The 134,562-nt window shown below is 44.1% G+C and overlaps 1 protein-coding gene and 1 long non-coding RNA gene across 2 annotated transcripts; both read left to right on the top strand.

The window, feature by feature from the left end:
* Nucleotides 1-25,025: 25,025 nt before the first annotated feature.
* Nucleotides 25,026-27,533, top strand: LOC146046289 (uncharacterized). The gene is made up of 3 exons (XR_014465839.1): nucleotides 25,026-25,110; nucleotides 26,711-26,751; nucleotides 27,418-27,533. It is a non-coding gene; the product is annotated as an uncharacterized LOC146046289 (long non-coding RNA).
* A 60,789-nt stretch (nucleotides 27,534-88,322) lies between these two features.
* On the top strand, nucleotides 88,323-132,396 carry LOC146045094 (mucin-5AC-like). Its single transcript, XM_083163775.1, has 35 exons — nucleotides 88,323-88,464; nucleotides 93,148-93,225; nucleotides 93,377-93,436; nucleotides 94,668-94,736; nucleotides 96,065-96,121; nucleotides 97,400-97,462; nucleotides 99,355-99,450; nucleotides 100,127-100,186; nucleotides 100,786-101,047; nucleotides 101,159-101,273; nucleotides 102,429-102,519; nucleotides 102,602-102,708; nucleotides 104,504-104,720; nucleotides 106,463-106,588; nucleotides 106,730-106,847; nucleotides 107,276-107,414; nucleotides 110,298-110,408; nucleotides 111,542-111,611; nucleotides 112,745-112,882; nucleotides 114,163-114,327; nucleotides 114,939-115,033; nucleotides 115,216-115,342; nucleotides 115,443-115,698; nucleotides 116,860-116,912; nucleotides 117,346-117,446; nucleotides 121,348-121,499; nucleotides 121,615-121,753; nucleotides 122,500-122,610; nucleotides 123,265-123,444; nucleotides 125,890-126,129; nucleotides 127,389-127,545; nucleotides 127,819-127,959; nucleotides 130,199-130,352; nucleotides 131,230-131,267; nucleotides 132,173-132,396. Exons 1-35 carry the CDS (start codon nucleotides 88,323-88,325, stop codon nucleotides 132,394-132,396), a joined length of 4,452 nt encoding a protein of 1,483 aa, XP_083019901.1.
* The last annotated feature ends 2,166 nt before the right edge of the window (nucleotides 132,397-134,562 follow it).

The following is a 134,562-nucleotide window of genomic DNA, read 5'->3' as shown; positions in this document are numbered from 1 at the left end:
GTAGTTTTCATATTTCTAAAGTAAACTGTCCATCCATCCACGCATGGTAGCATCTCACGTCACTGACTCTTCATGTATTTATTCTTATAGCAATTGCACAGAAGCAGGCATTCAGTGTTACAACCTCACAGGTAAGACAACCTAGAAACTTACATAGGCATTTTGCAATTTGTGTCCTTCTTTGTCAAATATACGATATCATGATATCGGTTTCATACTAAAACTTTTTGAACTCTACTAACTATGTTTTCCATCATCAGATGGTTTTTTAAAGTATTTGCTGTAATGCAATTTTTATGAAATATTAATGATTTTTTATTGTTTGTCATATCTTTGCTGTTTATTGATTGTACCTTGGATACAATATAATCTCCTTGTATATGCAAGTATACCCAATGCTCATAAAACTAGCAAAAACATAGAAAAAAAATGGAAACCTAAAGCACTACAAAAGAGAATAAAGAAAACAAAATATCTATAATGTAAGGTTATATAGCATAATATTATTATCCCATATGTAAAATAGCACACTAGCTACACTGGCGTGCATATGAATTTCCAGCAAGCACATATGGGGCGGGATATATTAATATACATCGCCGCCCCTTGTAGCCCAGCCGCCGCGATGCTACTAACATATGCGGCAAGCATCGGGGTGCGTTGACGGAGACCCCCGCGATACCTGTGATGTGGTTTACGGGGGTCTCCCTCAGATCCAGGCGGCTGTCACTGTCCCCGGCGTCTCCTCCTCCCCCTGCAGCCGGATGTCTTCCCGGCTGTGACACCTGCTGGGGGAGGAGGAGATCGATGGAGGACGGGTGGGGGGGTCGTGCGGACGACAGGCAGCGGGCGGCTATAGAAGCCACCCAGAGGTGGCAATACCCTGCCCGGCGAGTCAGTCCTTAGAGCTAAATTCTCACTCAGACACATACACAAACAGACTATGATTATTTTTTCCAAAGCCAATTAATTAACGTGTACATTGTGGAACTGTGAAAACCCAGAGGTAATCCGACGCAAATGTGGGAAGAACATGCTTCCTACAAAAAGGGGGTGATTCAACACCGCTCGCTAAGCAGCGGTCACTGCATTGACATTCTGTGACATCAGCTGCCCACCCCTGGCAGGCATTGGCTCAGGCCCAGCGTTTTCATGGGAACGCTCATGAAACATTGGGTGTTCCCCTCCAGCTGCCCCCTGACCAACCCCCTCCCTCCCTTACGAATGATTTGGCGACTGTGATAGTCACTGAAGGCATTTGTACAGTGGCATGTGGAGAGCCGCACCATTGGTCCCCAGCATGAATACGCTTGGGACTGATCACTATTGAATAAGGCCCAAAATGCACTGGCCTGACCCAGCATAATGGACCAGTATGCAGCCACAATCATTTAATTATGTTCATAAAGCTACATAAAGTACCCAGTACATGGTTGCCTTGCTTAAAGAGAACATTGAGCTACTGGAACTGCCTGCATTACCCTTAACCTCTATTAGCAATACTAGGAACTGGGGAAGTAGCACAATAAAGTACGTAAAGCAGTATGTTATGAAACAGCTTAAAACTCACTATCCAACTAAAAGATGAATTTGTTAAAAAGTATTGGACTGCACAATATTGCTGGGCGTAATGACTTAACCGATCACATCCTCTTTTTTTTCAACAGATTGCTGCATATATGCAGGGCAAATATATAAGCATAATGAGGTCATCTACAGCACCACAGATGGCATCGGAGGATGTATCACAGCTATATGTTACAATGGAACCATTACTAGAACAATTGAGGCTTGCACAACAACTCCACCTTCCACAACGTTTTATTTCTCTACTACACCTCCTGTTACTACAGTCAATTACTCTACCACTCCTCCATTCACAACATCAAGCATAACTACAGCAACAACAGGTATATTTATGATACTCATAGCCCATAACCAATGAAAAAAGTGGGAGTTTCCCAGTTCACTCTCACTCATAGCAGCTAATAGTTACCCATAGAGTTATCTCTGAGGAGCATCTGCTGAATAAATGCTAACAATTATTAACAGTAACTTATATAACGCCAGCTTATTCCATTGCACTTTCTGCTGGCAGTTACATATTGTGACTCAGAAACATGTCCATGGAGAATTGAGGGGGGCAGCAATGGAGTGTCAATGGGTGGCGACCGAGAATGTGATGTGCATTTTATGTGGGAGCAGTTCTAACAACCCACATGTGCCCGGCCTGTTTTTTTTTTTTTTTTTTTTGGGGGGGGGGGGGGATGGGTGCATCAGGGGACAGGGACTTGGCATGGGGGGCGGCCTTTCCCTGTGCTGGGCGGCCCCCCATAGCCTACTGCCATGAGTTGTAGTTTTGCGATTCCTCGCAAAACTACAAGCCAAGCTGAATTAGGCCCATAAGACAGCAGTGTGCTCTTGCTACAAGGAAAATCAGAATTACGAATAATAGCAACATCCCATGTGAAATAGAACTCTGATCTTAGTGAACTTCACACAGAGTATTTCAGTTAAACTGCCATCAGGCATACTGTGTATGAAAATAAAAAAGCATATTTTATGTGTCTTTCATAAGAGCAAAATGACCTGATTTGGAGTAGAACAATTGTTTGTTTTGCCAGCTGTAGATTGGTGCTAGGGTTAACAACCAATGATTGTTTGACTCTGATGTTTGATGATTTTGGTATTGATGACGGTAATGTGTTTTTTTCTCCCTGGCACCGGGGATCAGTGCTTAGCCTCTCCCTAGGTGTTTTGCTAAGTCCTGTTCTTTTCCCTGATTGGTTCACTGTCTGTGTTTCCATACAACAGGGACAATTATTGAATGGCACACACCATTAATGATTTGACATCAATGATTTTATGCCAATGAGGTTAAAAACCAATAGTTGGTAACCATGTAAGTTAATCCGCCAGCCCTAGATGTTACAAATGTGTGCTGATAGTGAGAACAGCCACTTTCACAAGTATAGATGTGGCCAACTTGAGTACAAAGGGCATGATTCTGGTTTGCTCTGTAAGCTGTGAGCACCGGAGACGCTACCTATCCGGACACTGGCCTTACCCCGTCCTGGGATGTCAGGCGCCCACCCCCAGCAGGCATCATCCCACCCACGTAAGCCATGGGAATGCTCAGCACTTTCATGGGGATGCCCATAAAACGCTGGGCGTTCCCCTTCCCTGCCACCGCCTGCCCCCGTCCCTCCCTCCCAACTGCGAATGGCCCGGCAAGTGTGTAACTCGCCGCAGCTGTTCACTGTCGGGGTTTGCACCAGCACAGAAATGCACATGCTTGAACTCTGACCGCCGAAGAAGGGCCCAATTCGGATCACTGCGAGGGACACAATCGGCCCCAAAAGTTCTAAATTATTTCCAAGTGTTCAATGTGGTCACATCTGTAGCTGACGTTCATGGAACTCTGACTCAGAGCTAAGTTATTCACTGGACTCATTTTCACTAATGGCTGTGACTACATTTTTAGCCATAGTGTAAAACACAGCGGAAAGGTCTGCAGTTCTACTCATTGCTTGAATATTTTTGTTCATTTGCTAGTAGCTTCAATCCATACTTGCCTAAATTTGAAAACTGGTTTTAGGGACATTATAGTTGGTAGTAGAATTTTGCAAGGCACCCCATTGAGGGGGCGGGTCATGCTCCACCCAAAGGGTGTGTCTAGTTCCATATATGGAGAGATTGTGAAAGGAGACTGTGAACGTGGCAACTAGAAGAATGGGTGTGTACTGCTACATCTGAGGGTAATCTTTTAAAATGTAGATGAGCCCCAAAGCAGTTAGTAAGAGCTGGTATACTAGGTAAAGTGATGGGAAATGGTGCTGATCATTCAATGTTTGTCAATTCTGTCTCTCATTCCTTTTTCCCCAAAAAATGTAACTGTGTAATGTGGGCCAGGTGAAATGAGGGAGATTGGTAGACCAATGAGGGAGAGAGGGAGATTGCTCCTATTTCAGGGAGTCTCCTGCAGAATGCAGGAGGGTAGGCAGCTATGCTTCAATCGACAAAGTAAGATTATACACAAAATAGAAAAGGGGATTTCTGAATGTAACAGCTTTTCAATAATCCATTACTGTAATATTTCCGAGACATAACATTTTCATGTTGACAGCTATGTTATTATTTTTACTTTTAGTGTGTGCAGAGTGCACTTGGTCACCGTGGTATGACGTCTCCTATCCAAGCATTGAGACTGGAAACAATGCCACAGGGGACTTTGAAACCTTTACTAACATTAGAGACGCAGGATACACTGTTTGCGAATCACCTACCAATGTAAAATGCAGAGCAAAGGCATTCCAGGAGATTACATTGGAAGATTTAGAGCAATTTGTCATATGCAATAAGGAAGTTGGACTGATCTGTTATAACGCGTATAATCCACCAGTCTGCTACAATTATGAAATAAGTATAGAATGTTGTGATTTTACATCTTGTGAAACAGAGGCAACCCTAATTCCAACAACTCCATCATCATCAACAACTGAAATTAATACAGAAACAACACCCATCAGCACGGTTTCAACTATTATCTCAACTTCCACACCTGTGACCAATACAGAGACAACATCTTCTAATACCCTTTCTACTAATACCCCAACGCCTGCCACAGTAACACTTACAGAGACAACACAACCTACTAGCATTGCATCAACAAGTTCTGTATACACATCTGTTCTTACAGAGACAGCACCCACAATTACTGTTTTATCTAGTACTGTAACTTCCAAACCTGTAACCATTACACAGGCAACACCAACTAGCAGTTTATCTACAAGTTTGTTAACTCCAACATCTACAGTTACAGAGATAACTCCAACCAGCCCTGTTTCAACAAGTTCCTCAACTTTAACACCTGTAACAAGTACAGAGACAGCAACACCTACCAGCACTGTCTCAGCAAGTTCTGAAACTCCATCCACTGTTACAGATACACCATCCACAAGCACTGTTTCCACAAAAATTCCAACTTCAACACCTGTAACAAGTTCAGAGACAACAGCACCTACCAGCACTGTCTCAACAAGTTCTGAAACTCCATCCACTGTTACAGATACACCATCCACAAGCACTGTTTCCACAAGTATTCCAACTTCAACACCTGTCACAGTTACACAGACGACAACAACACCTACCAGCACCTTGTCTACAAGTTCTGTTTCCCCATCCACAGTTACAGAGACACAATCCTCCAGCACTGTATCGACAAGTACCTCAACTTCAACACTTGTAACAAATACACAGACAACAACACCTACCAGCACTGTGCCCACAAGTTCTGTATCTCTATCCACTGTTACAGTGACAACACCCACCAGCACTGTTTCAACAAGTGCCTCCACTTCGACACCAGTTACAGTTTCACAGACAACAACACCTACCAGCAGTGTCTCAACAAGTTCTGTAACTCCATCCACTGTTACAGTGACAACACCCATTAGTACTGTGTCAACAAGTACCTCATCTTCAATACCTGTAACAAGCACAGAGACAACAGTACCTACCAGCACTGTGTCAACAAGTTCTGTATCTCCATCCACAGTTACAGATACACCATCCACAAGCACTGTATCCACAAGTATCTCAACTTCAACACCTGTCACAGTTACACAGACAACAACACCTACCAGCACCTTGTCTACAAGTTCCGTATCCCAATCCACAGTTACAGAGACACAATCCTCCAGCACTGTTTCGACTAATATCTCAACTTCAACACCTGTAACAAGCACAGAGACATCAACACCTACGAGCAGCGTATCAACAAGTTCTGTAACTCCATCCACAGTTACAGAGACAACACCCACCAGCACTGTGTCAACAAGTACCTCAACTTCAACACCTGTAACCAATACACAGACATCAACTCCTGCCAGCACTGTGTCAACAAGTTCTGTATCTCCATCCACTGTTACAGTGACAACACCCACAAGCACTGTTTCCACAAGTGCCTCCACTTCGACACCAGTTACAGTTTCACGGACAACAACACCTACCAGCAGTGTCTCAACAAGTTCTGTAACTCCATCCACTGTTACAGTGACAACACCCACTACCACTGTGTCAACAGGTACCTTATCTTCAACACCGGTAACAAGTTTAGAGACAACAGCACCTACCAGCACTGTGTCAATAAGTTCTGTTTCTCCATCCACAGTTACAGATACACCAACCACAAGCACTGTTTCAACAAGTATCTCAACTTCGACACCTGTCACAGTTACACAGACAACAAAACCTACCAGCACCTTGTCTACAAGTTCCGTATCCCAATCCACAATTACAGAGACACAATCCTCCAGCACTGTTTTGACAAGTACCTCAACTTCAACACCTTTAACAAGCACAGAGACAACAACACCTACAAGCAGCTTATCAACAAGTGCTGTAACTCCATCCACAGTTACAGTGACACCACCCACCAGCACTGTGTCACCAAGTACCTCACCACCTGTAACCAATACACAGACATCAACTCCTGCCAGCACTGTGTCAACAAGTTCTGTATCTCCATCAACAGTTACAGATACACCATCCACAAGCACTGTTTCCACAAGTATCTCAACTTCAACACCTGTCACAGTTACACAGACGACAACACCAACCAGCACCTTGTCTACAAATTCCATATCCCAATCCACAGTTACAGAGACACAATCCTCCAGCACTGTTTTGACAAGTACCTCAGCTTCAACACCTGTAACAAGCACAGAGACAACAGCACCTACCAGCAGCTTATCAACAAGTTCTGTAACTCCATCCACAGTTACAGTGACAACTCTCACCAGCACTGTGTCAAAAAGTACCTCAACTTCAACACCTGTAACCATTACACAGACATCAACTCCTGCCAGCACTGTGTCAACAAGTTCTGTATCTCCAACCACTGTTACAGTGACAACACCCACCAGCACTGTTTCCACAAGTGCCTCCACTTCGACACCAGTTACAGTTTCAGGGACAACAACACCTACCAGCAGTGTCTCAACAAGTTCTGTAACTCCATCCACTGTTACAGTGACAACACCCACTACCACTGTGTCAACAGGTACCTCATCTTCAACACTGGTAACAAGTTCAGAGACAACAGCACCTACCAGCACTGTGTCAACAAGTTCTGTATCTCCATCCACAGTTACAGATACACCAACAACAAGCACTGTTTCAACAAGTATCTCAACTTTGACACCTGTCACAGTTACACAGACAACAACACCTACCAGCACCTTGTCTACAAGTTCCGTATCCCAATCCACAATTACAGAGACACAATCCTCCAGCACTGTTTTGATAAGTACCTCAACTTCAACACCTTTAACAAGCACAGAGACAACAACACTTACTAGCAGCGTATCAACAAGTTCTGTAACTCCATCTACAGTTACATTGACAACACCCATCAGCACTGTGTCACCAAGTACCTCACCACCTGTAACCAATACACAGACATCAACTCCTGCCAGCACTGTGTCAACAAGTTCTGTATCTCCATCCACTGTTACAGTGACAACACCCACGAGCACTGTTTCCACAAGTGCCTCCACTTCGACACCAGTTACAGTTTCACGGACAACAACACCTACCAGCAGTGTCTCAACAAGTTCTGTAACTCCATCCACAGTTACAGTGACAACACCCACTACCACTGTGTCAACAGGTACCTCATCTTCAACACCTGTAACAAGTTCAGAGACAACAGCACCTACCAGCACTGTGTCAACAAGTTCTGTATCTCCATCCACAGTTACAGATACACCATCCACAGCCACTGTTTCCACAAGTATCTCAACTTCAACACCTGTCACAGTTACACAGACAATAACACCTACCAGCACCTTGTCTACAAGTTCCGTATCCCAATCCACAGTTACAGAGACACAATCCTCCAGCACTGTTTTGACAAGTACCTCAACTTCAACACCTGTAACAAGCACAGAGACAACAACACTTACTAGCAGCGTATCAACAAGTTCTGTAACTCCATCTACAGTTACATTGACAACACCCACCAGCACTGTGTCACCAAGTACCTCAACTTCAACACCTGTAACCAATACACAGACATCAACTCCTGCAAGCACTGTCTCAACAAGTTCTGTATCTCCATCCACTGTTACAGTGACAACACCCACCAGCACTGTTTCCACAAGTACCTCCACTTCGATACCAGTTACAGTTTCATGGACAACCACACCTACCAGCAGTGTCTCAACAAGTTCTGTAACTCCATCCACTGTAACAGTGACAACACCCACTACCACTGTGTCAACAGGTACCTCATCTTCAACACCTGTAACAAGTTCAGAGACAACAGCACCTACCAGCACTGTGTCAACAAGTTCTGTATCTCCATCCACAGTTACAGATACACCATCCACAAGCACTGTTTCCACAAGTATCTCAACTTCAACACCTGTCACAGTTACACAGACAACAACACCTACCAGCACCTTGTCTACAAATTCCGTATCCCAATCCACAGTTACAGAGACACAATCCTCCAGCACTGTTTTGACAAGTACCTCAACTTCAACACCTGTAACAAGCACAGAGACAACAACACTTACTAGCAGCGTATCAACAAGTTCTGTAACTCCATCTACAGTTACATTGACAACACCCACCAGCACTGTGTCACCAAGTACCTCACCACCTGTAACCAATACACAGACATCAACTCCTGCCAGCACTGTGTCAACAAGTTCTGTATCTCCATCCACTGTTACAGTGACAACACCCACCAGCACTGTTTCCACAAGTGCCTCCACTTCGACACCAGTTACAGTTTCACGGACAACTACACCTACCAGCAGTGTCTCAACAAGTTCTGTAACTCCATCCACTGTTACAGTGACAACACCCACTACCACTGTGTCAACAGTTACCTCATCTTCAACACCGGTAATAAGTTCAGAGACAACAGCACCTACCAGCACTGTGTCAACAAGTTCTGTTTCTCCATCCACAGTTACAGATACACCAACCACAAGCACTGTTTCAACAAGTATCTCAACTTCGACACCTGTCACAGTTACACAGACAACAAAACCTACCAGCACCTTGTCTACAAGTACCGTATCCCAATCCATAGTTACAGAGACACAATCCTCCAGCACTGTTTCGACAAGTACCTCAACTTCAACACCTTTAACAAGCACAGAGACAACAACACTTACTAGCAGCGTATCAACAAGTTCTGTAACTCCATCTACAGTTACATTGACAACACCCACCAGCACTGTGTCACCAAGTACCTCATCACCTGTAACCAATACACAGACATCAACTCCTGCCAGCACTGTGTCAACAAGTTCTGTATCTCCATCCACTGTTACAGTGACAACACCCACCAGCACTGTTTCCACAAGTGCCTCCACTTCGACACCAGTTACAGTTTCACGGACAACAACACCTACCAGCAGTGTCTCAATAAGTTCTGTAACTCCATCCACTGTTACAGATACACCATCCACAAGCACTGTTTCAACACGTATCTCAACTTTGACACCTGTCACAGTTACACAGACGACAACACCAACCAGCACCTTGTCTACAAATTCTGTATCCCAATCCACAATTACAGAGACACAATCCTCCAGCACTGTTTCGACAAGTACCTCAACTTCAACACCTTTAACAAGCACAGAGACAACAACACTTACTAGCAGCGTATCAACAAGTTCTGTAACTCCATCTACAGTTACATTGACACCACCCACCAGCACTGTGTCACCAAGTACCTCACCACCTGTAACCAATACACAGACATCAACTCCTGCCAGCACTGTGTCAACAAGTTCTGTATCTCCATCCACTGTTACAGTGACAACACCCACCAGCACTGTTTCCACAAGTGCCTCCACTTCGACACCAGTTACAGTTTCACAGACAACTACACCTACCAGCAGTGTCTCAACAAGTTCTGTAACTCCATCCACTGTTACAGTGACAACACCCACTACCACTGTGTCAACAGTTACCTCATCTTCAACACCGGTAATAAGTTCAGAGACAACAGCACCTACCAGCACTGTGTCAACAAGTTCTGTTTCTCCATCCACAGTTACAGATACACCAACCACAAGCACTGTTTCAACAAGTATCTCAACTTCGACACCTGTCACAGTTACACAGACAACAAAACCTACCAGCACCTTGTCTACAAGTACCGTATCCCAATCCATAATTACAGAGACACAATCCTCCAGCACTGTTTTGACAAGTACCTCAACTTCAACACCTTTAACAAGCACAGAGACAACAACACTTACTAGCAGCGTATCAACAAGTTCTGTAACTCCATCTACAGTTACATTGACAACACCCACCAGCACTGTGTCACCAAGTACCTCATCACCTGTAACCAATACACAGACATCAACTCCTGCCAGCACTGTGTCAACAAGTTCTGTATCTCCATCCACTGTTACAGTGACAACACCCACCAGCACTGTTTCCACAAGTGCCTCCACTTCGACACCAGTTACAGTTTCACGGACAACAACACCTACCAGCAGTGTTTCAATAAGTTCTGTAACTCCATCCACTGTTACAGATACACCATCCACAAGCACTGTTTCAACACGTATCTCAACTTCGACACCTGTCACAGTTACACAGACGACAACACCAACCAGCACCTTGTCTACAAATTCTGTATCCCAATCCACAATTACAGAGACACAATCCTCCAGCACTGTTTCGACAAGTACCTTAACTTCAACACCTTTAACAAGCACAGAGACAACAACATCTACCAGCAGCGTATCAACAAGTTATGTAACTCCATCTACAGTTACATTGACAACACCCACCAGCACTGTGTCACCAAGTACCTCAACTTCAACACCTGTATCCAATACACAGACATCAACTCCTGCCAGCACTGTGTCAACAAGTTCTGTATCTCCATCCACTGTTACAGTGACAACACCCACCAGCACTGTTTCCACAAGTGCCTCCACTTCGACACCAGTTACAGTTTCACGGACAACAACACCTACCAGCAGTGTCTCAACAAGTTCTGTAACTCCATCCACTGTTACAGTGACAACACCCACTACCACTGTGTCAACAGGTACCTCATCTTCAACACAGGTAACAAGTTCAGAGACAACAGCACCTACCAGCACTGTGTCAACAAGTTCTGTATCTCCATCCACAGTTACAGATACACCAACCACAAGCACTGTTTCCACAAGTATCTCAACTTCAACACCTGTCACAGTTACACAGACAACAACACCTACCAGCACCTTGTCTACAAGTTCCGTATCACAATCCACAGTTACAGAGACACAATCCTCCAGCACTGTTTCGACAAGTACCTCAACGTCAACACCTGTAACAAGCACAGGGACAACAACACTTACTAGCAGTGTATCAACAAGTTCTGTAACTCCATCTACAGTTACATTTACAACACCCACCATCACTGTGTCACCAAGTACCTCAACTTCAACACCTGTAACCAATACACAGACATCAACTCCTGCCAGCACTGTCTCAACAAGTTCTGTATCTCCATCCACTGTTACAGTGACAACACCCACCAGCACTGTTTCCACAAGTGCCTCCACTTCAACACCAGTTACAGTTTCACGGACAACAACAACTACCAGCAGTTTATCAACAAGTTCTGTGTCCCCATCCACTGTTACAGTGACAACACCCACTAGCACTGTGTCAACAAGTAGCTCATCTTCAACACCTGTAACAAGTTCAGAGACAACAGCACCTACCAGCACTGTATCAACAAGTTCTGTATCTCCATCCACAGTTACAGATACACCAACCACAAGCACTGTTTCAACAAGTATCTCAACTTTGACACCTGTCACAGTTACACAGACAACAACACCTACCAGCACCTTGTCTACAAGTTCCGTATCCCAATCCACAGTTACAGAGACACAATCCTCCAGCACTGTTTCAACAAGTACCTCAACTTCAACACCTGTAACAAGCACAGAGACAACAACACTTACTAGCAGCGTATCAACAAGTTCTGTAACTCCATCTACAGTTACATTGACACCACCCACCAGCTCTGTGTCACCAAGTACCTCAACTTCAACACCTGTAACAAGCACAGAGACAACAACAGCTACCAGCAGCTTATCAACAAGTTCTGTAACTCCATCCACAGTTACAGAGACACCACCCACCAGAACTGTGTCACCAAGTACCTCAACTTCAACACCTTTAACAAGTACAGAGACAACAACACTTACTAGCAGCGTATCAACAAGTTCTGTAACTCCATCTACAGTTACAGTGACAACACCCACCAGCACTGTGTCAACAAGTACCTCAACTTCAACACCTGTAACCAATACACAGACATCAACTCCTGCCAGCACTGTGTCAACAAGTTCTGTATCTCCATCCACTGTTACAGTGACAACACCCACCAGCACTGTTTCCACAAGTGCCTCCACTTCGACACCAGTTACAGTTTCACGGACAACAACACCTACCAGCAGTGTCTCAACAAGTTCTGTAACTCCATCCACTGTTACAGTGACAACACCCACTACCACTGTGTCAACAGGTACCTCATCTTCAACACAGGTAACAAGTTCAGAGACAACAGCACCTACCAGCACTGTGTCAACAAGTTCTGTATCTCCATCCACAGTTACAGATACACCATCCACAAGCACTGTTTCCACAAGTATCTCAACTTCAACACCTGTCACAGTTACACAGACAACAACACCTACCAGCACCTTGTCTACAAGTTCCGTATCACAATCCACAGTTACAGAGACACAATCCTCCAGCACTGTTTCGACAAGTACCTCAACGTCAACACCTGTAACAAGCACAGGGACAACAACACTTACTAGCAGTGTATCAACAAGTTCTGTAACTCCATCTACAGTTACATTTACAACACCCACCAGCACTGTGTCACCAAGTACCTCAACTTCAACACCTGTAACCAATACACAGACATCAACTCCTGCCAGCACTGTCTCAACAAGTTCTGTATCTCCATCCACTGTTACAGTGACAACACCCACCAGCACTGTTTCCACAAGTGCCTCCACTTCAACACCAGTTACAGTTTCACGGACAACAACAACTACCAGCAGTTTATCAACAAGTTCTGTGTCCCCATCCACTGTTACAGGGACAACACCCACTAGCACTGTGTCAACAAGTAGCTCATCTTCAACACCTGTAACAAGTTCAGAGACAACAGCACCTACCAGCACTGTATCAACAAGTTCTGTATCTCCATCCACAGTTACAGATACACCAACCACAAGCACTGTTTCAACAAGTATCTCAACTTTGACACCTGTCACAGTTACACAGACAACAACACCTACCAGCACCTTGTCTACAAGTTCTGTATCCCAATCCACAGTTACAGAGACACAATCCTCCAGCACTGTTTCAACAAGTACCTCAACTTCAACACCTGTAACAAGCACAGAGACAACAACACTTACTAGCAGCGTATCAACAAGTTCTGTAACTCCATCCACAGTTACAGAAACAACACCCACCAGCACTGTGTCAACAAGTACCTCAACTTCAACACCTGTAACCAATACACAGACATCAACTCCTGCCAGCACTGTGTCAACAAGTTCTGTATCTCCATCCACTGTTACAGTGACAACACCCACCAGCACTGTTTCCACAAGTGCCTCCACTTCGACACCAGTTACAGTTTCACTGATAACAACACCTACCAGCAGTGTCTCAACAAGTTCTGTAACTCCATCCACTGTTACAGTGACAACACCCACTACCACTGTGTCAACAGGTACCTCATCTTCAACACAGGTAACAAGTTCAGAGACAACAGCACCTACCAGCACTGTGTCAACAAGTTCTGTATCTCCATCCACAGTTACAGATACACCAACCACAAGCACTGTTTCAACAAGTATCTCAACTTTGACACCTGTCACAGTTACACAGACAACAACACCTACCAGCACCTTGTCTACAAGTTCTGTATCCCAATCCACAGTTACAGAGACACAATCCTCCAGCACTGTTTCAACAAGTACCTCAACTTCAACACCTGTAACAAGCACAGAGACAACAACAGCTACCAGCAGCTTATCAACAAGTTCTGTAACTCCATCCACAGTTACAGTGACAACACCCACCAGCACTGTGTCAACAAGTACCTCAACTTCAACACCTGTAACCAATACACAGACATCAACTCCTGCCAGCACTGTGTCAACAAGTTCTGTATCTCCATCCACTGTTACAGTGACAACACCCACCAGCACTGTTTCCACAAGTGCCTCCACTTCGACACCAGTTACAGTTTCACTGATAACAACACCTACCAGCAGTGTCTCAACAAGTTCTGTAACTCCATCCACTGTTACAGTGACAACACCCACTACCACTGTGTCAACAGGTACCTCATCTTCAACACAGGTAACAAGTTCAGAGACAACAGCACCTACCAGCACTGTGTCAACAAGTTCTGTATCTCCATCCACAGTTACAGATACACCAACCACAAGCACTGTTTCAACAAGTATCTCAACTTTGACACCTGTCACAGTTACACAGACAACAACACCTACCAGCACCTTGTCTACAAGTTCCGTATCCCAATCCACAGTTACAGATACACAATCCTCCAGCACTGTTTCAACAAGTACCTCAACTTCAACACCTGTAACAAGCACAGAGACAACAACAGCTACCAGCAGCTTATCAACAAGTTCTGTAACTCCATCCACAGTTACAGAGACAACACCCACCAGCACTGTGTCAACAAGTACCTCAACTTCAACACCTGTAACCAATACACAGACATCAACTCCTGCCAGCACTGTGTCAACAAGTTCTGTATCTCCATCCACTGTTACAGTGACAACACCCACCAGCACTGTTTCCACAAGTGCCTCCACTTCGACACCAGTTACAGTTTCACTGATAACAACACCTACCAGCAGTGTCTCAACAAGTTCTGTAACTCCATCCACTGTTACAGTGACAACACCCACTACCACTGTGTCAACAGGTACCTCATCTTCAACACAGGTAACAAGTTCAGAGACAACAGCACCTACCAGCACTGTGTCAACAAGTTCTGTATCTCCATCCACAGTTACAGATACACCAACCACAAGCACTGTTTCAACAAGTATCTCAACTTTGACACCTGTCACAGTTACACAGACAACAACACCTACCAGCACCTTGTCTACAAGTTCCGTATCCCAATCCACAGTTACAGAGACACAATCCTCCAGCACTGTTTCAACAAGTACCTCAACTTCAACACCTGTAACAAGCACAGAGACAACAACAGCTACCAGCAGCTTATCAACAAGTTCTGTAACTCCATCCACAGTTACAGTGACAACACCCACCAGCACTGTGTCAACAAGTACCTCAACTTCAACACCTGTAACCAATACACAGACATCAACTCCTGCCAGCACTGTGTCAACAAGTTCTGTATCTCCATCCACTGTTACAGTGACAACACCCACCAGCACTGTTTCCACAAGTGCCTCCACTTCGACACCAGTTACAGTTTCACTGATAACAACACCTACCAGCAGTGTCTCAACAAGTTCTGTAACTCCATCCACTGTTAAAGTGACAACACCCACTACCACTGTGTCAACAGGTACCTCATCTTCAACACAGGTAACAAGTTCAGAGACAACAGCACCTACCAGCACTGTGTCAACAAGTTCTGTATCTCCATCCACAGTTACAGATACACCAACCACAAGCACTGTTTCAACAAGTATCTCAACTTCGACACCTGTCACAGTTACACAGACAACAACACCTACCAGCACCTTGTCTACAAGTTCCGTATCCCAATCCACAGTTACAGAGACACAATCCTCCAGCACTGTTTTGACAAGTACCTCAACTTCAACACCTGTAACAAGCACAGAGACAACAACACTTACTAGCAGCTTATCAACAAGTTCTGTAACTCCATCCACAGTTACAGAGACAACACCCACCAGCACTGTGTCAACAAGTACCTCAACTTCAACACCTGTAACCAATACACAGACATCAACTCCTGCCAGCACTGTGTCAACAAGTTCTGTATCTCCATCCACTGTTACAGTGACAACACCCACCAGCACTGTTTCCACAAGTGCCTCCACTTCGACACCAGTTACAGTTTCACTGATAACAACACCTACCAGCAGTGTCTCAACAAGTTCTGTAACTCCATCCACTGTTACAGTGACAACACCCACTACCACTGTGTCAACAGGTACCTCATCTTCAACACAGGTAACAAGTTCAGAGACAACAGCACCTACCAGCACTGTGTCAACAAGTTCTGTATCTCCATCCACAGTTACAGATACACCAACCACAAGCACTGTTTCAACAAGTATCTCAACTTTGACACCTGTCACAGTTACACAGACAACAACACCTACCAGCACCTTGTCTACAAGTTCCGTATCCCAATCCACAGTTACAGAGACACAATCCTCCAGCACTGTTTCAACAAGTACCTCAACTTCAACACCTGTAACAAGCACAGAGACAACAACTGCTACCAGCAGCTTATCAACAAGTTCTGTAACTCCATCCACAGTTACAGTGACAACACCCACCAGCACTGTGTCAACAAGTACCTCAACTTCAACACCTGTAACCAATACACAGACATCAACTCCTGCCAGCACTGTGTCAACAAGTTCTGTATCTCCATCCACTGTTACAGTGACAACACCCACCAGCACTGTTTCCACAAGTGCCTCCACTTCGACACCAGTTACAGTTTCACTGATAACAACACCTACCAGCAGTGTCTCAACAAGTTCTGTAACTCCATCCACTGTTACAGTGACAACACCCACTACCACTGTGTCAACAGGTACCTCATCTTCAACACAGGTAACAAGTTCAGAGACAACAGCACCTACCAGCACTGTGTCAACAAGTTCTGTATCTCCATCCACAGTTACAGATACACCAACCACAAGCACTGTTTCAACAAGTATCTCAACTTCGACACCTGTCACAGTTACACAGACAACAACACCTACCAGCACCTTGTCTACAAGTTCCGTATCCCAATCCACAGTTACAGAGACACAATCCTCCAGCACTGTTTCGACAAGTACCTCAACTTCAACACCTGTAACAAGCACAGAGACAACAACACTTGCTAGCAGCGTATCAACAAGTTCTGTAACTCCATCTACAGTTACATTGACACCACCCACCAGCACTGTGTCACCAAGTACCTCAACTTCAACACCTGTAACCAATACACAGACATCAACTCCTGCCAGCACTGTGTCAACAAGTTCTGTATCTCCATCCACTGTTACAGTGACAACACCCACCAGCACTGTTTCCACAAGTGCCTCCACTTCGACACCAGTTACAGTTTCACGGACAACATCACCTACCAGCAGTGTCTCAACAAGTTCTGTAACTCCATCCACTGTTACAGTGACAACACCCACTACCACTGTGTCAACAGGTACCTCATCTTCAACACCTGTAACAAGTTCAGAGACAACAGCACCTACCAGCACTGTGTCAACAAGTTCTGTATCTCCATCCACAGTTACAGATACACCATCCACAAGCACTGTTTCCACAAGTATCTTAACTTCGACACCTGTCACAGTTACACAGACAACAACACCTACCAGCACCTTGTCTACAAGTTCCGTATCACAATCCACAGTTACAGAGACACAATCCTCCAGCACTGTTTCGACAAGTACCTCAACTTCAACACCTGTAACAAGCACAGAGACAACAACACTTACTAGCAGTGTATCAACAAGTTCTGTAACTCCATCCACAGTTACAGTGACAACACCCACCAGCACTGTGTCAACAAGTACCTCAACTTCAACACCTGTAAGCAATACACAGACAACAACTCCTGCCAGCACTGTGTCAACAAGTTCTTTATCTCCATCCACTGTTACAGTGACAACACCCACCAGCACTATTTCTACAAGTGCCTCCACTTCAACACCAGTTACAGTTTCACGGACAACAACAACTACCAGCAGTTTATCAACAAGTTCTGTGTCCCCATCCACTGTTACAGTGACAACACCCACTAGCACTGTGTCAACAAGTAGCTCATCTTCAACACCTGTAACAAGTTCAGAGACAACAGCACCTACCAGCACTGTATCAACAAGTTCTGTATCTCCATCCACTGTTACAGTGACAACAACCACCAGCACTGTTTCCACAAGTGCCTCCACTTCGACACCAGTTACAGTTTCACTGATAACAACACCTACCAGCAGTGTCTCAACAAGTTCTGTAACTCCATCCACTGTTACAGTGACAACACCCACTACCACTGTGTCAACAGGTACCTCATCTTCAACACAGGTAACAAGTTCAGAGACAACAGCACCTACCAGCACTGTGTCAACAAGTTCTGTATCTCCATCCACAGTTACAGATACACCAACCACAAGCACTGTTTCCACAAGTATCTCAACTTCGACACCTGTCACAGTTACACAGACAACAACACCTACCAGCACCTTGTCTACAAGTTCCGTATCCCAATCCACAGTTACAGAGACACAATCCTCCAGCACTGTTTCAACAAGTACCTCAACTTCAACACCTGTAACAAGCACAGAGACAACAACTGCTACCAGCAGCTTATCAACAAGTTCTGTAACTCCATCCACAGTTACAGTGACAACACCCACCAGCACTGTGTCAACAAGTACCTCAACTTCAACACCTGTAACCAATACACAGACATCAACTCCTGCCAGCACTGTGTCAACAAGTTCTGTATCTCCATCCACTGTTACAGTGACAACACCCACCAGCACTGTTTCCACAAGTGCCTCCACTTCGACACCAGTTACAGTTTCACTGATAACAACACCTACCAGCAGTGTCTCAACAAGTTCTGTAACTCCATCCACTGTTACAGTGACAACACCCACTACCACTGTGTCAACAGGTACCTCATCTTCAACACAGGTAACAAGTTCAGAGACAACAGCACCTACCAGCACTGTGTCAACAAGTTCTGTATCTCCATCCACAGTTACAGATACACCAACCACAAGCACTGTTTCAACAAGTATCTCAACTTCGACACCTGTCACAGTTACACAGACAACAACACCTACCAGCACCTTGTCTACAAGTTCCGTATCCCAATCCACAATTACAGAGACACAATCCTCCAGCACTGTTTCAACAAGTACCTCAACTTCAACACCTTTAACAAGCACAGAGACAACAACACTTACTAGCAGCGTATCAACAAGTTCTGTAACTCCATCTACAGTTACATTGACAACATCCACCAACACTGTGTCACCAAGTACCTCACCACCTGTAACCAATACACAGACATCAACTCCTGCCAGCACTGTGTCAACAAGTTCTGTATCTCCATCCACTGTTACAGTGACAACACCCACCAGCACTGTTTCCACAAGTGCCTCCACTTCGACACCAGTTACAGTTTCACGGACAACATCACCTACCAGCAGTGTCTCAACAAGTTCTGTAACTCCATCAACTGTTACAGTAACATCACCCACCAGCACTGTGTCAACAGGTACCTCATCTTCAACACCGGTAACAAGTTCAGAGGCAACAACACCTATCAGCACTGTGTCAACAAGTTCTGTATCCCCATCAACAGTTACAGAGACACAATCCACAGTTACAGAGACACAATCCTCCAGCACTGTTTCGACAAGTACCTCAACTTCAACACCTGTAACAAGCACAGAGACTACAACACCCACTAGCAGCGTATCAACAAGTTCTGTAACTCCATCCACAGTTACAGTGACAACACCCACCAGCACTGTGTCAACAAGTACCTCAACTTCAACACCTGTAACCAATACACAGACAACCACATCTACCAGCAGCTTATCAACAAGTTCTGTAACTCCATCCACTGTTACAGTGACCACACCCTCCAGCACTGTGTCAACAAGTGCTTCATCTTCAACACCTGTAACAAGCACAGAGACAACCACACCTACCAGCAGTCTATCAAGTTCTGTAACTCCATCCACAGTTACAGTGACAACACCCACCAGTACTGTTTCAAATAGCACCTTTTCCTCCACTCCTGTATCTGTTACAGAGACAACAGCACCTACAAATAGTATTTCAACACCCACTACCAGTGTTTCAATTAGTACTTCACATTCAACACCTATAATCATTACTCCTTCCTCTACTGCTTCTTTATCCACTCTTCCAATAATATCTAAAACTACATATTCTACTACTTTTACATCGTCGAGCAGTATTACTGTCACTTCAACATCCGGAACTACTGCACCTCCTGTTCTTACAACAGCAATCTTAACTTCTTCTGCATCAACAACAGAAAGTACCACATTACTAACCACACATATCTCATCAACTTCTTTTACAAGTTTATCCACTCCAGAAACTCATAATTCTACAACAGCTTCCTTATCTACGGCTCCATCATCTGCCAGCACTACTACCTGTTTCTGCAAAGTGAATGATGTTTTATTTGCACCAGGTAAGCAAAAACCATACTGTTTCAGTAAATATTATTGTATTTAAATAGTCATTGAGTAAACTTAGACTTACAAAGATCATACAGATCGTTTACTAATATTATGATAGATTCTAACTAAAAGCCCATCAAAATAACGGCTTCTGGAATGTGTGTACACTTTGGGCTGTGACAGTTTTTAATTTCACTTTGAGTGTGACAGTTTTTAGTCCATAACCTCTCAATCCCACCCCCAGTCCCTATCTGCTCCTACCTCCAATCTCTGTCTTCACAGCTCCCTCTCTCCATATCCAAAAAGTTTGAAACCGGACAGTGTCCCTGCAAAAATTGCTTTCACTCTCTGTTAGCTTAGCACACAAAATAATAATTTGGTCCGTCTAGTGGACCCCAGTGGTCACTGGTGGTACTTCACCTCATAGAAGTGAGGAGTAGTTCGTTTTTTTTTAGATATATAAAGATATATATAGATATATATAGATATATTATCCCCAATACTCCTCTCGCGCTTATATGCACAATAAAAATTGAAACAACTTTAAACTTCAATTGCGGCTGCTTAACCACCAGGTTTCCTGAGGGCTAGGAAACAATACCCACAATATACTTCCCAAATGGTGGTATAGCGCCTAGATTAAATGTCCATGTGTCACATCAATGTTCATAAAACCAAAAGACATTGGATTTCCAAGAGGTTCTTTATTCAACTCTTAAGTGGTTCAAACAATGCCCCAACGCGTTTCGTCTATTATAGACTTCATCAGGGGAAATAGTTCAAATTCTTCCAATAGATATCCAGACGTGTTATACCTCGTCCTTATAAGGTTAAAGTAAATCTTCCTGGAACTGGATCTGCTAACCGCCCTAAATCTTTAAGGGGATCCCGAGGTAGCTTTCCTCAGTGGGGATTAGAGTAGTAATGTATTAGCCTATTCTCTGATAAAGATACAAATATCTTATGCATTCAGTGCTGGACCAATTCTTTTAGTGTAGACTTATACTGGATAATTATCCCAAACAGATAGCACCAGATGAGTCCTCCTAAATGAGCTCCTTCTCCTACAGGAGATTGTGGTGGATTTCCCTGTAGGAGAAGGAGCTCATTTAGGAGGGATCACCTCAGGATCCCCTTAAAGATTTAGGGCGGTTAGCAGATCCAGTTCCAGGAAGATTTACTTTAACCTTATAAGGACGAGGTATAACACGTCTGGATATCTATTGGAAGAATTTGAACTATTTCCCCTGATGAAGTCTATAATAGACGAAACGCGTTGGGACATTGTTTGAACCACTTAAGAGTTGAATAAAGAACCTCTTGGAAATCCAACGTCTTTTGGTTTTATGAACATTGATGTGACACATGGACATTTAATCTAGGCGCTATACCACCATTTGGGAAGTATATATATAGATATATATATATATATATATATATATATATATCTATATATATATATACATCCACTTACTAGGTTATGCTTCTGTGAGTATTCGCATCTATGTATCTATCCATGCTTGCATAGACTAACTTATGCACAAGATATCCCAGGTGTGGGCAATAAGCGGCCCTCAGCTGTCAATGAACTACACTTCCCAGCATGCCTTGCCTTAGTTTTGCTAGTTGGACCTGCTCAATCTGATGCAAGGCATGCTGAAATGTGTAGTTCATCAACAGCTAGTGGGCCATATATTGCCCACCCCTGGGATTACTGTACCTGTATGTAGGCTGTCACAGCAGCATGAGCCTCAGTCACACCGCCCACTGTTTTTTCTAACCCCAGGCATCATTATAGTATCAGGTATTACACACAGCCCATGCTGAGTTCAATCGATCCCTCTCTAACTTGCATCACACCAAGAAAGCATGAATGCTACAGACCCAAACACTTCCATAACACTGTCAGCATAGCTGCTGCATCCTTGGACTCAGCTGTGATGCTAACACATGCTAATGCATCAGGAGATGTCTGGTGTCCTGCATTCATGTGTGATCTGCTGACGCATATGAGGAAGCAGCATGGAATCACAATGCGTGGCAATCTGCATCACCGTGAGGTTACTGAGATTAATCGCTTCTCAGGATCGCTGACTGGCATTGCCATTTCCCTAGTCAGAATCAGAATCAACTTTATTGGCCATGTATGCTTGCGCACACCAGGAATCTTTTGTGGATTTTTCAGTGCAGGATCAACCAGGGAGGGGGGGGGGACATTACATACATTAAATTGAGACATTATATGCAGGAAACACAGCCCGCCTAGGCAGCCATCAGCGGCGCCACTGGTCGTTGCAGCAGCCGGTAGGTAACAATATAAGCAGGGACAGTACAATATCACACAGGGAACATATACCCGCCGAGCTGCACAGCGCCTAGGCAGCCATCAGCGGCGCCACTGGTCCCAAGCAGCCGCAGCTTGTTAGTCAGGCTGCAGTTGTCAGGTACTAGGAACATGATCGCAGGACTTGTTCAGCACAAGTACCATCTGATTTGTACCTAAACATCAAGTTTGTGTGCAAATCTGAATAAGGGCCAATACCAGCATCCATTCAAATATATAAATAAATAAAAACAAATCAGAAAATAAAGAAGTGAACCTTATGTAATACTACTGGTACAGTAGCTTTGTACCCCAAATATTTTAGTTTACAAAGTAAAAGTAAAAATACCTTAATAGCTTGTTTATAATGTTCCTTCTTTTTTTAAGATGAAATAATTTACACAACAGTAGATGCTGATGGCTGTGAATATTATGCCATATGCAGCAAGGTATGTGTCATAGAAAGACACGCTGGACCATGTACCACTACTCCAACCGAAAGCTCTCCAACTGTATCCACCATTCCCTCAACTACACCTTCCTCAGAAAGTACTACAGCTGAATCAACTCCAACACCCCCAACAACAGAAACAACAGGATCTACTCCAACTACATCCCTATCAGCAACAAAAACAACAATCGCATCATCCGCAACCACTGGAACAACAACAGCTATATCATCATCAACCGCATCTACCCCAATCCAATCAACATCTCCAGTCATTGAGAGTACTACAGGTGAGTACACTAAATATTAATAAAAAATGTATCTGTTATTGCCATGTGGAAATATAACATAAATGACACCACAAATAAGTATGGGATTCATTGACCAGGGCTTACAACCTAAAATATTTATGGGAAACTTATACTGGAGGGAGAAATGTTATAAGTCACAATGTGGCTATTGACACAACCATTGGGGTACAAACCACAACTAGCAGGCTAGATGGAACATTCTGTGATTTTCTAGTAATCAAATTACTAGCTTTTCTTTGGGGGGCCAGATGTAGTAAGCTTGAAAAGTGATAAAATGGAGATTGATAAAACACCCTCTAGTCAACTCCTAATTGTCATTTTGCAGGTGGTGATTGAAAAATGATAGTTAGGGGCTGAATGGCTGTTCTCAATGGCTTCTCAATGTCAATTTGATCACTTTTTAAGGCTTAGCACATCTCTCCCTAAGGGTTAGATGTATCAACTTCAAAAAGTGATAAAATGGAGAGTGATAAAAAACCAGCCAATCAGCTCCTACCTGTCAATTTTCAAACACAGCCTGTAGCTTAACAGATAGGAGCTGATTGGCTGGTTGATCATCACTCTCCATTTTATCACTTTTTGAAGCTCAGTGCATCTGGCAGTAAGTGTGGGAAATTCATTAATACAGGGTAACAGCATAGGGGGTGATGTATCACACCTTCGAAAGAGAAAAAATGAAGATGTTGCCCATAGCAGCTAATCAACCAATCGGCTTCTAGCTAACATTTATCTACAAGTCTATAAAATGACAGAGGTTAATGCAATGGGCAATTCATCCATGTTATGGCATTTGAAGGTTTGATACTGTACATCTGGATAATAAATGAGCAAATTTAAGATTTTTGGGTGAATCTCCAATAAGTAGGGGAGGGGTTGGGATAATTTGGTCTACAGCATGATGGTCAACAGCCATTAGGTCGACACTGTTAGGTTGACATGGGAAAAGGTCGACATTGGAAAAGGTTGACATGGGAAAGGGTCGCCATGGTTATAGGTTAAAAGGTCATTAGTGCGACAGGTCATTAGTTCGACAATGTCTAGTTTGACAGTCAAAAGGTCGACATGGGGTTTTTCACTGTTTTTACCTGACTGTCAACACAGTCAACAGTGCACCACATTTCCTCGCATTGCTCGCTGAACTCGCTATGCATCGGGCACTATTTTATTCTCCCACCGTGCCCTAGTGGATGGTCGGCACATGTCGGCTCAAAAAACAGTGAAAAAATCCTGTCGAACTAACGACCTGTCGACCTAGAACCATGTCGACCTAGACCCATGTCGACATTTTCCCATGTGGACCTAATGGTGTCGACCATCATCCTGTAGACCTAATGACCGCATCCCGATGGGAGAGATGAAGAAATAAAACCAAATACATCTTTTTGTGTAAAGTAATCACCACATGTTTTCCAGCATGCGGATTTTGCCCATGTGAAATGCCAACATGTGACGTAGGATTCAAGGTGGCTGTTTTAAATGAGCCTGGCGCCTGCTGCCCAAGCATCACATGTGGTAAGTACATTTTGGCTCATATGAAAATATCAACATTACATAAATTAGATTTACCTCTATATTACTGCATGAAACCTTGTATTGTATATGCTAAGATGGACTTTGCCTTTATCATGGTATACAGTGCCTTATTATCCAATAGGCTGCTTAGGCTGCAGCCTAGGGCAACAGGAATGAAGGAGCCCTGCAGGTGACAGCCGCGGAATAAAATCTACTCCCAATTTATTCCATGCTGTTAGCTATCACCCGTCGCAATGTTCTGTGTAAAGTTCTTAATGTGACTGCCAGATGGCTGTGCCAATGTAACTTACTGATGGAACCATTACTTTATGTACATTGTGCTACAGCGCCAGCTGGGCAGCCTAAAGCCCAGTGACGTAACTACAGAGGGTGCAGGAGATGCAACTGCTATGGGGCCCGGGGGGCCGAAGGACCAGCAGGCTATCCCCTGCACCCTCTTGATTTTGTTTTCCTTTTTTTTTAAATATAGTACAGTGCGGGCCGCTGGCAGTGGCTGTGCTGGTGTCTTGTGTCCCCATTCAGTGGCAGTGGGAGCAAGACACACAACAGTCTGCAGCCTGGGCCGTGCACAGTAGAGACCCGATGCATAGACTCAGCACCGCCCATGATAAAATACCTGGCGCAGCCTCTGTCCTGAAGAACACCGGCGCCATCTCTGCCGCTGCCCTGGAGAGCTGTCCCCTCCTGGCTTCTGCTTCTAATATAAATGGACTAACACAAAATGTCCGCCCCATACAGCAGAAAACTGTCTGCTGCATGGGGGCAGACATTTTGTGATAGTCCGTTTTAATTAGACGCTGGACTCGGAGCCAGGAGCGGACAAGGGAGCCGGGACCACAGCCAAATCTGCGGGTCCCAGGCTCCGACCACAAGTGAGCTCCCGGCAGGCGGCAAGACAGGCAGGGGGGTTTTAACTGGGGGGGGGGGGCATCATTTTTAGTTACGCCACTGCCATACATGTATATTTAGCAGCAATACAAGGGGTGCTACATATGTATTAGCCTAAGGCACCTGGAAGCTTTAATTAGGCCCTGATGGTATATTATATAAATATTAGAAAATTGTAAGTATATGTCGGTAACTCTACAAACTTTACTTTATACCATTTCCATTTGGAACATTAGGACAACTTATATGATCAATAACTTAAGCTGGGGTATGGTCAGGCCCAGAGACATTCTTTTGCAATAGGTTAATTCCATTTTGACCCTTAGAAATTGGAACTGCTATATTACACATGATGGCATACTACAAGTTTTTGCATACAAATCCACAGTGCAATATGATTCTCCTGCCGGCTACTTGTCTGAAATTGTAGCCCTTTAAGTGAATACATAACCGGTGCAAATTTAAGTGAAAAAAAAATTGTTTAGAAAGATATATGCAGAGTTTAGCACCAAATATTAATTGGTTCTAAGGTAAAGAACATCAACCATATATATTTTGTAATGACAAAATGAATGGATAAATGGATCAGCCAAATACAGTTATCTAATTGGATTAGATTTGCTGTAGCACTTCTATTTCTTCTGCATGGAAAACAATTGTAAAAAAAAAAAGCTTATTTTATTTTTTTCAGTGCCTGAATCTGTCTGCGTGGTAGGAAATGACATATACCAGGTAATATTGCAACAATGAAAATGTTTTTTTTTTTTTAAACTATATTAAATTGCTAAATATTAATACAAAATAAAAACATATATATAAAAAATCAATTCAATTGGCTGTAGTGAATAGAAAATATCAGGGCCTGATTTAATTATGCATCGCCTAGGCCTATTCAATTGTAGCCTGTGATGAGCCTGCAGATTTCACCTAACAAGGATTTCTGTGCAAGTCTGAAGGCCGCTAGAACAGTAATTATGGCTTGATGTACTTGGCCCCAGGCTCTTCTTCTGAAATTTGTGCTGGATGAGTTACCGACAGCCGGGATTCTGGCGGTCCTTTCTCTGACATCGGAATCCCGACTGTCAGGAGCCCAACTTACATGGGCTATGTGGGGGTCCAAAACCCCCATAGAGGGAGGGAATTAAATGCCCTCTCCTTCTGTCGGGGTCCTGAAATGACTGTCAGAATCCCAACTGTTGGAGAGTTATACTATACCCCTGGAATATGTGGGTTAATATGATCTAAAGGCATTATAATTGAACAGCACCAATCCATAATAGTTTGAGGTTACTAGTACTTTTCCTTGTGTGGTAATTACCATGGATAATTAAATTTACATAGTGAAATATTATAACTATAAGATTATTAATGGATCATTAACAACTGTCTTCTTCTCAGCCCGGATCGAATATTCCACAACCAATAGGTGTCTGCCAGACATGTACATGCTCATCCAGTTTGGACATTAACACACAATTTTATGCTGTTGAATGCCAACCAATCATATGTCAGACCACTTGCCAGAGTGTAAGTTTCTAAAATACTTTATTATGCTTTTTCTATTTCTATTTGTTATTGTTGCTAACATGCTGCATTGTCTGCATGCACATTTTGGCTAAGGATACAATATAAGAATGTTAAATTGATTTTGGAAGTTAGAAACAATATATAGTCAGTCGGGTAGCACTGCACAGCAGCTACCTAGTGAACCACTTTAGTGCATACTTGCTATCCTCCTGCAAGTTGCGGGACACCCACAATTTTTCAGGCACTCCCGCACCAACGTCACATTTCCCGCATCCTGCCTGTTTCCTGGAAAAGCGGGCAGGATGAGATTATGGGTTGAATTCTGTTGCAGTATTTGGATGGTGCGGCCAAATGACGGTAATGTTTGTCAATTAGCTGTGCCCATGGACCTCAACATTTTAGTAGTAAGGCCTAGTGATTGGAAGACCAGCCTCGTCCCTCTAAGTGGATTATGGCAGCTAAACTACAGGCTTTTCCCGAATAGGAGACTTCCAAGGTAGGCAAATATACATCAACTAAAGAATTGAGGCAAATATTCATACACATAGATATAAAGATGACTACAGAGATAGAACATGATATAGTTTGAAGGAGGGTCCATTGATGCAAACCCACAAAAACTTTGCTCAGCTCCCCTAATCTTCAGGCCCCATAGCAGTTACACTCCTTGAATTGCCGATTGTTTCTTTGCTTTATCGAGCACTATTAATTTAGCCTTTTGGTGCTATCCAGCAACACCAAATGCATGGAAGACAGGCCAATATACTTATATGTTAATTGAGTGAGGATAGACACAACAAAAGGAGAACATTTGCTACAACTTCAGTGCGTTTACTGTTTCCTAGGATTACAAATTATATAAATCGACCTTAATTGCTGAAAAGGAAACCTGGGACATGAACACTTTTTTATTTATTAACAGTTTCTTATATAGCACACACATATTCCCCAGCGCTTTACAAAGATATTTGAACACTCACATCAGTCCCTGCCCCAGTGGAGCTTACAATCTATATTCCCTACCACATTTACATGCACAAACAGACATTCTAGGGTTAATCTGTTGGGAGCCAATTAACCTACCAGTATATTTTTGGATTGTGGGAGGAAACCGGAGCACCTGGAGGAAACCCACGCAAGCACGGGGTGAATATACAAACTCACAGTTAGAGCCATGGTGGGAATGGAACCCATGACCTCAGTGCTGTGAGGCAGTAATGCTAACCATTACACCGTCCGTACTGCCCTTTATGCTATTGGACTGGACATACCAAAATACAGAATGATGACATCAACATTTATGTACTGTATATCAGATTGACTTTTATTTATACCCTATATTATAGAAATGAGATTAATCCTATGGAAAATTAAACATTTTTATATTTATTGCTATTTTGTAAAACAAATCTCATTAATCTACAACCAAAAAGTACAATAAGCAGTAATTAACATTTGAAATATTTGTAAATTGTAATCTAATTCAGTGTCAATAAGCATTAGATATTAGTCTCATACCTTTAACCCCTTCAGTGGTGGGGTTTTTATTGGGGAGCGCTCCCCACTGGACAAGTTTTTAATGGAGAGCGCTCCCTTAAAAAAACCCACCACTGCCTCCCCGGGTCCGGGCAGCGCCGCTGAACTGTCAATCAGCCGCTGCCCGTCCCTGCGCCCTGGTGCCCCGTCCCTGTCCCCGGCAGCCGGCTTTTCGTAAGCCGGCGCCGGAGAATTGTATTGAAAAGCTGGAGGGGAGAGGGGAGGAGGAGGCGCAGCAGAGGGGAGGGAGCCGGGCTGCCCGGCTCTAAACAGTGTCAATCCCAAGAATTTTCCCGGCTTGCCAGACTGGGCACTGAGGCACAACCTGGAAAATTCTTGGGATTGCCACTGAAGAGGTTAATAACATCAGCCAACAAACCATATTGTGTACAAAGCACAGCAATTATAAATAAATAGTTTTGAAATATTGCAATTCTTATGGATTTGGATGTTTAATAGCAATTCTCTTGTTATCCCAAATTATTAATTTTCATGTATTGCAAAGCAGGGTTACACTTATAAACCAAGGGCAGGAGCGTGCTGTGGAGACTGTGTTCCACTACAGTGCACTATGACTATAAGTACTACAAGCAGCCCAACAAGCAGCCCAACGAGTGCTTCTTCAAGTAGCTCAACAAGTGTATCACCCAGCAGCACAACAAGGGGTTCGTCAAGCAGCTCATCAAGTGGTCCATCAAACAGCTCAAGTGGTTCAACAAGCAGCTCATCAAGTGGCTCAACAAGTGGTTCACCAGACAGCTCTACTGTCAACATTCCTGTAAGCATTTTTTTATAGACATTTAAATATTATTTAATAAACATAGCTTGCTAAACACATTTGTATGTTTAACAAAAAGTACTTAATTTAATGGAGAACCAGTTTTATCACATCCAAAATTAATTACCGATTTGAGTACATTGCCACAAAGTTTATAAGTATCCAAAACATCCAGTTCCGTTCATATGTTACCTAGTTAGTGAGGCTGAATAAAGAAATTTGTCCATCAAGTTCAACCTGTTTAAGAATAGATTGCTTAAAGATTTGATTTTCCTGACTAAGGGTGGACCTTCCCAGGCGGTTGGATCGCATGCAATGGATCGCATGTGACCCCATTCCCCGCCGTTGGGAGGGGGGCCGAGTCAGAGGTCGGAGGTCAGCATGTCCGACCTACAGCTCAGGTTTCATGCGCACTGGACTGCGCACCGTACCCAAGGGGGATGTCAAACACATCCGATTTGGGACGATTTATTGGTTCGATATGTCGGGATCGGGTGATATCAGCCCAAATTGGACTAGTGTTTGGTCACCTAAAGTTTAATAATTTGAATATAAACCAAGGCATCTAATTCTTATAATGTACATGCTTTGTGCACTCATCCCTCTGCTGAACCCTAACAATAGTGTTGTAACCCCGTATGTTGTTTGTTGATAGAAATTTGTCTAGCTCCTTCTTAAATATGTTCAAAGTGTTGCCAGCAATACCTCCTCTGGCAGTGAGTTCCAAACTTTGACTGCCCGTATCATAAAGAACTCATCCCTTTGGAGTGCGTGAAATCGCCTCTTCTCGAGCCTATAGGAATGTCCTCTAGTCCTGTACTCTGCCCTCAAGCTGAAGAGGGTGACTGACAAATTCCTGTATTGCCCACAGATCTAGTTTTACACGTTAATCATGTATACTCTTAGATGTCTTTTTAAAACATAAATAATCCTAGTTTGGCTAATGTCTCTTCGTAGTTTAATGACTCCATCCCTTTAAATAATTTGGTTGCCCTACATTGGACCTTTTCCAGTTCTACAATACCTATATATAAATGTATAGGCTTCCCTGCCCAATTATGACATATTCTTTTTCACTTGGCATTACTGCATCCCATTATCTCTTAACAAATGTACAGATTACAACTTTGGAACTAATGGTCACAAATAAGATGATTAAATATACAGTAATAGCACACAAAAGCAGGGATGATGCTCACGTGAGGCCACGCCCTTATTTCACCACCTTGGAGGCATGGACAGAGCTCTGTGATCAGCTTGCCATGTCCCCTCCCCCCATGCTTGCTGTGAATAGTCAGTGTATGCATTCAGAGACGTGGGTAGCAGGGGGGACTCAGAACTGCCCCCACCCCCACTGCAGGACACTGCTGGCCCCAGGAGGGGCATGGGACGGTCCCAAAAAAAGGGACTGTCTCCTGAAAATCGGGACAGTTTGGAGAAAAGTAAATAGCCAATCACAAGCATTGCTTATCCAGGCAGACATACAGTTTGTGGCAAACTAATGCAAACTGCATGGGCACACAGGGGTACATTTACTAAATCTTCTAAAAATCAAAAGAGATTATGTTGCCCACATCAAACAGATTTTGCCTATCATTTCTCTATTGCATCATATAAAATGATAGACATAATCTGATTGTATTGCAGCTGAGAACAATAGGCCTTGGTGAGCCATGGCTATCCAGAGATGGCAAGTTGAAAAAGGCTCCATCTCTATGTCAACTGGAATAGTGGTCAATCTGCATTCTAACCATGGCAATACCCGAAGGGCAAGACACATATAGCAGGCACTAAATGCATTTATAATCCCCCAAAGATAATCAAGCTGTCATTATTTTACAGATTGGAAGTACTTACTATTTACCTAGTAACAAGTGTGTCTACTATGAATGCAATGAAGAAAATGGTGCTCCTATATTGTCCAAAGTACAGAAAGTGTGCCAGAATCTGGATTTAACTACTTGTGAACCGGTACAGTAATTTACCAAATATTATTATTACAGTGATATTCTTATAGAACGCATTATACACCTATACCATTTACTCTGTATTCAGATTGCAAAAATAATTGTCTTATTTCCTATATTCCCAACTGTTAAATTGGCCATACACTTATGCGATTTTGCATGATTTCACCCAATTCCGACCCATTGGGCCAAGAATTTGGGTAAAAAATTGCAAATTTCCTGTGTTTTAGATGCAATCTGATGCGCGGTCCTGAGCCCCTAGATTGCACCGGATTGGAGCCCCTAGATTGCAAGTGCTGCACAATAGGTATATAGGATCTGCCAGCATTTGCTGGGGTCACATACAGGGCAACTATTAGGGGGTGTTGGGGGGGGGGGGGGGCAGGGGAGGGCGGGGGCTGTGGGTACTCCAGTCCCAGACAGAAAAGGGCCCAGGACTAGAGTGTTGTAAAGTATATTTTGTCATACACAATGTTCACATCTCCCTTTAATCAATGTAGAGTTTGAGTACTGCAGCTAATGCTGCAGACACCGTCTCACCAGGCATTCCAGGTATTTGAGAAAGGGAAGAGGGGCCCCACCATTTTTAATGGCAGCCCTGGTCGCAAAAGAACCACATACGATGACCCTGCCACCTGGTAAACTGCCGGGGCAGATCAAGGGGGATCAGCGGTAACTCCTCCCCTTGGAGATGTTGCAGTAGTATATGGGGGCCTTTGGAATACTGGAATAATGAAAGTGATTCTATACAGAGAACATGTATTTGCACTACCACAATAGGGATTTTCTGGTCCCTATGCTGGCCATGCCCTCTGTGTGCATGGCGTTGTGATGCAGATATGGTGGGCCCAGCAACACCAGTAACCACAGCATGGACTGAAGATTCTTTAGGATGCTCCAGGGGAGGCGGCTGTAAGTAGAGATGGCCATTGACCACTGTGATGGTCGTCAGCCAATTTTAAATAGTCTACCATCGATGGTGGCGATAGTAAAGGTACTGTGTATGGGTGTACTCTGTTAAAATATGTGACCTTTACCACTTTGGGGGATATTCAATGTGTGTCAATATTTCTGAAAGTCCGAAACATCAGCGGCTGTTTCCAATCACATTGAAACCTGTGTGATCCGACTTTTTAAAATGATAATCTGCATGGGCAAAATGGCCACTGGATTGTACAATTGTCCTGTATTCCGACGGTCAGAATATTGTCAACAGTTGGAAGATTGAATACCAATGGTTGAATTCTGACTGTCGGAAAGCCTAGTCAGCTGCTGCACTCTGTCCGCAATCTTTAGGAAGTAAAAAAAAATCACCCATGGCTACTGTTGATGGAAACTACTGTATATGTTTTGTTTCCTATTTCTGCAAAACATGGTGTTAGGTATTTGTGGTACCTTATCTACGATAATTCATCTCTTTCAGGGTACTGTTACATTTGAAGCAGATGGATGCTGTCAGATATGCACACCAAGGCCAGGTAAGAGTATATTCTGGAAATGATTATGTCTGACATTGATATATTCATACTACAGATGATCTCAGTGATAGCATATGGTATAAAGGGGCCCATTCAGACCCGTTCTTCCGGGTCCAAATTCAGCCCCTTGTTTGATGGTGGGGGGTTTACGCATGCGCGTTTATGTGCATGTGTAAACCCCAGGAGAAAACAGCTTCGGTGAGTTTCACACTCGAAGAGAGGGAGAGTGGGGGCCGGTCATGTGGCTGAAGCAGGGGAACACTCAGTATTTTATGGGAAAGCAGGTGGGCCGATGCCATGAAGTCAACACCTGCCATGAAGTCAATCACCAATGTACATCTGAAATAAAAGTCAGTTCACACTGACTTTTATTTCCGAAGGGGGAGAGAAATAATGCGATGTCCGGTGATAATCGTATGATTTCTGTGGCCTTCGGCCGCATGCGAGGGTATGTGTTCTTGTACACATCCCCTCGCATGGAGGGAGGGTTGGCGTTTGGCAGGGCGGCACTCAGTGGCGTAGCTACATATGTGGCAGATCCGGTTGCGGCTTGGGGGAGCGGCGCCAGCGGGGTCTGTGGTGGGCGCGGCTGGCTGAACTGACAGGTGACCCAGGCAGCAGTGAGCGCTGAGCCGGTCCCGTCCTGCACATCTAATGAGCGGGGACCCAGTGCAGTGCATATTGAACGAGCGGCTCACCGACCCCATGCATGTGTATTGATCGGGTCCCGGAGCCAGAATTTTTTTTGGGCAGGGGGGAGAAAAATTTCTAGCTACGCCACTGGCGGCACTGACCTGTTCATTAGATTGCCAGTGTACGCAGGGTAGCGAACTGGTGTGAATAAGGCCCAAAGTTTTGGTAGTGTTGTGCATCTCTATACTATATAGTATGTTCTTTTATGACAGGTCTAATAAACCTTAAATATTGAAATAGGAGAGGGGTGTGGGGCAGCGGGCGGCCCCATATCAGTTCTCATGCTATTGAGCCCATGACGCGGATGCGGGGGGCGGGTAGCTAACATCACCAGATGTCAGCTGCCCGCCCATTTCCTTGGTCGGCAACCTTCGAAAGATAAGGGTGGATTCCCCTGGTGGGCTCGCAAGGCTGCAAATTTGCAGACTTGCGAATTAACTAGAATAACCCCCTATGTGTGTGTGTGTGTATATGTACACACGCAAACACACATACTGTATACATACTCTTGGTTATTGATCACAAACCAATTTGTCACTGTTGCAGAATATCTATTGTGATTTGACCTTGCACTGATTGATGGTTTTGTTCCTTGTCTTTGTAGTAAAAGTAGTAAATGTCACCACTGTAGTAGAGAACTGTAGAGCTTTAAAGAATGAGACAATCTTGAAGTACGGAGACTGCGAACTGCTTGTGGAATTCACATACTGCGGAGGACCATGCATGGGATCTTCCACGTAAGTCACAGACAGATCCAAATATCGATTAAGTCTCGTAATGTTTAGAAGAGCATGTCCAGAAATAAAAATACATGCCCTGTAGCCAGGGTGTGGGTGAATGGAGAGGGGTGCATGACCCACAAGTCAAGGGGGGGCATACACAGCTATCAGTGAACCCACTGGCTATACGGTACTTACCTAAGAATCGATGGGAAATGGTCAGCAATATCGGTTTAAAGAGAGGTATCTACCCCGCGGAAGCGATAGTGATGGCCTGCGCATCACATATTTGCTTATACGCATTTGCAGGCCATCCGTGGGAACGAAAGTGTCGACTTGAATAGTCTCCAGGTCGTTAGCATGTAGTAGTGTGGGCGGGGTGATGTGGGGTGGCGGGCACAGGTCCCGCCCATGGGAATCCTAGTAAGGCATACCCTCCAACTGTACCTTTTTGGCAGGTACAATACCTTTTGTATGGCCTGTTTCTTTGTTTCGGGTCTCCAACTGCCCATTGTAATTATAGGAAAAGGGGTGTGGCCATGCCCCCTTTACCCGTTGCCATACACTCTTCCTGAATTTGTACCGGGTTTTGCTCTTCAGATGTTGGAGGGTATGGTAATGAAGGGTGGGTTTGCTCACTGTTCTCAGTAAAATATTTGCAAAGAGATGCTCCTGCATTCACTTCTGAAAAACATCTACTTCACGCTGGTTGGATAAATGATGAATATAGCAGGGATGTGATATCCAAATGTATGAGGCATGCCAATCCAGTTAGCTTTGTGAAGACAGAATACCACTTCTACTGTATATGTTCTTTCCATAACATTTCAAAACATATTATAGTTTGATACTGATAAAACTTGTCTCTTATCTGGCCTGTTGTATTTGTTTGTATTCCTGGACTCACTCCTGTAAAGTTTAAATTCAAACTATAAAGATTAATAAAAACAAAAAAAACTCCATACCAGTAGAATAGTAGTTGGTTGTTGGGAAACAGATCACTACTGAGGTTGTACCAAACTCAAAGCTAGTTCGTGAATGGGTTCCAGTTACTAGGGCTATACTTTCCTGAGGATACTCACCTGCTAGAGTGAATGTATCATTCTTCTAACATGGCTAGCCGGACATTCCTCTTCTACTGGCACCTGGTGCTGAAATGGATCATGGGCCCACTGTGATATGTGGAAGAGCTGTGACCAGCCCTGCGTGGGTGTGGCCAGAGCCATCTGGGCGTGTACACCCCCCACAACCAATCGTCTCCCTAACTGTATAAAATAAGCATTTTTTTGTGCAGAAAATAGTAATAAAGTTGTAATACTGTATGGCAAGGTGGACATCTGATCATCATCATGGTGATGGACCTATTTTTTTTTTTAGACCTGGAGCTGAAGTCACATCCATCCCATAGTTAATCTGGCTTTGCCTATTGGGTATAGAGCACTAGTGGTTCTGTAGTAGCGGAGAACCGGACAGAAGAATAATAATATGTAACAGCAGTGACTGGGATTGACACGCTACTATTCCACTAGTTATCTGTTAAATAATTTAGCAAGGGAGTGGTTGATAATTGTAGATACTGTATATATTTAATTAATTTGAAAATTTATACATCAGTAACTGTACAGTATATCACTTTGATGCATCTGCATGTTTGTGTGTGCCCCTCTCTCTCTCTAGGTATTCCATGGGATTACAGACAAGAAGCCATCAATGTTCATGCTGCACTGAGTTGCAAGTGCAAGAAAAGACTGTTCAGCTGCTGTGCTCCAATGGAAGTTATCAGAGCTATACTTACACTGACATTGTGAGCTGCGGATGTGCCGCATCCGTTTGCACGCCCTCTGTATAGCCTTGGCAAATCCCCCACAATCGTAATTACAAAGTAGACTGAAAGATTAATCGCCTTTAATTTCTGTGGATCCTATGATCCATGTCCATTAACTTTAGATGACATGTTTTTAGTGGTGTAGCTAGTATTGTTTATGCTTTTTTGGCGTAACTTGTAGACTAGCAGTAGAGCGTTGGTTGACTAAGTCCAAGAGTCTACACCACCAATACATTAATATATGAATGAAAATTTGCCACCAATATGTTAATGGAATATATAATGACTGTCACCAAATCTTATTTTTGAAATGATGGTAGATATGAATAAACTTCAGAGTAAAAGCAATAACTTTGTGGATTATATCATTCATTGAAATAACACTCATACGGTATAATTGTTGTTCATATAAAAGTGGTATAAACTATATAATACCGGTAGTACATATAAAAGTGGTATAAACTATATAATAGTACATATAAAAGTGGTATAAACTATATAATAGTACATATAAAAGTGGTATAAACTATATAATAGTACATATAAAAGTGGTATAAACTATATAATAGTACATATAAAAGTGGTATAAACTATATAATAGTACGGATAAAAGTGGTATAAACTATATAATAGTAAATATAAAAGTGGTATAAACTATATAATAGTACATATAAAAGTGGTATAAACTGCTAATATAATCTAACAAAAAATAAATTTCAACTGTTGACATACATTGTGAAATACATTTACTAAGATCTATTTCATATGGGATGTTGCTATAGGCAACCAATCAGATACTATCTATTATCTTCTACAAGGTGCTAAATAAAGTTGTAGATTCTGATTGGTTGCCCATAGCAACATCCCCTGTGAAATACAACTCCCATCTTGGTAAATTTCCCCCTTTGAGTATTAAGAAAAACACTTACAGTAAGAAAGAGTGTTTTCTACATACACATACAGTATATGCAAATACACCTGAAGTAAAAAAAAATTCTTAGTAACAATAATCACCATAAAGTGCTATGCTTAGAAGCTATGTGCTCTTTATATTCCAAATAGAAATACCAAATAGCCAGAATTCTAAATTTGCAGATAATCAGCATTTACCACAATTTGCGCATGACCGGAAGTGCCAATCCAGAAGCACATCGCTTTCCACTTGCATTCCATTCAGAGGAAGGAACTTCTTGTTTGATGTACAAGAAAGTCAAATCGGATAGTAAAAAAATAAAAAAAAAAAACTACATTTTCTGTTAACAATAGAATGCATTCCATAAGGTATTCCATAACATGTAATTCTAAAAATGTTATTTATATCCTGGAATGTGCCTGCAGTTTATTTTATGTGAGAAAAACCAGTAGGGGCCTTAGTGTCCAATTGTAGAGCAATGAGCATACATTTATAATGTACACAAAGGCCTGGCAAACACACCCTGGCCCTTATTCAGATCATACTTGCCTACTTTTGAAACTACTGTAGTTTCAGGGAGATTATAATTGGTAATATAATTTTACACAGCAGCCCATTGAGGGGGCTTGTCATGCTACACCCAAAGGGTGTGTCTATTTCCATATATGGAGAGATTGTGAACGTGGCACCTAGAAGCGTGGGTGTATACTGCTACATACTGTATGAGGGGAATCTTTTCAAATTACTTATATACAAATGTAGATGAACCCCAGAGCAGTTAGTAAGAGCTCCAATACTTGGTGAAGTGCTGGGAAATGGCACTGATGATTCAATGTAAATGTATCTATCGCTCATTAATTTTTCTCAACAAAATAGTGTAATGTGGGGTAGGTGAAATGAGGGAGATTTGCTAGACTAATGAGGGAGAGAGGGAGATTGCTGCTATTTCAGGGAGTGTTCTGTAGATTGCAGGAGGGTAGGTAACTATGATTCAGATCTGATCACGGTACAAATTTGTTCTCAAAATGGGCAAAACCATGTGCACTGCAGGTGGGGTAGATGTATCAGCTTTATTGTGTGCTAAGAATTGTGCTAAGAATTGTTGGTTACCAATGCTGTTCTAGTTCTAATATGTGCCCTATGTACGGCGCTGCCAACCACTTCTTCTGGTGTCTGCCTCCTGTTCTCTGGTGCAGCGGTGAAGTGGGCGCCACTGTTTGGCCTTCTCTCCTCCCCGGCTCCTTGAGTAGGAACATCTCCATGCTTCCTACCTATGCCCCTGGTTACAAATAACATACAACAGGTCACCAGAGGTATTATATAGGATAGGTTCCCAGGCACAGAAAAACGTTACTCACAACTAATTAATACCAAGGTCTGGGTCCCCTGGAGCAGATGGAAGTGACTAAACATCCCAACATCTTATGTGTTCCTCTAGCATGTAAAACATTACACATTCTTAGCTTACTGTATATAACTAAACCTGAAATAACGACTCGGAGACATAGGTTTGGCAGAAATTGTTAATTGATTTATTTATCAAACTTTTAAACTAGATTGATTATTTTAATGAATTAACTGATGGTGGCCAAGAAGGAACGGCTAATAACTAAAACTCCAAGCCAAACTACAAATATAACTGGCCTAACTCAAACAAGCGGTATCACTCCACCCTACTGCATTGACTACCCACCGGCCAGTGGGGTCGCTGTCCCCGAACGGGTGATCCAGCGAAGGCCTAAGTTAATGAGAGGTGAGTGCACTGAAAACAAGCCATATACGTAAGATCAACACATAATGTAAGCTAATTTGATCTAAGCTCAGATACCCCCGCCCCGCCACCACCTAGACAGCAGACTCTATAACAACAAACAGATCCTCCAGGAACATAAACAGGCCCTCTCTGACCTGATGAACCCCATCAGGCCGGAAGAGATGCTGGCATCTAAACCTGATCCTATTATGAGAGACCACTGCCAGCACCCAACGAGCAACGGCAGCCAGCACCCAACGAGCAATGGCAGAATTACATTTCTTCCTGGCCTCATCAATCGCCCTAGGATCTTTAACCCCTCTCCATCTAATACGGGGAACCACAAAGGACCAAATAATGGTGCAGAAAGGCCAGGCTGTTTTAATGGTGGCAAGATCACTCAAAATCAAGCCCCGCATCTCCAACTGAGACATCTTCCCAAGATCGTTGCCAACTAAATGAAGCACCAGGACTTCGGGCAACCCATACTTGCGGACGTTCACCATGAGGAACGCCCACAGCGCACTCCAAGACATTCCCCAGCCTCCTAACCACTTAACTAACCGGGAGCAAATGAAGGAAGGGCCCTCACCAGTGGAGACTAACCTAGCCGCCCAATAAACAAAGGAATGCCCAACTACCCACACCTTGAGCCTATCGGTTCCCACACCTATAAGGAAAGAGAAAAAAAAGGGGGATTAGAATGGATTCGAAATTGAAGGCACATATTACATATTAGGAGGATCTGCCAGAAAAAGAAAAATAAATTTTGTTTGAACTGAAGCGAGGCACAATTTTGGTGCCATTAGACATGCTTCAACGCCAATCGGAGCCACACCAGGACACAATGGGTAAGAAAACAAAACACAAGGGAAAATATATATGTAATATATAATCGGGCGCAAGTGGTTAATTAAATAATTAATATAAGAAACAATATATTAAATGGCAGCTCCCAATGGATTCCCACCAGGGGATCCAATGAAACAAAATCTAGGGGATATAATTATTCTAATCAAATAATTATAGAGAGCGCACTGAATTAAGCACAAATATTTATTAAAAAACAATAGATGAAAAGCTCATATAAACGATCACAATTATTTAATAAAATATAACAATAAAATCAATATGATATAAAATAGTTATAGACCACTGGGCAATCACTGATGCCCCACACAATGCTATATGAATAATGTCCAGTTGCTCTTACCCACTAAAGGATGATGTTATGTCCAGTAGCGGGGAACTTGTAATTGAGTTTGATGAGATATGAGAAGACAAAGTCCATCCAGTAAGTTTATGGAAATATGTGATGTTTGATTGGGGGGGGAAAAAACGGAGGGGGATTTGTAGAGATGAAAAGATGACTCACAGAGCAGCCTCGCTGTTGGAAATAGATGTATCTGTGCTACAACCGGCAGATGATGGTAATGAGCCGGTGTCTCCGATGTCCTAGTAATTCGTATTAGCTGGCCGTATATATATGGCCGCTAATACGAATTAGTGGAGGCAGTCTGCACGGATCAATCAGATCCGTGCAGGCTGCAAGGTGTAAAAAAAAAAAGAAAAAAAAACGAGCGTGGGGTCCCCCCCACAGCTGAAACCAGCACCAGGTCAACAAAATGACTAGGGGTCCCCCGTAGTTTAAGAACCAGCCCCAGGCTCAACCAGCCAGCAGGGTAATGCCACAGCCGGGGGGAGACTTTTTATACAAGTCCCCCCGGCCAAAGCATTAACCCTCTGACCAGTCAGCCTGGCCAGGGGCCCTGGGGGAGTGGGGACCCCCCAATAAAGGGGTCCCCCCATCCAGGACTTACCTGACCAGGCTGAAGCCTGGCGCTGTCCTCGATGCCCCTGGGCGGTGGGCATCGAGCTGATTCAGTGTAAAAAAAAAGACTTGGAGAACCACAAGTTCCAGCCTGCAGGGCATTAAAGGGCCTGCTGGCACTTCTAGTTCCACAGTTAAAAAAAATGTTAAATAAACACACACTGACACACCAGAAAAATAAAACTTTAATACATACATTACACACATACTGATACTTACCTATCTTGATCCCGTAGGTAGGTCCCAGGGTCTTGATCCGGTGCCTTGTCCTGCTCCATGTCAGCGGTGGGCTCCATGTCGACGGCGTCTGTGGCTGGTTCTTAAAATACGGGGGACTCCTAGTCATTTTGTCCCCCGTATTTTGGGAACCAGCCACAGACCTGGAGCCTGGGGCTGGTTGTTAAAAATCAGTGAACCCCTATTTGTCGGGTTCCCTGATTTTTAATTACCGGCCCCGGCTCTGTCAGCCTGGTGCTTTGTCAGCCTGGACCCCACGACGTTTAAAAAAAAATATATATATTTTTCTATTTTTTTTTTACACTAAAGCCTGCACGGATCTGGCTGATCCGTGCAGGCTTTAAGCAAATACGACAGGAAAATAAGGTGTATTTTCCTGCCGTATTTTCGTGGCTGTTTCACGCCAATTAGCAGCCGTATTATCAATATGGCTGCTTAGTAAATCAGGAACCACCATTCTTTTGAATGGTGATTCCTGTCGTATTCTATCGATGGTGTAGACATTCGTATTTGTAAATACAAATACGAATGTCCCATCATTAAGAATACAAAAATATGTTTTTTTGGCATAGTAAATGCCAAAAATATGTATACACCAAAAAAAAATTGTATTTTTAGTAAATTTCCCCTTAATGTCTGCAACTGGCCAACCAGCCGCAGCAGCCGTAGTAGCGTCACCTATACGTGCCAAAATCCCTTGGGGAAATGCCAAGTGCCGGGCCAAACAGCGGCCCAACATCCAGCGGAACTGATACACAGTCATGGGTGAGCCATCATAATGCAAAAGCCAGGAGCCCCCCAAAGACGGCCTCACCTGCACATACAATGATGCTAAAGACACCGGGCACGCGGACTCCGGGACAGCTGTGCCCATGGAGGCCTACCTGCCCCTGGCTGACTGGTCAGTCTTGGACCTCCTGATTCTAACCATAGCGCCCTACAGTCTAAGCGGATGTCGGACCCCAGAAGCACAGCATCGCGGGTCCTCGCAGGGGCCACCAGCTCTGATATCCGAAAAGCCCCATGAAACGCCATGGAAAAGCCAATCAAAATAACAGCACCTCGAATGCAGAGCTAGCACAATGGAGAAGTGAGGCATCTATCGGCCGAGGACAATCAGGGAGAACGGGGACCATACAGGACCAGCACTTCATAGCCTTGGCCACAAGGAAACCCTTAGTGAAATCAGGACGACTCTTAAGCCTAGCAAAGAAGGATATACTCGCTAAATTTCGCGCAGTCACTGCCCTGGATTTGCCTGTGCGATATAACAACCAAAAAAAGACAACAAAAGTCGCTGCCCCCGCCTACCTGACTGCGCAGTCCCTCCAGAGAAAGACTCCCACTCCGTCCAGGCCTGCCGATAGCTCCGATGGGTAGTAGGGGCTAAAGAGGACTCTGTTAACCCCTCCAGTCTGGCCTGATCACCTGCCAAATATAAGAGGGGCATGGCACCCCCACAACGTCAGCTTGAGGGGCCAGTTCTCTAAAACGCTGACACTGAAAACGGGAAAGTGCATCAACTATCTCGTTGTTGACACCTGGAACATGCCGAGCCCTAAACAAAATGTTATGCTGCAAGCATTGGAGGGAAAGCTGCGCAAGAACCCGCAGAACCTAGAGCGACTTTGCCTTCTGGTGGTTGATCGCATGTACTGCACTAAAATTGTCACAGCAGAATAGCAAGCTCCTATTCGCCAAGCGCGGACCACAGATTCCCATGGAGATCATGATGGGGAACAGCTCTAACAACAGTAAATCTCTAGTGAGACCAGCTGTGACCCAATCATGGGGCTACATCTCGGCGCACCAGTGGCCATCCAGAAAGCAACCAAAGCCCGCCGCACCGGCAGCATCAGTGTACAGATGCAGCTCCGTGTCAGCAATGACTGGAGCTAGCCAGATCCGCACCCTGTTGAAATCCTCCAAGAAAGAGGACCACACCGCCAAGTCACGCCGAATCTCAACTGACAAGCGAACAAGGTGGTGCGGTCTGGCTACCCAGGCAGTGGCCCGCTCCAGCTTCCTACAAAACAGCCTGCCCATGGGAATGACCTTGCATGCGAAATTGAGCTGACCTAACACCGATTGGGCCTGGCACAACGGGACCTTACTCCTAGCCCTGCACAGCTGGATCACCTCACTGAGTTTAAGTACCTTGTTGTGCGGCAAGCTGCAGCACCCTTGCACCATATCGATCTGAATGCCCAGAAACCACAGACAAGTGACAGGGCCCTCGGTTTTGTCATTGGCAATAGGAACCCTGATATGCCGGAAAAGCAACTGTACACTAAATAGGAGGCTGGCGCAGCATTCGGAGCCAGCCGGCCCGACGCATACAAAGTCATCAAGGTAGTGTGCGAGCCAACTCCCCCTGATGAATATTTCACGCATCAATGCAAAAAGGTAGTGAACTTTTCAAAAAATGCACAGGATACCGAACAACCCATCGGCAGACATTTGTCGAATAACTTCTCCTCACCTATGCGAAAGCCCATGAACCGGAATGCATCAGGGTGTAACGGAAGCAAATGGAAAGCCGACTCAACATAAATCTTAGCAATGAGTGCACCGCGTCCGAATGACCGTACCATGCCAACGGCATCATCGAATGACTGATAAGTCACCGAACAACACTCCACGGGAATGGGCTTCATTGACAGAAAACCCCGCCGGGTAAGAAAGATGCTGTATGAGACTAAACTTTTCCGGGACTTCTTTGGGACAACCCCCACCTGCGAGATGACAAGGTTACATAGAAACATAGAAACATAGAATTTGATAAGATAAGAACCACTTGGCCCATCTAGTCTGCCCCTTTTTTAAACATGTTACCTCAAACCATATTTGATCCTTATTTTTTTGTAAGGATATCAATATGCCTATCCCAAGAATGTTTAAATTGTTCTACTGTATTTGCCTCTACCACCTCTGATGGGAGGCTATTCCACTTATCTACTACTCTTTCTGTGAAGTAATTATTCCTCAAATGTCCCCTGAATCTTCCTCCCTCTAGTTTCAGTGCATGTCCTCATATTCTGTTGCTCCTCTTCCTGTGAAGAATTTCTCCCACCTGTACCTTGTTAAAACCCTTGATATATATAAGTTTCTATCATGTCCCCCCTTTCCCTTCTCTGCTCTAAAGTATACATATTAAGATATTTTAGTCTTTCCTGGTACGTTTTGTGATGTAGACCATGACCATTATAGTTGCCCTTCTTTGTACAGTCTCTAATATATTGATATCCTTCTGGAGATATGGCCTCCAGAACTGAACACAATATTCTAGATGAGGTCGTACCAATGACCTATACAGTGGCATCATTCCTTCTTTCTTCCTACTGCTGATACCTCTCCCTATGCAACCAAGCATCTGACTTGCCTTCTTAATTTCTTTGTTACATTGCCTACCTGCCTTTAAGTCCCTTGAAAATTCCATTATAGTGCCAATTATACTATATTTAGTCTTTGGATTTTTGAGACCCAAGTGCATGATTTTGCATTTTTTGGTATTAAACTGTAGTTGCCATGCTCTTGACCATTCCTCTAATCTACCTAGTCATCAATCATTTGTTTTACCCCTCCTGGTGTGTCTACCCTGTTGCATATCTTTATGTCATCTGCAAAAAAGGCACATTTTACCCTCAATTCCGTTTGCAATATCACCAATAAAGATATTAAGAAGCACTGGTCCAAGATCAGATCCCTGAGGTACTTCACTTGTAACCTGTCCCTCCTTTGACTGTACTCCATTTACTACAACTCTCTGTTTTCTGTCCTGCAACCAAGATCTTATCCATTTAACTATTTTAGAATCCACTCCCAAGCTCTCAAGTTTATTTAACAGTCTGTGATGTGGGACAGTGTCAAAAGCCTTACTAAAGTCTAGATAAGCTACATCTACAGCCCTGCCTTGATCTATTACTTTAGTCACCTGGTCAAAAAAGTCATGTTTGACATGATCTTCCCCCCAGTAAACCCATGCTGTTTCGGATCCTGTAAATTGCTGGTTTTGAGATATTCTACAACTCTTTGTTTTAAGATTGTTTCCATCAATTTCCCTACTACTGATGTAAGGCTCACTGGTCGATAGTTGCTTACCTCTTCCTTGCTTCCACTTTTGTGCAGTGGGACTACATTTTCTGTTTTCTAGTCCTCTTGGATTACTCCAGTAGCTAGTGACTGGTTGAATAATTCTGTTAATGGTTTTACCAGCTCCCCTTTAAGCTCTTTTAGTATCCTTGGATGTATCCCATCTGGCCCCATTGATTTATCCACTTTCAGTTTTGAGAGTTCTGTGAGGACTTTCTCCTCTGTAAATGTACTTGTTTCTTCCTCATTTTTCTGACTATTTTTTCGCAACTTAACTGTGGCCCCTTCGCCTCTCTTTCAGCAGTGAATACTGAGCAGAAATAATTATTAATATGATCTGCTATTACATTGTCCCCCTCAAGAAGACTTCCACTCTCTGTTTTTAGTCTTATTACTCCACCTTTTGTTTTTCTCCTTTCACTTACAAAAAAAGTATATACCTAAAATAAGTTTTCACCCCTTTACCCACCGACTGCGCCATTTTTTCCTCAGCCTGTGCTTTTGCACATCTGATTACCTTCTTAGCCTACTTCTGTCTCACAAGATATACCTCTTTGTCCTCATTATTCTGTGTCTGCTTATGTTTATTAAAGGCCAACTTTTTTGCTTTCACGATACTTGCTACTTCTTTCGCAAACCACACTGGCTTCCTTTTCCTTGTGCTTTTCCTAACTCTTTTGACACAAAGTTCTGTTGCTTTTAGTATTACACTTTTTAATTTTTCCCACTTCTCCTGCACTCCTTCTAAGTCCACCCACTCTACCAAAGTATCCCTTACATAGTTTCCCATCTCTACAAAATCAGCCTTCCTAAAATCTAACACCTTTGTTTTTGTGTGCGATGAATCGGTCTCTGTCTTTATTTTGAACCATACTGCTTGATGGTCACTGGATCCCAGGTTTCCGCCCACATTTACATCAGATATTCTATCACCGTTTGTAAGTATTAATTCTAATATTGCATCCTTACGAGTGGGCTCCCTCACCAATTGCTGGAGGGATGCTCCTTGCAAGGAATTCAGAATGTCCCTACTTCTGGTGGAACTTACAACAGGCAGCTCCCAGTTTACATCAGGTAGATTAAAGTCTCCCATGATCATCACCTCTCCTTTTAATGACATTTTATTGATGTCCTGCAATAGGCTCTTGTCAAGTTCCTCTTCCTGACCTGGTGGTCTGTAGATCACCCCTATACGAAGAATTGCGTTCTCCTCTGTTTCTATGGTCACCCAAAGGGCCTCAGTTTTTTCTTCAATACTTTGTATTAAGGTAGTCTTTATGCTTTTTTTCAAATATATTGCAACCCCTCCTCCGATTCTTCCCATTCTGTCCATCATAAATAAAGTATATCCCGGTATAGCTATGTCCCAGTCATGGCTTTCATTGCACCATGACTCATCCCTTGTCATTATTGCAATTAGTTCTGGGATTTTATTTCCTAAGCTCCTAGCATTTGCACACAGAGCTCTTAAAGTTTTGTTTGTGCCTCTCCTGGTGCTAGCTATGTTCATCTTTCTGCCTATATCTATTTGGTTTTGATCGGTATTATCTTCTGTTGCAGTGGCTAGGCTTCCTGTTCCATTTGCCTGCAGAGACAATACCTCTAGGTTGGGGAAGCAGATTTCTTCATTCTTATTTGGTTCACTGCTCCCATCTGCTAGTTTAAATAGCTGATGATGAAGCTTCCAAACTTCTCACTTAGTATTCTTGTTCCCCTTGAAGATGGGTGCAGGCAATCACTTTGATATAAAGCTCTGTCTGGCCAGGTAGCTTGACTATGACCTAACATTCCAAATCTCTCCTTTTTGCACCAATTCAAACATTGAAGTTTCTGATTCTCTGAGTTCTGTCTTACCCTCATGTACTGGCAATACTTCTGAAAAAGTTACAATGGTTGCCAACGGGGGTTGTGGAAAAGGCCCAGCCTTGTGCCCCCACTGTACCTCCTTGTCAAACTTTTCCCACAAAATGGCAGGGAGGGAGCTGGCAGACTTTAGGTTCCTAAATGAACCCCCCCCCCGCACCTCTCCCTGCACAGGTTTCTACACTGAAACCTTCAAGCAGGCAAGCAGCCGCTTCCCTATCCATGTACCAGTGGAGCCATCTGCTCATGCTCTCCACTCGCACCGGCGTTTGCGCCCTAGCGAGCGCCCCCACCCCCGGCAGGTTTGGGGGCCGAACCTGCACCCGCCCCTCTACAAGGGTTGCGGCAGCAGGGGCAGCAATGGAAGCCTCCCCCGCACCTCCATCCAAACCTCTACGTCTTTGCAACCCAAGTCCAGGATGTGCAAACAGTCCTGTTTGCGCCTGAACTGCTCGTCATACTTGTGCCAGGCCGTACCCCAGTACTTACGCTGCATCTCGTGAATCATGTGAATGTACCTAATTACGTTAATGTGTTCGTCGGGCCGGTCCTCCAAATAACAGGCCAAAAAGACGCAGAAACCGGCCAACCAGTTATCATAAGACCTATAAGCGTCGGACCCAATGCCTCCTTTCTCCTTCGCGGCCTTAAAGGCCTTTTTGGTGTCCTCGGTCAGACTGAACACATCAACGTAATCTCCCTTTTCAATCTTCACCCTGCAACTCTCACGCAGGTCCCTCAATACCGCAGTATAGTCGTGAACGACCCTAGAAAGATTACGCCTCTTCCTCTCCCTACAGAACATTTTGGACACCTTTCTACGTTTGGAATGACGCGCCCGCCTCCCAGCCTACTTCCTAGCGTACTTAGATGCGCACTTACGGGCCTTTGCGGCGCTACCAACGTCAGACCCCCCAGAGGCTTCCGCGAGAGCGCCCACGTGTCGTCGTCATCCTCACCATCCTCTGAATCGACCACTCCCACGGGACCTTCCACGCCCCCGAACCCCGACTGCAGATCCCTGGGATGGAGTGGCCCTACCCTCCATTATGGCAACTGCCAAACCCATGTCCCTAAATGCTAGCACGAACTGAGAGCAACCAGGAACAGGGTCACCCGGGGAATAGGAGGACCCACGCTGGGAGGCCCAGCGTCCCCCAACCTCAATGGAAAGACTGTCCACCAGGGGCGCTAGAGCGCCGGCCACAGAAGAAAGGGCAGTAGAGACCACAGAAGGGTTAAATGCCAGTGCAGGGGACCCAGCCGCAAGGCCCCTCCCAGACCCTGAGACGGATCCAGAGTGACTCCCACGACATGAGGCCCTAGACCCACCGCCAGTGTCCCTCGCTGCACCTCTTCCCCCTTGTGCCCGGTCCACATTCCGGGACCAGCTGGGAACATGATCCCACCCCGGGTCAGGGGTAGCCGCCCTACGTCGGAGCTGCCATCTACCCAGCAACGGGGACCCGTCCCTATCACTATGCCCAGGAGCTTTCATGGAGTCTGGCTTCCCCACCCCGCCCACCCGAGCACGGGCGCCAGAAGCAGAGCCCTCCGCTGGAGACACAGGGGACTCCCTGGAGCTAGGCCTCCAGCCTCCAGCCGCACCGCAGAGAGATCTTGCAACCCTGCCCCACACAGGAGAGCCGGGAACAGAGTCCCGCACAGCGCCCCTTGATGACGCGCACCTGGCGCGCGTGACTCCTGCACCACGCCCCACCACCGACCGCGATGAAGCCCGAGTCACCGGCACAGGCGTGCGACCCTAACTGGCAACAGCAGACCCCCGGGTGCGGCGCGCAGCCGGCTGCGTGTAAGTAACAACAGGGGAAGGCAGCTCAGGGGAGGTGTCGGCGCCATCCCGGACGTCATCAGCCATGAAGCAAGCGGGCAGCCGGGCAGAGCTAGGCCGTGGGGAGGGGGTCACAGACGCCATAGGACCGTGGGAGAACAGAGGGAACAAAATGCCAGTGCGTAATTTGGTTAAGGAGGGAGCCCCAGGAAAAAGCAGCCACTCGCCAAAATTCTGCAGGAACAAGAGGAAGCCTCCTCCCCTTCCTGCTACTGATGTCACAGTTAACCCTGCCAGACCCATTAACCTTATTGGATCCCGAGTCACATGCTTCCAAGGGTGACACACAGACTGCGATGTTTAGCCCACTACACGGCTGGCATTATGTTATTCATAGCTGCAGCAAAAACACAGGAAATGGTAACAAAATACTGGTGATATTTGGATTAAACACCGGGTGGCAGGAGATTTCCTCATGCTGTACAATGTAAACATAGAAGATTTGGCTAAGCCCAGGGCTGCCAAGAGAAATCATGGGCCTGGGTACAACAACTTTCCGGGGCCCCCATGGAGGGCGCTCCCAGCAGACTCTACCGGCGCGGACTCCCCCAAGCCACCGCAGAGTCTGCGGACCCTTCGCTATGCCCATGCTTCCTAGGTGTTTGCTTACTGAGTGGCAGCTAATATATATATATATTTATATATATCTATTATATATTTGGCTACATCTGTCACTCAAAGTGTGTCTGGAGCTGTAACGCTGGCTTGTGGACTTCCATCTTAATTTATGATTGTCATCACCTGTTTTAAACAGGGTAATTGATAAGAAAGGTGTTTAAGCACAGGTGATGGTAATCCATAAATCAAGAAGAAAGTCCAGAAACAGAGCAATGTGTCCCTCCTGGAGAGGGTCATGTTGGAAGGTATGCACCTCCCCCCCCCCCCCCCATTCACGGCATCCCCACGATTAAATGGCACATGCAAAACACTGACATGGCTATGGTCGACAATGAAAAAGGTTGACAAGATTTATTTTTCACTTTTTCAATGTTTTCATATTCATTCTCATGTGTCGACATGGACACCAATGAAGTGCCACACTTATGTCAACATTTACATGTGTTGACCTTTCTGTGTTGATTTTTTCTTGTGGCGATTCGCGGCACCCCCCGCGACCCCCCTACCGCGATTTGCAGCACACCCCCCGCAATTCGCGGCACCCCCGGTGACTCCCGTGATTCGCGGCCCCACCCCGTGACACCCCCCTCCTGCGATTCGCGGCACCCCGCGACTCCCCCTCCCAAGATTCGCGCCAACCCCCCGGGCCCCCCCTCCCGCGGTTCACGGTGCCCCCCACGCCCCCCCCCTACCGCGATTCCCCACCCCTGACCCCCCCTCCTGTCATTGCGGCAACCCCCCGCCCCCGCGACCCACCCTCCCGCGATTCACTGCAACCCCACACCTCCTCCCTCCCCCCCACCCCCGCGCGCGATTCACGGCAACCCCAGGATTAAATGGCACATGCAAAACACTGGCACGGCTATGGTCGACAATGAAAAAGGTTGACATGAGTTTTTGAAGATTTATTTTTCTTTTTTTTAATGTTTTCATATTCATTCTCATGTGCCGACATGGACACCAATGAAGTGCCACACTTATGTCAACATTTACATGTGTTGAACTTTCTGTGTTGATTTTTTCTTGTGGCGATTCGCGGCACCCCCCGCGACCCCCCTCCCGCGATTTGCAGCACACCCCCCGCAATTTGCGGCACCCCCGGTGACTCCCGCGATTCGCGGCCCCACCCCGTGACACCCCCCCCTCCTGCGATTGCGGCACCCCGCGACCCCCCCTCCCACGATTCGCGCCAACCCCCCGGGCCCCCCCTCCCGCTGTTCACGGTGCCCCCCACGACCCCCCTACCGCGATTCCCCACCCCTGACCACCCCTCCTGTCATTGCGGCAACCCCCCGCCCCCGCGACCCACCATCCCGCGATTCACTGCAACCCCCCGCGCCCCCCCCCTCCCACAATTCGCGGTACCCACACCCCCCCGCGACCCATCCCCTCCCGCAATTCACGGCATCCACCCACGGCAGCACCCCTAAGCCCCTCTTTAGTCCCCCGTATACTCACACACCCCTATCACTACCCAGCTTCCTGCTCTCCTGAACCGTAACTTACACCACTGGGGAGTCGCTGACGCTGTTTTGCCCACATGCCCCTATCATGCCTCATAGCCCAGCCTCCTGCTCTCATGCACCCGAACTCCCACCCAGTAGGAGGAGACTAAGGGACTAAGGACTGACTAAGGGCCACCATCCTGTACTCCTGTACTGCCACGCTGGACCCTCACCCACTGGCAGAAGCTGCACAGTATCTCCCACCCTCCTCTTTAGTCCCCCTTATGCCCACACACCCCTATAACTACCCAGCCTCCTGTTTTCCTGTGTCGTGACCTCCGCCAGTGGGGAGCCGCCGACTCAGAAACACCCTACTATACTATTGCACACACACACCTAAACAACACGCACACACAGCCCCCCCCCCACACCCACAAATGTCACTGTACCCTCCACACTATCAATGTACATCTTACTCTGTAACCGCTTTTTAATTAAACAAAACAATACACACCCCCTTCCACATCATATGCTCTCTATTTAACACATTTCACCTATAACTCAAGTTGCAATACAGGCATCTTTCATACAATTCTAACCATCTTTCTCATATGCAAATGTTCACAAATTAAGGGGGCGCAGCCCCTTACGACGGTGTGAAGAGCGCCCGTAGGGCGCGATGAATCACCTAGTATATATATATATATATACTGCCTGATTAAATTTATATGACTTTGCTACAAGACTGGTGAGTGTTTCCTATACAGTATATATATATATATATATATATATATATATATATATATATATATATATATATGGTGCAGCGTTGGGGTAGGTGGCACTCAGAAATAAATACAAACCGACGTTTCAAAGGAACATTCTTGCCAGCACCTTGATAAAAAAGCCCACAGGCTTTGAAGCGTCGGTAACTCACACCGCCTGCAGTCTTGTATTTATTTCTGAGTGCCACCGCCCCCAACGCTGCATAGTATATCACTGCTAACCCTGCACCCACTGCCCATGCACACCATCCTATCACCGCTGACCCTGCACCTGCGCCCCATGCACACTATACTATCACTGCTAACCTTGCACCTGCTCCCCACACACACACTATACTGCCGCTAACCCTGCACCTGCTCCCCCACACTATAGGGATACGGTCATCTGTCAGACCAGACTTAGGTCGACAGTCATTAGGTCGACCACGGAAGGTCGACTGTCCCCAAGGTAGACAGGGTTAAAGGTCGACATGGCTCAAGGTCGACATTACTTAAGGTCGACATGGGCCAATTTCGACATGGTTTTAGGTCGACAGTCATTAGGTCGACATGAGTTTTTCACTGTTTTTTGAGCTGACATGTGCCGACAGGCGGTATTTCATGCCCTACCATCCACTAGGGCGTGGTGGGAGAATAAAATAGTGTGCCCGAAGCATCGCGAGCGAAGCGAGCGATGCGAGGGGCTGCAGTTCGACTCCAACTGCGTCCATGTCGATTGTGTCGACATTCGGGGGAAAAAAAAGCTAAAAACTCATGTCAACCTAATGACTGTCGACCTAAAACCATGTCGACCTTGGACCATGTCGACCTTAAGCCATGTCGACCTTGAGCCATGTCAACCTTTAAACCCCCCCCCCCCCCCCAGCAGAGTTAGACACACAATCATCAATATAGGTACATAAGTTTTTTGTGTATGCAAGAGTAACAGGCAGGCAGGCACCCCTCCTCTCTCTCTACCTTTCTGTCTCTCTGCTCCAGTCCATGGGTCTCTCTTCATGACCAGGATGCAGCTTCTCTTCTTCTTCCTTCATTTGCAGCAGACTCCGTTAAGCCCCGCCCCCTATTTCACTCTTGTGTTGCCTGGAAAGGAAACCTGGCTCCCCATTGGTCAACGGCAGCCATCTTTTTGGAGCCTGGCATATAGGCAGTCATTTTCTGTTAGCCCCGCCTGCCACATCTTAGCTGAGCTGCGCTGAGGAGTCAAGAGTCGGAGAGCAGGAGAATTCTCCTACACTGAAGCTGCCGCTGTACACACTGTAAGTGACAGCTGACCCCGCCGCTCTCCTATTCCTCCAGTATACATTCAGCGCCCGCCACGCTCTCCCATCTGCGCGCCCGCCACTACAAACGGGCAAAATCATAAAAATAAAAAAAAAGTATGTGTGTTCCCAGCCCGGGACCAGGGCCCCCCTGCCTAGCCCGGGCCCAGGTAAAATGTACCTGCTCCCCTCCCCTCTCGGCGGCCATGGCTAAGCCATGAAGATATACAGTATGTGTAGGGTTACCACCCATCCGGGATACTCCGGACATTCCGGTAATTAGACCGGGAGTCCGGGCGTGTGGCGTTCCCGGACTGTACAATGTCCGGGAACTGGAGGTGGGAGATCACGCGCTGTGACTCACTGTGACGAGGAGGACGAGCAGGAGCAAGTCCGCCTCATTGGTGTAATGTGCGGGGATCGCTGGCTCCAGGATGCCTCTAAGCCGACAGGCATCTACAGGAGCTGCCTGTTTAAGTCATCAGCCGTGCGCCTCCTTCCTGTTCTCTCCCTCCTAGTTTGAGCGCCTTCTCATATGTTCATAGTCCCCCCAGTGCTTGAAATGAACATGGAGGGCAGGTGGGAAGCATTTCCCTTCTTCCAGTCTGTCCCCTCAGCTGCCAGCTCCACTGATCATTGGAGCCGGCTGCTGCAGAGCTAAGGTGTGTAGATCTCCTGAGGCTTGCTATCTGTCAGGACCATCCAGCCAGCACAGGACTGTGCAGTGCATCCCCTCCCCCTGCCAAGTCCCTCCTCCCTGCAGCATGAATCCAGTGCAGGGTCAATCTACTCTACTATGCCCTGCAGCGTAATACCCCTGCAGTGCAACCCTCCCGAGTCCTCCCTCATACCAAAACCCCTCTACTCCCTGCAGCCATGCCATCCTTCCCACTACAGTCTGAAACACCCCCCCCCCCCATCCCCTGTAACCCGAATCCCATTAGCCCTGGGGTACAGTGCAGCCCTTCTCCACCCTTTCCCCTGCATATCCAAACTGTTTTACCCCATGAAGAGTTCCCTCAATGCAAACATGGAGCTAGAATCTTTTCTCCTCCCTGCAGCCACAATATATATATATATATATATATATATATATATATATATATATATATATATATATATATATATACAGAGAGGTAATGAATCAATAGGGTGCACCTGGGTCCTGTAGCCACTTCCCCCACCGGGCGCCGGCTGATGACTTAGAGCCCTCACTCCCCTTCACTCACCTAGGATCACCTGAGGTCTGTTTGCCTTGCGGCGTGGTGTTCAGTCACCTGGTGTGATCTCCGTCTGTGGATCATCCGTGTCCCTCACGGATGACGTCATGACGCTACCGCCAGGACGTTCCATCACCATAGAGACACCCCATGCTGCCAGCTCTCATTCCCCCTTGGACCGCCCCTGTGGGTGTGTATGTGTTGGGCATCCGCCTCAATCTCAAAGGGACAAAGACACACCAGCACCAAGCACCAGCTCCTGCATAACGTGCAACACCGGCATTGTCTCCTCCGGCTGAGTAGAGCGCACCGGCACTGTCTGACGTCACTCCGGGTGTCATCGCTGGTCTCGCGAGACCTGAGACCCGGAAGTCCCATCCAAACCAGTGCCCATGGAGCCAAGCGGCAGCAGAAAGCCAACGGGGACCAGAGCGCTGCGGCTGCAGCGTCTCCCCGAGGACACACCAATCAATAGGAACAGGCTCCCTAACCGAGCGCGGCAGCGCCCACGGATAGGTCGAGCAACCGAAGCAAACGGCGGGAGCACGGACAGGCACAATGGCAACCAGCCACATAGGGTAAGAAGCGAGTCAGCGGGACGCCGCATCTCGCTTATCCCGACACGCTTATACTGTACACCCCCGCAGGAAACCCCATTTAAGACCCCGCGTCTAGACTGAACTTTAAGCAAGCCCCAGAACTGTCACTGTAAACTGACTAAGAGACATAAACCCACTTGGGCTTATGGTGTAAAGGGGTCTGTTGACACCCTCATTCCCCTCGGGGCTCTTAACACTGACAGACGGACGGGCATTAAAACAGTGGAGGATTATACCAGTGACTTTCTGCAATACCCTTCCACAATACGCATGATATACCTGTATATTACAAATAAAGATCCTAACGTTACATCCAAATAATTCTTTCTTCATTATTACAAACATCACACATAGAGGCAGCGCTTCAGCCCCCATTCTTTTGTTTTCATCCGCCTCAATCTGACCGGCGTTTTGGCTGGTTGTCATGGGTACAGAATGCGTCTGCACTAAAAAATAAAATAATGATGTGTTAATATACTTCGTGCTGCATCAATATATCTTATATTGTTAGTGACATGATATGTACATATAGATCAATTTTAACAGTGAGAAAATGCATAGTGAAAACTTCAAATTTGCATAAGTAAAAGAAAAAGTGAAAAACATCTATAATAAATGTCACTAACAATATAAGATAAGATATATTGATAAGATATATTGATGCAGCACGAAGTATATTAACACATCATTATTTTATTTTTTAGTGCAGACGCATTCTGTACCCATGACAACCAGCCAAAACGCCGGTCAGATTATATAAAAATATATATATATATTTTAGGGGGAATCCGCACTCACGGCCAGCCCCTGTCAGCGTGAGGGGTGCTCAACTACAAAATATCCACAGATATTCCATATATAGCACTGGTATAGACCCAAATAAGATCCACGGAGAGCACTCACCAATAAGATCACAACTTTAATGGTACTATTTCAGGTTATCATAAATCTTACTGTTGTAGTTGACGTTTCGGCCCTAGAGGGCCTTTGTCAAGACAGGTCAGCAGATACGTCCGTACAGCACAAGAAATTCAAGTACTTTAATATCTTGTGCTATACGGATGTATCTGCTGACCTGTCTTGACAAAGGCCCTCTAGTGGCCGAAACGTTGACTACAACAGTAAGATTTATGATAACCTGAAATAGTACCATTAAAGTTGTGAACTTATTGGTGAGTGCTCTCCGTGGATCTTATTTGGGTCTACACCAGTGCTATATATATATATATATATATATATATATATATATATATATATATATATATAGTGGTAGTGTTTCAAAATAAATGAAGACTGGAGGCGGCACTCTCAAAAGGCAACAAACTTGTATTCAAAACATGAAGAGCATAGTGCAAAAAATCACAGCAAAGGTGATGTCAGCATTAGCATGTCGACAGTTTCGAGGCTTGCGCCCCTTCCTCAGGACTGCTGACTGTGCAACATAACAAAGCGTAGCATCAAAACTAAAGTGCAGAGTTTTGATGCTACGCTTTGTTATGTTGCACAGTCAGCAGTCCTGAGGAAGGGGCGCAAGCCTCGAAACTGTTGACATGCTAATGCTGACATCACCTTTGCTGTGATTTTTTGCACTATGCTCTTCATGTTTTGAATACAAGTTTGTTGCCTTTTGAGAGTGCCGCCTCCAGTCTTCATTTATTTTGAAACACTACCACTATACTTATATTGTGGAAGGCACCTCCTTGTTGCCAGCTATTGTACCAAGTGCCGGTCGTCACCCATCGATATATATATATATATAGCAGTTTGGCAGTCCTTGTGTGCATCTTTTTTCCCCCAGTGGGTTTACAATTGAGGTGCTTTTTTTTTTCCCTCAGTGTGTGTGTGTGTTAGGGGGGGGGGGGGTTTAAACTATTTACCATTTTGACCATTTTAAGAAAATCTATCGCTATGTGGCCCACACAGTTCTAATTACACCCCTGCTCCCTTGTGTAATGGACATTACGGTGTGTGGCATATTCTGTAACGGTGTGTGGCATAATGTGTAAGGGTGGTGTATGGCATTGCTTTCCAGGGGGGGCATATTCTGTGGCATATTCTGTAATTATGTTGTATGACAAGGCCACACACCTCCCAGCAAGACCACGCCAGTGGTCCGCCTGCGGCTATTTCAAATATAGTGCCTGCCCTGCTCGCGGTCAGCCAGCCAATGGGGTGCAGCAGCTCTTGATTGACAGCCGGACCGCGAGCAGGGCAGGCGCGATATTTGAAATGACTGCAGGCAGACCTGCTCTGGTGCAAGAAATACAAGGGTGGACTTTCCAAACTTCCTGAGGCGCAAACCGTCCAGGTGTTTTTCTGGCCGTCAATACTTCATTCAGTCTCTCTGATAATTTTTCCGATGTTTCTCAGGGAATAAATCAAAAGAGAAACCACCAATTAGATGTATACCAAAATGAATTAATTCTACTATCTGGAGTGAAGTAGGAGATCATAGACGGGCGTACCCAACTCACAGTGTGAATGGCACTGTATGTGCACGTAGCGGGTACTTGTTCCATTGATTATTTCTCTATGACTTCCCTCTTGGCTCCCAATGATGTGTGTACCATATAAAAAAAAAATTAAATAACAATGGGCCTTATTCAGATCTGAGCTCAGTACAAATTGGTTCGGAAAATGGGCAAAACCATGTGCACTGCAGGTGGGGCAGATGTAACATGTATAGAGAGTTAGATTTGTGTGAGTTATTTTGTTTCTGTGCAGGGTATATACTGGCTGCATTATTTTCACACTGCAATTTAGATTCAGTGTCAGCACACCCCACCCAAATTGAACTCTCTTTGCACAGGTTACATCTGCTCCACCTGCAGTGCACATGGTTTTGCCCATTTTCCAAACAAATTTGTACTGAGCTCAGATCTGAATAAGGCCAAATGTGTGACTCTGTTGACTTTATACTGTGAATTCTTTATGGTGGGAAAAGAATCTCATAGGTGCACCTCACTCACTTAAAACAAGGGGGAGGTACACACATAGAGGTTTCTTTTCCTGTTTGGTGTATCAAATATACACGAGTGTTGTGAAAAAATGGTAGGCATACCCTACTCACGGTAAGTATGGAACAGTATAAACCCGTAGCAGGTTCTTTGCCTTTCCTTGCAAGTGTTCACAGTGATCAAAATTCTCTCCATCCGACGTGTATATAAATTGAACAGAAAAAATATACAATGTATAGTCTCGTCACTACTCCCTATATCTTTTTTTAAGATCTATGAGGTAGCAAATTTTTTACCAAAGATTATGTTGATAAATGTACATCCGTACCGGGACTCACACTGAATGGTGCTTCCAACATGTGCATAAAGGTATCTTTATGTGCTCTTTAATAGTGGACAAATCCTTCACCAAGTGAAAATAAATCAGAATCTTTATACCCCGTCTAGGTGGAATATTCTGAATGTTAGTCGTATTGGCGTACCCCGACTTATGATTGGATAAGTCTTTACACTCCCGTAGCGTTTTCTTTTAGCCTTGTGCTGCTGGTATTGTGCTGGGAGATCCTCATCCAGACATATACCCGGTATGCATAGGGTGAAAAGGAAATAATATCTCAGAGTTCTTGCCCACAATAGGGGAATTATTTTAAATGATTCAAGGCTGAGTGACAATCGATATTTCTTCCGTAAAAAAAGTTATTTATTCTCCACTTTAAAAGTCCTCCATCCCCATGATGGTAGGATATCACAAATTCCAAAAACAAGACCCACAATGGTCATACACAGGATAAAAAAATAAAAACCAAAAAAATGAATAACAAATTCTTAAAAAATACATACATCCAATGTTGGGTAGAATAGATGTGATGGCTGCTCACTCTCCACACTGGCTGTCTCTGGTGTCTGATTGATATAGCGGCACCACCAGGCAGGCTGCAGAGCAGCTCGATCTCCTTTGCCCAGCTCCGGCTGACTGATTAATTTGCATTCCCTTTGGCAACGAGCATTTGTACTTCCCCTTAGTAACAGGCATTTGCCCTCCCCTCGGCAATGACCATATGCCCTTCACCTTGGCAACAGACATTTGCCCTTCTCCTTGGCAAAGAGCATCTGCCCTCCACTTTGGCAACAGGCATTTGCAGTCCCCATTGGAAATGAGCATTTGTCCTCCACCTTGGCAACAGGCATTTGCACTCCCCCGTGGCACCGAGCATGAACGCCCTGGCATCGAGCATAAAGGCTCTCGCATTGAGCAAGAAACCCCATGCAATTAACATGGAGGTAAGCAGCATTTATATGGCATAATATGTAATAGCCATTACGGTGTGTGGCATATGTAATGGGCATTATGTTGTGTTTGGGATAACTTGTAATGGGCATTAGATTGTGTGGCATAACGTGTAATGGGCATGTAGTATACTTATGTCATGGTTGTGTGATGTATAATAGGCATTCTGGTGTAAGTTTTTGGCGCGCGCCTTCAGCGCGCACTGTCCCTGTTGTCCTTTTTTTTTTTTAATTGTTGAGGCCTGGCATAACTAGTAATGGCCATTATGGCATGTGGTATAATATGGGTGTGTGATGTGTAATAGTCATTTGGTTTAAATTTTTGAAGCACGTGTCTGGCGCTCACTGTGCCTGTTGTCCTTCTTTTTTTTTTTAATTGTTGAGCCCTGGCATAACGTGTAATAGGCATTATGGCATGTAGTATAATATGGATTTGTAATGTGCAATAGGCACTACGGTGTATATTTTTGGTGCGCGCATTCGGCGTGCACTGTCCATTTTGTCCCTATTTTCTTTTTAAATTGTCCACTCATGGCATAACGTGTAGTGGGGTAGTGAGCATCACGGTGTGTGGCATAATGTATAATGGGCATCAGTGTGTGGCATAACATGTAATGGGCATTACAGTGTGTGATGTGACATAACATGTATGTGGCATTACCGTGTGCGAAATCAAGAATAGATTTGAAGCAAATGAAAAAAAAAATCACCCTCATAAGGCGGGTCAAGGGGCAGGGCTGGGGCGGTTTAATGGCTGGACTGTGGGTGTGTCAAGGGGCGGGTCACTGTCCGGGAATCGCTCAACACAGAGGTGGTAACCCTAAGTATGTGTGCAGTAAGTATAAGTAAAAATATGTTATTAGAAACAGCTGAAACTGAGGAAGCAAGTTCAACACAAATGAATAGCAACAAGAATATAAACAGTTGGAAGACATGTTTGATTTCGCATCTTGGGGTAGATTTTCAAAGAATTGTGTTTGTCAGAGTTTGTATTTTCATGTGAGTTTAAGGCATGCCCTCCAGCTGTTTTGAAACTACACATCCCAGCATGCCTTGCCATAGTTGTAGCAGTCCCTAATAGCTTTGATGTCCCGCGGGTGGTAGGGGGTATTATATCAACCGCTCAGCATGTAGGGCCTGGATCAGTAATTTCCACTAATTACCCCTCTACTGCTCAGATGGTGGGAGATGGGGTGGTAGAAGGGGGCATTGGGCTAAATGAAGGGGCCCTGATACATAACTTCCAGGGTGGTAGAGGATGTTTAATACACAGAGGAGGGGTGTATAGTGGAGTGGGCTTATTATCCATAATTTTCTGGTTAGAGGACAGCTTGCTTGACTGCAGATATCTCCAGTTCCCAGAAATAGAATTCTTAGATTTTAATGGAATTAAAAACAAGAGAATCCCACCTACCAAATGGTACTGGGGACTAGGGGATCAGAGTTCAGGAGGCAGAGCAATCTACCAACGAGTATATAAAACTACATACCAGGTGTGTGGAGCTGGAGCAGTAACCAGCTGCTGGAAGGCTGATATCTCTGGTTCTGAAAAAAGTAAAGACAAGCTACTAGTGTCCATCAAAGGGGCAGAGTCACAACTTTTGGAATATACCCTCAGAAAAACTCTAAGTCAGACAGAACCTGAAATATCTGACTGGGAAGAGCAATTAATAGGCTTGGATGGGGACCACTGCTTTGAAGTCAGATATCTTCGGTTCTCAAGGGCCGATTTAAAAAATTCTTGTACCCATGAAAATAAGGGACCCTCAGCTTTCAGCCTAGACTCCTGGGGGGGTTCTGGGTACTCAGAAACAACCCCTGCGTACCCCACTGGCTCTCCACGCCCAACGGGGGTGCGCATATCCGCCGGAGCTCCTGCTGAACTCGTGGCCGCCACGCGCCATCCCTGCCAACTGGGACTCAGAGTGAGGAAGGCTGCCGCTGGGGACACTGCTTCAACGCCGGCATCATCAGACACCAGTTGGGTAGGAGGCCTGGACAAGCACCACGGGCGGGGGGAAGCCATTGCCAGGGACCGGCACATCACTACCAGGTACAGAGGGAATGGAAATCAGCTAATGGGGTATGAGAAATTGGTAGGGGAGATAAATGGTATGAGGATGGCCTGAAAGATCACTAAAGAAGCTGAGCTAGCTAGGAACACATCCACTAACCAAAACTTTTCAGGAAGAAGAGGAAAACTCCTCCTCTTCCTGCTTTGATATTCCCAGCTAACACTGCCATCCCCAGCTTCCTTATTGGATGTTCGAGTTACATGCTCCCCAAGGTACACACAGCCTTGGATATTTAACCCTCTCCATGCATATTGCAGCCATTACGTTATTTTTATAGTACTAATATATTTTTATTGGTGGACACACTGCATGGAAAATGCCAACCAGAGATACATAATCTTTTTAGCACCTGCTTTGTTATTTGTATTTGATCTGTTCTGCTTTTGTGTTCTGCAAAGAAATAGAAGGGTTACTCCACTGAATTTCCATTGGAAATTGGATTATTTCCATCCAAGCATAATGACTGTAGCATAAGCAAGCACAGAGAAACACAAATATTTCCATGTGGCTATATATACAGTATTGCCTTATTCTGTGTGCAATTGTTTTAAATGAAAATGCTCAGCTGCTACATAAAATAAATTATAATATATGCCAACACAACATGTATGTATCACAACAAATGTATCAATACAATAAGCAGATACATTTGGATTTAACAAACTCCTGCAAACAGTGGCATCTGCTACTGTATATTTTCAGTTGAGACAGGCTGCAAGTATGGGCATATTTAATTCAATCATGCAAAGGGGGTAACCCTCAACAAACTGACTTCTATGCATTGTATAAGAGGTGGATTAATATTGGAAGCACTTTCCAATGGCCACAAAGGTGTTTCCAATATTATTAGTGTACCACGTCCCCTTGCATGAATGGCTCGCTTCGCATCCCCAAGATTTTAGCCTTTACCGTACCCCATCAGAGTTCATGTTAATGGAAAAGTATGAAAAAAATCCCAAAACAACTCTCTTTTCACACGTCGAATTTTCCACGTAGGCTTTTCAATTGTGTTGACTTTTTGGCAATGTCGACCTTGTGCATGTTGACCGTTTGGTGTTGTTAAAGATAACTCCATTTTGTTTAAGGGACTCCATTTTAAGTTCTGATGATAAGACAGTAGTGAAGATTGTTGTTCAAAACTCCACGTACAAGAGACAGAAAGAAACACAAATAGCAGCGCTTAAATAATAAAAATAGGTGAATCGATAAAAAAGATAATATTTATTAAACAATTACTAGGCCCAATGACATACACAAATAAAATTTAATTAAAAACAGCATATTCCAGATTGTAATGGATAGTGAATTACCCACAGTGAGGTTGGAATGTAACCTGCACTGTCCACAATAGCAGCGGCCCCAAATGGTGATGCTTTATCAAGGTGTTGATAAAGCTGGCGTTGAGCCCAGTGAAACGCGTTGGTGCTTTCCAGATCCAGTATTGTTGGACCCTCCAGTAAAGTTGGACCCACCTGCTGATTTCGCTGACCACCTGGTCCCCGCAAGTTTGGATGTCTTTGGCTGAATTACACCTGGCTTAACTGGATACAAAGTGTTAAGAGGTTGTAGCTCCAATCAAACCATCTAAAAGGGACTCCCTCATACGACATCACAGGACAAAAAAGCTGTGTGGACTCCATCACCATTTGGGACCGCTGCTATTGTGGACAGTGCAGGTTTTATTACAACCCCACTGTGGGTAATTCACTGTCCATTACAATCTGGAATACAGTATGCTGTTTTTAATTTAATTTTATTTGTGTATGTCATTGGGCCTAGTAATTGTTTATTAAATATTATCTTTTTTATTGATTCACCTATTTTTATTATTTAAGCGCTGCTATTTGTGTTTCTTTCTGTATATTTTCAATAGGGGACTGACCCTCCCCTACCCTGCAGCTGCTTTTAAGACAAAAACCCAGGACCTAAGCGCTCTCAGTTTCCTGTAGTTAGTACGGGGAATCCTTTTCTTGCAAGGTACAAGAGACGGCCTTAACATTCCTGTGTTAAATAAACACACGGCTGCGATAGGGGCTGAAATCGCTGGGAATATGGTCGCTGGTGACCATATTGCCAGTAAAGGGTACGCGCTCCCGTTTTCAGCCCCGTTATAATCGCTGGTTGCAGGAGCTTGCTCCTGCGACCAGCTGATTCCCTCTGGGGCTCCCCCGGCTGAGGTTCCCTTTCATCAGGGTCTCTGGTCGCTGATGAAAAGGAGACACTGAGCAATATATTGATGAGCAATATATCTCCCCCGTGTGTTTCATTTATGAGCAGTTTAGAAGACAGGATTGTGCGAGAAAGGCCACAAGACAAGGGACAAGATGTTCCTGGTTTGGAAATGTGTCCACCAATGTATCTGTAGAAATGTCAATAAGAGCAATTGTTTAAGAACAATCAGTTATGATAATCAACCCATAAGAATTTAGCTTGCTTAAGTAGGTGTATTCTATGCTAATTAATATGCTATGATGATTGTTTCAAACTAATAAACTAGCACTTTCCTATTCCTGTATTGAGAGAGTGACCTGGCTACACTACTTCTGTTGTGTGACTTGTTACTTATCACAGCTGTGACAGAATTATTGATTGATTGACTGACAGTGTATTGAACTCAGTATCTTGATGTCTTGAAAAAGGACCTGGCTGATCAAAATCGACCTAGACGTTGTCTGTTAGCCATCCAGATACCTTTCTGAGAACTTGTGTATTTACTCTACAGTAACTTTAAATGAGCTCCATGGGCAAGGACCTGTAACCTTCCAGGTCATGTAGTTCAGCACTTAGCATGGACAAGTACTGTAGGACTTAATAGGTGTTTCGGACTATTTGGTGGCATTATGTTGCTGCGCAGCTTGAATGTTTCTTGAATATCTAGGATTTGTGCTTCAAGCCCTTCACTGTATATGTACATACTGTAGGTCATGTCGTGCTGAGGAAATCACAGTGCAAACATCATGCATCAGTTCTCCATCCAGTCTGTCATCAGAACAATATGTTCCTGTCATAGGATCTATCAGCAGAAGTCTAAAGTGAAGTCAATTGCCGACTATTATACAATAATGATAATTGTGTGAAGCATAAATAATTCATTAATACATTTATGGTGGGTGCGCACTACACAATATGTGTACCCAGTAGTGATAAGCGGGCCCGGATTCCCTAGATCTGATCCCCCTGAACGTACCAAATCCAAGTAGGGATCCTGGTGACGATAGAATGTATAGTCCAAAATAAAACCGCACACTCTCACTCAATAAAGCCAACTTTGGGGTGTTCGATAAGAGGTTATTATGTACTACCATAAGCCTCAAACACAGTCCATGTACCCCCACAATATTATGTAGGGAATCGAGCACTCTCCATATAACAAATCAATCCACTTTGTTTTAAAAAATATAGAGTAATTTATTCCAACAGCGACATCAAATAGTGTTCTGTACCTTTATCAAGGAGCTTTTATGATGAAGAGACAGCGTGTGTCATAGCCTTAGAATTAGCCCTGGGAAGTCAGGAACAGCTAGCTGATAAAGGTCTTAATATGGACCGAAACGTCATGATAGCATATGAATAACCAGAACACTATTTGATGTCGCTGTTGGAATAAATGACTCTATATTTTTATAACAAAGTGGATTGATTTGTTATATGGAGAGTGTATATATATATATATATATATATATATATATATATATATATATATATATACTGTATATATATATATATATAGTACTGTGTGTAGACCGCACTCACACTCAATTCAAAACAACACGGGGTGCCAGACAAAGGGTGCAAGTGTTAAACCTGCATCCAATTATAATCCAAGGGGTGTCCACACCTAGTCCAGGTTGTGGAATGTCAGGCACTCGCCTAATAAATAGTCCAGAGCAATCTGTGTAAAATCAGCTGCTCCAGGTACCTTAGGGTTTTACCACCCCAACAACGCTGATTGCGATGAACTTTTTCTGACTAAGCTCCTTGAGAAAGGTCCACACAGGACCGAAACGTCGGGGCAATGTCTTACTGCATGTAAATTGAAATCTGCTAAACTAATTGGAATAAAATTCCTCTATATGGATTTTACACAGATTGCTCTGGACTATTTATTAGGCGAGTGCCTGACATTCCACAACCTGGACTAGGTGTGGACACCCCTTGGATTATATATATATATATATACAGTATATATATATATATATATACACTTTCAGTCCACTAGTGCCTACCTACTCAGTGCTGTACATGCATATAATTGGTGCCTACCTACTGACGTATATAATTCCAGTCCACTGGTGCCCTGTCTACCAGTACCTACAGCAGTATATAATTCCAGTCCCCTGGTGCCTACCTACTGACGTATATAATTCCAGTCTGCTGGTGCCCTGCCTACCAGTACCTAAAGCAGTATATAATTCCAATCCACTGGTGCCTACCTACTGCTGTATATAATTCCAGTTCGCTGGTGCCCTGTCTACCAGTACCTACTGTCATATATAAATCCAGTCTGCTGGTGCCCTGCCTACCAGTACCTACTGTTGTGTATAATTCCAGTCTGCTGATGCCTACTTACTGCCATATATAATTCTAGTTCGCTAGTGCCCTGCCTACCAGTACCTACTGATGTATATAATTGCAGTCCCTGTGTGCTGTAATATATTGTAGAACTCCACAAAAATAATGGAGAACCAAAATGTGGAGGATAAAATAAGGAAAGGTGAAGAGCCGCTTCCTCCTAGTGCTGAAGCTACTGCCACTAGTCATGACATAGACTATGAAATGCCATCAATGTCGTCTGCCAAGGCCGATGCCAAGTGTCAAAGTAGAGGGCATGTAAAATCCAAAAAGCCAAAGTTCAGTAAAATTACCCTAAAAATAAATGTAAATCATTTGAGGAGAAACTAAAAATTGCCAATGTGCCATTTACGACATGAAGTGGCAAGGAACGGCTAACACCCTGGTTAATGTTCATGACTAGTGGTCCAGCTTTACATAACGATATAAGCCCTCCTTGAAAAAAAAAAATTGAAAGGGTTATGCTGGCAAAAGCACAGCAAAGAAATATGTGTTCTTCTAAGATGGTATCAACAAACCCCAAGGAGAGTCCATGGGTGTTGGTGGTTGCGATGGAACTTCCCATCACTGTAAGGGAAGAGGTGACTCCTTCCACCATTTGCACACCCTCTGCATATGCTGGAAGGATCACCCACAGTGCAGTTCCTGAGATTGATATTGAAGGTTTCACTGTTGAAGTACACCAGGAGGAGGATATTAATGTAGCTGGCCCTGAGGAGGAAGTTGATGAGGATTCTGATGGTGAAGTGATTTGTTTAAATCAGGCACGGGGTGGGGGAGACACTTGTCATGTGTTATATATTCCCAGGTGCGAAGAAGACCAATAAATCCACCTCTTAAGTCTGGAAAAAAATTTTTTATCCAAATCCAGACAACAATTGTATTGCCATATGCATTTATGTAAAGCTGCAATAAGCAGGGGTAAGGATGTTGGCCACCTAGGAACATCGTCCCTTATAGCTCACCTGAAGAGCATTAAGAATTCACTGTTTAGTTCAGAAACTGTGGCTAGGACCGTAAGCAGTCCAGTGACACCTATATCCCTTGGTCCTGTTGCATCAAAGCCGATGAAAACCACACCAGCAACTCCCTCCTCGTCAATTTCCTCCATCTGGATCGGAAGTAGTCCTGCAGACCATGTCACTGGCAGACCATGTCACTGACAATGCCACATGGAGTAGTCCGGGGTTGCTCCAAGGTAGGTAGCTCTTAGTTCAGATATATCAAGTAAGGAGCCATTATCATGTGGCTCCTTGCTGGTTAATCGTAGACCCAATTTAGGGTAACGGTGGTGTGGGTTGCGGTGCCCCTGGACTGTTTGGGCTGGGTGGCTTTAGTGCGGCATGCCCTTACATTCTATTAACACTTTTCCCTCACCAACACTATCTCTCATTTTAATTACATTTCCTTTTTTACTCTCTCTCTCTCCTGAATGGTATTACTGAACTAATTTGAGCATCTACCACTATCTGTATGTACATGTCACTGGCATGACTGACTCGTCCTCACCTATCCGGGACTCCTCTGGATGATCCGACAGTGCAACACCTACTGCTGCTGCTGCTGCATGGAGTCGTTCATCATCCCAGAGGGGAAGAAGTCTGAATACCACTACTACTTTCACTAAGCAATTGTCCATCCAACAGTACTTTGCGATGAAGACGAAGTACAGTATGACAGCAGTTATCCTATGGCAAAGCAGATAATTGAGGCCTTGACAGCAATGTTTGAGTTAGATGTGCGTCCAGTATCCGCCATCGGTGGAGTGCGATTTATACAATTGATGGAGGTATTGTGTCCCCGGTACCAAATCCAATCCAGATTCCACTAGATTCAGCAATACTGAAAATGTACAAAGACGTCAGAAAGAGTGTCCTCAGTGTCCTCAAAAATGCAGTTGTATCCATTGTCCACTTAACCATGGACATGTGGACAAGAGGAAAAGGGCAGACTAAAGACTATGGGGGTTATTCTGTTTGGTACGGTGAAACGTATGTACGGTCCGTCACACCGTACTTTTCCCATACGCTCACGGTGAGCGTATGTCCACCCACAGAACAGCCGCACACGGACAGTCACAAACACCGACAATGGGGACTGCCATTCACTTGAGCGTACGCCACTGTGTACGGACAGATCTCCCTGTTAGCCACCGATACCCGGCGTACATCAGAGCGTACGCCACATGCAAACATGTTCTAATATTGTTCAAAGTAAGACTTTAGAGTGTGATAGGCAGATGTTGGGATACTTTGTTATGTGATTGCAATAATGTGCTTGGTGGCATCTTACATACAGAATGTGCTACATAAAGTTCATAGCAGATATGAAAGTGCATAATGTATGTTCTTGGGGGAAAAAAACAGATTGTGTGCAAAATAGTGGAAATGGCCTTAGGACACTGCTCCACCATTGCAAGTAGAAATTGAGTCCAAAAACATCCTTGTTGCTCTTAGACGTGGTTTATGTGTCTTTTTCATAATAAAAATCCGCTCTCATACTGTAGCTATCTTTGGCGTCCGGCTTTTTTTTGGGCCAAAATGCACGGTGCGTTCGCCGATCGAGGCAGTTGTGGCACCGTGCATTTTGTGTGCACACCCCCGTGTACGCCCATGTTTGCGCCCTGTTTTCCTCATTATTCCGGCCGCTCCCATAAAAAAACGCCTACATGCCGCCCACAATGACCGTTTTCTTGCGGACAGGTTTTTTCGTATGGAGAGACCCGTCCGTGAGCGGTGTGAGGTCGCCGCACATGCGCATTGCGAAAGATACGCATGCGCAGATGAAAAAAAAACCGACCCACCCATATACGGTCCCACCGTACCAAACAGAATAACCCCCTATATGACTGTGACAGCCCACTGGGTAGATGGATCACCTTATGCAGCAACAACAGAAGCTTCACCAGTTAAAGCATCTCTGAAGCACCAGCTCGTTCCAAGGCAGGCTACGCTTTGTATCATCAGTTTCAGTAAGAGCCATACCGGCAATTACCATCCTCACCTGGCATACCATCTCCAGAAGCCTCCTGCTATTACCACCGTGCAGTTGAGTGATCTCATCGACCCAGCTGTCGACATCAGTGTTGACACTTTCACACTGTGCCTCCCAGAGACTATTCCACCTACCCGTGTCTCCAGTGTCATTACTACTCACAGCCTACATCCAGAGGGCCAGGGCAGAGGGCCGCGACCTGCCTGTCAGACGCAGCGAAGTCCATATCCCCTTGTGGGGGTCCCTGGTGAATACCGCTGGCAGGTTAGACTCCGCGCCTCTGTTTACGGTCTCCGCCAACACTCTGGTACGCAAGGCTTTGTCTCTGTGCATGTCATTCATCAGGCCTCCAGCCTTCCGATACACAGCGCCCTCCACTGGTCCACCACGGTCAGGGCCGGGAACACAACAGACCCCAGACCTGACAGTATATTCAAGGCCGATGGACTCGGCTCAAGACCCAAGTGTGGGACCAACGGTTCTTCAAAATGTTGCTGCCAGAATGGAGACCCAAGAAGCCACTCAGCAGCAGGTGATCAAATTCTTACAGGATGTGTCCAGCCGGTTGGACACCCTGCAACAGTCCCTGTCGACTTCTGTGTCAACCTCTCCCGTACGATCAGCAACACCAGCCCTACCTTCTCGTCTCCACCTGCCAGCACCCACCAACTACGATGGTGACCCCAAGACCTGCAGAGGGTTTATCAACCAGTGCCAAATTCAGTTCGAATTGATCCCTCAGAATTAAAATTGCATACATGGTGTCGTTATTGACTGGTTCTGCCCTGAAGTGGGTATCACCCTTATGGGAAAGAGCAGATCCTCTGCTGGCAGACTATGATCAATTCATCCAGACCTTCCGCCGCATATTCGACTTGCCAGGTCGACCCGTGTCAGCAGCTACCGACATCCTCCAGATTAAGCAAGGGTCCCGCCCCATGGGGCAGTATGTAATCCACTTTCAAACTCTTGCGTCTGAATTACAGTGGAACAATGAAGCCCTCACAGCTGCCTTCTGGTTAGGAGTCTCTGACCGGATCAAAGATGAGCTGGCGTCTCGCGATCTTCCTGACCAATTGGAAGATCTTATATCTCTATGTATCAAGATTGATCTACGTCTTCGTGAGAGAGGACTAGAAAAACACAAGAAGTTAATTCCCAAAGTTTCTCCCTACGCGTGAAGAACCAATGCAAGTGGGTAGATCACGACTGACTCCCGAAGAACGTACCCGTAGGCAGCGCAATCGTCTGTGCATATATTGTGCTGCTCCTAGTCATTTCATTAACAATTGTCCCGAGCGTTCAGGAAACGACCGAGCCTAACCTGTAAGGGAGGAGTCAGGTTGGGTCAAGTGGTGAAATCTCCTCCAGAAAATGACTTTGTTTTGCCCATATCTTTGGATACCCCTGCCGGTGCCCATGCTAGCACCGCCTTGGCAGATTCCGGGTCAGCCGGGAATTTTATCTCTCAAGACCTGGTTACTAAACTGAAGATTCCTATGGAACCATTAGTTCCCCACCTAGCTGTTACAGCAGTTGACGGCAGCAGAATCCCAGGCAGTGAGGTTCGTTTCTGTACCAGCCTCCTCACCCTTAGAGTCGGCATGCTGCATCAGGAGCAGATCAAATTTCTCATCATTCCCGAATCTTCTTATGAAATCGTCCTCGGTCTTCCCTGGTTTCGTCTTCATAATCCCAACATCAATTGGAAGACGCTTCAGATCGAGCAATGGAGTTCTCATTGCCAACAGCAGTGTATCAAGTCAGTGGTACCCACTCGTTCAGCCAATGTAAAAATTCTTCCTGGGCTCCCCGAAGTCTACAGTGAATTTGCTGATATGTTCTGTGAGCAGTCTGCTGATACTCTTCCTCCTCATCGTAATTGGGACTGTAAAATTGACCTCCTCCCAGGGAAATTCCCTCCTAAAGGTCGAACTTATCCATTGTCCGTTCCTGAGACTCAAGCCATGTCTGCATACATACAGGAGAATCTTCAGAAAGGCTTCATCCGGCGCTCAAGTTCCCCAGCAGGCGCAGGTTTTTTTTTTGTAAAGAAAAAAGATGGAGGCCTTCGCCCATGCATCGATTACCGAGGTTTAAACAACATCACAGTCAAGAACAGTTACCCGCTTACTTTAATTACCGAACTTTTTGACCGAGTGAGAGGTGCCCGAGTCTTCACCAAATTGGATCTCCGAGGGGCATACAACTTGATAAGAATTCGTGAAGGTGACGAGTGGAAGACCGCATTTAACACCCGGGATGGTCATTACGAGTACCTGGTAATGCCTTTCGGCCTCTGTAATGCCCCAGCAGTATTCCAGCAATTTGTGAATGAGGTTTTCAGGGACATGCTCTACGTTTGTCTTGTGGTATACCTCGATGACATCCTCATCTTTTCCAAAGACTTATCCTCTCACCGAACTCAGGTCAAGGAAGTATTGTCTCGTCTTCGCCGAAACAAACTGTACGGCAAGATTTCCAAATGTACCTTCGAAGTTCCTTCCGTGCCCTTCCTGGGTTACATCATTTCTGGTTTTGACTTACGTATGGATCCAGAGAAGTTGGAGGCTATTAACGGGTGGTCACAACCCACTTCCCTCAAAGCAGTCCAACGCTTTATAGGGTTCTCCAACTACTACAGGAAATTCATTCGAGGCTTCTCCACGTTGATTGCACCCATCACCGCACTCACCAAAAAGGGGGCTAATCCAGCCAGCTGGCCTCCAGAAGCCGTCGCAGCTTTCCAGTTTTTAAAACAAGCCTTTGTCACTGCTCCTATCCTGTCCCAGCCTGATGTCGACAAACCCTTTTTTCTTGAGGTAGATGCCTCTCACATAGGAGTCGGTGCTGTATTATCCCAAAAGAACAGTGATGAAAAACTCCACCCCTGTGGGTTCTTCTCTCGCAAGTTTCTTCCAGCAGAAAGAAATTACTCCATTGGAGACCAAGAATTACTGGCCATCAAATTATCCCTCGAAGAATGGAGATATCTTTTAGAAGGTGCCAAGTTCCCCGTGACGATCTTCACAGATCATAAAAACCTGTTATACCTCCAGTCTGCCCAGTGTATGAATCCTCGACAGGCTCGTTGGTCCTTGTTTTTCTCTCGTTTCTCTTTCAAGTTGTTATACCGTCCAGGTACCCAGAATGTGAAAGCTGATGCTTTATCTCGTTCCATGCAAGAGGATTCTGACCTACAGGAGAATCGGCCCATTCTTGACCCCATCGCCTTTGCTCCCACGCAAGTGTCGCCTGTGCCTCCTCCTGGGAAAATCTTCGTCCCCACTGAACTGCGTCAGAAGCTTCTCTCCTGGGCACACAAGTCATTATTCTCTGGGCATCCTGGCGCCCAGGGGACATTAAAAATTCTTCAGAGATCCTATTGGTGGCCGCAGATTGGCAAGGAGGTGAAGGAGTTTGTGGCTTCATGTCCAGAGTGTGCACAGCACAAAGTGTCCCGACAAGCTCCAGCCGGCCAGCTCCATCCTCTGTCCATTCCATCTCGTCCCTGGACTCACATTTCAATGGACTTTATCTGCGACTTACCCAAATCTCAAGAGTATAACACCATATGGGTAATAGTTGACAGATTTTCCAAAATGGCCCGATTCATTCCATTACCCGGGCTACCGTCCGCCCCCAGTCTGGCTCAGCTGTTTGTACAACATATCTTCAAAAGTCAGGGCTTGCCTAATGAAATTGTGTCCGATCGTGGGGTACAATTTGTAGCACGGTTTTGGAGAGCCCTGTCTGATGCATTCCAAATCAAATTAAAGTTTTCTTCAGGCTATCATCCCCAGTCCAACGGTCAGACAGAAAGGGTGAACCAGGATTTGGAGACATTCCTACGTCTTTATATATCGTCCTCTCAAGATGACTGGTCGAGACTCCTCCCATGGGCAGAATTTGCTCATAACTTCAGGTACCATGGGGGGGGGGGATCTTAGAATGCACACCCGATTTACATGAGGTGCTATCATGCTGGGACTTGTAGTTCTGCAAAGAAAGACATGTGGTGCAGATGCACACTCCATATTATTAATCAAAAATCAATCAATAATAGAGGTTCTTGGTATATTCGTTGGCCAAGAAATATTTGCCCACCAACCAGCTTCACGGTAACCTCATTTCTGGTGGGTCCCTAATACTAAGAATCTGGGGCGCGGAACCCCAAAAAGGCCAGCATAAGCCAGTCACCCCAGGGCAGCACACAAGTGAAAAACTAAGCTATAAATGTGTGTTAATAAGAAAGAAGCAGGAGCTAGAGGTTAAAAAGTGTAGTGCTAGGAAGTATAATATTAGTGAAAATAAATAGTGCTAAATAAATGTTAGGGTGTGCCACCCTGAAAGCAACTCGGTTACACCAACCCAAGGGGAGCCGCGCCCCAAATCCATCTCCAAGACTAGCAAATAGTGTAAATTTTTAGGTCTTACCTTCATTGCGCCCTCAGTTTGCAGTCTGTGGCTACCAGGGACCAAACTGGTGAACTAATGTTCAGATCAGGTGGGCGGGGTGCTACTCTAAGTTGAAGGAGTCCCAACCTTCAGGTGTACAGGTGTACACAATGTTAGCTTATGGGGGGGGGGGATCTTAGAATGCACACCCGATTTACATGAGGTGCTATCATGCTGGGACTTGTAGTTCTGCAAAGAAAGACATGTGGTGCAGATGCACACTCCATATTATTAATCAAAAATCAATCAATAATAGAGGTTCTTGGTATATTCGTTGGCCAAGAAATATTTGCCCACCAACCAGCTTCACGGTAACCTCATTTCTGGTGGGTCCCTAATACTAAGAATCTGGGGCGCGGAACCCCAAAAAGGCCAGCATAAGCCAGTCACCCCAGGGCAGCACACAAGTGAAAAACTAAGCTATAAATGTGTGTTAATAAGAAAGAAGCAGGAGCTAGAGGTTAAAAAGTGTAGTGCTAGGAAGTATAATATTAGTGAAAATAAATAGTGCTAAATAAATGTTAGGGTGTGCCACCCTGAAAGCAACTCGGTTACACCAACCCAAGGGGAGCCGCGCCCCAAATCCATCTCCAAGACTAGCAAATAGTGTAAATTTTTAGGTCTTACCTTCATTGCGCCCTCAGTTTGCAGTCTGTGGCTACCAGGGACCAAACTGGTGAACTAATGTTCAGATCAGGTGGGCGGGGTGCTACTCTAAGTTGAAGGAGTCCCAACCTTCAGGTGTACAGGTGTACACAATGTTAGCTTATGGGGGGGGGGGATCTTAGAATGCACACCCGATTTACATGAGGTGCTATCATGCTGGGACTTGTAGTTCTGCAAAGAAAGACATGTGGTGCAGATGCACACTCCATATTATTAATCAAAAATCAATCAATAATAGAGGTTCTTGGTATATTCGTTGGCCAAGAAATATTTGCCCACCAACCAGCTTCACGGTAACCTCATTTCTGGTGGGTCCCTAATACTAAGAATCTGGGGCGCGGAACCCCAAAAAGGCCAGCATAAGCCAGTCACCCCAGGGCAGCACACAAGTGAAAAACTAAGCTATAAATGTGTGTTAATAAGAAAGAAGCAGGAGCTAGAGGTTAAAAAGTGTAGTGCTAGGAAGTATAATATTAGTGAAAATAAATAGTGCTAAATAAATGTTAGGGTGTGCCACCCTGAAAGCAACTCGGTTACACCAACCCAAGGGGAGCCGCGCCCCAAATCCATCTCCAAGACTAGCAAATAGTGTAAATTTTTAGGTCTTACCTTCATTGCGCCCTCAGTTTGCAGTCTGTGGCTACCAGGGACCAAACTGGTGAACTAATGTTCAGATCAGGTGGGCGGGGTGCTACTCTAAGTTGAAGGAGTCCCAACCTTCAGGTGTACAGGTGTACACAATGTTAGCTTATGGGGGGGGGGGATCTTAGAATGCACACCCGATTTACATGAGGTGCTATCATGCTGGGACTTGTAGTTCTGCAAAGAAAGACATGTGGTGCAGATGCACACTCCATATTATTAATCAAAAATCAATCAATAATAGAGGTTCTTGGTATATTCGTTGGCCAAGAAATATTTGCCCACCAACCAGCTTCACGGTAACCTCATTTCTGGTGGGTCCCTAATACTAAGAATCTGGGGCGCGGAACCCCAAAAAGGCCAGCATAAGCCAGTCACCCCAGGGCAGCACACAAGTGAAAAACTAAGCTATAAATGTGTGTTAATAAGAAAGAAGCAGGAGCTAGAGGTTAAAAAGTGTAGTGCTAGGAAGTATAATATTAGTGAAAATAAATAGTGCTAAATAAATGTTAGGGTGTGCCACCCTGAAAGCAACTCGGTTACACCAACCCAAGGGGAGCCGCGCCCCAAATCCATCTCCAAGACTAGCAAATAGTGTAAATTTTTAGGTCTTACCTTCATTGCGCCCTCAGTTTGCAGTCTGTGGCTACCAGGGACCAAACTGGTGAACTAATGTTCAGATCAGGTGGGCGGGGTGCTACTCTAAGTTGAAGGAGTCCCAACCTTCAGGTGTACAGGTGTACACAATGTTAGCTTATGGGGGGGGGGGATCTTAGAATGCACACCCGATTTACATGAGGTGCTATCATGCTGGGACTTGTAGTTCTGCAAAGAAAGACATGTGGTGCAGATGCACACTCCATATTATTAATCAAAAATCAATCAATAATAGAGGTTCTTGGTATATTCGTTGGCCAAGAAATATTTGCCCACCAACCAGCTTCACGGTAACCTCATTTCTGGTGGGTCCCTAATACTAAGAATCTGGGGCGCGGAACCCCAAAAAGGCCAGCATAAGCCAGTCACCCCAGGGCAGCACACAAGTGAAAAACTAAGCTATAAATGTGTGTTAATAAGAAAGAAGCAGGAGCTAGAGGTTAAAAAGTGTAGTGCTAGGAAGTATAATATTAGTGAAAATAAATAGTGCTAAATAAATGTTAGGGTGTGCCACCCTGAAAGCAACTCGGTTACACCAACCCAAGGGGAGCCGCGCCCCAAATCCATCTCCAAGACTAGCAAATAGTGTAAATTTTTAGGTCTTACCTTCATTGCGCCCTCAGTTTGCAGTCTGTGGCTACCAGGGACCAAACTGGTGAACTAATGTTCAGATCAGGTGGGCGGGGTGCTACTCTAAGTTGAAGGAGTCCCAACCTTCAGGTGTACAGGTGTACACAATGTTAGCTTATGGGGGGGGGGGGATCTTAGAATGCACACCCGATTTACATGAGGTGCTATCATGCTGGGACTTGTAGTTCTGCAAAGAAAGACATGTGGTGCAGATGCACACTCCATATTATTAATCAAAAATCAATCAATAATAGAGGTTCTTGGTATATTCGTTGGCCAAGAAATATTTGCCCACCAACCAGCTTCACGGTAACCTCATTTCTGGTGGGTCCCTAATACTAAGAATCTGGGGCGCGGAACCCCAAAAAGGCCAGCATAAGCCAGTCACCCCAGGGCAGCACACAAGTGAAAAACTAAGCTATAAATGTGTGTTAATAAGAAAGAAGCAGGAGCTAGAGGTTAAAAAGTGTAGTGCTAGGAAGTATAATATTAGTGAAAATAAATAGTGCTAAATAAATGTTAGGGTGTGCCACCCTGAAAGCAACTCGGTTACACCAACCCAAGGGGAGCCGCGCCCCAAATCCATCTCCAAGACTAGCAAATAGTGTAAATTTTTAGGTCTTACCTTCATTGCGCCCTCAGTTTGCAGTCTGTGGCTACCAGGGACCAAACTGGTGAACTAATGTTCAGATCAGGTGGGCGGGGTGCTACTCTAAGTTGAAGGAGTCCCAACCTTCAGGTGTACAGGTGTACACAATGTTAGCTTATGGGGGGGGGGGGATCTTAGAATGCACACCCGATTTACATGAGGTGCTATCATGCTGGGACTTGTAGTTCTGCAAAGAAAGACATGTGGTGCAGATGCACACTCCATATTATTAATCAAAAATCAATCAATAATAGAGGTTCTTGGTATATTCGTTGGCCAAGAAATATTTGCCCACCAACCAGCTTCACGGTAACCTCATTTCTGGTGGGTCCCTAATACTAAGAATCTGGGGCGCGGAACCCCAAAAAGGCCAGCATAAGCCAGTCACCCCAGGGCAGCACACAAGTGAAAAACTAAGCTATAAATGTGTGTTAATAAGAAAGAAGCAGGAGCTAGAGGTTAAAAAGTGTAGTGCTAGGAAGTATAATATTAGTGAAAATAAATAGTGCTAAATAAATGTTAGGGTGTGCCACCCTGAAAGCAACTCGGTTACACCAACCCAAGGGGAGCCGCGCCCCAAATCCATCTCCAAGACTAGCAATTAGTGTAAATTTTTAGGTCTTACCTTCATTGTGCCCTCAGTTTGCAGGCCTTATGCTGGCCTTTTTGGGGTTCCGCGCCCCAGATTCTTAGTATTAGGGACCCACCAGAAATGAGGTTACCGTGAAGCTGGTTGGTGGGCAAATATTTCTTGGCCAACGAATATACCAAGAACCTCTATTATTGATTGATTTTTGATTAATAATATGGAGTGTGCATCTGCACCACATGTCTTTCTTTGCAGAACTACAAGTCCCAGCATGATAGCACCTCATGTAAATCGGGTGTGCATTCTAAGATCCCCCCCCCCCATAAGCTAACATTGTGTACACCTGTACACCTGAAGGTTGGGACTCCTTCAACTTAGAGTAGCACCCCGCCCACCTGATCTGAACATTAGTTCACCAGTTTGGTCCCTGGTAGCCACAGACTGCAAACTGAGGGCGCAATGAAGGTAAGACCTAAAAATTTACACTATTTGCTAGTCTTGGAGATGGATTTGGGGCGCGGCTCCCCTTGGGTTGGTGTAACCGAGTTGCTTTCAGGGTGGCACACCCTAACATTTATTTAGCACTATTTATTTTCACTAATATTATACTTCCTAGCACTACACTTTTTAACCTCTAGCTCCTGCTTCTTTCTTATTAACACACATTTATAGCTTAGTTTTTCACTTGTGTGCTGCCCTGGGGTGACTGGCTTATGCTGGCCTTTTTGGGGTTCCGCGCCCCAGATTCTTAGTATTAGGGACCCACCAGAAATGAGGTTACCGTGAAGCTGGTTGGTGGGCAAATATTTCTTGGCCAACGAATATACCAAGAACCTCTATTATTGATTGATTTTTGATTAATAATATGGAGTGTGCATCTGCACCACATGTCTTTCTTTGCAGAACTACAAGTCCCAGCATGATAGCACCTCATGTAAATCGGGTGTGCATTCTAAGATCCCCCCCCCCCATAAGCTAACATTGTGTACACCTGTACACCTGAAGGTTGGGACTCCTTCAACTTAGAGTAGCACCCCGCCCACCTGATCTGAACATTAGTTCACCAGTTTGGTCCCTGGTAGCCACAGACTGCAAACTGAGGGCGCAATGAAGGTAAGACCTAAAAATTTACACTATTTGCTAGTCTTGGAGATGGATTTGGGGCGCGGCTCCCCTTGGGTTGGTGTAACCGAGTTGCTTTCAGGGTGGCACACCCTAACATTTATTTAGCACTATTTATTTTCACTAATATTATACTTCCTAGCACTACACTTTTTAACCTCTAGCTCCTGCTTCTTTCTTATTAACACACATTTATAGCTTAGTTTTTCACTTGTGTGCTGCCCTGGGGTGACTGGCTTATGCTGGCCTTTTTGGGGTTCCGCGCCCCAGATTCTTAGTATTAGGGACCCACCAGAAATGAGGTTACCGTGAAGCTGGTTGGTGGGCAAATATTTCTTGGCCAACGAATATACCAAGAACCTCTATTATTGATTGATTTTTGATTAATAATATGGAGTGTGCATCTGCACCACATGTCTTTCTTTGCATAACTTCAGGTACCACACTACCACTAATCATTCCCCTTTCTTTATAGTCTATGGACAAAATCCCCGTGCCCCCAATTTTGAAGCTTTACCTGCGATAGAAGTACCTGCAGCCGCAGCAGCCGTTAAACATTTCTCTCAAATCTGGCGAGAGGTTCATTCCAACATCAAGAAAGCCTCAACAAGGTACAAATTCTTTGCAGATCGCAAGAGAAGAGCTGTCCCTGAGTTGCGTCCAGGGGATAGAGTTTGGCTTTCTACCCGAAATCTCAGACTGAGGGTCCCTTCTATGAAATTTGCTCCCAGATTTATTGGTCCTTACACTGTTCTTCAAAAGATCAATCCTGTGGCATATAAGTTGAAGTTACCCAAATCTTTACGCATCCCCAACTCATTCCACATCTCTTTGTTACGCCCTCTCATCCTGAATCGCTTCCATGCTTCTTCACCATCACTACCCAAAGTTCGAACCAGCAGGGGAGTGGAATTCGAGATCAACAAGATTATTGATTCTCGTCGGAGATATGGGCGCCTCCAGTACCTTATTGATTGGAGAGGATATGGTCCTGAGGAGAGGAGTTGGGCCGATGCAGAAGATGTGCATGCCCCCCGTTTACTCAAAGTATTCCATGAAGAGAACCCGTCCAAGCCTAAAGGGTGTTCGGTGCCCACCCTAAAAGGGGGGGGTACTGTCACAAACCGTGGGTCTCAGCCCCGTCTGAGACCACGTCCATTACCTTCCCGGTGGTCAGCGTTGAGAGTAAGGCCTCTGGTTGCTGTCAGTGTCTGGCAAGATGTCCCATGTTTGGCTGGCGCTGACCCGTATAATCGACATGCCGGCATGGTGGACTCCGCGCGTCATGGGCGCCGCCATGACACTTGCACTCAGCTGACCAGGGGGTCCAATCCCGCTGCTCAGCCTGGGTAACCTCTGACCCACACACCTGCATACCTCTCAGGTATGCTCACTCTTTCCCTGTACTGATTGGTGCTGCTGCAGCTAGCCAATCAGTACTCAGCGAGGGGGATATATTCCGGCCTCTAACTCTCAGTCATCGCCTTGAATATGTGTTCATCTGACCTCAGTACCTCCTGTGTTCAGCTGTTTCCAAAGGCTCCTGGTTATCCGGTCTCCCCGTGTACCTCTCGCAGATTCTGCCGTTACTACCTGGTTTGTCATCTCCAGAAGACTCCTGCCATTCCACTCTGCAGTCGAGTAATTACTCCTGTTACCATCCTCACCTGGCATACCATCTCCAGAAGCCTCCTGCTATTACCACCGTGCAGTTGAGTGATCTCATCGACCCAGCTGTCGACATCAGTGTTGACACTTTCACACTGTGCCTCCCAGAGACTATTCCACCTACCCGTGTCTCCAGTGTCATTACTACTCACAGCCTACGTCCAGAGGGCCAGGGCAGAGGGCCGCGACCTGCCTGTCAGACGCAGCGAAGTCCATATCCCCTTGCGGGGGTCCCTGGTGAATACCGCTGGCAGGTTAGACTCCGCGCCTCTGTTTACGGTCTCCGCCAACACTCTGGTACGCAAGGCTTTGTCTCTGTGCATGTCATTCATCAGGCCTCCAGCCTTCCGATACACAGCGCCCTCCACTGGTCCACCACGGTCAGGGCCGGGAACACAACAGACCCCAGACCTGACACCTCTTAGAGAATCTGAATGAAATCATCGCCCAATGGCTTACCCTACTTAGACTCTCCTGGGGATTTGTTATATCAGACAACACCATGAATATTGTGAAAGCATTAAGTCTGGGTGACATCCAGCACATCCCATGTTTTGCTCACAAAATACATTTGGTTTTGCAGATTTTCTCAAAAAACAAAAGGGCTGTGCAGGAGATGCTTTTGGTGGTCCTAAAAATTGCAGGCCACTTTTGCCATTCAGCGACTGCGAGACTGGAGCACCAGCAAAAACTCTTGAGCCTGCCCTGCCATCAGCAGAAGAGGTTGTAACGTGGTTAAACTCAATCCTCTTCATGCTTCAGAGGATGGGGGAGCAGCAAAAGGCCATTTAAGCCTATACATCCGCCTATGACATAGGCAAAGGAGGGAGTATGCACCTGACTCAAGCGCAGTCGAGAATGATTTCCGTGTTGTGCAAGGTTCTCCAGCCCTTAGAACTTGCCACACGAGAAGTCAGTTCAGACACTGCAAGCTTGAGTCAGGTCATTCAAATTAATGATAACTTCTTCATCCCAGAGGCACCCCAAACCAGCGTCCACAAAATACACAGAGACCTGTGCTGGTGGATTGCAGCAGGGACGAATTAATACTTTGTGAGGACTCAGAGGATGAGGATGTACATGACACTGAAGGGGGTGAGGAATCGGTGGATAAGGAGGGAGACGACATCTTGCCTCTGTAGTGCCAGTTTGTACAGGGACAGATTAATTGCCAGCTTGTTTTGTGGGGGCCCAAATGAAGTAATCATTTCAGCGCCGAGTCCGGAACTTGTCGCGTCATGATGCAGCCGCATCGTGATATCAATATGCAAATTACTGGGCCGCTCAGCACAGTGCAGCCTAGGAGGCAGTTCTGCCAGGTGCTGCCATAAAATGTATGGACAAATCAGCCCACCTGGCTATCGGCACTTTTGGTATTTGCCAGAAGTGCCAGATGGCTGATCCGGCCCTGATATGGATACACTACAAAGTGATTTAATTAAACTGGAAAGGTGGCTGGAAAGGTGAAAAATGCAGTTTAACGTTGATAAATGTAAAGTAATTCATTATGGGAACAAAAATGAACAACCTACGTATAGGGTAAATGGAGTTATTATAGGGAATTCTGCTGCAGAGAAAGACATAGATGAAAAATTGGGTAAGTGTGCACTCTGCTTAAGTGCAGCAGCAAAAGCCAACCGTACACTTGCATGCATTAAAAGTGGTATGGATTCAAGGGATATCAAGGGTTATTCTAGTTCATTCTTTCTGACCAAATCCTTCTTAGATGGACAAAACCATGTGCACTGCGGGTGGGGCAGATGTAACTTGTGCAGAGAGAATTAGATTTGGGTGGGGTTTTTCTTCAAAGTGAGATCTATATTGCAGTGTAAAATCATGCAGTCAGTATTTTCCCTGCACAGAAACAAAAAAACTCACCCAAATCTAATTCTCTCTGCATATGTTACATCTGCCCCCCTGCAGTGCACATGGTTTTGTCCATCTAAGAATGATTTTGTCAGAAATAATGAACTAGAATAAACCTCAATGTGATAGTGCCTCTTTACAAGGCATTGATGAGACCACACTTGGAATACTGTGTTCTGTTCTGGGCACCGCACCTTAAAAAGGACATACATGAATTGGGACAGGTACAGAGAAGGGTCGACTAAGCTAGTAAAAGGTCTTGAATCACTAGAATACAAGGATAGGTTAACCAGGCTGAAGATGTTTTCACTGGAGTAACAGAGGTTGAGAGGAGATATGATTAGTATGTTCAAATACAGGATTGGGAATCATATGGGATTGGGTGATGATTTGTTCACTAACAGGACTATACTTAGGATACGCGGGAATGTACTGAGGCTGGAGGAAAATAAATTCCTTTCTGAATTAAGAAGAGGATTCTTTACCATTAGAGCAGTAACATTCTGGAACTCATTGCCGGTGGGGTGGTTAATTGCACTGCACAACATCCATCAACAGACACACAAGGATTCACCAGCTTTATCAGTTCCCAAGTTATATACTCATTCTATCCTTAAACCTGTCAAAACCTATGCCCATTGTTCACATATACTATACTAATAAGCCTGCTCGAAGCAAATGCTTCAAAAGCTAGTCTGCCACCTTGTGATTGCCTCTGTGTTTGTGCATGTGTGAGAGAGAAAGAGATATAGGGGGAAATTTGCTAAAGGAAATTTGTAAAATTATATTGTATTTGTATCCAGAAATACACTTATTTTTTACATTTACTATCCCGAAAATACGGCAATTCGTATTCGTATTGATGTGCTAGTGTAACATTTATGGTGGATTGGTGGAGAAATATATGTTCTTTGGAAACCATTCCCTATGCTAGCCCATTTCTGGGCTTTAGAGTCATATGTGGATTGACCTACAGAAACAATGAACAGATATATGGGCTCTTCTTAACTATATCAGGTCTAAAACTATAGATTTTAGTCCTGATAGTACAGGACTATACACTAGCAGTGGGGCCGAGAGGGGTGGGTTGGTGCTTTTTATCTAGGCCCGGGTCTGATAGAGGGGCCCTCTACCCGTCTGTCTCATTGCAGAGAGTCAGGCAGCCATAGCGCAACCACGTGATTTGTCACATGTCTGGAATTACTATTTCAGGAATCTGCATGACCCGGCGGCCACGTGATGCGTCATGTTGTGGTCACGTGACGCCTCATATGGTGGAGGTCACTTAATAAGGGGTGACCACCTCACTTATTATATTAGACCTAAATGAGGCTAGGAATGCAAGCTGGGGTGGTCATGTGACTAATGTCACAGACCACATGGTACTAATCTTGATTTCTAATAGGCCCAGCATCATTGTTGGGGTATAACCATGGCAACTGAGCCTCTTAACCAGGAAATGCTTGTCTTTAAAAGCTGCATCCCCAACCAATGAGTACTTAGCACCTTTTGAACTCCTTACTAATAAAGAAATCTACAATCCGTTTTAATTTATGTTTGTAATCGTTGTGTGTTTTTTGCCTTCTATATTCATCCTTTCCTCAAGTATTTTTATTTTGGTATATATTTTAGCTAAGTATGACTATTGATGTGCACAGGTGAACCAATTTTGCCATCTAGCTAGAGGTATATAAGCCCTCACCTGGGACTCATGTCTATACCTTTGATAAAGCTGCACCTGGCTACAGCGAAACGCGTTTGGTGCTGAGGACTTGGACACACTGGGCGAGATTTATTGTGTTGACCGTTTTTCTGAAAATGCGATTTTTGCTCAAATCGCCCTGTATCGCCGTTTTTAAAATCGCATTTTTTTAAAAAAAAATTGCATTTTGAATGAGGTGTGTATTCCGGCATGAAAAGTGCGAGAAAGTGCGATGTAGGGCGATTTTCGGGATGAAAAGTGCGATTTTTGTAGTCATGAAAAGGTGCGATTTTGTTAAAATGTGCGATTTTGTGTTAAAAAAAAAAAAATGGCGTGAGGTCCCCCCTCCTGTACATAACCAGCCCCGGGCTCATTGAGTCGGACCTGGTTCCAAAAATACAGGGGACAAAAAGCGTAGGGGTCCCCCGTATTTCTGAAACCAGCCCCGGACTCTTGGACTGGTCCTGGTTCCAAAAATACGGGGGACAAAAAATCTGGGGGTCCCCTGTATTTTGAAACCAGCACCGGGCTCCAACAGCCCCCAGTGTAATGCCACAGCCGGGGGACACTTTTTACACAAGATCCCCCGGCCGCACCATGAGCACCGTGGCTGGTCAGCCTTGGACAGGGTACCTGGAGGAGTGGGGACCCCCCCAATAAAGGGGTCCCCCCCCCCCAGGCTTCACCCATCCAGGGCTGAAGCCCGGGGCTGTCACCGGCGTCCCTGGCCATTGGACGCCGGCCTGATATGGTTAAATTCTCATTCTTAACATTGCTTAATACAGGAGAATTGCAAGTGCCAGCAGACCTCCCCCGCAGGCTGGGACTAGGAGAACCACAAGTCCCAGCATGCGGGGCATTAATGGGCCCGCTGGGACTAGTAGTCCACCTGTAAAAAGAATGTTAAAAGAAAACACACACACAGAAAAGTAAAACTTTATTACACACACATCCACACACACCTCACTTTTACACCGCTATACATACCGATCCAGGATCCAGCGCTGGTCTCTCTGCAGCAGAGTCGGACAGCCCGCACTGACAGCGGGCTGAACCGGCTTTCTCCGATGCAGCTAACAGCTTCTGTCGCGCTGTCCCAGCGCAACAGAGGCTGAGAGCGTCAGCCAATCAGGGCTGAGCTATGCGTCTCCATGGAGACGCATCGCCCAATCACGCTCTCAGCCTGTGTCGCGCCTTTATGCCGCAAATCGCCACCCATTAAGTAGTCGATTTGGAAAAAAAATGAAAAAACTGCCGTTTTTGCGATATAAATCGCCAAAAACCCAACATCGATCTCTAATAAATGTCACCCAATTTGCCAATTTGCACTTTATAGGACCCGAACCAGCCGCTGACAGTGTGATTTGATTATAACTACCCACTCTACTCCAAACCAATTTCTCTCTTCACATTGCCATTGTGGATGATATTGCTGCTATGCCATCCTAAAATGGATTTTACTATGGTAATTAATTATAATATACCATTTACCCTGAGAGACCTCTTTATTGGAGACTGTGAGAATTCATTGCATTGGCGGTACATACAGGAACGGATCCTTTTTATCTTCATTTTAATTCAGCTACAAGTGTCCTGTACTTTATGGTCTTAACATATGTTGATATTTTTTTGATATTATTAGAGAGCGATTAATATTTTTAAAATCAGTCGTTTTAAGCGCTACTTACTATTTGCTACTACCATACCATTTTATAAGGGTTTCTCACTCCCCAACAAGTAACTGCTTCTACAACACACCTCCCACACCTACAACACACCTCCTTACACCAGCGCCCGGTCAGTTGTATATACAACTATTCACTTTTCAATGCTAACCATGAGACTACAATTGAAAGAAATACAAAATTCTTTATAAATGACCAATCTGAGATTAGATTTTTTTTTTTATGCTATAATGTTGGGAAAATGACTTTTTGGTCAAAGAAAAGAATTAGGAAAACACAACCAAAATAGTAATAATTTCTTAAAATAATTTTATTTGTATAGCACTTCTCCAACAGACTTTAAAGCTTATCACTGGAACATCCTGGTATTTTGGGATGTTCCCGCGTCCCTCCCGGGGCCAGCAGTGTCCGGCGGCGGGAGGGGGTGGCAGTTGGGAGTCCCCCTGTCATCCATGAATAGACGCTGTGTGCATGCAGAGTATCTGGGGGCATAGCCACAGCTCATAGAGCTGCTGAGCATGCCCCCACAGCAGTAAAAATGGGGCGGGGCCTCGGGCAGCATCGCGAGTATAAGCCACTGCAAAAAAAAAAAAAATTGCACACTGTCCCTCTGAGCAAAAATCAAATGTTGGGAAGTACAGTATGCTCAAAGTCCCTTTATAAGCATCTAAAACATACTGTAGTACGAAGGTTTAGTATTACAGTAAGAGGAAAAGAAATGGAAAAACAACGTACAGAATGAACTGCCTCACCTCTGGTCTGCATAAAAAAACACTTAAGTTAATGGCTTCATAAACCTTGTTCTAAAAAAGTAGCCATCCATCCAGAGTGTCAAGGAGAGTAAGTAACATTCCTAATACTTACACGTTTTATCAATTTATCAAGGACCTACAACAATAAAGTGCATTATAATCACCCTAAGTTTAAATTTAACAGTTGCTACTATGCTTAGCCGGGCCGGTGTAAGGCTTCACAGCACCCTAGGCAAAACTTTAATTTACTGCCCCCCCCTCTCCCCCATAATGCCACCAATATCCACTTTCCAAACCCTTAAGGCATACTTGACAAACATTCTGGAATTGCAGGGAGGCTTCCAAAAAATTGTGTGGTCCTCCCAGCCCTACCTCGCAAAGGTGGGCAAGTCCCTTGCTTTCCCTGGAGGCCCCCCTTTGCCACTGACAACAGAGTAGAAGGAGGAGGGGGCAGCAAAGTAGGACATTATGCCTCAAGGGAAAGTATGGAGGTGGCGTCTTACAAGTTCCGCATGCAGCCACCTGCGTTAAGTACAACAAGGATCCTCAGAGACATCCTTCATTTTTGATAGGCAGACTTGGTGGTGCCCCAGGCAGCTGCCTAATGGTAGAGCTAGCCCTGATTCTTAGACTTGTAGTATCATGCAAGAAAAAAAAGATGCAGGTGCACATTCTAAAGCCCCCCATGGGCATGATATAGCGCACCGACAGTCAAGATTACGACAGTCATTAGTCCGAAATTGGAATCCCAGCTGCCAGCGAGCGCAAAAAAAACCCTTGCATGCTTACTGCACTCGCCACTCTGCGGGCTTGGTGGCTCGCTGCGCTCACCACCTATTCTATTCTCCCACTATGGGAGTTGTGGACCCCGATGAGGGAGAATATCCCCTGTCAGTCCTGATCCCGACTGCCGGGGTTTTAACAGTGGGATATTCTGATGTCAGTGTAATGACTGTCGGAATCCCAACTGTCTGGAGGCCATCCAGCACCCCCCTACCATACACTATGTGACTTGTCAGAGGGGAGAAGTTGCATACGTTCCCACATGAACCCCCTAGAAGCTTCCTGTGCGGCAGGACTGCATACAATGCATCTTATGCTATCATTTTGCATATCATGTATCGAATGTGATCCCATCAAGGCCTGCGTGATCCGATACATCTATAATGCAGGCCTTGCAATCTCCGGCTCTGATCCGATGCTACGGGACTGCAGATCGGAATAAAATCCGAGATGCATCTCCGCCTGCGCTAGCGCTTTTTTTATATATTTTTCTTACGCTATAATTCCTTTTAACCTGTTCAATAACTTTAAAACTAACTAAATCATCCAAAGAACAATTACGTTGTGATTTAAAATGTGCTGACATGCAGTGGCTCAACATTCCATTTTTTAAGTTTCGAAAATGTTCCCCTAATCGTGCCTTCAGGGGTCTACTTGTTTTTCCTATGTACTGTTTCTCGCAATAACATTTCTACTGTTACATGTTGCAAAGCTTATAATTTTATACAGTTTTTTAGTAGTACAGTAAATAAAAGTCTCTATTTTACTCCCTTCGGTACTTTTGCAATTCCTGTAGTCAGTTTTAAAAGTTATTGAACAGGTTAAAGTGAATTGGCGTAAGAAAATTATAGAAACAGCGCTAGCGCAGATGGATATGCGCTGGATTTATGAGTCAAAAACTCAAAGGGGGTAATTTACTAAAGGAAATTTGTAAAAAATAGGTGTATTTGTATACAGAAATACACTTATTTTTTACATTTACTATCCCGAAAGTACGGCAATTCGTATTCGTATTGATAGCACATCAATACGACTACGAATTGCCGTATTTTCGGGATAGTAAATGTCAAAAATAAGTGTATTTCTGGATACAAATACCCCTATTTTTTTTACAAATTTCCTTTAGTAAATTTCCCCCAAAGTCTCCAGGGTCTAAATGGGGACTTCGAACTCAAGTGGTTTATGTGATGTAAAATTATGTTTTTTATATACATTTTTCTGTGATATTTTTTATGATTATTAGCCTTTGAACCCGAGAGGGATCAGTATTTTTTTTAAGCCTAAGGTCTCCGGTAATGCGGAGTCATTTTAAGAAAACCCGGACACAGGCATATATTTTAACCATGTAAGAACCTGTATTTTGGATATCCAAGGCTCTATTAGGTGACCTCATGACCACCTCTATCTGAGACATTGCCAAAGATCCCCAGTGGATTAAAACGTGTTCGGCAGGTAGCAGGTGGACGTGGTCACCAATTTACTGTCTTTTAACTCAATTTTAAAACGTAATCTTAATTACGAATGCCTTAAGAAGCTGAAAATCCATTAATGCCGAAGACATGGGAGAGCCGCTAATAAACCCTCTAGAAGCCAGTTCCACTGCTGCAGGTTGGGACAGGCAGCTTTCCTCTCAGCAGACTACAGCAGAAACTACAAGCTTTACAGCTGAACCTCGGTTTGTGTCAGGACATGGGACCAGAGGTAAAATTCAAAATGATCTAATACGCGGCCCGACTTCCAATAAGAACTGTTAACCTTGAATGTCCAACCTACAGAGTTCAGTTTAAATGGCATTGGGAATCCCCTTTCATACATGCAGGAACTGTACTTGATTTTTAATAAATACATTTCATTGTTTTCAAAGAGCCCGCATAGACTTTAAATCCTACTAAGCGCTCTCTGATCACCTTCATTTATTCCTGATCCCAAAACACATTATAACTGAATTATTGAATCAGTTCCCTGACGGAGTAATTGTAGCTGCTGGTTTTTCTCCTTTGGCGCATCTGATCTGTTTGCTTATATCCATTTCCAACATTATTTTTATCACCTCTACAATTAACATGGAGTATAAGGGAAGTATTTAGCACATCAGGCCAAAATGTTGGCACCGTTAAGGTGAAGCCATCATCCTCAATACTAGCAAATTATCAAGGACTTATTCAAATTTATCAAGGACTTACCATAGTAGAGCCCATTATATTATGTAGACAGCAATGCAGGATCCAGTGCTGATGAAAACTCACCAAAGGGCAGATAGAAAGAGTGATAATACCAAGCAGAGGGAGTATCGGGTCCAAGTGTACAAATATAGAAGAAAGGAGGTGGGGGTGCTTGGGATACATACCATAATAAAAACGTAATAAAAGATCCTAACATGGTGACACCCCACCATGGTAATACCCCTTTTGACATCGCCACAAAAACCCGGGAATTTCCCTTGTGGACCCGAGTCAGCGGCGATGTAAAATTACACAGGACTTCTACCCCCCGGCGATGTACATTTACACGGGACTTCTACCTAGGTCCTGACCAGGGTGGAACACGACCAGGACCGGGGTAGTGGGCAGTGTAAACGGGTATGCTGGGTCTTCTCCCGTTTACAGCAATGTGGATGCCTAACCTCCGGACCGCAGCATCCTGCGGTCAGTATGGAGGTTGGGCGGGGGGCGCACAGCCTCCGCTGCTGTACTGTGCAAATAGCAGCAGAGGCAGGGAGGAGGTGAATTGATGCCTGTGTGTGGCATCCATTCACCTTGCGGATGGGGCTAGGGGGAGTGCACAAAGCCTGGGGGCAGTCCAGTAGCTTACCTTGGTGCTGCGCTTGCCCACAGCGCGGCAATCAGGGGCCCTAGCACAACGATTGGCGGTCCCGGCACTTGGAGATGATGTCATCTCCAATAGCCGCCCCTGTTTACACTGCGGTCGACACTGCAGTGTAAACGGTGCAAATCCCGGATCCGATCTGGCTTGGAACATGTTCCAAATACCTGGTTGGATCCGAGCCTTTTTGTGTAAAAGGGGTATTTCTTACATGTAATGGAAAATACAAGACAAAATGAAAAACAAAATCAAATTAAACTTTACACTGTTATCGGTAAATTTTATATAATGTATACATACCCTCCAACATTTGAAGAGAAGAAATCGGTACACATTCAGGAAGGGGGGCTAACATGTTTTGTCGTGACCTCACGACTTTATCAAAGGTATCATACCTTTGATAAAGTCGTGAGGTCACGACGAAACATGTTAGGCAGCACTTGCTACTTTTAACCTGGACTTTGAAGGATCTCTGTTTATTGCTGCTATACTCCCTGCCCATCCCTGGAATCCCCTTTCAATGCCACCTATTCCGGATTGCCATCCCCCCCCCCATTGGGGACTTCCACCTTCCACCGCATACATCATGAGGACTTTTCCAAAATTCAGGAATTAGATCATCCTCCAGCGTGAGCCAACCCACTGTGGATTACAAAAATCGCAACATAGTGAGGACCCCATATCCATTTGGGAATCAGATCATCCTCCAGCGTCACCTTTGGCAATCCAGGACGGCATATTGCTTTCACCATTCTTACAGGGCACAATCCATCGGATTAAGGAGCCCCTCATCCCTTGGGACACTAACAGCAGCATCACAGAGACATAAATATCACCCTTCTTTGTCCTAAAATTCTTTTATACATATATATTGTCATTGATGTCCTTTTATCATTATTATTTTAAATTCTTACTTAATACATCCAATTTGTAATATCTAATTGATATATTTTCTTAGTTCATGTTTATGACTGGATAACAACAATTAGCATTGTAAACTGATAAAAACCATTTACTGTACATGAAATGAACTCATTTCTGGACTCTCCATGAGTAATACAAAGAAAATTATTTATCCATGAAACTGTACACAAAGTCACCTGAAAATGGACATAATCTGTACTACAGTATGTACATATTGTTCTTGGAAACTGTATGGAACATTGAACATTGCCATTTAGGAGATCCAATGCTCAACATTGCTGTGCATCACTCCTTTACTGAGTAAACTATGCGCAGTATTTATCATGTGTTTAGGGGTTTCTTTCAGTGACTCGTTATTATTTCAAAGATTTATTCAGCGAAAAACTGCATCTCACCAACCTGCCAGAACACAAACATCCTGGATCCATAGGGAAACAGGTTTAGCGTTTGACGTCAATAACCATCTCCATCATTTTCCGATCTACCCCATCACGTGACCTGAGGAGGGGCTTCTGTCCTATATAAAGCACAGCTGGAGAGCAGAAACAGTGCCAACTGTCGACATTCAGCTTGGCACAGCAGCTGAAGTCAAAATGGGGACATCCACTGTCCTCTGGACATCAATATGGGCTCTCTTACTAGCGAGTACCTACCTTTCAGCACAAGGTAAGTTACTGAGATTCAAATTAATAATTATAAAGGATATGCATTTTTATAGTGTTTAGGCATAGGGGGAAATTTACTAAGATGTGTATTCTACTTCACATGTAATGTTGCTATGGGTAACCAATCAGAATCTACTTATTTATTTAGCACCCTCTAGAAGATAGTAGACAGGATCTGATTGGTTGCCAATAGCACATGTGAAGTAGAATACACATCTTAGTAAATTTCCCCCATAGTATTTTATTGTACTATAAACTTTTACATTTGTACAGTACTAGTTGTGGATTATTACTATCCGAGATATTGGGGGGTATTCAAGTCAGATCTGTTTTGTCAGATATGCCTACAGATTGTCTAATTCACAGACATATTTCAACAAATCGGTGGGCGTTTTCGGCGATATGCCCACCTTCCAAAACTCGACAGCCGGAACTTTGAATTCCGGCTGTTGAGTTATAGTCGAGCTGAGCAAAAACCGCACAAGATTCCGACTGTTGGGACATTCCGACAGTCAGAATCCCGGGCTGTTTTTGTTCAACTCTATTGTAACTTGACAGCCGGAAGACAATTTTCAGGCTGTCGAGTGTCGGCGGATCGATGAAAACGGCCCCGCATCGTCGAAAAAGGGACGTGAATTCGTAATTCTGCGTCTGTTTCCGAAAAAACAGACTCAACTTGTTTAAAAGTTGGATCTGTTTTGTCATAATCTGCCTTCAATGCTATCAGTAACGGCAGCATTGAATAGGCGACAGCTGCTATTATCACAGGTGGAAATAGCGTCCGGGATTGAATACCGCCCTAACTCTTATATTATTGTTAGCAATACTGTATGTAGCAGAGGTATTGTGGAATTACACATTCCAGCTTGCCCTTTAATTTGTAGTTAGGGCATGTTAAAACAGTGACAGAGCATTCTGCAGTGGCCTATAATAGGTGCAAGGTCAGTAGCAGCACACATCACAGTGAAAATGGTGCAGTGGCCATTTCCCAAGTCCTTTGAGCATGAACAGTACAAAAATCACTGAGAAAATGGCTGCAGTGACATTTCCCTGGAGACCGGTGCATGCTTACTAGACTTGTCGTTGTCTATGGTAGGGCTGCTGCTGTCTGGAATGTTGTATTAAGTAAATCCCCAGAGCAGTATTAAATATATAAGACCACAATATATAAAACCACAGTTGTCATGGACACCCACGGAGGGAGGAAGTGTCAGGATTTCGGCAGTCGGGATTCCGGCGTCGGGATTTTGAACGGCGGGATTCCGACCACCGGGATTTCAACTGCATCCCCTTTTACTAACTGCTTTGGGGCTCATCTACATTTGGATATAACTCATTTTATAGAGCAGCACACACCCACGCTTCTAGGTGCCATGTTCACAATTTCTTTTCACAATCTCTTTTCTATATATGGAACTAGACACGCCCTTTGGGTGGAGCATGACACGCCCCCTCAATGCGGCGCTGTGCAAAATTCTACTACCAACTATATTCTCCCTGAAACTAGTTTTCAAAAGTAGGCAAGTATGCAGTATACTGGTCTGCAAAAAGTGCTCCATAACGTTGAAGGAGTCCATTTATGCATTCTCTGACTCTTATATACGTTCCGCAGCTTCTTTAGGAAATTGGGGGACATTATAAATGATATACTGTACTGTATGACCATTATTTATTTATTTGTGTCACTGGCCGTATGATAATTATGCTATGTACTCTGTATACAGTATGTTCATGTATTTTATAGAGAACTGTTTAACCTTTTATCACGTTTGAAGCTTAGAGAATCTAGCCCACAGTTATTAGTCTATCATTTGTTTAAATACCAATATCCGCGCCTGCATGTCATCTTCTTTTGTTTTTTATTAGAAGTGTACAGTAGATAAGATTGGAGAGTCATGTGGGGGTGAGAATGAGTGTTTTCTGACCATTAAATCTCTCTACAATTAACTACATTGTCATTTATTTTATACAGCATTAAAGATGTCAGGTTCTAATACACAAAGAAGATACCGGGATTCCATAAACCAGGTTTCTAACCAAGATGCGTCTGGTGAGATGATTATTCTAAAACATAACTTTTTCTTCTTTCTTACTCTTTAGAATAGTACTGTAGATCACATTAGGTGGGTTACGGGGGGGTGGGGGTGGATTCGAAAAAAGATCTATCTTAAACTAATTATATTGCGATTTGTTTTATACAGCAGCACAGATGGCAAACTCTGGAGAGTCAAGTAACCAGGTTTATACCCAAGACACTTTGGGTAAGATGATAATTCTACATGAACTAGATGTTATAATTATGGCCCTCATTCTAATCCTCTCGCTCCCCGGCGCATTTACATAGGGGAGCAATGATTTGGTACTGCGCATGTGCACATGCATTTATGTACATGTGCAGGCTCTGCTTGCGAGCGAGTGCGGCAAATTGTTTATTCGCCTACACATTCGCACGTAGCAGTGTGGGGTGGGGTAGACGGGTAGTGCCCATAGGAACGGCCAGCATTTCATGGGTGTCCCCATGAAAACGTTGGACGTTCCGATGGTAATGCGGCCGAGACACCGGTGCGGTGACCAAGCAGCTGATGTCACCCGATGTCAGCTACACACCCTCTTCCCGTACAAGGGTGCCACATATCTAAGGCACCAGAGAGTTGTGCTATTTTTCAGCAGGAACCAGCAGGAACTCAGTTCCTAAACCTCTAATTTAACATGACATCATGGTTAAACATGACACACTGCTACGTGAGAACGGGCCAGCAAATAATCTGCCAGCCAATAATGGCTGTGTCAATGTAACTTACTGATGGAACCGTTACTTTATGTACATTGTGCTAAAGCCAAAGGGGGGTATTAAATCTGTGCTGCTTTTACCGCTGGCGGAAATAGTGGCACTTGCCTATTTAATGCTGCTGTTTCCAACAGCATTGAAGGCTTTCAGATTTGGCTAATTGTCAAATTCGCATCAGACTCCGACAATCTAGTGGCCATTTCTGACAAAATGTGGCCGTTCCGACACTTGACATTCGGAACATTGAATAACGACTGTCGAGTTACAGTCATAATGGGTCAAAAACGGCCGTGAAACAGACTGTCAGGAATGACCCGATAGTCAGATTTGGGATTGAGTACACCCTGCAGTCTTCTTCACACGCCACAAGCATTAGATTCTACATGCAGAGCATTAGATCCGCAGCCATAGCGGTGGTGGGGGAGGAGGCTACCAGAGGCCAGGAGTCCTGTGTGAGCTCTACAGCAGCAGCCAATAAGAATACGCAGACTTCTCCACCTCTGGCTGTCTGTGTGAGGATGCTCAGTGACCCGCCACATGAAGCGCCCATGGGGCGGGTCACTGATCGTCCTCACACAGACAGCCACAGAGCTCCTCCTTCCACCCTATTCTGCAGTCTATGGTAGGGCAGCTGCTGTTTAGAATGTTTAATTAAGTGCAAATAGATCTAATCTAATTAAATTGTTATTTATTTTATACCACAGACGAACAGTCAAATTACCAGGATTACAATAATGGGGATTCTAATAATGAATTTAACCAAGACCCTTATGGTGAGATGATAATTCTAAATGCAGAGATTTGGCAATTTGTTTAAAAAACTGTAAATAAATGAGTTAAAGGTAGCAGGATGTACTAACTAAACTGCTGTTTTTCAGAGGCTTCATCGCTTTCATTATATGTATCAAGCTCCGGAACTTGTTCCTTATAGGCAGCGCCCTCTACAGGGGGCTCTATCTATAGCGCACACATATTCTGCAGCGCTACGCAGAAAATATTCAAACATTCACATCAGTCCGTGCCCCAGTGGAGCTTACAATCTATATTCCCTACCATATGTATACGCACACACATTCATTTTAGGGTTATTTTTATTAGAAGCCAAATAACCTGCCAGTATATTTTTGGGTTGTGGGAGGAAACCGGAGTACCCTGGAGGAAACTCATGCAAGCACGGGGAGAATATACAAACTCCACACAGTTTCATTCATGCTGGGTGGGGCAGATGCAACATGTACCCCCCCCCCCCCTGCAGTGCACATGGTTTTGTCCATTAGAGAGTAAATCAGAATCAGGCTCTTGGTGTGGACCCATTGACTACTGTGTGTATTTTTATTGTAGATCTATTCATAGGCATCAGTCAATCATTTGTTTAATTACCAATATCTGTTTTCTTGATTAGTTTTTCTTTAGAAATGTAGATAACATTAGATAGGTTGGGATCATTTGGTCTACAGCATGATGGTCGACAGTCATTAGGTCGACACCAATTGGTCGACGTGGGTAAAGATCGACATGGGAAAAGGTCATCAACATGGTTCTAGGTCCAAAGGTCATTAGTTCGACAGGTCATTAGTTCGACAGTGTCTAGGTCGACAGTCAAAAGGTCGACATGGGGTTTTCACTGTTTTTTTGACCCAAATATCAACACAGTCGACATGGACACAGTTTAAAGTGTCGCTGTGCTCGCAATGCTTCGGGCACAGTGCCTTGCTATGCTTGTCACACTAATGTTTTGTTCCACCACGCCCTAGTGGTTGGTAGGGCATGGAATACCGCCTGTCGGCACATGGCAGCACAAAAAACAGTGAAAAACCCAATGTCGACCTTTTGACTGTCGACCTAGACACTGTCGAACTAATGACCTGTCAAACTAATGACCTTTCGACCTAGAACCATGTAGACATTTTCCCATGTCGACATTTTGCCATGTCGACCTAATGGTGTTGACCTAATGACTGTCGGCCATCATGCTGTAGACCAAATGACTGCATCCCAATTAGACTGTTATGTGTTTGGGGGGGGGGGGGGGGAATTTAGTATTTTCTGAAAAATAGATCTCACTATAACTAATTAAATTGTCATTTATTTCACACAACAGCAGAGGTCCAAAGCTCTGCAGGACAACCTACTAACCTGAATTCTAGCCAACCAACAGGTGAGAGGATAATGCCACATGCAAAGAACAGCCAATTTGTTTTGTTTAGAAAACAATAATGTACTATATCAATGCTGTCACAAGCTTGTCTTACATTAAGGCATTTATCCTCAAAAAGTGGCTGCAGAATGTACTAAGCTGCCGTTTTATGAGGTTTGACAGCATTCATTATCTGCTCACACAATGTCATCTTGTAGCACACACACCGATAAGCTTTGGGACTGTAACGTTAGATATTTGATTAACTTATTCAAGTGTTAGCATCTTAAGTTAGATTTTTTTAAATGATTAAATCAGTTAACATATAGCCATAGTTGCCTACCCTCCCCGACTCCCTGAAATAACAGCAATCTCCCTCTGTCCCTCATTAGTAAAGCGCAACGGAATCTGCTGCGCTATAGAAATTGTAAATAAATAAATAAATAAATAAATTAGTCTAACAATCTCCCTCATTTCACCTAGCAAGTATGCATATAGCTAAACCTTCCATGAGGTATCTTTTAAGAAATATACATATCTATAAAGCAATCTTAAACTTGTTTAAGTGTTAATATACTTTGTATAGGCATCGACACGCATGCTAAATTATGCACAGTTCGTAATTGTTATAGTCTTTGCGGTAATATTCCTGTTTTATGCAACTATCAGCTAGTAGGCAATGACCATGAAATGTTGAGCTAAAGATCAATATATGCACAGTACAGTTCAGAAACTCTAGTGAAATACTTTATACAATGCTGTCAAGGATTAGACTTATTTACTCAGGAAAAATCAACAGCCACACACAAAATACACAGCGAGACCTCATGCAACATGACATACTGACAAAATAATCTTCAAATTTGGAAATATAGCAATGACCATGCACTGTCAATAACTGCACATTGTTGGACTGTCTAAATGATGTAAAAACACCATGGGGGGAGATGTACTCAACCATGCAGTGTGATAAAGAGGAGAGATAAACTACCAGCCAATCAATTGCCGATACACTAGGATCTTGATGCTAACCTTGACACTCCAGATGTTTTTAAACCACACATCCCAGCATGCTCTGTTTCAGTTTTGCTATTTTGGCCATGCTAAATCTGGTGCAGAGCATGCTGGGATGTGTAGTTCAACAACAGCTGGAGTGTCAGAGTTAGCCATCAAGGCACTAGGACGATCTTCCTTCAGTTTGGTCTTTTTCATGCGATTGCATTGTTAAATCGGATGAAAAGCATACAAATCGCATGTGTCTTAATGCAAGAATATTAAATATGTCTTTTTATATAACAGGTGAACAATACAACCTGCTTGGCGAAGATTATACAGGCGTTGATCTGCAAAATGCTCCATCCGGTTGGTACATTTTGTTTGTTGATAATAATAATAACAACCCTCAGCTAAAACCTTTTGACCTAAATTAAAAAAATTGGCTACAGAACCCTACTTTAGTTTATATTTAATATATTCCCTTTTCAATGCTTGATTTTTGGCTGCAGTTTAAATGTGTCGGTAATGTTAATATTAGTAGAAAAAAATACAAATTTTTGGAATTGAGGTAAAAAAAAGTAGAAGGATGCCAGTTTACATTGGTTGAGGCACGTGCATCACCACGTTGGTTGGTTGAGGCACGTGCATAACCATGCATAACCACGTGCAAGCCTCAATATGTAGTGCCATATACTGGTGCCAAGAGTAATATATTGCGTATTGCCATTTCTGAGAAAAGGATTGTGGGGCACAGTTGTATGGCCCAAATGGTTTTATCTGCCATCAACTACAACTCTATATGGTAGCAAATATATTTAAGTCACTGTACTGGCATCTCTAACTTTCTCCATATCTGAGCAATACATTCATCTGCATGTAGCTGTTTTCTTCCTTCAGGGGCCTATTCATTATGTTAATTATGTGGGACCAGGCAGCCCCCGATAACTACGTTTTTGACTTGCCTTGTGTTCCAAAGCAATTCATAATTGCTCTGGCGCAGAGAAAGCCAGTCTCAAAATAATCTCTCCACACAAATCTTTTAACCGCTTGAGCAGCGGGGATACTTTGTACCGCCAAGCCTGACTTTGGTAGTGTTACTGCTTATGGGTGACCATGGGTCTATGCATGTGTAACCTCTGACTGGAAGGACCCAGGCAGTGGTGGAGGAATCCAAACACAATCCTCTTCCCAAGCGGTTCTCCATCCAATAGGTAAAGAACGGGGGCCGCAAACAAATAGCATCAACGGATGGCGAATGTTTCTGCAGTCATCTTCAGATAGTGTATGGGGTCAGCAGGCCAGATCAGATGTGAATTGTAACCAGTAGATAGCCGTGAAATCAGGTGTAGCATGGGAGTCCGACAGTCAGGATTCTGTTGGTCATTAGACCAATGTTGGAATTCTGACTGCCGGGACTCCGACAGCAGGGCGAGAACAAAGAAACCCCTTGTGGGTTCACTGCGCTTGTCACAGATTCTATACTTCCTCTATGGGGGTCGTGGACCTCCACAAAGGAGAATAGCCCTTGTAGGTCGGGATCCCGACTGTCGAGTTTTTACCAGCGGGATTCCGACATCGGTCTACTGACCATCGGAATTCCGACTGTCGGGAGGTCAGCCGGCTCTCGTGAAATCTTCTGTGTTACCTATTTTAAGAATGGAACTGACACATTTTATACAAGAGCAGAAGAAAGTATACATTTTCACTTCCTTTTGTATAAATGAAATGATCATATATAGACCTCTTAGGGTGATAGCAGGATTAATGCTTGGAAATTAGGGTTTAATATAGGGTAAAGATTTGAACAACCAATAGGCAATGTTGTTACATGTGCCACCCATAACAGTAAATAGCAGTGAGCATAATACCGGGCAAACAAATACTACTTAACAACAACAACAACAACAACAACAACTGTTGACTGAAGCTATCCACACGTGTGTATATGGTTGCTTTAAAGCAGAATTTGAGCTATCAGGGGTGTAATAAGGGACGGTATGAGCATCTATCATGCCTCAGGATTCCAGAATTGGGTATTGCCAAGCATGTGCCATGGTCCATTAGGTACAAGTGAACTGTTTACAAGCTGTGGGCACTGAAACATACCATTGCATAGCCATTATGGTGGACTGAACTGTGCTCAACCAATAGAGATAAAACTATTTTCTTATGTAATTAACCAAGTCATTTTATTATAATAAAAATGTATTGGTAAAATGGTAATGTTCACATATGCAAATTAAATATTCTTCCCACAGATGATCTGCTGAGTCTGCAATCTGGTTCCAATGACCAGGGAACATCTAGTGGAAGCACAATGTGGTACTATGATCAGAGGAATGCTTATGATCAGAGTAAGTTCCCTGTTCTATCCATTCCTTTATAGTCACATTATTATTACAGCTTTTTCACCGTGCATTCGCACATACATTTGACCATAACACTGTAAGCCATCAAATGTACAACCAAAAGATATACTGATGATCAGCTACTGTACAGGAGCCTTTAATTGTGTAGTAAAAAAACCCTTTTTACATCTAGCCGACCACACATAACGACTTGCATACGACCTGGTCATATGCAGGTCGTAAGTGCGGTCCAATGAGTGACCTTATGTGCTTTATCAACAGAACAGCGTCTTGTGGGAGTGGTCCAGCCAACGCTGGCGTGTCTGGGCTGCTCAGGGGGAGGGCTTTGGTTGCTGCATGAGGTCCCACGCAGCCGCTGCGACCCGGAACATGGGCGACACGTATTTGGCTTTGCAGAAGGGGGCAGTTAATAATGTGCGAGTGCTGTGAAACAAAGCGTTCGCAGTTTAGTGATGTGGCCACACAGTTTTGCACACACATCGCGGGGAGCAAAGGCAGCCTTGCTCTGTACTGGGTGCGCCCCCCCCCCCCCCCCACACACACAGCCTAGTCCTGGAAGTTGTAGTTTAGGGAATCCTTTAATTCTGAGCAATTAACATTTTTCATATACACATTATCCACTAATCCTCTATGTAACTTTTCTTATATCATTTCAATTTAGGTGCAGCAAATTCTTCACAGATTACGTTTATTGCCCCAACAACTGTTCCTGTCCTAAGAAGTAAGTAGATTGATATATTGCAGATCATCTCTATACCAGTGAGATATTACAGAAGCAAAGCCATGACAAAAATAACCTCATTATTTATACTTTTACACTTGGTTTGTTTCTTTAATCTGCTATTCCTAATTTTAAATTCTGCACTGGTCAAGGGCCACCATGCAAACCAAATATACAGTAGATATCAGGCTGAAGTACAGACCCCACCCAAATCTAACTCTTTCTGCACAAGTTATCAGCCCCACATGCAGTGCACATGGTTTTGTCCATTAGAGATAGAATTTGCTTTTGCAAGTGAACCAGAATTAGGCCCACAATGTAGCGAGCAGATAGACTTTGAAAAACAATTTTTTTGCACACTGTAAAATCTTCTTCCCTCAAGATTTGCTGAAAACTATGAGCCTATTTACAAGTGGCAGTCAAACTGGATACTTCTTTGGAGAGATTTTAAAAAGGAGATACTCTTAACGCTTGCTAATTAAAGAAATAATAAAACAAAAAAACTCCTATGTGCGATTTTGACAAATAGTATGTTGTGGGTGAATTAATTGTACATTTATATGAAACAATCTAACTCTTTTTTTTTGTCATTATAATAGGTGCGGTCTCAGCTCACACCAACCAAGTTTGTAGCACATGGGGTAACTATTACTTCAAAACTTTTGATGGAGACATATTTTATTACCCTGGCACTTGCAACTATCTGTATGCTTCAAACTGCAAAAGCAGTTTCTTGGAATTTAACATCCAGATCAGACGGGCTGTTGTCAACAACCTTCCCGTCATCAGCGACATCATTATGATGATAAACGGGATCTCAATTGAATTGACGAATGGAAACATTACATTTAATGGTGAACAGTGAGTGCATTATTTTCGTATTTAAACTCTCATTTATACATAGTATTCATTTGTTAAACTATAACATTAAGTCTGTGTCTTAGCACTTGTATCATTCCCATTCATCTCCAGGGTGGATCTACCATACAGTTTCTCAGGGGTCCAGATTGATAGAACTGGCATGTACATCAGAGTTGTTGCCAAGCTGGGCCTGCAGTTCATGTGGAATGAAGACGATGCAATTTTGGTAAATACATTTAGAAATCAGTTTGGTTTCTCTATTAATGATTCACAACTATTTTTTTAAGTTTCAACCATCGGTGACCAGCGGGGAAGCGGCTTTGAATCGATGGGAGGCACCAGAGTGATCAGACGGAACGGGCGCAGGAACATCTCGTGCGCACGCGCCCCCTTCAGTCTGATAGCGGGTCCTGCCGGTTGGGATTAGAATCACCAGGACCCGCAAGAATGAACGGCGCTCCATCTCTACCTGCCATTTTTCAAACACAGCTTGTAACATGGCAGGTAGAAGCTGATTGGCTGGTGGTTTTTACTCTCCATTTTATCATTTTTCAAGCTTAGAACATCTGATCCCATGTTTTAAGTAACCTAAAGCTGGGTACTCAATAGAATATGTGTACCCAGCATAACATCACAGGCGATGATGAGTCAGCAAGGACCAGGCATTGGCTAGAACATACATACACACTTGCCAATGCAGGGAGCAACAGAATTTTGTGGCAGCTAAGTTAAAGACGCAACAAATGACTCGTAGGAGCGCATAATAGTGCACAAAAAACTGGAGGATGTGATTGATTTTAAAGTTCTGATCTGTCGGAACCGGTCACATCATTCAAAAAGCCATCTAATATGTGCCCAGCTTAAGTTACCTGTTCATCTGTGTCATTTTAAAACAACACATTTTATATACCCTATGATTCAGCTCCTCTAAGTATAACAGGGTTGCCTTCCCTCCCGGAATGGCAGGGAGTCTCCTGAAAATCGGGACCCCCTCCCGGCTCCCCGGAAGGGTGGGCAACCCTCCCGGATTCAGAGGTGACCCCCGCTTCGCCCACGTTCGCGGCATTTAAATGCCGCAATCCGCGTGTCTCAGAGGAGGGGGTGGAGCTAAAATGGCAAAATCACATAATTTTAGCCCCGCCCCCTCTACGGAGATCCGCGAATTCAACCGTTTAACATCATGGGGGCGGGGCTTAGTGACGTCACGCTCAAGTCCCTCCCCTGAGCAGCTACTGGCTTCTCCCGGAGAGGAGAATATTAAAGTCGGCAACCCTGAAGTATAATATTTAACTGCCAATTCCTGCCAGGAAAGATCTTGTTTTCAGTTCTCATTATTGATAAATCGTATTTAACTTATTGAATGTTTCTCTCCCCTTTTTAGTTGGAGCTGGATAATCAGTTTGCCAATCAGACTTGTGGTCTTTGTGGAGACTTCAATGGCATTCCTGTTTACAATGAATTTATTACAAACAGTAAGATGAATTCATACTTTCCACTTTCATCTACATTATTTATAATGATAGAAACAAACACATTTTGTTTTATTGTTCATAGATGTTCAGATGACTCCCATTCAATATGGAAACTTGCAGAAAATGAACGGGCCAACTGAAATGTGTCAAGACCTCACAGTTCAGGTCCAAAACAACTGCACAGACTCTGTAAGTTCTTACAGGAAACACTGAAGATAATACAATAAATTTAAAATAAAAAAAAAATCTATAAAAACTATCATTTTTTTTTAATTTAATTATATACTGCTCATGTTTCTGGTTTTGATGTATATCTGTTCTTTATGTCCAGCAAATAACAATCTTCCTAAGTTGTCTTATACTATCACTTTACATAAATATAGATATTTATTTATTTCCAGTTATTCATATAGCGCACAGTGGAGCTTACAATCTATATTCCCTACCACCTGCGCACACGCACACACAGTCATTCTAGGGTTTATTTTTTATGGGGAGCCCATTAACCTACCAGTATATTTTTGGATTGTGGGAGGAAACCGAAGTACCCAGAGGAAACCAAGGCAAGCACAGATATTCCACAGTGCTTTACAGAGTATATTTGAACATTCACACCAGTCCCTGCCAAAGTGAACTTACAATCTATTTTCCCTACCACATGTACATGCACACACATTCATTCTAGGGTTAATTTTGTTGGGAGCCAATTGATCAACCAGTATATTTTTGGATTGTTGGAGGAAACCAGAGAACCCAGAGTAAACCCACGCAAGCACAGGTCGAATATACAGTATAAACTCTGCACAGTTAGGACCATGGTGGGAAGCAAACCCATGACCTCAGTGCTGTGAGGCAGTATTGCTAACCATTACACCATCCATGCTGCCAAATATATAATACAAATTTCCAAAAACAGTTAATAAATTAAATTTTTCTTCCAGTTTCCCTGCCTTACATTTTAGAATTAGCATAGATATACGTTTCTACTATTTAAGTTACATTAAATATCATAAATTTAGTAAAAAACTAATTTAAGTGAGTATAAACTATTTTACTTAATTACAAAATGGCAGCTTTATATATTGCCTCTTCCCAGCAGAGTAGAAGTGAAAGTGTAAATTGGCACTTTTTACATTTTTACCTTTAAACTGACAGGAATAAATAATGCCCTTGTTGTCTGCATATTATAATTGTAGGTAATAGATTGCTATGTGGTTTTGACCTGTTGGAAGTTACACTATATTTAGTGGCGTAACTACTGTAAAGGCCCCCTTACACTTGTCCAACTTATTGTCCATATTATTATAACTCGAGATTTATCCTATGTGCTGGAGGATAAATCTCTTGCAATCTCTTGGTTATACCCAATGGCACGGGATTGTGCATTGGGTCCTACACATCAGGCACATAAGATTTTGTCAGACAGGCACATAACATTTTGTCAGATAATTTGACCCAAGCCACCTGAATTGGGTCAAATCTGACAAAATCTCACAAGTGTAAGGGGCTCTTTAGGCAGCCCCGGTGTGGGCGCCGGGCCCAGCAGCGCGCTTCATAAGACTCATGCCACAAGGTAGTGCTCCTTTGGTTAATGTTTACACAGCAGCCATTAGGCACTGTGTATAGCCTTAATCAATGGGACCGCTACCTTGTGGTGGGTGGGTATAGCTGGAGCCACCCATGTATTGTTTGTGCCTCCCTCCATGCCCTGAGTATTGCAATAGGCATGTAACCCCTGACAATGAGCATGTGACCATATGTAACCCCTGGCAACAAGCATGTAACCCTTGGCAATTAGCAAGAAACCCCTGGCAATGAGCATGTAGGAAACAGAATATATAATTAATGGGGGGTTGGCGCTAGAGACTTTTTTGGCTTGGGGAGAAAAAATTTAAGTTATGCCAATGACTATATTAATATACTGTACTTATATAATGTCCTCACATAACTGACACTTTTCTCATCACTTTGGCTTCATTTACAGAGACGACTGTGTGAAGTGATCCTGACAAGCTCTGCATTTTCCTCATGTAACAGGCTGCTAGACCCCACTTTATACATCGAAGCTTGTGTGCAGGATCTTTGTCGTTGTGCACAAAGTGCAACTGGTTTTTGCCTTTGCAGTACCTTCTCTGAATATTCCCGGCAATGTGCTCATGCTGGTGGGAAGCCTAACAACTGGAGAACTTCCAAGCTGTGTCGTAAGTTACAGTACTACATAGTGGGGAAGATCAGTGTTGGACTGGGGTATGAAGGGCCCACCGGGGGAATGTACCAGTAGAGGCCCATGTTTAGGGGTGTGGACAGCTGCTACAGAGATTAGCTAGGTGATATACCAGATTAATAACTGCAAAGCACTGTAGAAAATACACAATAGTCATATGCACTATTAGATAACTTGTATAATGCAACTGCAATGGCTGTAACCTGATCCCTAGAGTATGAGTAGTGCCCCCAGGCAGTGGGGCCCACCGGGGATTTCCCCTGTGTCCCTGTGGGCCAGTCCAACCCTGGGGAAGATGTATGTACAGTATCAGTGCAAAGAGTGGGCTAGTAGAGACCTTGCCCATGGCAACCAATCAGCTTTGAGGTAACATTTATCAAGGACCTTCTATAAAATAATACAAAACTGTTTTCTATAAAATAATACCTTACTCTTTTCCCTGCTTCGTACATCTTCCGCAAATATCACAATAGACAACATCGGAATATTCTCTATGTTAATGGTGTGCTGCTTGACAAGATGAAAGCTCAATGAAGGAAAATAAGTAATATACAGTATATATTTACTTACAGCAAAAAGCTTCTATTGGATGCTTTGTGTGATGTGTGCAAATCACTTAATGAACACAATATAATAATAATAATAATAATAATAATAATAATATTAATGACATAGAGAGACATACATTTGGCAGTAAAAAAAACTGAGAGCTATTTATTTAAATATATGTTCAAGACATAGTATTGTGTCAGGAAAGAATGACAAGTATCAGCACAATCCACATTGTACAATAACAACCAACAAAATGCATTGTAGACGAATACCACCAGAGGTGCACAAACACAAGTATAAAACAACAGCGATAACCACTTGACCTTCTAATTTGACTGCCCCCCTGGCTGAGTGATGATACTGCCCCCATCTGGGTGGTTCTGCCTGCTAAATAGTCAATGAAGAACTTTAATTGGAGCAATGAGGCTTTGTCCTATAGACTAATCCTTTAAATAAACTCATACACAGACACCTCACCTCTACACAATAGGAATGCTGTGATTAGCACCTATGACAATCACTATACTAAAGTTTTAGACTACCTCATTCTTATATCGATCATTTGGCTTATCTTCTTCAAATAGGCAAATATATATTAAATCTGGATTTTCTTTATAGGCTTTTAAGAATATTTATTATTGAGTAGGTTTGTATCTTATAGGGGCTGATGTAATACATTGTTAGAATTAATTTACTCAATTCTCTAAAAGATATTGACATCAGTATATATAGCTTAAGCCCCGTACACACTAGGCGATATTGTTAACAATATCACTCAGAAAGGGGTTTCTGAGCGATATTGTTCACAGTATCGTCTAGTGTGGACACTCAATATTGATAACAATGCAAGCTCCCGTGCATCGTTAATGAACATTGATATCTACCCAACCTGCAGGTCAATTTTGAAATATTGCAAACGACCCGCATGTTCGTCTTGTTCTTTTGACGTCACTAACGGTATCGTGGCCGATACCGTTCCGTGTGTACCGACAATATTGTCCACCCGCGACTGATATGATTAACTAAATCGCTGCTGTCGGGTAATGTGTATAGGACTTTACTCATACCGCAGAGAATAAGTGACGGTAGTGAATGTCCAGTGTCTTATTGTCACGTCAATGGAATGAATGGTATAAATGATTTGTAACCAGAACCTCTTTTCTTTAGCTCTCCGATGCAGCTACAACCTGGAGTACAGGGAATGTGGAAGCCAGTGCCCTGACACTTGTAGTAACCCTGAAAGCTCATCGGTCTGTAACAGTGACTGTATTGATGGGTGCTTCTGCCCTGCAGGTACATATCTGGCGTTGATGGTGTCAGTGAGCTCTCGTATGCATATAGTCATATACTTGTCTGTCCCAAGTTTTCCAATTTAGTTAATGTATGGGTAAAGCATATAAAGATCCTGCTCACTGTATTTTGTTTCCTTTATAGGAACTGTCTTTGATGACATCAACAACTCTGGCTGTGTACCCAAGCAGCAGTGTTCCTGTACTTACAATGGAAAGGTGTATAGGCCAGGCACCGGATATTCAATTCAATGTCAAGCTTGGTAAATAAGTTTTTTTTTTGTTTCACTTTAAATTAACCCCTTCTTCTCAAATTCTTTAAATTCCCACCCCCCCCCCCCCCCACCCATGCAATATATTAATTTCATACCGTGAATGCAACAAATTGATGTCATCTTCATTGTATATCACATTTTTTGCATTTGGCTTTTGCAAATTTTAACAAAGGAATCAATGAATACAGTAGATGTTTGGTGTAAAACTTCAACCAGCTTCCACAATGTGGCACTTACTGTAGGCAAGCGTTGAGCCAGAAAATCAGTGGTCACTTAAAACAGATTCTGGGCCCAAATTGGGGTCAAAACACATAGTTTGTGTACGTATGGAGTCCAACTGGTCTTCAATGAGTTGCAAAGAAAAGGAATTACTTTTTGAGAATTATTTAATATGAGCTTCTTCTTTATCTCTTTAGCACCTGTTCCAATGGAAAATGGAGATGTTCAGAAAGAGACTGTCAGGGATCTTGTGCAGTTGAGGGCGGATCTCATATAACCTCCTTCGATTCAACCCTTTATGATTTCCATGGCGATTGCTCCTATGTCCTGGCTAAGGTACATTTGAATGTGCAATGATATATATAGTATCAAGCATAGTATCAAACGTGTAGAAGTTGCCTATAGCTAGCAACCAATCAGCGTCTGTCATTTTATAGGCTGTACTAAATGACATAAGCTGGTTGGTTGCACCTCAAAACTTTAACTATCATTTGATTCAATGTATAAGGCAGCTTGTAACAATCAGAAAGGTCGCACAAAAAAGAGGGGGAGCTGATGATGCTTACCCAAGGCATGTTTTTTTTGTCTTGAGGCAGCCTCATTAATTAAACATTGGTTAATACCAAGCAATTGCAGAGTGGCTCCTTTCTTGTTACATAGAAACATAGAATTTGAGGGCAGATAAGAACCACTTGGCCCACTTAGTCTGCCCCCTTTTTAAAAATGTTACCTCAAACCATATTTGATCCTTATTTTTTTTGTAAGGATATCAATATGCCTATCCCAAGCATGTTTAAATTGTACTACTGTATTTGCCTCTACCACCTCTGTTGGGAGGCTATTCCACTTATCTACTACTCTTTCTGTGAAGTAATTCTTCCTCACATTTCCCCTGAATCTTCCTCCCTCCAGTTTCAATGCATGTCCTCGTGTTCTGTTGCTCCTCTTCCTGTGAAGAATGTCTCCCACCTGTACCTTGTTAACGCCCTTGATATATTTGAAAGTTTCTATCCTGTCCCCCCTTTCCCTTCTCTGCTCTAAAGTATACATATTAAGATATTTTTGTATTTCCTGGTACGTTTTGTGATGTAGGCCATGCACCATTTTAGTTGCCCTTCTTTGTACTCTCTAAGGTATTTATATCTTTCTGAAGATATGGCCTCCAGAACTGAACACCATACTCTAGATAAGGTCGTACCAATGACCTATACAGTGGCATTATTACTTTTTTCTACTGCTGATACCTCTCCCTATGCATCCAAGCATCTGACTTGCCTTCTTCATTGCTTTGTTACATTGCCTACCTGCCTTTAAGTCACTATTTCTGGGGACTTAAATTTAGATTTTTGAGACCCAAGTGCATGATTTTTCAATTTTTTGGCATTAAACTGTAGTTGCCATGCTCTAGACCATTACTCTAATCTACCTAGATCATCAATCATTTGTTTTACCCCTCCTGGTGTGTCTACCCTGTTGCATACCTTTGTGTGATCTGCAAAAAGGCACATTTTACCCTCAATTCCATTTGTAATATCACCAATAAAGATATTAAAAAGCACCGGTCCAAGTACAGATCCCTGGGGTACTCCACTTGTAACCTTTCCCTCCTTTGACTGTAATCTGTTTACTACAACTCTGTTTTCTGTCCTGCAACCACGCTCTTTTCCATTCAACTATCTTAAAATCCAATCCCAAGCTTTCAAGTTGTGGGACAGTGGGACAAAAGCCTTTCTAAAGTCTAGATAAGCTACATCTACAGCCCCACCTTGATCTATTACTTTAGCCACCCAGTCCAAAAAGTCAATAAGATTTGTTTGACATGATCTTCCCCCAGTAAACCCATGCTGTTTCGGATCCTGTAAATTGCTGGTTTTGAGATATTCTGCAACTCCTTTTTTTAAGAATGTTTCCATCAATTTCCCTTCTACTGATGTAAGGCTCACTAGCGATAGTTGCTTACCTCTTCCTTTCTTCCACTTTTGTGCAGTGGGACTACATTCACTGTTTTCCAATGTACAGTACCCCACAGTCATAGTAGTCAAATTGCATTCCCCTTATGCTGGGTATACACTGTGCGATGTATCATTAACTATATGCAAGATCCTGATATTGTTTACAATATAAAGCGAAAAATAAATATCATTTATCGATGATGTATCGATAACGACCCTCCTGGTCATCTGTATATGCGACCCATCCAGGTCGTCACTAGTATGCGAGGGGATGGGTTCTCAAACCCATCCCCTCGCATGTGGTCGCTGACCTTCAAATTTATTTTTTTCTCCGTTTGTGCATAAAACCAAGTCTATACTTACCTTCATCCTGGACAGAGATGGCCGAAAAGTGAGTGGGCGCTGATGTCATGAGCCACCTGACCCCAAGCAGGGATCGACACGCCTGCGTTTCCAGCGGAATGCCCAGCATTTTTAGGAGGACACCTATAAAACACCTTCCCAGCATAGGCGTGCGCAGCACATTTTATTAGGGGGTGCACTGTCAAAGCGGTGTGCCTAGCACCACCTATTGGGCATGTCTAACACCGCCATTGGGTCTGTCTAACACCGCCAATCAGGCGTGCACTCACTACAATATAAAACGTCTCTCAGCCACAAGATTATATCCTGCCTATTTCAGTTTTAATCTTCTAATTAATCTGTGTAACAGTACATGCAAATAAAGTCAAAATCATATCTGGATGACACAGATATGTAGTGATATGACAATGGTGTAATACAATTAATAATGCAAAACACACATAATTGATTAATGGGCGCTTATTTTAATGGAATACAGGTCTAAAAAGCAATAGTCTTTGGTAAAAGGTATTGCTGGTATTACTAGCAGCAATAGGTGTGGGAGTGGGGGCACAGCATTATTGGGTGCCTGTGCACCCTTAACACTCAATGTGCGCACGCCTATGCTTCCCAGTCCGGAGCAATCTGCTTGGTGAGTGTGTAACCCGCCGAAGACGTTCGTTCCCGGGATTTGGACATGCACAAACTCCCCACCATTTTACTCAGGGCCGAATTTAGACCTGAAGGAACCCAGTGTACCCAGCTTAAATTTATCTGTTGCCAGACAATGCCAGGAGTATCAGTTGGCTTCTGGCTTAAAAGGCTGACTTATTTACTATGCACAGGAACTTATCGTAATCTTGAAAATAGATTTTGTCTCAGTTAGAATGTAAATTTGGCAGTTATTAACTTCTTTTTTTTTTAGGCCAGCAACAACACCTCATTCAGTGTTCTGGGAGAACTGCTACAATGTGGTCTGACTGCCACTGAGACCTGTTTAAAGAGTGTCACTCTCAGCTTAAATGGTGGCAATGATGTAAGTTTGAAGACTGTAATAGAGGCTATGAATGCTGTAACACAGTGGCGTAACTACCGTGGGTGCAGGGGGTGCAGCTGCTATGGGGCCCGAGCTGTTTCCAGGGCCCGCAGCTCCCCCTGCACACACTGTAGTCATAGCTCAACACTTGTTCCCTGCCAGAGCAGAGCCAGCTCCTCCCGGCTCCCGCAAGCAGCAGCCGCGGAGGATGTAGCGGCGGTGCCATACCCGGCCCCCCACATAGTTTTCACTAGCCTGTCACACTGTAAGTCAGGTGGCAGGCTTCGCTTCGGGCTTCTGTCCGAGACGCAATTCGCGGACATTTAGGGGGCGGGGCTTAATGCCGGTAAGGCCCCGCCCCCATCAGAGACCTCACCTCTCTGGCTTACTTGCCAATGCTCAGGGCTGCTGTTATAAGGTAAGTTTTCTCTTAACTCCCTTCCTATTTCTTCCTTCTCTCTACACCTCTCTCTCAATCCAAGTGAAGCCAGCAGTGTTGTCATGTCACTGACGCTAATAGGATTTTTAAATGTTTATAAATGTTTATAATCTGGACATACTTTAGCACCTTCATTTTATCTGAGTTTAGGATAGAGGGGCTTCCTGTGTGTGTACTTTCCCCACAAGTAATAGCTGGCTGCCCTACTACTGTAAGCAGGGTGGTCTGCCAAATGACTGTAGGTGTACAACTGCTACCTCATTTATGTGTGTGAGAGACACCCAGAAACCACCTCCCAGCAGTGTAACCCCTTCCCTTTTGTGTGACACCCTGTGCTTCCCTCCTATCCCCACCTTGTGTGACACTGTACACACCCTACCCATGTGTGTGTGTGTTACACCCTATAAACTCCTCCTCACTGTATGTGACACTGTACACCCCCTACCCGTGTGTGTGTGACAGTGTGTGTGACACCATATACCCTCCTATCCCTATGTGTTTGTGATGCCTTGTACCCCCAATCAACCTATGCACGTGTCACCCTATACCCGCACTATACCTGTGTACCTCCGCTCCCTGTAGAAGGGGGGCCCCTTCAAAATTTTGCTATGGGGCCCACCAAGTCCTAGTTACGCCTCTGCTGTAACACATTTTATGTTTACATTTAATGACTTATATATTGTTTTTTTTACAGCTTTTTTATATCAAACCATGCGGCAGTGTGTATGTGAACTCAGTTTATACTCAGCTACCCATCTCGACAGGTAAAGGCTCATCCTAATCCTCATGCAGAAAATAAAAACACAGTGCAGTACTTTAAAAATATATTCTGTACTCATTGCAGTTCCTGTACATCCTTAATGAAATACGCCATATAGAAAGAGTGCAGATGCACAAAGCAAACTTTACCTCCTAACTGTCCCAATTTTCATGGGACAGTCACTTTTTTGTGACAGTCCCGTGTCTTACCCGTGGGCAGCAGTGTCATGCGATGGGGGAGAGGGGGACAGTTGGGAGACACATAGACAGAGGGACAGAGCACTGCCCATGCCCCCAACAGTGACAGGAAATGGGGGCATGTCTAGCGAGGCCACATACCTTTTCCCATACACCACACCCCTTTTTGGGAATCCCAGCTTGGCTGCATAAAAATGACACCTTTATCAGGAAAAGTAAGGTAATGAAAGGGGGAGAGCAAGAGTGAGCCAGGACTAGATAGAGAGAGGGGGTGAAAGAGAAGGAAAAGAGAGAAAGGGTTGAGAGAGTGAGAGAGAGTTTGTCAGGGATAAAGAGGAACAGAGAGAGATTGTGTCAGGGAGGTTTGGAGTCAGAGTGTTAGGTATAGAAAGATAAGGGGTGAGAGACAGGGGAGGGGACAACTGGTACTGAGCACAGCACTCACAATGGGGTGACAGCAGGAACAGGTAGGGGGCCAATGGAGCAGGTGACCCCTTCAGGCCTGTAGCCCAGTGGTGACTGACTTCATTGTCTCCGGCAATTCCGCCCCTGGTTGGTGCATGGCCAGTGCTCTGTGAGTGGCTGGCCATGCCCCCTTGTCCCTTTGTCTCCTGTAAATAGACACTGTGTATATGTGTACAGCATATATTCAGCGCTGCTTCTGTTTAGCAGAGCAGCATCAGAAAATAACCACATAGTGCAATATAAGGTAATATATGTATAATGTGTAATTCAGGTGCACAGTCTGGAAGATGGGCACCCAAGAAGTGGGGCACAATGGGGTTCTCCTTATACCCCTATGGTCCATTCCAACCATATCTAGATTGAATTAGTCTTAGACATTTACACCTTCTGATTGAGCATCTAAACATCATATTTACAGGTATTAGTGGAAAATAGTAGTTGAACTTTATATAATGCTTTTATGTTTGATCCACAGCCAGCGTCACCATATTTATGCCTTCATCATTCTATATCATTGTACATACTAAGATTGGGATCCAACTTACAGTTCAGCTCACACCCATTATGCAATTGTACATCAGCCTTGATCCAGTCTACAAGTCTCAAGTGTCTGGTAAGTAAGTCTTTAATAACAAGAAAAAAGTATGTAATACGGTATGGAGTTAAAAGGGTAATATAATGTTATCAAAATAAACAACCATAAGATCACTTATAACAATTTATTTATATAAAATATACAATTTTGAGATTTTCGTAACCCTTATTTGCCACCGCCTGACTGATATGAACATCATGTAAATTAACAGAGTGTAGGGCAGATTTATTAAACTCGGTGAAGTGATAAAGTGTCTGTTTTTTATCACTGGCCAATCAGCTCCTACCTGTCATTTTTCAAACCAAGCCTGTAACTTCACAGGTAGGAGATGATTGGCCGGTGATAAAGTACCAGCCACATTATCACTTCACCGAGCTTAATAAATCTACCCCTAAATAACATATCATACAAATTTGAATAAAATATATACTACTTGGAACTAATGGGAAATGATAGTACATCTACTAATAATGCAAAATGCATTTATATTGCTTCTGTGCAGGGTAGATACTTTCCGTTTCTGCATGTAGCCCACATCTTTTTTATTACACTGCCGTTTAGATTTCTGTTTGAACACAACCTGCACAAACCCATCTACACCCACATCTCACCCCACCCATCTAAGGGGTAAATATACTAAGATGGCAGCTCTATTGAAGATGGGATGTTGCCCATAGCAACCAATCACATTCTACTTATTTATTTAGCACCTTCTAGAAGATAATATAAAGAATCTGATTGGTTGCTATCTTCAACAGAGCTCCCATTTTAGTAAATTTACCCTTAAATCTCTCTGCACCTGTTACATCTGACCCATCTGCAGAGTAGCATGGTTTTTACCATTGACTTTTTTGCTTTGCTTGCAAATCTCGATCTTGCCCATATTTAGGGCTTCGGCATCTGAAAAGAAAAAGCAGTTCATGCTATTTACACTTTAAGGGCGGAATGTAATGCGGCCTGAGATCTGTGGCGGTGCGGGATGCCGACTGAACGCGGACGTTTTTCACTTACATGGCTAAACCATGCTTGTAGGTGTTTGCCCCTTTAAAACAAGTTAGAGTTCCGCCGGCATCCCGCAATGCCCCCGAACTTGGGTGGCATTACATTCCGCGCTAAATATCTCAAAGTTGTACTAAGGAGTATTTTAGAGTTTATTGTCATTAAGATGATAACACCACCATGCAAAAACATAATGCATTAATATTGTTTTGTAAGACGTGTAGCAGATTGTGAACGTTAGTAATTATTAAATACATTTTATTGAAAAAAATGTCAAAGCAACATATCCATTTATGTAGGTCTCTGTGGCAACTATAACAGCATTCAAGCTGATGATTTCCAAGTTCTAAGTGGAGTAATTGAAGGCACAGCTGCATCCTTTGCCAACACCTGGAAGACCCAAGCCAGTTGTGCTAACAGAGTAAATAGCTTTGAGGATCCATGCTCTCTTAGCATTCAAAATGGTAAGATCTTCTTTTCATTTTACTGTATCTTTCTATATACATTATATATATTTCCTTCAAACTTGTCCCATATAAATTTGCAAGAGAATTGCAAATGATTCGTTAATCCATACTTTACAAGGCCTTAACACATACTGCAACATGGCAACTAGAAACCAAGCAATAGATGCACCCAATATGCAGGGCAATGTATAAACAATTGGTAACACTGGGCTGATCTGACACCGGCAGCTATTGATATCGACAGCTATTGATGTATACATTACAGCAAGGACAGTGTTGTCCCTGGCTGCGGCATCTGCCAGCTCTAAAACCGTGGCCTGATCCGGTGGCCACTGATATCGGCGGCCACCAGGTCCTGGCGGGGTGCCGGCATTGGCTGGCAGGGAGGGAGGGACGGCGTGGCGTGGGGAGCGGGGGCCATCCTGTATTGAGCGATCACTGGAGGGGTGAGTCTTCCTGCTTCGAATTGGTAAATAGAAAAGGCAGGAAGTATTCTACACATTTAAATGTTGAATATTGTTTTCTCTACATGGTTTTCTGCTGGGAGTTTTTCCCAATATAATTTTTGTCTTTTCCCTTTATTTTTCCCCCTTATTTTATGTCTTCAGAGCAATACGCTTCCCATTGGTGCTCAATGATAACTGATCATGAGGGTCCTTTCGCTGCATGCCACCAGCGAGTCAGTCCTGACAACTACCTGTCGGTGAGATTTTTTACCTCCTTCCTATTTATGGAGCTCCCGATTTGCTGAAAACAGATAAGAAAGTTCAAAACCATGCTTGCTCTATGTGATTATTTGGGAGGTGGAGTAGTGTTGGGATTTGTATTAGTAATTCTACATACAGTACAGTAGATACATTTGGAATAACCTTTATGTCCCTACAGAAATGTATGTATGATTCATGCAACTATGCCAACAGTGAGGACAGCATGTGTGCTGCGCTATCCTCCTATGTACATTCCTGTGCCAGAGCAGGAATTTTACTGAAAGAATGGAGAAACAACGTATGCCGTAAGTTGTCATGATACAAGTAATAGTCAACAATGACATGAATACTTATCAACACCAAGTACACTTTCCCTATTTGAATTTTCTTCTGTTTAAACCATAGAGACATACACAACCAAATGCCCCAATAGCTTGACCTACAGTTACAACATAAAGACCTGCCAACGTACCTGCCGCTCCCTTAGTGAACACGACATCACCTGTGACATCTCTTTTGATCCCGTTGATGGCTGTACTTGCGATAAAGGAAAATACATGGATGACAGTGGAGCATGTGTGCAGCAATCAGACTGTCATTGTTATTACCAGGGTACATCAGTTCTACCAGGACAGGTGGTCCATGACAACGGAGCTTTGTGGTAAGTACCTATTTCTGTGGAACTGATTTACCAGCTTCATATTTTTAAAACGGATGCCGACAGCATTTTGGCGGTCAGGATGCCGGCGCTCAACATACCGACACCTGCATCCTGATTACCGTCAGCACACTGGTGCCAGATCTTTGAAAAGAAGCATGGTGCCATTGCTGGAAAACTGCTAGTCGACATCCTGATGGGTAATTATACAAGAAAGGCTAGCATGCAGCTAGGGAAGGGGAGGGGGGTTAGGTTTAGGCACTACTGGTAGGGGGAATTCAAGTTGGGCTGTGTGGTTGGGAAAGTTAGTAGAAGTAGCTTATACCTGTGTCACATTTACAGTAAACTGATTGACCGCATACAGTGGGTGACACCATTTTATGTGTCCACATATTTTTCATCCTATCAAAGAACATCAAAAGGGTATTTGCGTCCATGTGATGTCATGACGTCACATGGTAGTCGTGCAATGCTCCTCTGGGAATATTTTGGATGGCCAGGATATCTTTATGGGGACCCTTGGGACCTGCTGGGTCCTAGGAGGGTGCCTAGGTTTCCCTGTGGAAAATCCATGTCTAGCAGTAAGGGTTAGGGTCAGGCTACAGTGGGGGGGGGAGGGTTTGGGTTAGGCTGCTGCAAGGGAGGGTTCGGAGGGAGGGGTAGTGGGAGAGGTTTACTAATTTAGCCTTGGTATTCTCTGCATGATGGAGTCGGTCTTTTGTTCGATTCTGGACTGTCAGGATATTGTATGTACCCCTTTAAATCTGACTTTATTGCTCCTGAGGTGCATTACATATAGAATCAAGGCAATAAAATTAGGAAAGAATTTAAATTATTTTAGGGAGGAGCGTTGTGTATTCGGTGTACATTTAATAGATCACTGAATTTGTTTTTCGGCAGGGGGCACTTATTTTATAGTTGCGCCACTGAAGACAGCCCCATTCTGTCAGCTGTGGGCCCCATAGCAGCTGCCCCTATGATATTTCCTCCCTTGGATCCTGACACTTGGCTATACAGATATCAAGAGATAATTAGTTATAATTATCATAAGTAGATAACTTAGTTGTTGACTTCAAGTGTAGAAGACCAATGTGACAGTTCTTTTGCCATATAATGTTTCTAGAATAAAGAGCAAATTGTAACTTTTCTATACTAATCTTACAGCACATGTACATTGGGAAAACTGGACTGCATTGGACAAACAACTCCAATAACTGGTAAGAACCTACTATATGCTTGGCTTTAAATACTTACTTTTCCGTAGCCTAGAGCAACCATAGGGGTTTATTTACTACGATGGGAGTTACTGTATATTGAAGATAGGATGTTACTAAGGTCCACCAATCAGATTCTATCTAGTATACTCTAGTAGATGCTAAATAAATAAGAAGTAGAATCGGATTGGTTACTATGGGCAACATCTTCAATAGAACTCACATGTTAGTAAATTGACCCCATAATATCTGATTTTTATGAAACACTTTCAATATTATAGTATGGGAGGGTAACACACTCTTCAGGATACATTGAGGGCAAGGAACTATTTCAAAATAAATGAGTGGCCTTTTTTTGTTATTGTTGGGATGTTCTGCTAAGATATTATCATTATTAAACAGTAATCACATTTTTTTTAAACATCCAATACTGCAGCATGCCAGGCCCCTATGGTGTACTTTGACTGCACCAGCACACCGTCAGGCACAAAGGGATCAGAGTGCCAGAAGAGTTGCCAAACCCTTGACATGACTTGTGTAAGTAGATTAAAAAATATATCAGCATCAAAGTTTTTCTAAACGTGCATTATTCATATACATATGAGTCTGCGATCAATTTAACCACAGATGGGTCACATGTGCGGCTACATGGCAATTGCAATTTGCCACACCAGCTGTTTGTAGAAGTGTATGCACCCATGTGATCATATGGCTCATGGGTGTGTGTGTGCGCAGTGCAGGAATGCTAGTGAAACCTGTGAGTTATCGCTTGATAAAGCTGTTATCAGGGACATTGCGTTGCCTGCCGGAGGCAGGTGAAACAAAATCCCTGATAAGCCACGGCATGCATCGGCTTATAGGGGCTAATAGAATAGCTTTGCAGCAAGACAATGAATCAATAATCAAGGGTAATTAAAAATGGCCTTTGTTATTGAACTCCCGAACCAGGACAAAGTTAAGGATACCCAGAATGCATTACCAGGGGGTTGACATAATCCCTGCCCTGACAACTCCAATGTGTTTATTTATAAACAGTTACTTAAAAAAAGTACCAACATATTCAGGAGCAAACAGTGATAAAACAAGACTGGATAATAACAGACAGATATAGTGGTAAGAGGCAGGGCCGGTGCAAGGCATCTAGGCGCCCTAGGCAAACCTACAGGATTCCGCCCCCCCCCCCCCCCCCCTAATAGAGGCAGGAAGCACCACCGTGTAAAAAAGAAATAGCTGCCATTGACACCCGACCCCCCCCCTGAGATCCCTGTATAACCTGTACTTGCAGCATCATGTCCATCACAGCCAGACATCCCTTCTGTTTCTGTGCTTCCACCAGCCCAGGTGGTCTGTGATGTCCCACTACCATGAGTAAAGTAATGATAGGGGAGGGATCGATGTCGGTGGTTGGAGGGAAGTGCTGTACTAGGGCGGTGCTTGCGCTCCCCCTGACTGCTCATCTCCTCCTGTGTTGCAGGCGCTGCCATGGTGCAGTGATCCTAACAAAGAAGCATTTCACTGGAGGGATCATTGGCATGCTGCGGTTCCCCTGTGTTCCTGGACATGGGGCCCTATTCAGACCTGTTCACTAGGCTGTGTATGTTCGCAGCCTAGCGAATGTGATTGCCTCCCAATGGCCGAACGCCGGTCGCTGACTATCCAATGATTTTTCCTTTATTCGTGGATAAAAGTAAGTCTATACTTTCTTTTATCCTGGCCGGAGATGGCCAAAAAGGAGGTGGGCACTGACGTCAGCCGCCCACCCCATGCAGGCAAGGACATGCCAGCGATCACAGGGGAACACCCAGCGATTTTATGCTGGGCATTTCCCTGCTACCGCCCTCTGCCCTTCCCAGCCAGTCTGAATGCCTTGGCGAGTGTGATACTCACCGAAGGCATTTGCACAGGGATTTGCACATGTGCATATTCGCGCATGCGCAGATCCCCATCGGAAACGGGGCCAAATTCGTCCCCATCGGATCAGGTCTGAATCAGGCCCATGCTACAGTCTGTAACACCTTCATGGTGGTCCTGGGTGCAGGGGAGCTGCAGTCACTTACACATACACACACACACTGACACATACACACACTGACACACACACTGATACATACTGTACACACACATATACACTGGCACATACACACACATATACACTGGCACATACACATACGCTGACTAACCTTACCTTCCACTTCTGGCTGGGATACTTTGCTCCATCTTGATGACTCCCTCCATCATGACAGGGGTCCATGTTATGGCTGCAGAGCCACCTGCAGCAGCCAGTCATAGGGGAGCAGCAGAGGCAGAGCTGCACCAGGTCCAGGAAAGAGGAGGCGTGGCCTAATCACGGACCCTCGTGACCACGCCCCCCTTTGGGAAAAAACCCGCACCATGCACACATCAAGCCGACTGGGAGAGGACAGGGGAAGCAGCGGTGCAGGACCTGACAGGCGCAGACTCAGAGGAGTCAGCGCAAAACTGCCACTGCCCCTGTCAAGGTGAGCCGGCCCTAGTCTGCATATGCCTAGGGCCAGCTCTGCAGTCTACACTGTGTGAGTAGTCTAGCGTGCCGCTGTCTCAGGTTCTCAGAGGAGAACATAGGGTGGGAGGAGGCGGGGGCCGGCCACTATGTCTGACTGCACTGCAGTGCAGCCAATAGCAGGGACTTCACTGGGCTGACGCCGGCTACTGCTCAGCGTCTGAGCCTGAGGTGAGCTGCCGGCCGCCTGCTTGTAGTGCAGGCCCACCTCCGCTCAGCTGTATATTTATGCTCTGTGCTGTCCCGGCTGCCTAATTCGGCCTCAGTAGCAGCGGCCTCCCGGGAAAGTTCCCGGTAAATAGAATGGCCAATCCCTCCGGCGGGGGGGACGGGGTGGGGGAATACTTACATAATAGCTGCACACTTTTCTGTAGAAGTCCTGCAGGCAGCTTGCTTCTTGATCCTCTCCTCTGCAGACTGCGGTAGCGACGTAGCTTCCTGCTGCTGCTTCTGCTACTGCTGCTGGCCGGCTCACTACCGCCCTCCAGTGGCCGGCGCCCTAGGCAAATGCCTAACCTTGCCTAGTGGTGGCGCCGGCCCTGGTAAGAGGACCCTGTTCGCATACTTACAGTCTATAGGAAAATAGGCATTAAAACACAAGGATACAGTAAGTGCTACCTATTTCACCTTGGTCCGGTCAAATCGAAATATATGTAGACTGTATAGCAGGGATGTGATTGTGTAAAATAGCTTATGGCGTTTATGTGGGGTGGATCTGGAAGTTTATAAGCTTGTCTGAAGAGGTGAGTGTTCAGGGAAGACTTCAAAATGTGAAGACTAGATGAGAGTCTTATTTATTGTGTATCACAGCAAAAACTCCTCTACAACAGCTTTGGGAGACACCTGGATACATAAAAAAAAGCGGCTGGACCCATTCTTTGTATGCATCTAGTACTCATCTTCCTGCTTCAGTCAGGGTGGGGTGTGCTGGTACAGGGTACCTCTGAGCCCTGCTATGGTACTGCCAACAAGAGATCTTCATAATAGCTCTTAATGTCCCCTACGCTACTGCGATTTTGTCCAAATTGACCCGATTCCGACGGATCGGGCGGATAAATTGGACCAAATGGCATGTGTTTGACATCCCATCCAACCCGTTGCACCAACTATTGAATCTGACCCATCAGCGGCACATCACAGGTGCATTTTAGCACCCCCAACGTATTGGGTCCAATTCTGTAGGTATGTGCCAGTGGTGAAGCACTGCTGGCACACACCTATCTGCAGGTCCAGGCGGCGGGGTGGGCGGCAGCTGCTGAGGTTCGGGGATGGGGTAGGCAGTGGGCGGCAGCCAGTGAGCAGCAGGGTGTGCAGCAGAATTTAAAAAACCTCTCTCGGCCAACCAGTCTTCCGACAGGTTTTTTTTTAAATTCTCCTGCCCCCCCCCCTGCGCCGCTGCTGCAGCTCCCCCGCTAGCAAGCGATTTATGGTATGTAAAAATGGAACATCAATGCCAAACTGCAAATAAGCCCTCCTGGGTAGCTGGCTGGGGAGCTCAAGGGAAATTGGGTAAGACTTGTCTTTAGGACATGCCGGCCTATTGTATGGGGGCTTTAAGATTAGTCACTTTTATCACAATATGGATGATAATTTCTTAGCATGTGTTATGGCGTTTTGTACAGTACAGTAATCTGGGATCATTACATTACATACCATGTGTAATTGCAGAGCAATTTAATAAACAGTAAGTAACAACCTAGTATAAAGATTGCACACCCTTATAAAAGTTCAATTTAGATTACAGTCAAAGGGAATAAAAGTCATATTCATGTAGGAAGAAAGGCAAAATGGGGCCTAGGATGGTAGAACATTAAATTAATGATCAGGTGGATGTGTGTTTTATTCTATATAATCATTATTTTTGTGTTAATGAAATACTGTTGATTTCTCAATTTACAGTACAGTGCACAGTGTGTGTCAGGCTGCATATGTCCAAAAGGACTGATAGCAGATGGACAAGGAGGATGTGTGAGAGAAGAACAGTGTCCATGTGTACATAACAATAACCCCTATAGTCCTGGATCCACAATCCAGATTGCGTGCAACACTTGGTGAGCTGATTACGTGCCTGCAGCAGACCGCAGGAGGTCAGATACATGTACCATAGTGTCACTTATGCTTTCCACTTTTTAATCAATGCAACTTTTCCTCTCTATCTCTTCTCAGCACCTGCAAAAACAGATTATGGACATGCACAAATGAGCCCTGTCTGGGAACCTGTGCGGTGTATGGCGATGGCCACTTTCTCACTTTTGACAGTAAATCATATAATTTTGATGGAGTATGTGAATATACATTGGCTCAGGTGAGTGATAAATCAACATTCTGCAATACAAACTATGGAAAATATACACATTTATACAGGGTTGCCATTAGGAATTTTGGGGACCGGGACTCAGTCCGGACTCCAGGCCCCCCCTAATAACTTGACTTACCGTAACCCGGCTCCTGCTCTCCCATCTCATCTTCCGCTGAGCTGCAGCCCAGGGGGTTCCGGAACGCAGACTTCTTCAACTAATTTAATTAAAAAATAAATTAATTAAAATGCAGCACCAGCTGGTAAGCCAATCAGAGCTCGCGTACCAGCAGCCACTCTGATTGGCTGCCGGTACGCAAGCTGTGATTGGCTGAAAAGCCGGTGCAGCATTTGAATTGGTCCGTTGGCAAGGCCGTGTGCATTTGCACAGGGCAGATGTTTTCGCTTTGTGCATTTACATACAGATGGAGCCCTCCCCCAGCCAGCCTTCTCTGGATAGCCATGGTGAGCCAAGAAATTTTGTTCTCAGCAGCAATACAATACATAGAACAATACAGTAGGGGATTAGCAGAGTAATCCTATTACTCACTTAATCCTATTAAAGGGCTAAATGAGAAAGGCTCTATCTATCTATCTATCTATCTATCTATCTATCTATCTATCTATCTATATATATATATATATATATACACACACACACACACACACACACATCACACTCATTATGTTGCCATTTATAACATGCTGGACGTTTAAATACAAATGTTTGAATTCTCTTTTCTTTCTCTTCTTAGGATTTCTGCTCTGGTGACCCCAACAATGGAACTTTCCGTGTGATAATTGAAAACATCCCATGTGGTACTACAGGAACCACCTGTTCTAAATCCCTGAAAGTTTTCCTTGGAGTGAGTTTTCAAGATAGTTGAATTTTGCTAGAAGTGTTTAAAATTTTCTTAAATAGTATTGTTCTATAACTGGGGTAGCCAACCCTAGTCCTCGAGAGCTACCAACAGTGCATGTTTTGCAGGTCTCCTCCCAGAATCACAAGTGAGCTAATTAGCTCCATCTGTGTATCTTTTAAAATGTGTCAGTGATTAATGAGTGCAGCTGTGCAGCAGCTAGGTTGTCTGGAAAATGTGAACTGTTGGTAGCTCTCAAGGGCTAGGGTTGGCTACCGCTGCTCTATAACCTGTGTAGACAGCTATATTGCTCTAATACAGTAGGTAGTGGTTAACAAATCTACTTCGCATTAATTAACTTGTGTCCTACAAGTGAATTGTCTTTCAGAAGATTGTAAGTTGTCCCCAAAGTTTTTCCTGTTCACTTCCACTAGTCAAAAACACACAGCCAAATTTATTGACTTGAAAATGTATATTGTTAACTCGAGAGTGGCATAAACAGATTGAAAGATTCAATATTCTATAGAATGTAGATATGAGCGCCGACTGCGTGTTTTGGTCCTCATTTAAAAAATAGTAACATACTAGATAGTTAGGCTGGCAACAAAATCCTCTTAACTGTTAATAAATTCATATTGTTCTTCCTTATTTCCTGTACAGAACATTGAACTGATACTCGGGGACAAAATATTTGAGGTTGTGAAACAAACTACTGGAATTTACATACCATACAAGGTGCATAAGTTGGGTCAATACATGGTGATTGAAGCTCGTAATGGATTGATACTGATGTGGGACATGGGAACGAGCATATACCTCAAACTGGATCCAAGTTTTCAGGTAATTCATATATAAATGAAGAAAGCAGTGATTTGTTTATGTTTATTTCCCAGTCTCAGTAACCAGCAGGATAGAAAAATGGCTACAACCGTATGCATGATTTGTATCCACATCTTTAGAATTTGACAGTTGATTAGGGAGTAGTACATACCTCCCAAATGTCCAGATTTTTGCATTTCTTTACTCCTGGAGATTTAGCTTGACAGCATTATAAATAAAAATTAAAGGGCCAGATGCACTAAAGATTCAAAAGTGATAAAATGGAGAGTGATTGGCTCCTACCTGCCATGTCACAGACTGTGTTTGAAAACTGTCAGAGAGGAGCTGATTGGTTGGTTGGTTGTTTTTCACTCTCAATGTTATCACCTTTGAAGCTTAGTGCATCTGGCCCAAAGTCACATAAAACAATATGCAAGATAATATACTGTAATACTGTACTGAAGTATGTGAACAGTGTTTTAATAATTAAATTAATTAAATTGAAAAAATGAAGTACTGTATGATGAAGTTCAGTTTTTTTTGGGGAAAACCTGCACGTACTGTAGGAACCTGGTTTATACTTTGGAAACGGTGATTAAGGCTCAGTTAATTAATGAAATAATCATCAAGTATTGTAGTGAGATGTTTCTGGGGGGGGGGGGATTGCTTTTGGTTCACTTTAGCTTTAATGCTGTGTACACACGGGGGCGATATGGGCTATAATCGCTGGGAATATGGTCGCAGGCAACCATATTGCCAGTGATGGAAGTGTGCCCCAGCGATAAATCGTCGGGTGCGCGCTTCCGTTTTCTGCCCCATTGTAATCGCTGGTCGCAGGAGCTTGCTCCTGCGACCAGCTAATTACCTCTGCGGCTCCCCCATCAGAGGTTCCTTTTCATCAACGACCATCTCTGGTCGCTGATGAAAAGGAGACACTGAGCAATATATTGCTCAGCCATATATTGCAAGCAATATATGGCTGAGCAATATATCTCCCCCCGTGTGTATGCACCTTAAGACCATGGTACTGTATTTTCTGAAAATGACAAACAAGGTACAATTTGTTTGGGCATGAAAGAGGGCCAGATGCTTTAAGCTTCAAAAGTGATATAATGGAGATTGTTAAACAACCAACCAATCAATTCCTGTCTGACAGTTTTCAAACATAGTCTGTAACAAGACAGGTAGGAGTTGATTGGCTGGCTGTTTATCACTCTCCATTTTATCACATTTGAAGCTTAGTGCATCTGGCCCACAGGGGTGATAATTGATTTTGGAATTTCATGAGCTCAAACATCAGTGGCCTTAGCACAAATGGTCAGAAAATTCTTGCAGAAAAAGGGGATACACCTTTAAACAATTATTATTATTATTTATTTATATGGTGCCACAAGGGATCCACAGCTCCCTATTACAGACTACAACAAATAGGAAAAACAGTGACTTACAGTTGAGAACAGTCCAGAACAATAAATATGTGGAGATAAAACAGAAATGAATAGATAAAAGTGTTTGCAAGCCACTTTTTGGCTCTATCATACCTCTTAACAAATTATGGGAGGTATGAAATTCAGGACTCCTGAAGGAAGTGAAAGCATTTTCATACCTCCTAAGTTTGAATCCAACCAAATGGGTACATCAGCGCGCGCCGAAGGCGCGTGTTTGAAATTAGGGGGCATGGACTAGTGACAAGGGGGCATGGCCTATAGAATCATGTCATTCCACTAAGCCACGCCACCATTTTTCATCGCTGTGGGGGCATGGCTAATGGCTCTGTAAGCTGCTGGCCAACCACTAGCCCATCTGCTTGCCGGAATTGACGCTGTGCATCTATTCACTGAGTGACGGGAACTCCCAACTGCCCCACCCCAGCCGGCAGGACGATGGAATGTCCCCGAAACCTGGGACATTCCCACGGAAAGCTGGACAGTTTGGAGTTCTGCATTTTCCCAAAATGCTGCAAGTGGGGGTGCCCCTGGAGCTCCTGGTATCCCTCTTTACTGTGAATAGATGCTGTGTCATGCACACAGCATCTATTCACTTCTACCATGCTGAGCAGAGCAGCCAGTGAGAGGCGGCCTCTCAACTTCCTCCCACCATGGGATACTGCATCAATTGGGTAGGACAGTAGTATAATGCCCCAAAAATGGGATGGTCCTGTGAAAATTGGAACAGGGGGAAGCTATGCAACTTGATTATGAAGATTTACACAGCAGATATAACAATGATTACTTTATGTTTTAAATTAAGCTTTTAATAGTAAAGTTGACATAAAATGTATCAACAACATTCTTATATTGTAGTAACCTATAAAAATGTGGTCATCTAAAAAATATATGGACGTACACAGGAGTTATGCACTACAAATTCCTAACTTAATGCTGTATTTATTTTTCCATGTATTCTTTTAGTGATGCCTGTTGCCTTGATTTACTATAGAAATGTTTTTTTTTTTTTTTTTTTCAGGGTAAAATCTGTGGTCTTTGTGGTAACTATGATGGAAATTCTATCAATGACTTTCAAACCAGAAGTATGGCTGTGGTTGGAGACATTAATGAGTTTGGTAATAGCTGGAAGATGTCCCCCAGTTGCGTGGATTCCTCGAATGCAGTAGATCCATGTTCGTCCAACCCATACAGAAAGGCCTGGTCACAGAAACAGTGCAGTGTTATCACTAGTGATACATTCTCAGCTTGTCACTCCCTGGTAAGTTCAAGTGTTCAGTATATTCCACTTACAGGTAGAGCTGGGTACACACTTAGCTGACAAATTGCCCACACAGCCAATATGTCGACCGATCTATAAGTTGGTAAGGTGTATGCACAAACGATCCTGTTTATATACACTTACCAATCCGCCACCCCATAGTTTAGGCAGCAGAGCCCAATTGCAACATCATATTCAAAGACTGCTATGGCTGAACAATCGCAAAGTTGGCTGTATACACATCCAGATTATGTATACTAATATATATGGTTGATACATTATATCAGCTTTGGCTGTGCTGCAGGACTGACCCTTATCGGGTGTTCACACTCGTCGCTGCGCTAGTGATAAATCAATTATTGATTGAACAAACAATATAGCGAAAAGTTTGCACTCAGCCTATAATTTTTCTTTATTTTACCATTATGTTACATGTTATTTATAATGCCATGTCTTCCTTTTATGAAAATTGACAGCACCATGATGAATCTTGATTTGAAAATAGAGATGTGCGCTGAATCATGCAATTTGGAGAATTAATTTGCATGCAATCCAAAACACTGTTTGGTTTTTAATTCCCAGTTCCAAACTGAATACAAACCCAAGCTGAATTCGATTAAGTTCTGGTGCATTGGCGAAATGCACATCTCTATTTCAAAATGTTACTAAATTCCTGTTTAATTGAATAAGCTGCATGTTCCCATACCTCCCAACAGTCCTGATTACCGCTGGAACCTCCCAGTTTTCGGGGACGTTCCTGCGTCCCGCCCGTGGTGGGGGCGGTGCTGTTGGGAGTCCCCCTGTCAGCTGCTGAGCAGCGGTGCATAAACACTGTGCGCATGCTCACAGCATCTATTCCCGCATGGCCTCGCGGGAAGACACTATTATATATAGGCCACACCTCCTTTCTGGATATCCACGCCCCTAGTTTTCAGGCGCACGCATTCGGCGCCCGCATATATGTCCCTCTTCAAGCAGCCTCAAAGTTGGGAGGTATGATGTTCCTCTGTAATCTCTGTAATCTTTTTGCCCTGAACCAGAGTCTTTGTATTTTTAATTCAGTCCACTTTTTCATGGCCTGACCTGGGCCTTGGCCATACTGACCAATGCGTTTAAGGGGCACCGGCTATAATCTTGCCAATGGCACCAAATTGGTAAAGCGGGCTCTATTCTTCAGAGACTCCTAAGACTCTTAACCTATGTTTTTGTTAGTTTTATGTTGCATTAAAATATGCTAAATGTGTAATGTGCACTTACAGGTGAACCCACTGAACTATTATGATGCATGTGTAAATGATGCTTGTTCCTGTGATACTGGTGGGGATTGTGAGTGCTTCTGTACTGCTGTCGCAGCATACGCCCAAGCTTGCAGTGCAGCTGGAGTCTGTATCACCTGGAGAAACCCATCCTTGTGTCGTAAGTATATTTGATAGATACAATAAAAGATAGTTTTTACATTCTAAGCTGGTATGCGCTTATTGTGCATCACTTTGTAGACTAGTAAATAATACATCTGCTCAGAATTGAATTGACATTAGTTTTACTTTCATGGAGCTAATAATATTGCCAATTATAGTTCATTTTTTAAAATACTAAAATATTGTCCACTTTATGTAATTTTTTTTAAGTCTAATTGTTCAGTGAAAAACATACAATTCTAACATTTTACATTATTTTGTATGAAAACAGCCATTTTCTGTGATTTCTACAATGGCGGTGATGGACGCTGTGAGTGGCACTACAACCCATGTGGTATTCCGGGTTCTGAGTGCATGAAAACCTGCAGGAACCCTAATGGAACATGTTACCATAAAGTGGCAGGACTTGAAGGTAAACAAAAATTGTAACCAAGGGTGGTTTTCTTATCCTTCCTGGGCATTACAATAGTTTTAGGGTTGGATCTGTTTTTTTTTTTGTTTGTTTTTTTAAAGAGGCTTAAAATAGTTAAGTTCATAGAATGTGGGCCTGTTTAGTTCCTACAGTATTATCAAGATCAGTAATATTTATTTCCAGTCATTTCCATTCAAATTTTACCACTTTACAACTCGTCTAAACTAAGCAGCAGAGCAGCGGCACAAACACATGACAGTTAATTCTGTTTATAAATGTTTTGCAAATGTGCAATAACCAATTAAAAAATGTGGTTTATGCTCAAAAGACAGTCACCATAGCCCAAAAAAATACAGAACATAATAAAAAGAAATGTGTTAGAAGATGTAATTGTTCTTTTGCCCTTCCGCATACATTTATATTGTATATATAAAAAAATGATATGCATATTTAAAAACCAAGCACTTCAGCATTGGGGACTGCCACTTTTTTTGGCTAAAGTGATTGGTTTGTTTGGGCCACTACAAACCATTTTGTTGGAAGGACTATGTCTGATCATTATTGAGGTGGTTAAGGATGAGGGTGATGGAGATTGCATGTACTGCTAGCTAATAATGGATTTTTCTTTTCAAATTTGAATAAATAAAATGCATGCTTTCAAATTATGTTACAGGTAGGAGGTGGATGGTTAACATCCCTGCCTCTACTTGTTTCAGCTTCACAAACTGTACAGTTGTGTTGCTAAATTTCAGGATTTGGTTAAAAATAGTTCCACACACAATATTTTTTTGTTTTTTGGTCTTATATCAAGGCTTGGCAATGACCTTTTTTATCATGTGCAAACATTACTGCCATTGGTGGCTGACTTACTTTAACACAAAAAATATAATCATCATCAACATCCTCAATAGCATTGTATACACAAATATGACTCTTATCCTGTTGCTCAGTAGAATCCTCAATTACTATGTCACCATCTCCTCCTACATGTATATTTTTAACGTAACTGCTGTGTGTTTGTGCTGTTGCTCTGTCACTTTGTTAAGCCAGTTAATATTTGGCCAATATTGATGAATATAGAAATTGACTGGAAATGGCTAGAAATGGATGGTATTGAGGTTAATATTGTAGGAGCAAAAACAGACACAAGACAAGAACCTGGCACTGTGTAAGGATAATGGGATGAGGACAGGAGTGGTTACATGTGTCAGGATTTACAGTAGGATTGGAATGAAGGCAAAGATGGAGGCAGGGGCTGGGTCAGTTCCAATGGGTACAAATATATCAATTATATTATACATTATGATGTAACAATTATGCTACACTTCGTAATGTAGTAGGCTAAAATCCCCATCTTAAAACTTCTAAAGAACTTGCATAGTATAAAGTGATCTTATGTTTTCACATTAAGTAGACAACAGCATGAAATATTACCTAAGTATTTATAAAAATGACATTCTGAACTCCATCCAATATGGATGAATTAAAGTACTGTATATACTCGAGTGTAAGCCGACCCGAATTCAATAAAATAGATACCAATAATGCCCCCAGTAGTGTCCCTCACTTTTTTGCCTATGACACAGGCCACTGCTCACTCTCCCCCCAGGCCGGGTGCTGCTGCTCACCCTCTCCCCGGCTAGGCGCCACTGCTCCCTCTCTCAACCAGGCCAGTCGCCGCTGCACTCCCTCTCCAGGCCAGGCGCTTCTGCGCCCCTTTCCCCCAGGCCGGGCGCCGCTGCTCACCATCTCCCCAGCTGGGCGCCGCTGCTCACTGTCTCCCCTAGGCCAGATGCCACTGCTCTCTCTTTCCCCAAGGCCGGGCGCTGCTCGCCGCACTGGGTCCCCTCCTCCTGTATCATCAACGAATATCCTGCAGCCATGCCGGTCCCCTCCTCCACAGCTGTGCTGGTCTCCTGCTACCAAAACAGTTCCAGGTGTCATCCTTCCACAGCATCTCTGGGTCCCTTCTTCCCGCAGCAGCGCTTTGTCCCCCTCCCTCCCATCACTCTTGTATAAGCCGAGGGGGGCTTTTTCAGCATAAATAATGTGCTGAAAAAGTCAGCTTATACTTGAATTTATACGCTAACTTTAAAGTTGATAATAAATTGATTACAACTGCAAATAGACGTCTATAATTTATATGAGTCTGGTACAGTATAGACCTTGTACAACATGGCTACAGTATGTGAATATAGGTTTCCTAGACAAATACAAATATACATTTATTTGTTTGCAGGATGTTACCCTAAGTGCCCACTTGAAAGACCCTATTTTGATGAGGATACAATGGCATGTGTTGCAACATGTCCTTGCTATTCGGTTAATGGAACATTGTATGAAATTGGTGACGACATGCCTCCTGATGATAACGAGAATATCTGTACCACCTGGTAAGAAAAGATGAAGTCCTGTGCATTGTATAGTGAATGTGATGGTCAGTGTCTGACTAAGGCATGAAGGGCCAACCGGGCTAATGCAGTGTTAGAGGCCCATGCTGAGGTGGAATGGCTTGCTACCACAGAGGCTTGGCTAACCATTAGAGCACTCATAATTTGAGCTGCTTTATAAAATGGGAAATACTGCTAGTGAATGCATGTTAAGGTAGCAGATTAACCATTTGAGTGCCGACATCTCTATGAGAGATGAGCAAAATATCCCCTACAAATGCCAGCGTCACTCACATTTGTTATATAAATTCAAATAAATAAAAAAATGTTATGTAAAAAAGATTATATTTCCTATATAAAGTAAGCATTGCACGTCATTAGAATGGATAGAAATGTGTGTTTGTCACAAACAGATGGAGCCACGTCCAACTATGCCGCCGGCGCACCAGGATGCAATCGCATCTCACACGCTCGCATGTCCATTGCTACAAATAGGGCATATCTCAAACGCATGCGTGCCTCATTCGCAGAGCGGTGCGCCGAATCACTGAGCGGAATAGATGGAGATGGCTCCATCTTTATGACAAATTCACTTGGCACTGAAAGGGTTAATAACAGCAGTGCACTGTACAAAATACACCTTAGTTCTGTATAGTATAATACAGCATGCCTATAATGAACAATTCAAGTCTGGAACGTGATCCTAAGATGTTCAGCCCCCTATTGGTCCCCTCTGCAGCTCCCCCGTCTCTGGTTGCTGATGAAAACAGGACACTGAGCAATATTTTGGAACGTGTGCACACAGCTTAACCTAATGCTTCACGGTCTATGCAAAGAACAAATGAATTCAAATAACTTGATAACTTTCTTTGTCTTTCAGCAAATGTTCTCACAATGGCAGAAAATGTAGTGTCCAAGGTAAACTTTTAAAGAAGAAACTATTTTAACAGTATATAAAATAATCTTGCTGTTAGAAAATATGCAAAATTGTTTCAGCTGCCAGAATTAGTATTGCTTAGGTACAAAGGCCCCTATTCTGGTCGGTTCACAGCACGGCTGCATTCATACGGGGACCAATGTTTTTGTACTGCACATGTACATACATGCACGCAACCAGGGCAGTGGGTGTTGGGTGGAGAGGGGTGTGGGGTGGCGGGCAGCCCCATTAGCATATGGGAACGTGCAGTGTTTCATGGGTGTTCCCATGAGAATGCTGGACGTTCTCATGCTAATGAGGCCATGACGCCGGTGTGGGGGACGGGCAGCTGACATCACCGGATGTCAGCTGCCCGCCCATTTCCTACCCAGCGTGCACGCATATGTAACTGACTTGAAAGTCACTTTTATATGCATGCACCTGCGAACATCCATTCGCAAGCTCCTGCGAGCAAGTGGACATTGCGAATAGGTGGCCCCAGCCAACCATTCGCAAGGCGGGGTTTAGTGGACTTGCAAGGCTGCAAATTCGCAGCCTTGCGAATCAACCAGAATAACTCCCAAAGACTCAACATTGAACTTACCATTTCTGCCTATGCTTGGTAGGCTTTTGGGGTAAATCCCAGTCAGTGCTTGTGTAAGGCTTCACAGAACCCTAGGCAAAACTTCAATCTGGTTGCTTAAATTGAATTTAACTGTATTGTCCTTTAAATGTAATGATTAGATGGGTAAACTGTAAATACTTATGGTGTAGATCAGCTGAGTAAATAGGAATTGTTTAAAATATCATCTCACCAAAAGCCGCCAACTGTTTTATTGAACCCTAATTCTCTAGTATGGCTACTGTGGTTTTTGCCCCTAATAATGTATTTGCTTTTATTTTACAGACTGCTGTGTGTATGAAGGCAAAATATATAAGGCCCCAGAAATTGTTTACAACACCACTGATGGCATTGGAGGCTGCATTACTGGATATTGCATTAAAGGAAAAGTCGTAGGAACTAACACACCCTGCAAGAGTACAACAACTTCACCAACTACAGTGTTCAGCTTCTCTACTACAACGCCTGTGGTTACAACACCCGAGACTACTACAGGTACAATGTCGTAATTGTGAAGGATTCCTGTAAAACAGGATCATCATTTATACTAAATGATAAAGTTGATTTATGTTCACAAAAGATCCTGTTGGCAAATATTAGATATGTATTTTAAAAGAATTAACAGTGATAAATAGGTTGATATGAAAGTACACCTACATACTGTATAGTAAAATCAGCAAGTGTATGCATACCTCCCGACTGTCCCCATTTTTGCGGTAGGGGCAGGGCCGGTGCAAGGCACCAGAGCGCCCCAGGCAAGTCGGGGTGGGGGCGCCCCGGTGTCTGCCGCCCGGGTACCTGTCCTGCGGCGCTGTAAAGCTTGCGGCGGCGGCATCGGGGGGTCCCTGCAGTCAAAAAGAAGTAACGAGCGCTATCCGACGGGCTATGCGGAAGCGTTCTGTTTTGGAAACACTGGCCGCACGGCGCACGCTGATTGGCTGAATCTCAGCCAATCAGCGTGCGGCCAGTGTTTCCAAAACAGAAGCGCTTCCGCATAGCCCTGCGGATAGCGCTCGTTATTTCTTATTGACTGCAGGGACCCCCCGCTGCCGCCGCCGCCAGCTTTTACGCACATATACGCTGCAGGACAGGTACCCGGGTGGCAGGGGGGGGCGAAATGCCGCCCTCCAGTGGCCGGCGCCCTAGGCAAATGCTTAGATTTGCCTAGTGGTGGCGCCGGCCCTGGGTAGGGGTCTCCACTCTGCTCAGATGAGGGGCTGGGGGCATGGCAAGGAGCTCACACAGCGCTGGCCATGCCCCGATAGTGACTAAAAACAGGGGAATAGGTTGCGGCCGCGGAATCCCGCAAGGCTACAGAGCCCATGCTGTTTTTTGGGCATACTGATCTTTTAAATGGCAATGTTAGGTGGTATGTGTGTGTACTAAGCCAAAGGCTATAAACATGTCATCTCTCACTGTGAGATAACTAGGTCAAGGTGGGGCTCCTGTAATGGCTTTCAAGCTGCATGCTGTGTGGGAAATCTGGCATGTCCTGCCATGTTTTTAAAGCAGCAATCATTTAAAAGGCAAAACCAACCTGGTATTGCCTTTTTAAATGATTGCTGCTTTAAAATATGGTACTTGTGTATTATCACGGCGCCCGTTAAGTAGCTAATATTGGGGCAGATGTATTAAGCCTTAATAAGAGATAAATTCAAGTGTGATAAGGAGAGATAAACGTCCAGCCAATCAGCTCCTTACTGACTTTTTTCAAACACAGCCTATAACATGGCAGTTGGCAGGTGATTGGCTGGACGTTTATCTCTCCTTATCACCCTTGGATTTATCTCTTGTTAAAGCTTAATATATCTGCCCCGTAGTGTGCTATTCAGCAAAGTAGGATTGCGCGATGTGATGCAATGCGATTTAGCATACCCCCACTATCCACGTTTAGCACACCCCACTATCCACGTCACACCGAAGCATGGCACACGCAGCGAGCCCCGCGAGGATACATGTCAAGTGTATTTGCTACGCTCGCCAGACTTTATAAAATCAACTCCATGCCGACGTGGATAGTGGGGGTATGAACAGGTCGGGAGGACGCGTACATAGGAATCGTTTAAAATATCATCATCTCACCAAAAGCCACCAATTATTTTTTTAATGCAGTAAAGTATTTTTTTTTTAATGCAGCATGTGCATTGGCAATTAGAAGCTAATTGGCTGGTATTTCATCTCTATCGCTCATCAAGGCTTGATAGATTTCTCTATTGTACTAATGTAATCCTGTAAAGAGTTAATGAACTATATGGCAATAGGAACAATTCTATTCCTTCGCTGAAAGTAACCTACCAGGGCAGGTTTGTCCTGCCCCAGCAAAACCCACCACAGATCTGTGGGCCACCCCCGCGTCTCACCCTCTTCCTGTTGCGCCCCCTCAACTCTGCTTCGGCGATCGTACGCTGGAGCTCAGGTGCCCTGCTGCTAATTATAATAGGTGGTAGGCTCAGAGATGTTCGGGGCCGCTCAGGACGATTCGGGCTCCCGAAATCCTGAGTCCTCCCAAGCTGCGCTGAACATCCCCGAGCCTGCCGCCTGTTACTAGAACTAATGGCGGTGGGGGCAGGGGAGCTCTGGCGTACAATCGCTCGAACTAAGAGGTGGGGGGGAGTGATGGGAGGGGAGAGCAGAGCGGCCACTTGGGGGGTTGCCCGGACAGGTGATGCACCAGT

This window comes from Crinia signifera, chromosome 11, assembly GCF_055691185.1.
Source record: "Crinia signifera chromosome 11, ASM5569118v1, whole genome shotgun sequence".
NCBI classification, from domain to species: Eukaryota; Metazoa; Chordata; class Amphibia; order Anura; family Myobatrachidae; genus Crinia; species Crinia signifera.
This window is presented reverse-complemented; position numbering and strand designations above follow the sequence as displayed.

Bases quoted from the DNA above. Each gene is read 5' to 3' on its own strand.
- LOC146045094 (XM_083163775.1), top strand. From the start codon at position 88,323: ATGGGAGAGCCGCTAATAAACCCTCTAGAAGCCAGTTCCACTGCTGCA. The intron at 96,122-97,399 runs GTGAGAGGATAA...TTTATATAACAG, and splicing joins GAATTCTAGCCAACCAACAG to GTGAACAATACAACCTGCTT. The intron at 100,187-100,785 runs GTAAGTAGATTG...TCATTATAATAG, and splicing joins AACTGTTCCTGTCCTAAGAA to GTGCGGTCTCAGCTCACACC.